The 140,503-nt window shown below is 38.6% G+C and overlaps 4 protein-coding genes and 1 pseudogene across 9 annotated transcripts; 3 read left to right on the forward strand and 2 right to left on the reverse strand.

Annotated features, from left to right (window-relative positions):
- Positions 1 to 13,024: 13,024 nt before the first annotated feature.
- LOC111072103 (neprilysin-4) lies at positions 13,025 to 58,863 on the forward strand. 4 transcript variants are annotated; one of them, XM_041593632.1, is made up of 11 exons: positions 13,025 to 13,214; positions 13,288 to 13,645; positions 18,449 to 18,845; positions 18,898 to 19,190; positions 19,280 to 19,447; positions 33,559 to 33,642; positions 40,710 to 40,985; positions 41,046 to 41,302; positions 41,362 to 41,417; positions 41,477 to 41,861; positions 58,677 to 58,863. In XM_041593632.1, the coding sequence occupies exons 2-11, from the start codon at positions 13,406 to 13,408 to the stop codon at positions 58,774 to 58,776; spliced, it is 2,256 nt and encodes a 751-aa protein (XP_041449566.1). In that variant the 5' UTR covers positions 13,025 to 13,214; positions 13,288 to 13,405; the 3' UTR covers positions 58,777 to 58,863. The 4 variants fall into 4 exon arrangements, with proteins under 4 accessions (XP_041449566.1, XP_041449567.1, XP_041449568.1 ...); XM_041593633.1 differs by lacking the exon at positions 13,025 to 13,214 and having other exon boundaries at positions 13,575 to 13,645; positions 18,454 to 18,845; XM_041593634.1 differs by lacking the exons at positions 13,025 to 13,214; positions 13,288 to 13,645; positions 18,449 to 18,845; positions 18,898 to 19,190; positions 19,280 to 19,447 and adding an exon at positions 30,236 to 30,509.
- On the reverse strand, positions 52,556 to 72,923 carry LOC121404273 (MATH and LRR domain-containing protein PFE0570w-like). Of its 3 annotated transcripts, XM_041593637.1 has the most exons (4): positions 72,836 to 72,923; positions 72,575 to 72,775; positions 56,957 to 57,131; positions 52,556 to 55,100 (listed from the first exon to the last, which is right to left on the reverse strand). In XM_041593637.1, the coding sequence occupies exon 4, from the start codon at positions 54,767 to 54,769 to the stop codon at positions 53,498 to 53,500; it is 1,272 nt and encodes a 423-aa protein (XP_041449571.1). In that variant the 5' UTR covers positions 54,770 to 55,100; positions 56,957 to 57,131; positions 72,575 to 72,775; positions 72,836 to 72,923; the 3' UTR covers positions 52,556 to 53,497. The 3 variants fall into 3 exon arrangements, with proteins under 3 accessions (XP_041449571.1, XP_041449570.1, XP_041449572.1); XM_041593636.1 differs by having other exon boundaries at positions 72,575 to 72,921; XM_041593638.1 differs by lacking the exons at positions 72,575 to 72,775; positions 72,836 to 72,923 and having other exon boundaries at positions 56,957 to 57,605.
- On the forward strand, positions 72,398 to 94,752 carry LOC111081630. Its single transcript, XM_041593606.1, has 8 exons — positions 72,398 to 72,533; positions 75,705 to 75,751; positions 75,803 to 75,938; positions 77,975 to 78,163; positions 78,213 to 78,421; positions 79,676 to 79,767; positions 94,577 to 94,641; positions 94,733 to 94,752. The coding sequence occupies exons 2-8, from the start codon at positions 75,728 to 75,730 to the stop codon at positions 94,750 to 94,752; spliced, it is 735 nt and encodes a 244-aa protein (XP_041449540.1). The 5' UTR covers positions 72,398 to 72,533; positions 75,705 to 75,727.
- Positions 94,753 to 112,426: 17,674 nt separating this feature from the next.
- Positions 112,427 to 113,757, reverse strand: LOC121404274 (annotated as a pseudogene).
- Positions 113,758 to 126,089: 12,332 nt separating this feature from the next.
- On the forward strand, positions 126,090 to 129,257 carry LOC121404266. Its single transcript, XM_041593607.1, has 3 exons — positions 126,090 to 126,964; positions 127,022 to 127,212; positions 127,285 to 129,257. The coding sequence occupies exons 1-3, from the start codon at positions 126,090 to 126,092 to the stop codon at positions 129,255 to 129,257; spliced, it is 3,039 nt and encodes a 1,012-aa protein (XP_041449541.1).
- The last annotated feature ends 11,246 nt before the right edge of the window (positions 129,258 to 140,503 follow it).

Here is a 140,503-nt window from a genome sequence, read left to right on the forward strand (position 1 = left end):
AGCAACAGCTTCCGTCGATGCGTCGTTGCCAGATCGCGATTGGGTGGAACCGCCACACTTGCTTAAAGTTCCGTTACGGAATATTCATGCATATAAAATTCCTTTTAAACTTGTAAGTCTTAATCTATTACTTTCAAACAAAGATACAATATTTCATTACTATTATATTACATGTTTGGTAACTTTTTGTTACTTTGAGGAGAAGTTATTCAGATTTTCGGCAACTTAGAGCAATTTAATGCACAGTTTAAAATTCAGCAGGTGAAAATCCATTATAAACACCTACTTTTACCTCATATTATAAAAATAAAATTTTTGAATATTCAAGATTAAAGTGCATAAAAAACTATGTTAATAAAGCTTGTTTAGAAAACAAAGTTATTCAAATGCTTTCTGTTAAATTAAAAAAAACCCTATTTTCCGTTACGGACGTTACACACAGTGTACCCATTTTTATTTCAAATTTATACATAATAGATAACTTATAAATATGATTTGTATTTTAAATAAAAAAAAAAATTAAACAAATTTAATTTAATTTTTACACGAAATAAATGATAGCAAGCGGTACGTCTAGGCTAGCCTCTGCCAAGAACAAACAAACCACCGTGAAACCATATGGCTTATATCTTTTGAAACTTGAATATGTATCCTATTATTCCATTAACAAACATTTTGATGTTAGGAATCTTTAAATTTCTGCCTTTGGCCTAATAATTTTCGGATTAGCCCATATATATGTACTTGTGATATATAAGTGCAGGGCATCTCGTAGTCGATCTCGAGTGAAAGCGTTCTTCTTTCTGATGTTTTTCTTCAGCGAACAAATCCTTTCGAATGGTACCCGGTATCGCAAGCACCAAGTTTTTGATTCTTCTTTCGCATTTTCCGTCATTTCAAGTCTGCGTAAGCACGATGTTTCAGACGGTGTGTTTTGATACCGGTCAATGTATGAGTGTCTCGTTTTCTGTTTCAAATTGATTCAAATGGAAATGGGTTAGAACTCATACATGTCAGAATACGTTGCACAAACACACATTTACGTAACCTGCAACCTCAATACAAAACCGGTTTCGGGAGGCTAAAAATGTAATCCGGTTCTCACATTCACTTTGCGTTTTATTTTTTAGCAAAAAGTCATACTTTTCATTTCAAGTCGCTCTGGAATCCAATTTTGTGAATTTGTGTACTCTTTGTACTGTTAAGCGCCAAATTTACTCCTGTTATACCCACGCGTTAGTGCCAGCTCATACAAAAAGGCCTCTGTTATGTTTAACAGAGATTTATCGATAGATTAATCGGGCTGCCACAGCTATTACATCGAGAGAGAGAATGATTAGCGTTGCAGAGCTGGAAGAAGGTAATTTCTGAAAATTAATTTCTTCATTCTGGCTATAATAATGATCTGATCTTAACCATATTCGGCAATCGAATTAAATACTATGGATGGCATAGATTTATATATAAATGATAAATAAGCAAAAAAAAAATGTAATAAAAACCGGACAAATCGTTTGGGAAGACTCGTTAAAAATATATATTCCGCTATGCTTCGGCTTTCGTAAATTTGTTCGATTACGAGTTTGGAACAATTCGTACAAATTGAAATTGTATGCGCTCCGATTTTCGTATCTTTTTGCTATCGATAGTGTTTCATTCCCAAATTTTTTTTGCCATATTTGTGTTGAAAAGAATCTTTGGTTGGTGTTCGGAGCTCTTTGCGCTAGCGCTTGCTCTTACATCGAATGCACGCTCGCTCTTACCATCAAACGCTCGCTCACTGATCGTAGATCAAGCCCGAGTGCATAGCATTGAGCGGGCTGAGTGATTTGCATTGCTCTTGAGAGCGGGGATTTCGAAACCGTGAGAGCAAACGGAACGGACTAATATAGTCCAACGACCCTGGAAAAGTATATTCAGTAACCTTTCGCCATAAAACACACGGTTTTGTCGCTTGTCGAGAATAAAGCCAAGTTTTTTAAGTTTAAACGATTTCGCGTTCTGCCTTTTTTTTTTTTTTTTTGAAATTATTTAAGCGGTCGGAAAAGCCCGACAGCTCATAACATTTTGAGGTTCTACCGATATATGTATGTATGTATATCGTGTTTCGTGGGAAGTGCATAAAACATACTCGGGAAGTCAGCAGTTAAATATATTGCACAAACATTATTGAGTGCTAGCAGCAGCAATAACGGAATCGGAACCGCTTGAGTACATATATACAGCATAATCGTATGTGCGCTGCTTGATTCCGTTGCATTTTCGGTCTTCGCTTTCGCCCTCGGTGCTGTTGCATTTCAGTTACATACATACGTACGGGCGTTCGCCGTTGCTTTCGTGGTTGCAGCTTTTTACCTGCATTCGCTGCCTTTGACCGCACTGGCGCTCGCATCGTTAGATCTGCGCAGGCGGCTCGAAAAAATCTGTTTCGTGGATTGTTTATGTAAACTGGACAATCACATAAATAAACTAAAAATTAAACAAAAATGATGGCCAAAGCACCATACGCTGCTTCATTACATGCCATCGACCGTATCCACCCAGTCTATGGACCAATCTGCCGTTGTTAACCCAAGCATTGCCCAACCTAGCTCGATGGTCGCAGTTTCGCCAAGCGCTCCCCAGTCCTCTCGTATCTCGTCTGATGTGGTGCTTCTAGCAACAGCTGTTGTGCTCATCAAGGATCTGGCTGGCACGTTTTACCATGTCGAGCTCTCTTGGATTCTGGTTCCCAAGTTCATTTCGTCACTTCTTGGTTTGTGGAGCAGCTAAATCTTCGCAAAATGAAATAGTTGGCTACAGTTTCAGGCATTGGAGACGTCAGCTTTTCCACAGAAGGTTACTCAGTCGAACTCGTCATAAAATCTCGCATCTCGGAGTACTCAACAACTATGAGGGCCGTTGTAGCTCCGAGGATAACAGACCAGCAGCCTAACCATTTATTCAACATTCAATCTTGGAGCGTACCGTCGAATATACAGCTTGCTGATCCATCGTTTTCTGAGCAGTTTTTTTTTTTTTTGAATTGCTGTGCGTTGGCCAAATCCAGTTAGCCTCGGGATTGCCATTGCTGCAAAAAACACTCCTTGGATGGGCGTTCTCGGGAGGCTGCAATCGACTGCCCCAGTCGTCATCATTCGTTGCATCGCAAAGAACAACGACTGCGCCTACCCCCGTTGTCTAGTTAGATGAGTTGGTTCGATATTTCCAATCTCAAGGATGTCCGCAGAAGAGCTTCATTGTAAAGAGCACTTCAAGCAGCACTACAGTTGGTTGCCTACGGGGGAATACTCTGTTCATCTGCCGAAGAAGCGTGATGTAGGTCTAATAGGCGATTCGTATTTGCAAGCCAAAGCGCAAGTTTAGTCGAAATCCAAAGGCTAAGGAGCAATATGTAGCATTCATTAAGGAATATTTGGAATATTTCAAGCATATGTCGTCCGTCCCTAGCTCGCAAGTACATGAGTGTAAATACTTCTTGCCGCACCATTGCGTATTGAAAGAGGAGAGTTCGATGGCTTAGCAGTAACATCGTCTGGATTCTCGTTAAATGAGCTCCTAATGTCAGGTCCCACAATTCAGTCGAAGCTCTTCACCACTCTAGTGCGTTTTCGTACATTTCCTATTGGAATTACCGGAGACATTTGTAAGATGTACCGATGTGTGCGCGTGGCAGAGCCAGATTCTCTGTTACAGTGTATCTTGTGGCGTGATTCACCCAAAGATGAAATCCAAGTTTTTAAGCTGGACACGGTCACGTGTGGCACCAAGCCTGCTTGATTTTTGGCCATTCGTGCAATGCAACAACTCGCCATGGATGAGTCTTCGTCGTATCCATTGGGCACGAAAGTCGTTTTGAGGGACTTCTATGTTGATGACATGATATCAGGAGGCGATTCCGTTGAAGAAGTGGCTCTTATTCTTATTCACCTTTGCACCCAACATCAGTCTTGGCCGACACACAAAGCGGACTGTGCTATCAGTAATCGCACGGTGTTACAATCCCCTCGGTTTAATCGGACCAACGTTGACAAGGGCGAAGATAATTCTTCAGAAGATGTGGAGAAGCAAGTTGGACTGGGACGAGAGCTTGCCGCAGGCTTTGGGGAGTGAGTGGACCCAATTCTGCCAGGATGTTGCCGAAGTTGACCGTGCTGAGTTTCCTCGCTACGTTCTGCAAGTTGGAGCCAAGTTCGAAGTACACGCATTTTGTGATGCCAGTCTCGCTGCGTTTGGAACGTGCGACCGGTTACCTCACTTGGTGTTCAGACACATCTACTTTGTTCGAAATCTCGGCTGGCACTTGGTTAGCGAGGTCTTGAGGATAGAAGCGCTCAACTGCACATTCTATTGTTGGTCAGACTCCTCTGTGGTTCTTTCGTGGCTGAAGGAAGAGTCTTCGAAATTCAACGTGTTCGTTGCCAACAGGGTCGCTGCCATACAGCAGCTGACGCAGGGAATGGAATGGAATTATGTCCCGACCGGTTGAAACAGGCTGACATAATTTCCAAGGGAGCCTCACCTCAGGAATTCTTGCAGTCGTCTCTGTGGATGAAGGGACCGGAATTTCTACAAATGGAGAAGGATAATTGGCCTAAATCTTGTTTGCCAGAGAGAGACCTTCCTGAAGTTCGGCAGAAGGCTCTGCTAACTTCGGCTCGAGTGGACATTTCGCGTAATTTCAAGTACATCAACTGTTTGGAACGATGCAACGAATTTTGTTTTTAAATTCGTCAAAGGGATTAGGTCACTGTTTGGTTACGCAGCCAAATAATCAGTAGATCATAGTCAGTGGTGCAGCAGTAAAGTAAATATCTATTATTGTTCAGCATTTTTACTGCCCACTGCTTAACTTTGTCATCTACATACATATGTACATATTCATGCTCCCGCACGGCAGCAACCTATGCCGCCGTTCTCTCGCGTCTTCAACTCACACCTTTCTTTCTATCGCCTTTCGCTATCACTCTCTCGATCTGTCGCTCTCTCGCTCGCATTAGGGTACGGGCAATTCGGCCCGCCTGCCCTTTGATTTTGTCTTGATCTTGCAATCACTGCGCATCGTCTTGGAATCGAGCTATTCAATCCGACACCGTCTTGAACCGACCCCCGCGTCTTCAATCTGACCCCGTCTTGAATCCAGCTAACTATCCTTTCGACTCTGTATCGCTTATTTACTTCACCACAATAAACTGTGAATATATATATTGAACAATCATCGCCTTTTTTAATAATATCGCAATACAACGCTACTGAAGAAGCTCAGTAGCTCAACAGTCACCAAAGCTACTGTTGAGGCACGTGTGTTTCGTAGCAATAAAGGGTAGACAAATTTATATAGCATTCCAATTTATTATGTGACTTTAATAATAATAATAAGAGAGAGCTTTAAAAAACTTTGTGTTCTTGCTTCGCTGGCTTATCCTCAATTGTCTCTTTATTTTAGAGTTGCCGAATGGTGGTGCTTAGGCATGGTGGCGTTGCCGTATGCGCCTCCACGTAGGCGCTACTCTTTTAGGTTTAAATTTCTTCGGCAACACTTACACTCGAGGATATTCGTGGGGAAACCCACATGCTCTTTCGCATTGTTCAAAGGGCTTCGTTGTCTTCAGAGTATAAGGCTTTGACAAATGAAAGTAAAATCGATTCTTCAAGCAGCATTGCATTGCTGTCTCCTGTTATGGACTCGTTTGGATTAATTCGCATAGGTGGACGACTTCAACACTCATCGCTTGATTATAATGCTCGCCATCCAAATATTTTACCTAAGGATCATCCGTTGACGTTTGCCGTCGTTGAGCACTTTCACCGGAAGCATCACCATGCAGGCCCGCAGTCGCTGCTCGTCTTGATTCGGTTGCAGTATTGGCCGATAGGCGGAATAAAAACGGTTTCTCGCGCATTGTGGAAATGCATCATCTGCAGTTAATATCGGCCTCGTCTCGTGAAGCACATAATGGCAGATTTGCCAAAGAATCGAGTGGAGAAGTCACCGGCATTCACTGTGACTGGGATTGACTACTATGGACCCTTCTTCTACAAGACCGATGTACGTAACAAGGCCCCATAGAAGTGTTACATATCGGTGGTTATTTGCTTCGCCACCAAGGCAGTATGGCTGGAGCTGGTAAAGGATCTGACGACAGCTTCGTTCTTGGCCGCACTCAAACGTCGGACCTATCGTCCTTAAGCTACAGTCGGCTGGATCGTTGGCAACACCTCACCCGGATTCAGCAGATGTTCTGGAGAAGGTGGAGCGAGGAGTACCTAACTCAGCTTCAAAGGCGCTCGAAGTGGCGGTCCGTGGAGCCGTCCGTCAAGGTCAACGACATCGTTTGCATCAAGGACGATGGGCTGCCTCCATTGCCTCCGAGCTGTTTCCAAGCTCTGCGTCCATCCCGTGGATGCTGATGCGGAAATCCCTGAGAATGATCGGAGCAGCCGCTGGCAACAAGCTCTTTGCGCTAGCTGTCGCTCTTACATCGAATGCACGCTGGAGAAGCAAGTTGGACTGGGACGAGAGCTTGCCGCAGGCTTTGGGGAGTGAGTGGACCCAATTCTGCCAGGATGTTGCCGAAGTTGACCGTGCTGAGTTTCCTCGCTACGTTCTGCAAGTTGGAGCCAAGTTCGAAGTACACGCATTTTGTGATGCCAGTCTCGCTGCGTTTGGAACGTGCGACCGGTTACCTCACTTGGTGTTCAGACACATCTACTTTGTTCGAAATCTCGGCTGGCACTTGGTTAGCGAGGTCTTGAGGATAGAAGCGCTCAACTGCACATTCTATTGTTGGTCAGACTCCTCTGTGGTTCTTTCGTGGCTGAAGGAAGAGTCTTCGAAATTCAACGTGTTCGTTGCCAACAGGGTCGCTGCCATACAGCAGCTGACGCAGGGAATGGAATGGAATTATGTCCCGACCGGTTGAAACAGGCTGACATAATTTCCAAGGGAGCCTCACCTCAGGAATTCTTGCAGTCGTCTCTGTGGATGAAGGGACCGGAATTTATACAAATGGAGAAGGATAATTGGCCTAAATCTTGTTTGCCAGAGAGAGACCTTCCTGAAGTTCGGCAGAAGGCTCTGCTAACTTCGGCTCGAGTGGACATTTCGCGTAATTTCAAGTACATCAACTGTTTGGAACGATGCAACGAATTTTGTTTTTAAATTCGTCAAAGGGATTAGGTCACTGTTTGGTTACGCAGCCAAATAATCAGTAGATCATAGTCAGTGGTGCAGCAGTAAAGTAAATATCTATTATTGTTCAGCATTTTTACTGCCCACTGCTTAACTTTGTCATCTACATACATATGTACATATTCATGCTCCCGCACGGCAGCAACCTATGCCGCCGTTCTCTCGCGTCTTCAACTCACACCTTTCTTTCTATCGCCTTTCGCTATCACTCTCTCGATCTGTCGCTCTCTCGCTCGCATTAGGGTACGGGCAATTCGGCCCGCCTGCCCTTTGATTTTGTCTTGATCTTGCAATCACTGCGCATCGTCTTGGAATCGAGCTATTCAATCCGACACCGTCTTGAACCGACCCCCGCGTCTTCAATCTGACCCCGTCTTGAATCCAGCTAACTATCCTTTCGACTCTGTATCGCTTATTTACTTCACCACAATAAACTGTGAATATATATATTGAACAATCATCGCCTTTTTTAATAATATCGCAATACAACGCTACTGAAGAAGCTCAGTAGCTCAACAGTCACCAAAGCTACTGTTGAGGCACGTGTGTTTCGTAGCAATAAAGGGTAGACAAATTTATATAGCATTCCAATTTATTATGTGACTTTAATAATAATAATAAGAGAGAGCTTTAAAAAACTTTGTGTTCTTGCTTCGCTGGCTTATCCTCAATTGTCTCTTTATTTTAGAGTTGCCGAATGGTGGTGCTTAGGCATGGTGGCGTTGCCGTATGCGCCTCCACGTAGGCGCTACTCTTTTAGGTTTAAATTTCTTCGGCAACACTTACACTCGAGGATATTCGTGGGGAAACCCACATGCTCTTCGTTATCTTCAGAGTATAAGGCTTTGACAAATGAAAGTAAAATCGATTCTTCAAGCAGCATTGCATTGCTGTCTCCTGTTATGGACTCGTTTGGATTAATTCGCATAGGTGGACGACTTCAACACTCATCGCTTGATTATAATGCTCGCCATCCAAATATTTTACCTAAGGATCATCCGTTGACGTTTGCCGTCGTTGAGCACTTTCACCGGAAGCATCACCATGCAGACCCGCAGTCGCTGCTCGTCTTGATTCGGTTGCAGTATTGGCCGATAGGCGGAATAAAAACGGTTTCTCGCGCATTGTGGAAATGCATCATCTGCAGTTAATATCGGCCTCGTCTCGTGAAGCACATAATGGCAGATTTGCCAAAGAATCGAGTGGAGAAGTCACCGGCATTCACTGTGACTGGGATTGACTACTATGGACCCTTCTTCTACAAGACCGATGTACGTAACAAGGCCCCATAGAAGTGTTACATATCGGTGGTTATTTGCTTCGCCACCAAGGCAGTATGGCTGGAGCTGGTAAAGGATCTGACGACAGCTTCGTTCTTGGCCGCACTCAAACGTCGGACCTATCGTCCTTAAGCTACAGTCGGCTGGATCGTTGGCAACACCTCACCCGGATTCAGCAGATGTTCTGGAGAAGGTGGAGCGAGGAGTACCTAACTCAGCTTCAAAGGCGCTCGAAGTGGCGGTCCGTGGAGCCGTCCGTCAAGGTCAACGACATCGTTTGCATCAAGGACGATGGGCTGCCTCCATTGCCTCCGAGCTGTTTCCAAGCTCTGCGTCCATCCCGTGGATGCTGATGCGGAAATCCCTGAGAATGATCGGAGCAGCCGCTGGCAACAAGCTCTTTGCGCTAGCTGTCGCTCTTACATCGAATGCACGCTCGCTATTACCATCAAACGCTTGCTCACTGATCGTAGATTAAACCCGAGTGCATAGCGTTGAGCGGGCTGAGTGATTTGCATTGCTCTTGAGAGCGGGGGATTCGAAACAGTGAGAGCAAACGGAACGGACTAATATAGTCCAACGACCCTTGAAAAGTAGTTATATGTTCAGTTACCCTTCGCCATAAAACACACGGATTGAATTTGTCGCTTTTCAAGAATAAAGCCAAGTCTGTTAAGTTTAACCGATTTCGCGTTCTGACTTTCTTTTTTTATGCAAATTATTCAAGCGGTCGGAAAAGTCCGACAGCTCACAACAGTTGGTTTGGAAATATTTTAGTTACATATGCCATCATTTTGGAAATCGCATTATATTAAACCAAAACAAATCAAAAAATGGGTGGATTAGGAACATACGACATTTTCACCCTAAGCCGATATTGATATCGATATTTTATCGGTCAAATGGGAATTCGCATTTTGTTGTTGTTTAGGTTTATTTTGGTGAGGTAAAAGCCTAGTACTCAGACGCGCTAAATTTGCCGTCGACCGACAGTGCTATATTTTCCGCTCGGTGCCCAGTGTGACCGAAGTGGTCAAACTGCATGCTCTACGGTTATACTGTTTTGTGTTTGTTTAAGCCTTGTACTCAGTCCAAAAACTGTTTGCCAGCAAAAAAATTTTATACTCTTCGAGCGGCCAGTGTGTGACCAGAGGTGTGCACTGCATTCCGAACGGTTACACTGCTCAGACCACTGCTTGCTTTTGTTTAAAGTTAATAAAATGCACTTCTTCGGCTGGGGCTGCTCTTCCCCAGGCATATCCTGGGCTTCCAAACATTTTATTCAATTTTATATATATTTTATATATTTTTAATATATCAAATTGATATAATTTCCGAGGTGGGTCTAAACATAACAAAAAACAAGCAAATGCTTCGAATACTTTGATACGTTGATCTGAGTACTGCCTTCCGTACAGAGTTTTTACAGTTTACAGTTTTTACCGTAAAAAATTTCTTATCGGTTTCATACGAATATCAACCCTGATTCTGTTCGCGAGGTGTTTTTTTCGATCTGAGCAAAATTACGAAAAAAAATCCCGCTAAAAATGATGAAGTTTGAATTTGAAAGCTTAATATATTCCAGGCGTTAAGCTGCAGATACAAAGTGTCTGGGTACGATTTATAGTTGCATTTGTCAGCTTTTTAGAACTGCAAAGTTCTATGTAACCAGATATAAGATACTTAAGTTATGTGAAAAATAGAAGCACTACCTTCTAAAAAAAAAAATGAAAAAAATATCAGATTTTAAGAAATTCTTCAAAAAAAAAATGACACATTTGTTATCTACATCGAAAATGTATGTTTTACATATAACATGTAGATTATATATGTACCATTCATATTCTACATCTCCTCCTCTAGGGGTTGTTCGCGCACTGAACGCACCAGAGTTTGCGAGCGAGAAAGAGAATGAGAAGCGGGTCTCTTGCAGCAGGGGTGGAAGAACCAACAGAAAATTAATTTCTTTATTCTGGCTATAATTATAATCCGATCTGATTCAGATTCGGCAGTCTGATAGATATGGGTATTCTCTACGATACTGCGTTTTTAGTTTTATCGTATCTTTAAAATTGTGCCTTCCACAGATTTTCGTCCTTTGTTGGGCCGGAAGGGGGCGGTGCGAAATTTTGAAATACACTTGTAGCAGTGTGATATCACATGAGTCTGGAAACCAAATCCAGGCGCTCAACAAGACGGACAGACGGACGGACAGACAGACATGGCTATATCGACTCGGCTATTGATGTTGATCAAGAATATATATACTTTATGGGGTCGGAAACGTTTCCTTCTCTGCGTTACACACATTCACTTTTACCACAAATCTAATATTTAAGGGGTACTGGTACTGAGTACTGGTATAATAATAAAGTACTAAAAAAATGTTTAAATCCCGAAATCTATCAGAATAAGTCATTTTGGTTCACAGCCTAAATAAAAAGTTCCATTTTGTCGAGTAGTGTTAGGCTTTATGTGGCTTAGTGATTTCGTTCGTGGAGCATGGCTGAATACACTACCCGACACGATTTTTTCTCAAGGAACAAAACAAACTTTTTCTTAAAGATTTGGGGCTTAGAAATGGTTTGATGATATTTTTTTTTTTCAATTGGCAGTTGGGCCCGCAACCTTCCAAGTCTCTCCATAGATTTAAATGAGCGATACCTTAAACGACGCCAAATTAACGCACCTATACACAAAAAATAGAGGACACAAGATAAAATTTTTTTTCGACTTTTCCTGAGTTTTTAAAGTCAAAATTTCGTAAAAAATACCGCACAAAAATCATCGTTTTTGCATTTCAATGCTTTATATTTCCCAGACGGTAAGCTGAAATCACAAAGTATTTGGGCTTAACTTCTAGCTGTTTTAATTACCTTTTCAAAATAGCAAAGTTCTTTACAACCAGACGTAAGATACTAAAGTTATGTGAAAAAAACTATCGCTACCTCTGAAAAAAGCTTTAAAAAAAAATACCAGTTTTCAAAAATTTTTCAAAAAAAAGTTCTGCCATAGAAAAAAAAAAATATATCATCAAACCATTTCTAAGCACCAAATCTTGAATAAAAAGTTGGTTTTGTTCCTTGAGGAAAAATCGTGTTGACTAGTGTAATTTACAAAAAAATACCTTTCCCATTGGGAATTGGGATCGCGATCAGGTACCAAATGTACAACCCTTTTTCGTTTGCTTTGTTCCCAATTGGCAGTTGGTCCCGCCAACCATCGAAAAGGTATTTTTGTTCATTTTTTCCATATTTTAGGTTTGGTTAACGAATTTTAGCTCCAAGGTCTCTCCATAGATTTTAATGAGCGATAATGAACGATGCCAAATTAATGAACCTATACACAAAAAAATAGAGGACACAGGATATAATTTTTTTTCGACTTTTCCTGAGTTTTTAAAGTCAAAATTTCGTAAAAAATACCGCCCAAAAATCATCATTTTTGCATTTCAATGCTTTATATTTCCCAGACGGTAAGCTGTAATCACAAAGTGTTTCGGCTTAACTTCTAGGTGTTTTAATTATCTTTTCAAAATAGCAAAGTTCTTTACAACCAGACGTAAGATACTAGAGTTATGTGAAAAAAACAAGCGCTACCTCTGAAAAAAGCTTTAAAAAAAATACCAGACTTCAAAAATTCTTCAAAAAAAAAGTTCTGCCATAGAAAAAAACCATAATTCTTTAAAAAATTTTAAAGCCCCATATCTATCAGAAAAAGTCGGTTTAGATCCTTGAGGAAAAAAAAAGTTCGATTTTGTCGAGTAGTGTTATAAAATAATATTTTTGAATAGCTTGATCAATTCCTAATTAAAGAAAAACAAGCCACTGTGCGATGCCTAATTAATGCACCTATACCCAAAAAATATAAGGACACAGGATTTTTAAAATTAAGAATCATGCACTTTATTTCCCAGACGGTAAGCTGAAGTTTCAAAGTGTTCAGGTCTTCTTTAAGAGTCGTCTTTTATGAATCGCAAAGATCATTACAACCAGATGTAATATACCTAAGTTATGTGAAAAAAGAAGAAGAAGAAGAAAGTAGCCTCTGAAAAAAGCATTACAAAATATATTAATAATAATATATTATTTAAAAAAAAGTTCAGCCATAGAAAATAAAAAAATTATCATTTAGCATGTTTAAAAAAATTGGCTTGCTTTGAAGCGGAAAAATGGTGTCGGGTATAAAATGAAATGTATATTTAATAAAAATGGTATAAGTAACACCAACGTTGTCTTATATAGTAACATATGAAAACTAAAATTGGTTTGTTATAAAATAAATGTTCCTTTCCTGTATTCACTTGTGTATTAAGCAATGGTTTTAAATATATACCAAACAAATGTATACATACATATGTTCATATATATAGTATGGTGATATATATATTTTTTTGTTTTATCTTCTTTTTTTATTTTGATTAAAAACAATTGGTTTTTGTTGAAATGTAAATACTTCTAAAAATAAAAATACTTCTATGTGAAATGGTCATATTTAACTAAGCTTTTGACATCCCGTAAAGCTATTCGTTAAAGCTTTTAAGAATATACTCATTTGCTGTCAGTGTTACCTTGTTACCTTTTCTCGACATAGAACAAAACACGTTCCTTAATAAATTGTAAATAATTTCCAGTCGCCTAAATAGTCTTATTGCTTTAACTGTATACATATGTACCCGATCTATTTGAGGAAGTGTTGTCAACATGTTTATATATATGTAAAAATTTGGAACCCGATGCGTGGTGAGCAATTGACCAGTATTGATTATTTCACATGGAAAAAGAAATTATACATATTCCCTAAAATGCTTTGCAGCGTCAGCATTTACAACCCCGTACATTGCAAAAGCTATTAAAATATTTATACATGCATACATTTGCATAGGAGGAAATAAAATACGAAGAGATACATCTTTTAGCAGCAAATCTAAACCATGACAGCTGATTCTAGCGCACGTAATGTATTTAGAAAGAATGGAGTTTCCAGCTTGGGGAGTACTCACGGTCGAAATCTTATTACAACGGCAAATCCATCCGGTGGAAGTAGCGCATCGCTTCTGCAAAAACAGTTATCTTTTAAAACACCCGTTGGTTCGAAACAAATCGGCAAGTCCGATGAAATTGAAATAGTTGATAGCTCCAACATCGAAAACTTTAATGCAGGATATAACAAGGTACATATATCAAGTTAATTGAAAAAATGCGCGACTACTCGAATTTCAACTATCCTTAATTTTTATTTGTTTATTTGTTTTACTTTTTTTTTTTTTTTTTGTCTGGACGTTGATATGCAATGACTGCACCATCAAGTGTCCCATGCGACACCAAGCCGAGGCCTGTTACGCGCGGAACCCAGGCAGAAACGCAGCCCTCCTCCCGCCCAACCGACCGAGGGGCGCTGCCCCCTGCCCCCACGCGACGCGTGTTACCGAACCGATCGCGAGCATGGAGGAAAGATAGGTGTTAGTTTAAAATTCGAGGAAAATTAGAGCTAAACACAACTCAAAGAGCTAAACATGCAAAGATAGCTAAGAAATATAACTAATTACGGGAAAGGTATGTTAGTATTAGTGATTTAAGAAGAGGAAGGGAATTAGTAGTTGATATTATGTGGTAGAGGGAATTGAAGTCCGAGCAAAGTACCCTAAATGGTTCGTGCAAGGAATAATTCGATCTACAAAGCGGAAGGAACAAAGGAATGAAGTTTCTAGTAGATTAAAAGGAATCGTAAAGTTTATGCGGCTCAACAAGTCAGGGCTATCTACGTCACCCTTGATCAGGTTGTGCATAAAAATCACACCAAGCATTTTTCTACGACTAACTAAGGTTGGAAGGTTTATTAAAAGCAATCTACGAGGATAAGATGGCAGTCTCACACCTGCATCCCAGTTAAGGCCACGCAGAGCAAAAAGTTTTTCTGCACTGATTCTATACGGTCCTGGTGTACTTTGTACTGGGGGCACCATACACAAGAGCCGTATTCTAAAATCGGACGAACAAGCGAGATATAGAGAGTCTTCGTTATATAGGGGTCGTCAAATTCCTTTGACCACCTCTTTATAAACCCAAGCACACCCATGGCCTTATTTACCATGGTAGAAATGTGTTCAGAAAACTTTAACTTTGGGTCTAATTTAACACCAAAACCATCAACCAAGGTAATTCTCTCAAGAGAACCACCGCAGAGGCTATAAGGAGCCAATAGGGGGCTGGAGCGATGAAATGTCATTACTTTGCATTTCGAGGCATTTAGGTGTAACATATATGCACAACACCATGATTGAAAGTTATTGAGATCGGATTGAAAGCGAGAGTGAAATGAAATGTCCTTATACTGGACACAAAGTTTAACATCATCCGCATACATGTGTACTCGAGAGTTTGTTAATACTGAAGGCAGATCATTAATAAAGAGTGTGAATAGTAGGGGGCCTAGATGGCTGGCCTGTGGTACTCTAGAAGTAACCTTAACAGGTGAAGAGAAGGAGTTTTTGAAGAGGACTCTTTGAGATCTAGAACAAAGGTAGCTAGAAATCCATCTCAAAAGATTAGGCGGAAACCCTAAAAGGTCAAGTTTTTGTGCTAAAAGAGAATGGTTTACAGAATCAAATGCTTTACTAAAATCAGTGTAAATGACATCCGTCTGCAAGTTACCTTGAAAGCCCTTAATGATAAAAGAGGTAAACTCTAATAAATTTGTGGTTGTTGATCGTCGCCTTATAAATCCGTGCTGGGACGGAGATATAAGTGATTTGCAGAGATGTTGCAAGTGCGGAGTTAAAATTTTTTCAAACATTTTAGGAATAGATAACTTAGATATACCTCTATAATTATTTGCATCAGACTTGCTACCTTTCTTATGGAGCGGAATAATAAAAGATTCCTTCCAGATGGGGGGGAAGCATGAAGAGTTAATGGATAGGGTGAATAGTTTAAGCAAGGGTCCACACAGAGCGTCGGCACAGTACCTAAGTACACAGCCGGGAACTCCGTCGGGACCTGGTGAAAACACCGGTTTAACTAGTCGAAGATCATGAAGCAGTGAGCTTTCATTTAACAAGGGGCTGAAGATGCCATTCGACCTTGTTAAACTGTATGGATACGGCTGACCAGAGTAGCTTTCATGAGAATAGGTTGTTTGAAAAAATTTGGCAAAAAGATCGGCAATTGCCTGATCATTGTTTGCTGACATATTGAGAAAAGATAACGAGGATGGATGTGCGGACGTTCTACGCTTACTATTTACGAAGCTGTAAAACTGTTAAGGGTCCTGTGAAAATCGTATCCTGCATCGAGATAGGTAGTTTTTATAGCATTGAGCGTTAAGAACGGAGAAATTTGACCGAGCTATTACATAGTGAGAAAGAGAAGAGGGAGAGCCAACTTCTCGAAATTTTTTATAAAGTCTTGATTTTAAATTTTTTTAGACTGGATAACTCTGCTAAACCAAGGAGGCTTTCCAGATCTAACCGGACAAGAAAGTGGGACACAAGAATCAAAAAATGTGTCAAGTACATTGTAAAAATGTTTGTGCCTTTCATAACGTCAGTGCACAAGTACATAGCAGACCAATCAAAATCACTAATAAGGTTATTAAGCTTCGTAAACTCGGCTTTACGAAAGCAGCGGACACGTTCAGATAGCCTACCCATTCGTTCCAATACAGTAGGGCCAATATCGACAGACACTTCGAATGTAGGATGGTAGGAGTCTTCAGGTATAGTGAGCGGAAGGGCTCTGGTTATCAACGCTATGGTCGGATCCGTGACAAGGCACAGATCAAGCAATCGACCCAAGGAATTTTTCACATGGTTGACTTGAGACAGGGATAGGTCTAGCAAGCCGTCGATAAAGTTATATCGTGACATGGGAACAAGGTTATTAGACTCGCTTACCGAAGACCAAAACAGTACCTGGCGAATTGAAATCACCAAGAACTATCATATGGTCTTTATCTGATAGCGAGGAAGAATCAGTTTTTAAGCGGACAGGTGATGCTCATATATTAAGATATCCGAGGAAGGTTGAATATACGAGCAAGTAATGAAAATGAAAAAGCCTGGGAGAATCAGTTTCACGCACAGGAATTCCAGGTCTTGTTGGACCTGGACCATGAAATGTTCCGACGTAAAGTTTGAGTCCACTGCAATAAGGACCCCCCCCCCTAAAAATTGTGTACTGACCTGCCACAACTTCGGAACTAAGGATGTCCGGCTTTAACCAGGTCTCAGTGAACACAATAACGTGGGATGAGAATGCGAGACTCTCAAGGAAAAGGGTGCTGAGCTTACTATGCAAGCCTCTAGCATTCTGGTAGGTAACTACAAGAGAGGAAGTTAGTTTTTTGGATGGGTGGAAGTAGAGGTGGAAGATGAGGATGGAGATGGAGCACTGGTCTGAATGCTAGGAAGAGTAATGGGGGGCCTATTCTTTTTCTTAGCCTTAAAACCACCAAATGCTCTGGCCAAAACTTGGCGGAACAAATGGTTTCAAATTGACTTGGGGAGACGCTTATCTTGAAGGAATATATCTCCCTGGCGTAAGAAAAGTTAAATTTTTCCACCTTTAAGCCGACGGCTTTTATTTTGCTTTGTATAAAAGCGGTCACATCATTGGATGTGAGGTCAGGGGCTAGCCGCGAGACAAAAACTTGTCGCTTTGGTGGGACTCCTACCAGTGGTTGTGGCACCACAGGCCAAGTACCTGTGATGGCAGTATCCGGTGGTCCTGGACATCTATTAGCTGGTGGGAGCGAAACTGAGGGGATAGTGCAGACTCGATGGACACGGACTCTACAGACATTTCTAACTACATACTCTCCGAATCTGCATCACCAGCAGCGATCGTTGCCCTTGGAGTAGCAAACGTAATCAACTGCTGCACTAAGGGAGTGGTCGGAGTAAGTTTTTCAGATGCCGGCGGACATGAGGCAGTCGGCACTTGCAAGTCCCGCGGAGTAGACTTCTTGCGCCTCGGAGACTCAGCCAGCAGCTGTAAACTGCTGAACTGAGTGTTCATGGCCAAGAGCCGATCATATTGCTGTTTAAAGCCTACGATCAGCTCTTTGAAGCCACTCCGCGTCTGCCTCATGAACGAACGCATGTCGTTTTCCACAGCACGGCATTCCTCACAACTATAATGTAGGCCGTTGTTTTGGGAAATGGCGTCTCCTACACGGCCCGAGATCCCTACACATTTTGCGTGCACTACGCTTTCGCAAAGCCAGCAGGGGATATTGGGCTGCTCATGGGTTGATCTGCTTCTTGCAGGTTTTTTGTGGCACAGACGACAGAAAATTCCATATTTATGTCTATTATTTTTTTTTCTTTGGGAAAAAAAATTCAAAACAAAAAGCAATCAGACCTCTGTGCAGAGCAATGCTTAATGCGAAATCGGTAAAAGATGAGAGAGGAGAGTGGTTGCAGCAACAGCTTATAAGTGAGAGCGTTACTGCACAAAAAGTTACAAGAGCGAGAGCGAAAGAACAGTTATTGAGAGTTAGGTGATAGAGAGAGTGATAGATGGCATTAACTACGACAAAGAGCGGCTAAATGTAATGAGAGGGCGTACTTACGAAAAGCAACAACACAAACACACGACTAACCGACGCACAAAATTAATTAAATAAGTTGTGTTTTTACATAATTATCAGGCATGCACCCGCGGTAAAAGTATGATTTTAATGTAAGTTAGTTAGAGAGTTAAATTATAGTTAAAAAACACCTGCTGTTTAAGTTAAAAACAAAACAAAAACAAAACAAAACAAAAACACGTCTGGTCACTACGAAAGAGAACGGACGATGATGATGATGATGATCACCAAAATAAGCTACTTGAGGAGATGGAACCTAGACCCATTCCCAAAATTTTAAAATTATTTTAGTCAGTTTATTTACGCTTTGGAAATGAGAAATGCTAAACATTCTGCAAGGATTTTCAAATGTTTTTAAACTTTAATAAATTGAAATTTATTTTAGAACAGCATTATTGGATGGATATGTTGTGCTCCATGTATATGGTTTCGAACCTCTGCGGCTGTTCATAAAATGGCCATAACATCTGCAACCTTATTGGTGACTACTTTGCTTGTAGCGTCACCTATACTGTTTTTGATAAGTACGGCACCGTCTCCCTTGCCCCGAGACTGCTATATGGAAGGCGACCGTTGCTCATCACCCATCTCTGCACCACCCGAATGCATGGATGTAATTTGTGAATCAGTAGCTTCCAGTATTCAAGCTAGACTTAACTGGAACAAGGACCCATGCTCAGAATTCAAGAAGTTTAGTTGTTGGCGGAATACTCGAAACAAAAATATAACAAACCTTATTGAAATGGGGAACTCTCAAAAAAGTGTTGATACTCAAATGCTGTGTAAGAATGGGTTCCAATACAAAATAAATGGTTTTTAATCTTTTTGCTACAGTCTTTTTCCAGAACAAAGCTATGGACGGAAAATTTAAGATATTACATAATTTATTTGAAAGCTGTTTGCAACAGACCACTAATTCAACTGTAATGCATCGCGTTTTTGATACTTTGGGCGGATATCTACCAGTTGGCTCAACTGGACCTTCTAGTATTGCACCTTTGATAGCTAAAATTTATGAACTCGGCCCAAGCCCATTAGTTGATTTATATTATGATTTAAGCTATGGAAGAAGACCTCACATTCTTCTTATAATAAGTGGTCCAAGCACATCGTCAACTATTCTAGAGGTGTGTATGTTTATTTGAAGTTTAATTATAATTTAAAAGTAATTTGCTTAATATTAACTATATTTAACTATAATTAACTTTATTTATAGCACAAAATACGTTGGATCAGCCCAAAGGCACCCCCAAGCCGTATCCGACAAGGACTTCCAAAACTTTTATCCGATTTGATTGACAATTTTCTCCCATACTTTGTTTCTTATGATCAAAGAATATCAGAAAAAGATACAATTTTTGAATTTGTGAAGGACCTTAACAAGGTAAGTTTTACTAAAAGGGATTTACAAAGGTTTTTTACTATCTAACGAATGGTATACAGCCAATTAATTTCTGCTGTTGGATTCCTTATTAAAAATAAGGAAGCGAATAAGTTGTATGCACCTGCAGTGAGACCATTGTTACCAACATAAACACATTTCCTGCAAATAGTACCTTATTTTAAATCATAATAAAATTATGTGAAAACTCTCACATATATACAACTGTAAAATTTAAATTGTATCTTCATTATCAAACACATATTTCTCCAAACGATGATATAGTAAACCGGTTCTTATCAAGCTTTTGAAATAGCGGTCAAATTTTTGGTAAAATCGATGAATGAAAGTGTTGTCAACAATTTCGTTTAGGGTATCCGCTATTGCTTAAATGGTTGAGAGCATGTTAAATCAGCACTTGCAACACCTGGTTTAATTAATTATATCTCCATGTCAGCATGTACATGTCATGTAATGTTTGGGGCTCATTTTAGAAAGTGGACGCCAAAAGTCTGTTTAACGTAGTGAGATATCGGTCTGAAATTTGAAATGTATATACATAAATTTAGACAATAAAATATAATAGAATAGGCGGCATGAAAAAGGGCGTAACTTAACGGTCATACGAAAAAATTGAACAAATTTGTATGTTTTCAAACACTAATCAAGAAAATTGTAAAAGATATTCTGTAGAAGATAACAATGACAAAGCTTTTGTAAAGGTCTCTGTTGAGACAACGATTGAGTTGACGCAAACGAGTCAATCTTTTGCTAAAATAATATATTGGGGATAAAAAAGCTCGGTACTCCACTTTTATCAAGCCGTAACTAACAGAGTAGGCGCAGCTGCTGCCGGGTTAGCGACGCCGCTAAACGGGCAAAGTCTTTAAAAAAAACATAAGGTTTAAAAATATTGAGTTTAACACTAATCGACAAAACTGAACTTTCGATTTCCAAACCAACTTTTTCTGATAGATTGGGAGCTTTATATTTTATTTAAGAATTTTGTTTTTATTTCTATGGCAGAACTTTTTTTAAAAGAATTTTTTATGTCTGGTCTTTTTTTTCAAGCCATTTTACAGGTATCAATTATTTTTTTCAAAAACCTTAAGAACCTTACATTTGGTTGCCAATCTGAAAAGCTAAGAAATGCAGCTATAAATAAGACACGTAAAATTTGTGATTTCAGCTTACCGGTCGTTAAATATGAAGCTTCCAGATGCTAAAACTATGATATTTGTGTGGTATATTTTACGAAATTTTTACTTTAAAAACTGAGGAAAAGACGAAAAGAAATACATCCTGTGTCCTAATATTTTTTGTGTATACGTGCATTAATTTGGCGTCGCCTAAAGTATGTAGTAGGCTCACGGCAGAGATAGCTTAAGATTCCCATCTCTAGTCCTTACGCAAGCTCTCTGAGAGAGCGCCTGTTTAACTCGCGCAGCTTAAGCGCTGCCTGGGAGCAGCACAATTAGTCCGAAAAAAACGATTGCAATAAAAAGTACCTAGCAACTCATGTTCTTGGCTTCCACAAGTATTCATTAAAATCTATGGAAAAACGGCTGAGCTAAAATTGGTTGACCAAACCTTCGAAAATCACATTTTACCGTTTTACCGTTGCTGTCCCACCAGGCAATGCTTGTTTTGACATTTTTGAATTTTACATGTAGCAAAATAAACAAGCACTGGTTTGTCATATATAAGGTGAGGTACCGTCGGAATCAAGCCTTAAAGGTGAACAGTCTGGTGAGGTTTGGTTTTTTTTAAGGCTAATTTTTTTTTTAAGAATTTTTAAAATCTTATTTTTTTTCATGTGTTTCTATGCTGCTATTTTTCACATAACTTATGTATCTTAAATCTGTTTGTATAGGTAGCCGTTCTGAAAAGCTGACAAATGCAGTCGTAAAAAACATATTTGTTGCAATGAATTTTTGGTTTTAGATAGACGGATAAATTAGGCAGGAAATTGCAGGATTTGCAGGATTGCAGGAAACAAAAAGGACCTGTAATTTAGGTTTTACCGAATCCTATGTATGGATATATCTCGGTTGTGTTACCGGATCATTGTGATGCCGCATGGGCGTTTCTTCCCCTTATCCCCTAAAACCGTGGTGAGCAATCCCATTGCAAAATTAAGGGCAGTCCCAAGGAGTCCCAAGGAGCCCCAAGAAGTCGTAATCTACGGCTTCCCAAGGTTGGGCAGTGACAGCTTCCTCGTCCCTACAGCTTCTACAGAAGTCGTTATAAGGGATTGACAGTCTGGCAGCGTGTGCGCCGATCTGCCAGTGTCCCGTGATGGCCCGGATGACGGTGGAGCACTGTACTCTGCTGAGTCTGTAGAGCTCTTCCGAGCGTTTCTTCGATCGTTGATTTCGACGATATTGAGCCAAGTGCTCTAAGAGCTGCTTGGCTGGCCAAGAAGACGGATACTTAGTGCCTGCCTAACGAAAGTTTGAAGACAATGGGGATAGCCTCGTTTATTGCTTCAACCTACGCTTGGTATACACTACAGGGATCCGGGAGTCTGAAACAATGACTTCTGTTGAGCTCGTTACAGTTGACGCCTCCACCCACACGGCTGTCTAACTTTGGGCCATCAGTGTATATGTGGATAGCATTTGCGGGTCCAGGTTCGCCCCTCTCCCAGTCTTCCCTGAGTGGGATTGATACCTGGAAGGGCGTCGAGCTTCATATCGAGGATCAGGCCAAGATACTTGGCATTATTGCTAAAAACCAGCGCTTTCCCGCAGAGTTGTGGGAAGTCCGTGTCGGAATCTTGTACTTCCTGGTGAAGAGTACTAGTTCCGTTTTAGACGGATTAGCACCTAGCCCGCATTTGTCTTGAGAGTGCTTGGCATACACTCTCCTATATCTCCCGCAGCAGTTAATTAACTGCTACGTTCCATAGGACTCCGCCCTGTAGTGTGCCTCTGCTGACAAACCCAGTAGACGTTGATGTCACCAGTGAGGCCTCAACGGTCCTGCATTGAAGCATCTGATCGATAGGACCCACCGTCCGGGAATCAGTTTCCAGGTCCGTCAGTGCACCAGTGATGGCGGTCGAGGTGATGTTGTTAAAAGCGCATTCTATGTCAAGGAAGGCTACCAACGCTTACAGTTAAGGGACGTTTATGTGATCGATGTGATCGCGTGTAGGGCCGTTTCGGTGGATCTTCCTTTCCGATAGAAGTGATAATCTCTGACTAGAATGAATTGGATTTCATCGTCTTCAAAAGAGAGGACGAAAGACCTATGGGTCTGAAATCTTTAGGGGCAGTGTACGAGGGCTTTCCTGCCTTGGGTATAAAAACGACTTTGGTCTGAAGACCTTTGTCCGGGATTTGTCCGTGAAAGAAAACTCACTCGTAAATGAGGTTCCGGAATTGGACTGGACTCGTTATGGAGAAAGAGAAGACAGTTTCCACGTACCTGTGGTCCGAACCGGAGTGTTCTTCAAGGTTGGTCGTGATTTGGAGCACATCCTCAGTGAGCTCTCCTTGGCTTCGAGGCTCATCGCTGAAATTTGGGAGCAAAAATAAGTGTAACTCTCCATTTGCAAGAATGCAGGTACAGTTTTTACCTGTGGTGTCAGCTACGTATAGCTTATAGTCTTGAGTCCTCAGGCCGGAAACTAAGACGCAAAACAGAGGAGATGTCGTCTTCGTCGCATGGAACAACGGATTCCAGTAATGGCCAATCAGGAGAATATAAATATTGCAAGCCTCTTTCACAGGAACAATTGGACGATTTGGTGAGGATCCTGGAATCTTCCTAAAAGTAGAGCCGAACTTCTTGGATCTTTTTTAAAGGATGCTCTGTTATTGAAGGAAGATGTCAAAATAACTCATTTCCGGACGCGTCATTTGGTTCACGCACAATTATATATGACGAAGATGACATGTGCATTTGCCACGATATTTTCGGACTCTTCAATCAACTGGGGGAAGCTTACGACCCAAAATATTGGAGGTTATTTGTTGACAGCAGTAAGGAAATTTTACATTTTAATTTTGTTACACAATGGATACCAAATGCCGTTTGTTTCCATTGCCCATGCTATTAATATGAAGGAAACATATCAAACCATGGCTAAATTGTTTGAAAATATAAAATATAAAGAACACCAGTAGCCATGTTAACGGGATTGCAAGGTGGTTACACAAAACACTGCTGCTTCCTGTGCCTATGCGAAAGTAGACCTAGAACTAAGCATTAGTCAAGAAAACTCTGGGCAAAACGGGAGGAAAATACATTGGAAAATTACAACATACAACAGGCAGCTCTCGTGAAGTATGAAGACGTTATTTTACCACCATTACACACATTACGCACTAATGAAAATTTTGTTAAATCATTGGATAAGTAAGGTGAATCGACGAGTTACCTAAAAACTGTTTTTCCATGTCTGTCACTGGAAAATGTTAAAGAAGGCGTATTTGATGGCCCCCATATTCGAAAACTACTAAAAGATGACGCATTTGAAAATATTTTATCTGGCCTGGAACTCATTTCGACTGGTTAGAACAAATTTTCTCGGTAACAGCAAGAGGAATGATGACGTTAATATCGTTCAAGACCTAATTGAGAATTATAAAAAAATTGGAGCCTACATGTCAAAGTCAAAATTTCGGGAAGAATACCGCAAACAAATTATTAAATTTAATTTGAAAGCTTAATATATTCCAGACGTTAAGCTGCAGCCACAAAGTGTCTGGGCCGGATTTATAGCTGCATTTGTCAGAAAAATAGAAGCACTACCTCTGAAAAAAAACATGAAAAAACGAGAAGGAACGTGTGAGTCGCTTCTGGGGACGCGACTCTACTTTTATACCCGTACTGTCAGTATATAACTTATTGAGCTTATGATTTATGTAGAATTTAAAAAATTGTACATATTACATTTATTTGCTACATCTGTTATCTACATATATAATGTATATTCTACATCTAACATGTAGATTCTACATGTACCATTTAGATTCTACACCTTCTCCGCCAGCGGGCGCCCGCGTACATAACGAGGCAGAGTGTGCGAGTGAGAAAGAGAAAAATTAAGAGCGGGTCTCTTGTTGGAGGAGGTGCGGGAAGCAGCTGAAAATTAATTTCTTAATCCTGGCTTTAATTGTGATCCGATCTGATTCAGATTCGGCAATCTGGTAGATATCATTCTCTGGTCATTCTCTACGATACTGCGTCTTTAGTTTTATCGTATCTTTAACATTTTTTTAATTTAAATATTTTTAAATCCCGAAATCTATCTATTTTGGTCCACAGCGGGAAGAAAAAATTTAATTTTGTCGAGTAGTGTAATTCTGGTGTTGCATATGGGCATATCCGCCGAATGGTCAACCAGGACCGAAAAATATAATGTTCATAATCATCGTATTTTTTTGTGTATTCTTATAAAGAAATGTCCAAATTTGCATAATGCCATGGTTTTATGGCATATCTCAGTGGTTTTCATGAGAAAATTTGCCTGAAAACTTGAAAAATGTGATTTCTTCACTTTTAGCTTTTTTTAAAGGCATTTTTATATTTAATTATTTTGCATGCAAAACATATGATATGTTTGCACTCTTTCTACCAAATCTCTCTATTGCAATCTGTTAAGAAGAGAAAAATGCAAAGAGACCAAAAAAATCTTCAGTTAACGGTGATTTTTATTTTGCTTCTTATCTATGTTCTAATCGTACGTTCGCGACCGAAAACATCATTTTATTGTAATTGCTTTGCATTGAATGCAAGCAGGTGGCTTAAACTGCATGTGTAAAGTAAGTTTTGTGTAACTATTTTAAATATAAAAAAACTTTGGGGTTATTATTAACCAAACTTTTTATTTTGATTTTCGAAGTAGCGTACGTTCGCGACCATAAGTATTTTTTTTATTTGTTACTTTTACTTTTAATTGTTTAACACGCATATAAATATTCGTAGATGGCTAAAACAAGTGAAAAACAGACCCGATATCTCAATAAAATTAAAAGTGATCCACAAAAGTAAAATGAATTGCTCGAAAAAGCAGCTCATTTTTTTCATTTTAAATAAAATTTTCTCTTCTTACTATAAATGTTATTACGTACATAAAATGGAGTAATTAGTTGGTTTTAAGGGAAATATGAACTGATTCAAGGGAAAACGTAAGGTGAAAAAATTTAAAATACATATGGAAAATCGTACGTTCGCGACCCGTACGTTCGCGACCGGTACTTAATTTAATTTTTTTAAAACCAATGAAGATAATTTTATGTTAATATACTTTATAGAAAGCTACATTAATCCTCTTTTAAAGTCAATTTATCGTTAAAGAATATTCCGTTCCAATTCGCAGATAATATCTCAATAAAATTAAAAGCGATTCCCAAAAGTAAAATGAATTGCTCGAAAAAGCAGCTCATTTTTTTCATTTTAAATAAAATTTTCTCTTCTTACTATAAATGTTATTACGTACATAAAATGGAGTAATTAGTTGGTTTTAAGGGAAATATGAACTGATTCAAGGGAAAACGTAAGGTGAAAAAATTTAAAATACATATGGAAAAATCGTACGTTCGCGACCCGTACGTTCGCGACCGCTACTTAATTTAATTTTTTTAAAACCAATGAAGATAATTTTATGTGAATATACTTTATAGAAAGCTACATTAATCCTCTTTTAAAGTCAATTTATCGTTAAAGAATATTCCGTTCCAATTCGCAGATAATTGCATTTTTCTATATTAAGTCAAAGTCGACTTCTATTTTTCGTACGTTCGCGACCGCATGTTTTTTTAAATTATTTTAAAAACTAAAACTCGATGAACCCCATCATTTGCACTAAGCATAGAGCTAACAAAATGCTATTGAAACGCAGAAAAAAAGTCTTGGAAAGTTTTTGTTTTCTATCTTTTTTGTGCATTAAAAGCGTGCGAACGTACGTTCGCGACCCGCGGATATGCCCATATAGAATAAATCTATTTTTGGCAAATAGTTTTTTTTTTAAGTTATAACAACTAACAAATATAACATTAGTTACAACCCAAAACATAAGATGGGCTCCCTGGCCAAGAAGAAAGTCCTGGCCTCGGATTAAAAATATTAAAAAGCAAGAATAAATTCTAAAAAAGGAAAATCTGAGGATCACAGTGAGTTCAGCAGCGAATATGAATAAATGGAAGTGATTGAAGCCGATATGACTGGATCAAAAACGGAATCTGGAAAAATAAGTAAGTTGAACAAGTAAGAAACAATTTTAAGGTTATGTGTGAAGAAAAAAGATGACAGAAGTGTCAGAAATTTCTGGAACAAAACGAGTATGGAAAAGAAAACGAACGTAGCTCAAGAAAAAAATGTGAATATATTACATACAATGACAAACATAAGGAACCCTACATAGTGTATGCAGACAAAATAACTGGCAAAGAAAATGAAACAAAAATGTTTCCCATTAACCCCATTGAACTTAGTTGTATATTAATGAAACTGAAAGTTGACGGTGTTATGACTGTGTCAAAGATATGCTTTGGCAGATGAAAAATTGAATTAAAAATCTCAATGAGTGCCAATCAATTTATGATGATTAATTTAAAGAATCACGGTTATGAAACTAAAATTTTTAATCATTTCGTTTATAAAACGGGTCTTATTTTTTTTTAATATAACAACATCCATTTCTGACGAATTATTAGGTTCTATCAAACCTAGCAATACAATTTTACACAAAAGAGTAATCGAGAATTTGTCTAAGACAAAAATAAGCACATTAGAAAACCTAAAAAATTCAACCAAAAACATAATCCCAAAAAATACCATTCAATTTTCTGTAAATAACAACCATATTCCTAAAAAATACTGGGACGAGGCAAGTAAAGACCTTTTTAGATAAAGAAAATGCTAAGAGACAAAAATATTACAAAACTTTACTCTTTACGGACGCATTTGAATATATTAAAGCTAACAAAAGTCTAAACAATTACATACATGTATAAGATTAGAAAAGAAAATATGAACACACTTTCCGATGCAATTTCAAATACATCATCTCCAAAGGAAATGTGGCAAAAATTAAAATTATTAACTTATATAAACAAATCAAGCCAACAAAAAGTGCTTGGAATGATGTTGAGCATCAAAATTTTCTTAAGCAAATTGCAGTGATACCAAACATTAACTCTTGTGAGTATACTACTATTCCAAAGCGAAGTGACCATTCACTAACTATAACTAATTTTAAATTAGATGAACTTTTCAAAAATCCAGAAATCCAGACTCAGCTAAAGGTATAGATAATAAATCTTATAAAATGCTACTCTTTCTCGTCTTGGACCGACAAGAAAATCTTCTCTCATTACACTACTCAACAAAATTGAACTTTTTCTTTGGGCTGTGGACCATAATTACTTTTTCTGATAGATTTCGGGATTTTAAAATTTTTGTAGTACTTTATTTGTTTTTCTGCTGTAATTTTTTTTTTTTTAACTTTTAAAAGCTATAAATCCCACCCAGATACTTTGTATCTGCAGCTTAACGCCTGGAGGATATGAAGCTTTCAAATTCAAATTTCATAATTTTTTGCGGTATTTTTTTTCGGATTTAGACTTTAAAAACTTTTAAACCCCGAAATCTATAAGAAAAAGTCAATTTGGGCCACAGCCTAATTTTCGTGTTGACTAGTGTTATTAAACGAAATTTCCTTCAGTGGAATTATTCCAGATAGTTGGCGAATAATAAAGGTGATTACTGTAACAAAAAAAAAAAATATAGACGCCTCCTCCATGGTCTCAAACAACAGACCTATCTGCCTCCTAAGCGTTTAAAAGTTTGGAGGGTATGATAAAGATTCGTATGGAATCTTTTATAAATAGGCACAATCTACTGCCCAATAGATCGCATCTAGAAAAAAACACTCCACTGCACATTGCATAATTGATGTAATAAATAATGTAGCCAATCTCAAAGCCAAGGGCTTTCAGGTTGTTGCAGCGGTTTTGGGTATAAGCAAGGAATTTGACGCAGTCAACATACCTCTGCTGTGTAGGAAGCTAATTGATTTGGAGTTTGACATAGACTATATTAGTTTATAGTTAGTTTTTTGGATAAAAGAGTTTTAAAATGTGACAAACAGGAAAAAAATGTTCACAAGGGTGTGTGGGCCTTAGCCCAATACTTTTTAATATCTATACATCAGATTTTCACTCTATAAATGATGAAAAGTGTATTCTATTTCAGTATGACTTTTTATACCCGTACTCAAAATGAGTATTTGTGGTAAAAGTATAAGTGTGCAACTCAGAGAAGGAAACGTTTCCGACCCCATAAAGTATATACATATATTCTTGATCAGCATCAATAGCCGAGTCGATATAGCCATGTCCGTCTGTCAGTCTTGATGAGCGCCTAGAGCTCAGAGACTATAAGAGCTAGAGCAACCAAATTTTAATTCCAGACTCATGTGATATCACACTGATACAAGTGTATTTCAAAATTTCGCCCCGCCCCCTTCCGTTCCTACAAAGGACGAAAATCTGTGGCATCCACAATTCTAAAAATGCATTATCGGAGTGAATGATCAAATCTACCAGATTGCCGAATCTGAATCAGATCAGATCATAATTTTAGCCAGATTTTAATTTTCAGTTGCTTCCCCCACCTCCTACATCAAGAGAAGCGGGTCTACCTTACTCATTCTCTTTCTCGCTCGCACACTCTGCCTCCTTATGTACGCGAGCGCCCGATGGCGTAGAAGATGTAGAATCTAAATGGTACATGTATAATCTACATGTTAGATGTAGAATATACATTGTAGATGTAGATAACAAATGTAGCAAAAAAATATAAAAATGTAATAACTTAAGATTCAATTCCACAAAATCTGCCGTAATGAATTTTAATAATAGAAGACGTCCATTAAATATAATACATAACAATGAAACACTAAAAGAGGTAGGTAAAGTAAATTACCTTGGTAAAATAATTGCTGCCAATAATTCCTCAGTGCATCACATTAATGAAATAATTCAAAATCAAATAAGAATAACATGTTTTTACAAATGCTCAGTGGATGCCACTTTGGAGTGCATCCAATCCACTCTTAAAATTTTCACAAAGCCTTTGTACGCTCCAAATAAGAATACTCATGTACTTCATTTGTAAACATTTCTAATCAAAAAAAATCAAAGACCATATCAATTGTCATCTTAGATGAGCACTAGACCTAATAAAGTCCACCCCGGTAAATATCTAGCTAGCTATATCTACAATCTAGCATCTGAACTTCCACCTGAATACAGGCTTAAGTTTATTACAGCAAAGGAGCTGGCTAACGATTTTGCCTATGGTCTTCCGGCGTCATCGCTTTTGGTCAGTTCTTTTGCGGCAAGGAAAACCAGCTACGCCAAAGTCTACGACGAGCTTAAAGACATTTTGGATGCAATTGTACCGATCACAGACGTATTTAGTTTTAACAGCAATATTTCAACCAACACAGATTTTTTCAAGAACTCAAGAACTCACTTATAAAATAAAAGAAAAATTAACTCATTTGAAATCTAAAGACTTCAATTTAATTTTTACGGATGGTGAGTCCGTTCATAGGTCGCAAAGTAATTTTGATCTTCGTATTTCAACCACCCATTAACTTTTAATCGCGATTTTATTTTTTTTTATCAAGTAAGTATTGATAAGAAACTTTGAGAAACTTATACGAAACTTTCTTGTCGCACTAGGAAATAAGTAAATAAATAAATTGCTTTGATTTAAATACCAGTGTGTTTTGTGACATTACATATGTTTAATGATTTTTGAACAAGTAGTGCCTTGATTTCGTTGTCAGTGTTGATTTGTGATACAATCTAGATCTAATAAATTTATATGTGTTTGTTACGTTTGATTGTGAATTTGGTTATTTTGTAATTGTGCTAAAGCGAAAAATGCCAGCAAAACTGAAGGGGCCCAGTTGCAACGTCGAACAAATAATGCAACATTCATGCGACATATTAGAGCAGAAAGAACAGTCGAACAAGTCGAAGAAGATTACGAAAATATTCGTGAGGGCATATCGCACTTGCGTGAATCTCAATCACAAGAGGTACGAAATGAACAAATACAATTGGAACGCGTCGCTACATAATTGACAATATCAAAAAAAATTACCTATAATATCCGTGTAGATGCACGTTGCGGTTACCATAGCCTCAGTTCGCCAATAGCCAGGCGTATAGTTGGAAAATTGAACGAATGACTTAATCAGCGAATTATTGAAATTATTCATCAAACAAAAATTGAAGTCTTTAATGAGATTCATTAATTTCCGCGGAAATTTTTGGTCCGTCTACTGATCAACTACTCTTAGATATAATTACCACAAACATGATTCATGGCCCCTGCGGTGATATGAATAGCTTATGGCCATGCATAAAAGATGGAAAATTTACAAAGCGTTCTCCAAAAAATTTCACCAATGAGACAAACGTCGATAAATATCCAATATATTGAAGAAACATTGATGATTGTGTACAATCATTCATGATCAAATTCAACAACGTAGACAGTGACAGTCGATGGCTAGTACCATATTCTCCTCTACTGAGCCAAACATTCACATTAATGTTGAGTTCTGCAGCTCAGTGAAATCTATTAAATATATTTGCAAGTGTGAATAATATGTGATATGATGTGATGTGATGTAATATGTGTCATGTTTCGGATTTATTTGTTTTGATTGATGCTCTTTTAAGCTGGATTATAGCCCTTCAAGTGCCAGAAGCACGACATATGAAAAAAAACATTAAAAAAATACTCGATTTTTTAAAATTCTTAAAAAAAACTGAACCATAAAAAAAACATAATTCGTTAAAAATTTGCAAACCCCGAAATCTATAAGAAAACGTCATTTTGGGCCATAGCGTAAATGTCGTGTTGACTAGTTTAGCCAGAGAATGTGGCATTTTTTCTATAAAACATTTTTTACTTTTCTATAGATAGGTTCCTCAAAAATGAACAATTAATCAACAAAAAATTGTTTTCTGAAAAAATCGCACGCACCAAGTAGGTCTTTATTCTTCTTTCTCACTCATTCGCATGTTCCGGCTTTTCAAGCCTGCGCAAGCATCTCGTTCTCGCAAATATTAACATGACGATTTAATTGTTATGCTCTCCCAGACAGAATGTTTTGATACCGGTCAATGTAAGTGTATGAGTGTCTCGTTTGTTGTTTCAAATGGAGTCATGCAAGACTATAATATTTATTTTATCACCACGAATCAAAATCCTGTGAAAGGTGGTACAATTTTCTTATCAACGTTATGATTTTTGTTGATATTTTGATTTTGAGTAAAAATTATGAAAGGGCCCAAAACGTTGAGGCAGCAACGTTTTAAGCAATAAAATGTGATTTTCGGAGGGTTGGTCAACCAATTTAGATCCGGCGTCTCTCCATAGATTTTAGTGAGCAATACCTTAAACGACGACGAATTAATGCACCTACATATGTATACACAAAAAATATATATAAAATATATATTCAAATTTCGTATACAAAATTCCGTACATAAATCATAATTTTTGCATTTGAAAGTTTAATTACAATCAAATGCAAGATACTAAATATATGTGAAAAAAATAAGTGCTACCTCTGAAAAAAGCTTAAAAAAATACCTGAAAAAAAATTATCACTAAGTATTTTTAAAGCCCCAAATCTATCAAAAAAGTTGGTCTGGTTCGAAGCGGGGAAATCGTGTCGGTTATCATTAATTTAAGCAAAATTTAAAAATGGTGGCGGTAGTGTGTTCCAGCTTTATACATGGTCTCGGAGATCAAGGTCAAACAGGATTAAATACCTTTTTTCAGATTTTTAAAATATTTTGTTCTATTTTTGCGTATGACCGTTAAGTTTCGCTCTTTCTCATGCAGTTTTAAGTATTCATATTTAATTTTCAGACCGATATCTCACTACGTCAAACAGAAAAAAAGTGAATTCCTTTTAAAAACAAACCTCAAAATTGTATCTGAAAAAATTGGTAAAAAAAAGTGAATTCATCTTAATAGCTGTGGCAGACTGATTTGGCTATCGATAAATTTCTGTTAAATATAACATAGGCCTTTTTGTATGAGCTGGCACTAACGCGTGGGTATAACAGTAAATTTGGCGCTTAACAGTACAAAGAGTAAACAAATTCACAGAAGTGGATTCCAGAGCGACTTGAAATGAAAAGTATGACTTTTTGCTGAAAAGTAAAACGCAAAGTGAATGTGAAATCCGGAGCCTGGCTGATAGTTTCCTGGTGAAAGATTCTTAGTATTCTACGTAGATTCCGATTCTGGTAGACGCTTCTTGCGAAAAAAATTGACCCGAAAAATTACACTAAGATTGAGCTCAAATTTGTATGAAAGGTTTTTAAGGAAATCAATAGGCAGATGTCATTTACAACGATATCAGTACAGAATTCTACTGTGTAAATAACCTGTTTCGTATTTATTTGTTTTGATTTATGCTCTTTTAAGCTGGATTATAGCCCTTCAAGTGCCAGGTCTTTTCTGGAGTACCACTCCACATCCAGGTCCTTCCATTTCTTGATCAGCATCAATAGCGCCTAGTTCTCAGAGACAATAAAAGCTAGAAAAACCAATTTTTTCTAAAACCAAATATCTTGGCCAAGAATTATTTTTCTTTCTACTTTTCCCGAGTTTTTAAAGTCATAATTTCGGGAAAAAATACCGCAAAAAAATTTAAATTTGAAAGCATAATATCTTCCAGGCGTTAAGCTGCAGATACAAAGGGTCTGGGTCGGATTTATAGCTGCATCTGTCAGCTTTTCAGAACTGCAAAGTTCTATGCAAGCAGATATAAGATACTTAAGTAATGTGAAAAATAGAAGCACTACCTTTGAAAAAAAACATTAAAATAATACCAGATTTTAAAAAATTCTTAAAAAAAAAACTACACCATAAAAAAAAAACAATAATTCGTAAAAAAATTGTAAGCCACGAAATCTATAAGAAAAAGTTATTTCGGGCCACAGCCTAATTCTAGTGTTGACTAGTGTTATTAGAAGTAGTTATTACTTCAGACAGTGTAATAATTAATTGATTTTATTTGTGAAGTGATTACCCCTTTTACGCTTTTAATTTTATTCTAGCTTCAAGTCGAATATTCACGTCGAGGATTTTGGGATAGTTCTGTACTTTATAATATATCCATTCTACAGGACATGTACCCAGTTGTAAGTATTATCAAATATACGAGTTTTTTCTAAGTTGTATTTTTAATGGGCGGGTTTGAAATTTAAAAATGTTAGATATAAAAATTTCGCGAAAAAAAATGGCTTAGGGTTCTACCATATGTTCAGTGTACAAAAGTGTTCAATATAATTTTTCCGTCGTTTCCAATTTTCGCCTAGTACTCAGACGCGCTAAATTTTCCGTCCCACAGGGATGATGTTCGTGTGAAACCGATAACAAATCATCCCTGTATTTCGGTCGACCGAAAATTTCGCAGCAGGCGTTTCGCAGACTTGTACTTAGTTCCGAAAAAAGGCCATTCGATACATACTAGAAAAGCAGCCGATGGCAGCGGAGCGTAGAAATATTCTATCTTTATTTATTTATTTATTTATTTATTTATTCGCCAACGGATAAACCTTATCTGGCTAGACTAACTTAATTCTACATTAAAAAGTAAATACAAAATGAGGAACTAACAATTAAACAAGAAAAACTCAGAAAGCAACCGTCTGACGGCTCCTTTCCCAAGGCAAAAATCGAATCGCATCCCAGCAGGTAGAGAATTATACCGGCGAAGAGCCCTACATATTGGCTCAACTACAAAGAGTGCATGGCCCCTAAGGCTCCTGGCAGGCGTGTTAAAGCTAATCCCAGCAAGTAGGTCAGGGCAATCGATGTTACCCACTAATATATTGTATATAAATAGCTGAGCCGCAATAGTCCTTCGATCCTCGAGAGAGGAGAGATGCACGAGGCGACATCTGCACTCATAGGACGGCAACGGAACGGAAAATTGCAAAGGCTGGAGTGCAAACTTCAAAAACTTCCTTTGCAATCTCTCGATACGAGCAATTTGAACGACCCCAGTGGGGTTCCAAACCACCGAAGCATACTCAAGGCGCGAGCGCACAAGGAATGAATAAAGACTTAGCCTCGTATATGGGTCCCTAAACTGGGATGAATTACGCGTAACAAAGCCGAACATAGCATAGGCTCTTGGCAAAATGAAGTTCAAATGCTCGATAAAAAGAAATTTTGAATCGAACAAGACCCCTAGGTCAAGTGCCTCTGCATGCTTCAAGAGCGGAAGGCCAACAAGCGAATATGAGGCCTGAACATTGAATACACACTTGCTAAAAGACACAAAGTAACATTTGTTAATGTTGAGAGGCAGAGAATTATGTGTGCACCAACGAGCGACTGCATCCAGGTCTCGCTGAAGACGGATACTGTCGCCTAAAGTTTTGATAGGACGGAAGATTTTCAGATCATCAGCATAAAGCAAATGCTCAGAAGATTGAATGCTGAAACATATGTCATTAATGAAAATAGCAAACAGCAACGGCCCAAGAGCACTTCCCTGTGGAAGGCCGGAAGTAGCCAAATATGGGTCCGACTGCTTTCCGTTTACCAACACAACATACTCTCGCTGCTCCAGATACGACATGAACCAACAAAGCATGCTCGAATGAATCCCCAACCGATGCAGCTTGGCTACTAAGGCACAGTGGGAGACTTTGTCAAAAGCCTTAGCAAAGTCAGTGTACACTACATCGACCTGAGAATGCCTTTCAAAGGCATGTGTGCAAAAATTACTGAAGGCTACCAAATTAGTGGTCGTTGATCTACCCGGCACAAAAGCATGCTGATTTGGGCTTATGTACGACTTCATGAGGAAAAAGATCTTTTTGGCAATGATTCGCTCAAGAAGTTTTGAGACATTGCTGAGTTTGGCAATTGGTCTATAATTAGAGATACAATTCTTAGCACCTTTCTTAAAAACGGGAGTAATAGTGGCAGCTTTCCACTTTTTAATAAACTGACCCGTTACCAAAGAATTTTTGAACAGAATTTTAAGAGGCTCACAAAAAGCAACATCACAGTTGCGAAGCAGAAAGGCAGAAATGCCATCACTGTCGGGCTTACTTGAGTTGTTGAAATCAGCAATTGCCTCCAAAATGTCCACCTCCGATACATCAAGCGAGCCAATATTGACCACTGAAGGGATAGAGTCTAAGACATCAGAATCATGCCAAACTGTGTATGGCTCGAAATTTGAGCTAAAAAAAGAAGCAAAAAGGTTTGCTATGCCACTATCAGTATTTGAGCTCAAGTTACCAAGGTTCATGGCTGAAGGAAGGGCACTCGTCGACCTTTTTGAATTTATGAAATGCCAGAACGACTTAGGATTAACCTTAAGTCCCCTTTCAACGTCAGCAATATACTGATTATATAAAAATTTGTTTAAAAAATCAAACTCCCGCTTATGCTGCACGTATCTGGTCCAGTCAACAGAGTCACGTGTTTTCTTAAATCGTTTAAAGAACTTGTTACGCAGATTCTTATACCTAACAAGACCCTTCGTATACCATGGTAGCCTATACGAGCCACGCACTCTTCTGGAAGCATTATTATCAACAATATTATGAACGGTACTAATGAAAACATTGTAAGAAGAGTCAGCACTAGGATGCGAAAGAACAGAAGCCCAGTTTACGTTTAACATGTCATCACGTATAGTAGTCAAACTTACATCAGTAAAAATATATTCAAACCTGGGTTCAGACCAGGGCGAGTAACTATAGAATTTAGCTGAGAAGACCAACGGCACGTGATGCATGTCACATTCTGCAATAGGCAGCTCGCAACGTGCAACAGGGCAACCAATATCAGCACTAACAAAAACTAAATCTAGAATCTTATTTAACCTATTAAAAACATTATTTATTTGGGTTAAGCCCATACTATAACAGTCATCCAGAAAAAGAACTTCGTGCTGTAAATGCACATTACTCGGCATCATTGCCGCAGACTGCGGATCAGCGGACCATACCAAGGAGCCCAAGTTAAAATCGCCAACTACGCAAAGATGCTGACGGCCTCGTAGATTACCATATATGTTGGCAATATTCAGCGTGTGCGCCTTGTAGACTTCATAGCTGCTATTCGGCGGAATATACGACGCGCTGATACATAGCGTCTCCGACTGACCGGCCACTGACACACCAATCTGATCCAAGATAGAGTCACCATCAAGGAGACAAATCGGATCACAGCGTAGGGTGCGTCTGACGGCCACAATGACACCACCTCCTCTCCGACGCTTCGTTTTGGCACAATCTCTGTCCTTACGAAACACTTGGAAAATGTTGGGATCGAAGTACTCGTTGTCGAAGAAGTTTTTATTGAGCCAGGTTTCAACCAAGATGATTACGTCGAAATCGCACGTAGAGGTTGCCAAGTAGACAGCCTGAGCCTTAGTGCGCATACCTGCTATATTTTGAAAGAAAATGCGAATGGATTTGGCCCCGTCCATCAGCATGGTCCCAGAGCGTGGCAATGACGTCCGGCCAGTGGCCACGGGAGGAGGCTCCAGAGCAGCACCAGGCAGTTTCCACTGAGCAACAGGGGCCAGACTCACATGGGAAGCCTGCCGAATCGTCGCAGTGCGGATCAGCAGCCCATCCCCATCGAGTAGACTGGGCGGGAACGGTAGTGGGAGACCCACTCTTCCTGAATGTGCTGACAGTGGTGCTGAAGAGAGTGATCCACTTAAGAGCAAGCGCCGGACCGCTGACTCTCCCCAAGTGTCGAGTGCAGCGCCGACACAAGCATAGCACACGAAGCAATGTAACAGTTGTGGGGGTGACGCTAAACACTCACGCAGTCGAAAGAGAGCGCCAGCAAGAGCATCGACATCCGATCCAGCAGCAGCCGAGCGAATGCCGCACAAAGCGCAGCGCGAAAAATGCATATGTTGTAGTTGTTGCGTCGACGGGGAATGCCAAATATGATCGCATAGGCGGTTGCTCACAGCAAAGAGGCGAACGGGTGCAGGTAGAAAATTCTGTTGAAAAGCGGCGATCATGAACCCAGAGGCGCCGCTCATTGGGGGTTTTTTGAAGTGGACGGAACTGGACCTTCCTGAGTGGGCGTGGACGTCCGCAACGGTACGATAGCGCGGAGATCTACTGCCGTCAGGTCTGCGTCCGGCCTCTGTCTATGTACAAAGCGGGAAACCCTTACTGAGACAGGCCAAAACTTGTCCTCAAAGACAGCAGCAAATAGATCCTCAGGGACCCCAAGTTTGAAGTTGACAAACTTTAACGAAGATATATCAGCATCTCGCTTGACTAGCTTCGTACAAGAAATTTTCGCTACCGGCACCTTAAGTTGTTCGGCAACAAATTTTGCCACCGCCTCTGGCTCCGTCGCGGTAGAAAATTTACCGACATGCATGTATTTGTTACTCTGCATAACGTTTAGCTGCTCACAGCTCGGAGCAATACCAACAAAACGCTTGGTGTTTTTGTTTCTATTCTTCCTCTCCTTCTTTCTCACTGTGACAAAGCCATCCAAATCCAATGGAAGAGCAGCAGCTGATTCCGGTTCAATGACCGCCGTCGAGGTGGCGGCCCCTAGTCGCGGAGACAACAAGTCAGCCGCTGGCATGGGCTTGTTGGCCACTTTCCTAGTAGGCTTCACCCGCTTAGGATTGACGGAAAGGCCCTGTAAGTCCGACTTGAGATCCCGATAAAGGCTTTCAAGCTTCAGAACCTTATCATTAATTTCGTCAATTTTCGAATGCGAGTCATTTGAAACCACACAGTTATCACACTGCCATAACAGGTTAGGCAGATTTATTAACAGTTTTACGGCATCTGAGTGTAGATCAATGCACGTCAAATGAAACGCACGTCGACATATAGAAGAACACCGAACAGCATCAAAGCAACGAAGCTGAGCGGCAGTGACGTCCGAATTGCATTCCGAGCAGTGATAAAGCGACATAGCGAGAACACGTCCGAGCGTAATGAGAGCTGATTGATCACTGATCTTTCGTCGTCCAAAAGGCTCATACACACACACCCACATTAAAAATGCAAGGAAACAAGTGCAATAATGAAGAAAAATTTAATTTAATTAAGGCAGTCGAATGAAAACAGATTATATGGATATCATTATTCATTAATTTTATACCCGGTACTCATTTTAATTATTTAAAAGGAGATAAAAACCATGTTGATTGCATATCTATTGATGTGTACATTACCGTCCTCCAGCTCCACATTTCTGCTTGCTTTAGTAATAATAATAATAATAATAATAATAATACAACATTTGATCCAAACAGATTTCTGTTTGTAAACAAACACAAAACAGTGTAACCGTAGAGCATGCAGTTTGACCACTTCGGTCACACTGGGCACCGAGCGGAAAATATAGCACTGTCGGTCGACGGAAAATTTAGCGCGTCTGAGTACAAGGCTTTTATCTCACCAAAATAAACCTAAACAACAACAAAATGCGAATTCCAATTTGACCGATAAAATATCGATATCAATATCGGCTTGGGGTGAAAATGTCGTATGTTCTTGATTCACCCATTTTTCGTTTTTTTTGGTATAATATAATGCGATTTCCAAAATGATAACTAAAACTAATTGTTTAACTAAAATATTTCCAAACCAAGCAAAGATTTTTTCAACACAAATATGGCAAAAACAATTTTGGAATGTAACACTATCGATAGAAAAAAGATACGAAAACCGGAGCGCATACAATTTAAATTTGTACGAATTGTTACAAACTCGTAATCGAAAAAATGTACGAGAACCGGAGCATAGCGGAATATTTTCTTTTTACAACTCTCCCCAAACGAGTCGTCCGGTTTTTATTAAATTTTAATATATCATTTATATACCCGGTACTTGAAGAGGTTAGCGATATATTCGATTTGTGGGCAAAGTGAATGTATGTAACGCAGAGAAGAAAAATTGTCGACCCCCATTCTTGATCATCATCAATAGCTGAGTCGATGTAGCCATGTCTGTCTTTCCCTCTGTCTCTCCCAACTTTGAAGATACGATAGCCGACTGTGGTTCAGATGAGATCAGTATTATAAAGCGAGAATTAAGAAATTTGCAGAGAGAGAGAGAAAGAAATCAACAGCGAAAACTAGGAAATCGTTGATATACTTGGTAATATTGAATATTGAAGTGCAACTAACTGAAACTGAGACACAACCGAAACCATTAAACGGTCTGTTTATCGGGTCAAATCTGGATTCAAATCTGTTCATGAACAGTTTCAAGTGATGCTTCCAAATGACATCGTTCAGAGCAAAAAAATTAGTTTACAATACTGAGGCAATGTGGGCTCATTCCTGCCAATGCCAAACAAACCATATTTTTACAAACAGACTTCGTACGAACACGTACTCTCCAACCGCGTACATGCACGTTGCGGCTACCAAAACCTCAATTCGCCAATAGCCAGGCGAAAGTGGTCGACCTGTAAGACCTATTAAATGAGTGCAATGAATTTTAATACACTGAAATTCTTCAAATCACACATGCACAAATGGGAAAGTGACATTCACGCTATTGTCATCAATAGATTCGTAGATTCAAAGCCCCTGTGGCTGACGACGTTGCTGTCATCTTAATTGGAATCATACAGCGTCTCGAGAAATTGTGATTCATCGCCGACACACAACTTTCATACGACACTCTTCAATACCCGATAATTTGCTAAAACATTTTCAAAAAAATTATGAAATACCTGCGATGGAGAAGTTTCTATCAACGAATATACTTGCTGAATAAAATTGCCAATAGATTTCTGCAAAATTGTTGATTCGAAAATTTCTCACATTAATCGGCTATTCCCAAATGTAAAAACACCATACTGGATTTCAACGATTTAAACAGTTGATGCGAATTAATATCGCACAAATCGATATACAGTTTCCGATTAGAACGAAGCTGTAAATTATGAAATATTGAACTCACTAGATTTGCCAGGCATGCAGCCACACGTTGTACGACTGAAAGTTGTTTTGTTGTTAATTTTACTTAGAAAACAAATTTAACTGCGGAAAATGGTTTGCTGGACTAGTGGGCTGGGGGTTCGTAAACAATCGAAGAGATTGCGCCGGACTTGCCCCCTAGGTTACATATATAAGTAAATTTCTCGAACTAACTACCAATATTAAAAAATATAAAATAAATGATATTAATATACATTTTGAAGGTATTAGAAAAATTTGTATATGTCTTTTTAGCTTAACTGGACACTATTAATCCCACAAAACTGGAGTGGTCCCATAGTTGTCAGAAATGGTGATTATCTCAAAGCTTTGCAACATTTTCTTACAAAATATCCGACCAGAGTAGCACATAATTCATTGCTTTTACTAAGTGCGCTAGAAATATTGCCAAGGGATTATCCAAATCCTGAAGTGTGTACTCGGTCCACAATGTGGGCGTTGCCTGAATTAGCATCAGCTTTATATATTGCGCAACATTCATTCGATGATTTAAAGGACATTACAAAACGGGTAATAATGATGGTGTACACAGACAAACACGGAATTTAATTTTTTTTTAAATATTTTCAGGCTGAAATTATATTTAAATCATTGAAAGCTCATTTAAAAAGAGCCCCTTCATTAAAAGGAGCTGCTCTTGTAAAGCTATCAGCGTTAAAAATACAATCACAGACGTGGGAAGGATTTTCGAATGTAACCGAATTAGTAAAGTCCCTAGAAAGCTTGAATATAAATGCCGAATGTTGGTTTCAAAATATTTTAGAGATTTATAAAAAAAACAAATTAGTTCCCAATGAAATGAATATGCGCGCAGGCTCACATGATGCGTAGGTTTAACGTACTGTAAAATTTAAATGCAAAACATTTTAACTCAGATTTCTTACAGATGGGCATATCCTATTGTATCAACTATATTTTACGATACACTGAGCCATTCAATCGGTATGTATTTTTTAATGCATACATTTAAATACATATAATATTTTCGTACATTTTTGCAGTGGTTCCACTTTCTGTCATACTCATACCGTATTTTAATGCAGCGTTGCCGCCCTATCTACATTATGCTTCTGTTGGCGTTTCCATAGCCAAAGAAATTTTGCGCTCTATAACAAAATCATTTGATGAAAAGGCAATGCGTTGCGTTCCACATTCTGTAAATATATTTTCGAATTATAGTCGAATGGACATTTTAATACATTCAGGAGGAATGCAGATATCATACCACTCAATGCTTTCATTGACTGGTCCTATTAAAGGAATGGCACGACTACCTGGTCTAAGCTTAACACCAACACAAATCTTCTTTTTAGTTTCCGGTCAGGAACTATGTGCTGAATCGAATTACTTGGGAATCGATATAAACGCTCCAGAGTTCGATAATATGTAAGTTAAATATATATATATATATGTACATATGTATGGGGGGCCTATATCCACATCGGATTTATAAATAGGTGCAATATATTACCTACTTGCATATTTCTCTATTATATACAAAATGTTGGGTCCTCGCACAGTGGGACCTTCGGCCATTTCAGCTTGATAAATTAATAGCTTCTGAACGAATCAAGATATCATTATGAAATAAACTTCTTTGAAAGGAAAATCTTCCAAAATTTAGTCTCCAAGATTAAATGGTGCTACAATGTCTAGAAGCTTTAGGCCTGTCTCCAGCACCGCGGAAAATTGCGGCAAGGAATTTGCTAGTTATTCCGTGAAGGTGTGGGTTGATGAATTAGCTGTGTTTTTTAAACAGTGCCAACTGATTGTGTTGGTGGCGGCATATATTGTTGCAAAACAAAAAAGAATAATTTACATCTCTCTTTTGGGTTTTGCGGACAGTTTTTACCTACATCTTGCACCATTCACTTCAGGAAGAATTGTAAAGTATATATTCCTGAGCTGGGTATGAGCTGTTCTCTCAGTCCACACACTGTAGGCAACTATCGATATAAATCTGTGGATTCCGCTCGTGTTGCTGGATACACACTCCAGGAGTACGTAAACGAAACATTCCTGTCACAGTTTTTTTTATATGGAGTTTGACAGGAAATTTTCGACTCCGCAGTGCTGGATACTATGCTTTTACTATAAATATTCAAAGTTGAATTTTAAATCAGGTGCATGTTTGTGGTTCATTAAATGCTTAACTTTGGTTTTTTTCCATCAATAAAGAAAGTTATTTTTACTTTATTTACTTTATTAACACTACTCGACAAAATCGAACTTTTTTTTTCCTCAAGGATCCAAACCGACTTTTTCTGATAGATATGGAGATTTAACAACCTTCCAAAAGTTATTTTTTGTTCATTTTTTCCATATTTTAGGTTTGGTTAACGAATTTTAGCTCCAAAGTCTCTCCAAAGATTTTAATGAGCGATACCTTGAACGACGCCAAATTAATGCACCTATACACAAAAAAATAGAGGACACAGGATATAATTTTTTTTCGACTTTTCCTGAGTTTTTAAAGTCAAAATTTCGTAAAAAATACCGCACAAAAATCATCATTTTTGCATTTCAATGCTTTATATTTTCCAGACGGTAAGCTGTAATCACAAAGTGTTTAAGCTTAACTTCTAGCGGTTTTAATTATGTTTTCAAAATAGCAAACCAGACAAACTTTACAACCAGACGTAAGATACTAGAGTTATGTGAAAAAAACAAGCGCTACCTCTGAAAAAAGCTTTAAAAAAAAATACCAGACTTCAAAAATTCTTCAAAAAAAAAGTTCTGCCATAGAAAAAAAACCATAATTCTTTAAAAAATTTTAAAGCCCCATATCTATCAGAAAAAGTCGGTTTGGATCCTTGAGGAAAAAAAAAGTTCGATTTTGTCGAGTAGTGTTATTAGTGGAAGTATTTTAACAAATTTAGGGTTAATATCGTCAAGGCTAACAGCGTTTGATTTCATTTTAAGGATATCGCATCACATAACACACATAAAACTAAAGCTACTATCACAGTCTCGAAGAAAGACCATAGACATAGTTAAAAATAGATGAGCCTATAGGCATTTCCCCCCGGCGAAGTAATATCTCGCGACAGTTCCGGCGGGACCGGGGTTGCAAAGTTGTTTTTTTTCGTTTCATTTTGTTCGCATAAATTCTTAAGTTAAACCCATTGAGTTAAAATTTTGATTGTGTACCTATTTTACGGTTCCAAGACCTTTAACCAAGTTTCATATGATTTTGAGAACAATTTCATATGGCTGCCATATAACCGATGTGGGCGACTTTTTTGGTTATAAAGATATTGAGGTGAAAATTGGCTTGTGTGCAAATTTTATGGTCACAATACCACCCACTAAGTTTTATATGATTTGAAGTACTTTTTCATATAGCTGCCATATAACCGATCTGGCCGACTTGTAACGAGGTGATAGATTACACTTCGGCAAGAGTGTACTAATATAATTGACGAGGGCTTTCACTTTCATTTTAAATGATTTGTCACTTAAATGTTTTTGAGTGATAGTTTTCAATATGTGCTGTACTTCGTCTTAAGAGCGATTGTTGTTGCTCCAAATGTCTACACATATTTTACTAGAAAAATTTGAATTCTGCGAAAACGTGTGGATTCGGAGTAAAAGCGTTAGTTTCTCATTAATCTTCACACTTTGGTTAATAACTAGTCACTTAAAACTCGTTTCTAATCGTTGCTATGCAAGAGTGCACGAAACACAACTACATTTCTTAAGGTCTTTCTAAAAATATCAGGTCATGTTGGTCATAAGGAAGAATTTTTTGTGCGTTGTTTGCAAAGAACAAGTTCTGTAAAGTATTGCATGTATTGCTGAAGAGGGTGGGCTGGGATGAATTGCCAGGTCCTAGACCAATTGCCTCAAGATTGTTTGTGAGGTGAGTCTCCTTCAATATATTACTGTTGAAGTCACCCGCCAAAATTATATTAGCATATGTCAGAGACAGTTCGGTGCTAACATTTAGCATATCACTGTATTTAATATTGCGGTGCGGGCGATATAAGCAGCCGATTAGTGTGTCAGACGTATTTTTTATGGTTTTTACGGTAATAGTCAAGAAGTCAACTGCACCGGTTGCCTAATTGAAACCCTAGATTTTAATCTTATACTGACATAAATCGCCACTCTTACACCATGTCCCTAACGGTTCGATCGAAAAACATTATAATCACAACACATACACTAGACATAAACCAAGTTTCGGACACACATATAATATCTACTGACGAATTAACAAATAAAAATCGAAGTTCATCTATATTTTTTGTCAAGCCTTGTGCATTGATGTAACAGATACTCAGACCTTTCTTTTGTCTGTTTAAGACTCTGATAACACTACTCGACAAAATTGACATTTTTTTTCCTCAAGGATCCAAACCGACTTTTTCTGATAAAGAATTTTTAAAGAATTATGGTTTTTTTTCTATGGCAGAACTTTTTTTTAAAGAATTTTTTAAGTCTGTTATTTTTTTTAAAGCTTTTTTCAGAGGTAGCACTTGTTTTTTTCACATAAAATTCGTTAACCAAACCTAAAATATGGAAAAAATTAACAAAAAATACCTTTTGGAAGGTTGCGGGCCCAACTGCCAATTGGGAACAAAGCAAACGAAAAAGGTTTGTACATTTGGTACCTGATCGCGTTCCTTTGTTCCCAATGGGCAGTTGGTCTCGCAACCTTCCAAAAGGTATTTTTTGTTCATTTTCTCCATATTTTAGGTTTGGTTAACGAATTTAAGCTCCAAAGTCTCTCCATGGATTTTAATGAGCGATACCTTAAACGACGCCAAATGCACCTATACATAAAAAAATAGAGGACACAGGATATAATTTTTTTTCGACTTTTCCTGAGTTTTTAAAGTCAAAATTTCGTAAAAAATACCGCACAAAAATCATCATTTTTGCATTTCAATGCTTTATATTTTCCAGACGGTAAGCTGTAATCACAAAGTGTTTAAGCTTAACTTCTAGCGGTTTTAATTATCTTTTCAAAATAGCAAAGTTCTTTACAACCAGACGTAAGATACTAAAGTTATGTGAAAAAAACAAGCGCTTCCTCTGAAAAAAGCTGTAAAAAAAATACCAGACTTCAAAAATTTTTCAAAAAAAAGTTCTGCCATAGAAAAAAAAAAAAAATATCATCATTTCATATCATTTCTAAGCCCCAAATCTTTAAGAATAAGTTCGTTTTGTTCCTTGAGGAAAAATCGTGTTGACTAGTGTAATTATAAAGGTTTTTCCCTACACATAATAGTTTAAAATTTAATTTGTAATCAAATATAATTCTAAAAATTTACAAATAAATACATTTTTTTACTATAAAACTTATTTCAGAATTTTTTGCTAAAAACCTTTTAAGAAGAAAATATTTTTTTTTCTGATTTAGTTTGAGATATCACATGTCTTAATAATGAAATATATGAAATCATTAGCATATTGATCTCATTTTTTGCCTTTTTTTCAACTTTATATTAAAAAAATATACCTCTAAATTCCTTTACCTAAGTTGTAAAGCCTTGTTGGCGATTCGGACCCGTTTGTCTTCCAGATCGATAACAGTGACGATACCTCTTCCGAAAAACGAAAAAAATGTTGTTTTTATATGGGAACTAGAGGTGCGACAGCCCCTCTTCCGTATTTGCATTCGGAAATAATTTTCAACCTATCTTCATGCATGCTCGCGATCGGTTCGGTAACACGAATCGCGCGTCATGAGGCACGCCCCTCGGTCGGTTGGGCGGAAGGAGGGGCTGCGTTTCTCACGGGGTTTTGCGCAGTGGAGTCATTGCATATCAATGCCCAGACAAAAAAAAAATATATATCTCCTAAGCCATATCCGATTTTCTTGAAACTTAGGTTTTTGAAAGTTCTGGAAAAGTCTCTATCGGATTCGTGTATTTATTTTATCCAAAGCGTTCAACAAATTCATTGACTTTTGCCACCTCTTTGCGGCCCCACTGTGCGTCGGTCCATATTTGACTCATATACAAGGGGTAATGTTGTTAGGAATAGTTAGGACACATAGCCATCAGGACGGTCGTCGTCCGAATTAGAGATGGGCGCGGTCCAGGACGGACTTCGTGTCCTGCGGGGCTCTTCATGAAAACTGCGGGCTTCGTGCCCCATAAACGAGTTCGGCACGAAGTCGTGTGGGCTTCGTGCGTAAGCTAATAGCCTGAAAGCCCGAAAGCCCGGTAGGTCCGAAGAGGGTTGCAAAAACCGTACTATTATCGATACATGCCATAAATGTATTTTGTTTAATATTATGTGTGTTGTGCAAAACGAGCTGTGATCAATGTATGAATTCGATAGAAAACTGTCCATTTATGGGTTCATTCTGCTGGTCACTATCACTTACCATACAGTATATAGATGTGCCAGTTCATATAACGAAAGGGGCGCATGTCGAAAAAATGCCAAACAAATAACATTAAATTTTAAAGTTTAAAACCAAAATCGACCTATTCAGGGGCAGATCAACCTACAACCGGGCCCTGGGCAACCATCAATTTGGGGCCCTCCATATTTTATCGCCAGCTCCCTTCTTTTTTCATTTGAAATAAAAACTTATAAATTTTATGTTTGTTTGATTAATTTGATTATTATATTTTGTATCCATTATTTGGAGTTTTGTTTTTTCAACAAATTTTTCTGTTAGCCCTAGGGGGGCCCTCCGCAACTGCTAATCCGGCCTTGGACCTATTCCCGTCGTCAGACTTCATATTTTGTTGGCGTATTCTGTCGCTCGACTCGACGCGAGGCATTGACGAAGCCGAAAGCAGAGGCAAAGGCTAGCCTAAAAGAGAATGGAAGAAATACCACGCGCGCCCGTCGCTAAAACAGCACATCAAAACAAAACTAAAAACCGAAATTCAGTTCAAGCGGCCAAAAATTGTAGAGCCCACACAATACATAGCACACACACATTTACGTAGCCTGGAAACGAAACTCAAAACAAACTCAGAACGGTTTCGGAAAATAAGAATTGATAAATATTTTGTCGTGCCTGTGTACACACATACATTTGCAATCCTCGGCTTGCTTTCGCATCTCGTCATGAATCGAACATGTCGAAAAAATGCCGAACGTCTCAGGTCCAATAGCCGAAGACCTGGGGAGCTGGGACAGAAACCTCAGCTGCGCCCCTTTAGTTATATGAACTGGCACATCTATATACTGTATGGTTAGTGTCACTGTATAGGGTGGTCCTCAACATTTCTTCACGGTAGAAAGTCGCAGCAAAAAATTGCGAAAATAAATATACAGGGGTGCCACAGAAATCACTAATGAAATGGGAAACCGCGCGAAGGATTTCCGCTTCAAAATTCAAATTCGAAATAAGGCTAGGGTTGACACCTTTGAAGATTCAATTCGAGTAGGGTTCATTTTGCAGTTTTATTGATTTTATCATATCAAAACAATTGGTTTTTAATTTTTTTCCTTTTATGATATAAAATAATGGATTTTTCAAAGCTGTACTTTTATAATTTCAAAGCAAAAAAAACATCCCATATCGTGCGAGTCAAACAAAACAATGTACTCAGCAACTCTAGCAGTTGTCTGGCAACTCTCCATGCATGGCAGCAATCAGCTGTTAAAAAAAATACACATCTGAATTTTACGGTAAACTTAATTAAAATGCCTTTAACGAGACTGTTGGCCATCGAAGAACTACGGAGGCAACATATTAGAATACAGACAGGCTTCTCAGATGCGCATCGGACTCGTTTTCACGTTCAGACGATACGTATGTGGTTTTTGTGATTGTCTTCTCAAACTACTGCTAATTTAGTTCATTACAATTACCAATTTTTGGTGTAATGATCGCTATGCTTCTATTTGTGCTGCCATGGATCTGCGCTTAGCCGAACAGGGGTTTTTGACATAAATGCAATGGCAATAATGTGTAGAAATGGTTTGTTAGTTTTGTTTTGACATTTTGAAGCGATGCCACCTGGTGGAACTACAAATGACTACAAATGTTTTCACAATTTGCACACGTTTGACGTAAAGGAAGTTGTACTACAATGAGCTATTTTTTCTAATGCTTAATTAAAGAAAAACAGAATACTTTCAATATAATTAATATTAGATATATTGCTCCGAATTCGACTTAAAAAAGGTGGCATTACTGTATTAACTTCGAAAGTCTGAATCGCCCTAGGTGGCCACCTCGCTCTGCAGCGGATTGAGAGCGGAATCGTTAAGTGAAAATTCAGACAGCGGATTGAATAGTGATTTGCTAAAATGCTTATTTTATTAACTCAACATGTGTAATGAAAAATTATTTGAATGAGGGTTAACCCATGAATCGTTTTAGGTGTGTTTTATGGGTGTATTTAATCAAATCGCTGGATAAATTGTGAGCGATTTTGATTCCGCTGAAAAATCGGTGTGTGGCACGGTGGAATGGAATTGAGGTGATTTTCCAGCGGAAGTGATTTCTGTGGCACCCCTGATAATTTTTATACCCGTACTCAAAAAAGAGTGAAGGGGTATATTAGATTTGTGGTAAAAGTGGATGTGTGTAACGCAGAGAAGGAAACGTTTCCGATCCCATAAAGTATATATATTCTTGATCGCCATCAATAGCCGAGTCGATATGGCCATGTCTGTCTGTCAGTCTGTCCGTCTTGATGAGCGCCTAGTTCTCAGAGACTATAAGACCAAACCATAGACCTATAGACCAACCAAATTTTTGTTTCCTGACTCATGTGATATCACGCTGCTACAAGTGTATTTCAAAATTTCGCCCCGCCCTTTTCCGCCCCCACAAAGAACGAAAATCTGTGGCAGGCACAATTTCAAAGATACGATAAAACTAAAAACACAGTATCGTAGAGAATGCTTATATCTACTAGATTGTCGAATCTGAATCAGGTCGGATCATAATTATAGCCAGAATGAAGAAATTTATTTTCAGTTTCTTCCCCCGCCCACTCCTGCAAGAGAAAGGTTACTCATTCTCTATCTCGCTCGCACACTCTGCCGCGTACAGTGCGCGAACAACCCCTAGCGGATGAGATGTAGAATATGAATGGTACATCTATAATCTACATGTTAGATGTATAATATACATTGTAGATGTAGATATCAGATGTAGAAAAAAAATGTAAAATTCAAAATTTGTATTTTTTAAATTTTGAAATTCTAAAAAATCATATGCTAAAAAATATATATACTGACTGAGTACGGGTATAAATAGAGTCGCGTCCCCAGAAGCGACTCACACGTTCCTTCTCGTTTTTTTTTTAGTTATGTTAAAAAATTAACGATTGGTGAAAATCAAGATACTCAGCTGGTTTTTTACTGCCAATAACTGATTAATGACGATATGAATGGTATCAATATATATGCAATAGATTTCACCAATTATCCAACTCATTCAGCAAAAAAATTTTGTTTGAAATTTCTTAATTATAATTATTTTTTTGAAAACTAGGTAGCAACTTCTAAAATTTAAAAAAAAATAAAAATAAAAACATGTAAATTACTATTAAATCCAAGGTTACAAAACGAGGGGGTGTCCCGTTTGAATTTCGAAAAAAAAAAATTGTTACCCAGCCTAATGTAGAATCTACATTTTAGATGTGGAATCAACATTGTAATTATGGAATCGACATTGTTAATTTAGATGTAGATAACAGATGTAGCAAAAAAATGTCAAATGTAAAATTTTTTAAAATTCCACATAAATCACAAGCTCACAGTACGGGTATAAGAGTAGAGTTGCGTCCACAGAAGCGACTCACACGTTCCTTCTCGTATTTTAATACATTTCCTCGGACCAACATGTAATTGTTGGCATACAAAAATTAAAATGAAAATAATTATAAATGCCAAAAATTATTATGCAAAGCTACATTTTATTTATTTCTTTTCCTAATTTATCATTTTTGGAGCCTATCTAAAAAATCGGTATCATGGTTGGTAGGAAAAGTGTAGAATAATTGTGGGGGTTTTGGTTTAATAGTAAGTTTAATAAAAGTTGAAATATAGTATTTGGTACAAGAAATAGAATTTAAGCGTCGCTCGTCGTCTGGTCTCTTTCCACAACCCTCTCACGTCGGCAGCTGGATCGAAACTCTCTCGGCCTCTCTCTTCTCGATCTGCTTTGTGCAGATGTCTTAATTCGCCATCGGTCGTGCTTGCTGTTGTGCAAGCACGCTCACGCTCGTTTTGTCTAGGGATTTGCAAAACACAACCCACATCCGGCCGTCCTGACTATGCACTCGCCTCGAATGCATCGTCGCTTTTTTCGTCGTTGCTCGTGGACCATGGCTTCAGATACTCCGCACACGAAGAAGAGTGCTTAGGCCCATCGGAATTGCCAACTTTTTTGACGTCGTAAGCATTGTTATGTTTCACCTTAATGATCTGGTACGGACCCAAAAACTTCGGTTTTAGTTTGGGTCCGCTACCAAACTGAGTCCTCTTTATGGCAACTAGGTCGCCAACGTCATACTGCCTGGCTGCTTTACGTCGCAGGTTATATGTCTTCTTGTTCTCGTCTTGCAGATTCAGAATTTGAGTCTTTGCTTTTGCCCGTAGCTCATTGCGGTCGTCTTCAAATGCAATGATGGACTCTTTCTGGATCAAACTCTGAAGCTGCTGGTCATCTTTGGTACGCATCTTGACACCCATCAAAAGTTCGAAAGGTGTGGTATCGATGCTTCTGGTGTATGTTGAGTTTATTGCTCGCTGGACTCGATTTACGTGCTTAAACCATTTCGAAGGGTCGTCTATACTGAGCTTGGCAAGCACGGAGATGATCACTGCGTTGAGCCTTTCCACCTGTCCGTTTACCCGTGGAAGTCCTGTAGTCGTCTTCACCAGTTTGATGTTTTCGTCTTCGCAGTACTGCAGGAAGTCTTGGGCGGTAAATGCTGAGCCTCTATCTGAAATGATACAAGCAGGGTTGCCAAACGTCACGCTTTGGCTGCGTAGCTTTAATATAACCTCGTTAGATGTAGTTGACTTTGTAGGGTATAACCAGCAAAACTTCGTGAAAGCGTCGATAACAGCTAGTATATGTTTATAGCTCTTGCTGGTTGACTCTGGTGGACCCAAAAAGTCAATGTGGTACGTCTGCAACGGCACGTCATCTTTTTGCAGGGGGTGCAAAAGACCTTCTTGTTTACCTCGCTTGCGGTTGATTAATATGCAAGGTACACAGAAGTCGATGTACTTCTTGATTTTGTCGTCTAAATTTGGTATGTAGTACTCCTTGCAGATTAACTCCTTCGTCTTCTTGATAGCAAAGTGACCTCTATCGTGAGCCTTGCCGATGATAGTTTTCTGCATATCCCTTCGAACCACCATCAATTCAGCATCTTTGACTAATTTGTAAGGAATTCCGGACTTTATAAAGTAGTCGTCGTATTGTTGATTGTCATCGCTGATGAGCTTCATGATCGTCTTCAAATGTTCGTCTTGTTTTTGCGCCTGTTCTATGCCAGCTAAAATGCTTCCGTCACTTATGTGCATAACGGGATATCGTGAGAGTGCGTCCACGTGACGCATTCGGGATCCTGCACGATTCTCAACTTTATAGTTGTACTCCTGCAAAAGCATTATCCACCTGGCCACCCTTGTACATAGATTCTGTTTCTCTAGTGTTTTGGTGAACGCGTTGCAGTCCGTTATAATCTTGAATGGTATGCCCAAAAGATACACCCGAAATTTCGTCAATGCCTCAATGACCGCAAGTATTTCCAACTCATAGCTAGTGTATTTGCGCTGCGCATCCATCGTTTTCTTGCTCATGTAGTATACTGGATGCAATTGGTCGCCGTCTGGTGATTTTTGCATCAACACGGCTCCAAAACCGTCTATGGATGCATCCGTATGGAGTTCTGTCTCGTACTTCTGATTGTACATGGCTAGTACTGGGTTTGATGTCAAACATTTCTTCAACACGCCAATAGCGTTCTCTTCGTCTAGGCCAATTACAAACTTTGCATTGTTTTTTGTAAGGTCAGTCAACGGTCTCGCTATAACCGCGTAATTGTAGATAAACTTTCTAAAATAGCCTGTAAGACCCAAAAAACTCCGAAGCTGTTTCAGTGTCTCCGGCGTCTTGAACTTAGACACGGCTTCAATCTTCAACGGGGTCGGAAACAGCTTTTTATTTTCGATGATATGGCCAAGAAACTGGATTCGTGTTTGCAAGAAATGACACTTTTTAAAATTCAGCTCAAGCCCATACTCTTCACACGTTTTGAGAACTTCTTTCAGATTTGTCAATGCTTCTTGCTCGTCTTTGGCTTGAATGATTATGTCGTCAACATATGGAAGTGCTATTCCTTTTCTAGTCAGCTGTCGAAAAATTGCACCAATGTGCCTTTGGAATACTCCGGGAGAATTCGACATACCAAACGGCACCTTGCGGAACTGGTACTGGCCGCTTTGCGTCACAAATGAGGTGTACTTCCTACTCTCTTCGGCTACAGGAACATGGAAGAACCCATTCTTCAAGTCAATTGTACTGAATATTGCAGCGTCTTGCAAACGATCTAGCTGGTCATCTATTAACGGCAACGGGAAATGATCTTTTATGATGACTTTATTGATACGTCTAAAGTCAATGCATAGACGTGGCGTGCCGTCGCTCTTTATCACCAATACAACCGAACTCGTGAACTTTTTCTGCAGCCACTCGTCGATCTGGTCTTCTATGATGCATGTTTCATTTATTGCAAATCGCCGTGGCCGCGAAAATATTGGCGTTTCGTCTTTTAAAATTATTTTCATTTCAACATTCGTAGTTTTTGATTTTTCCGGTTTATACGTCGATATAATTTCGCGTACTTTGCTTTGTGTAAACTCGTTTACCGCGTTGCTTATGTTCAGCTGAGAATTGTCTACCGCTACGTCGATTCTCATTATGCACGATTCGTCATAAGGATCTTCTTTATTTTCATTTGGCATTTTACTCAATTTCACTCCATTGCGATTAAACGATATTTCTGCGTGCAAAAAAAGCTCTTCCCCTATTATCAGTTTTATGTCCATGAATCTTGCAGCAACAACATAAAAGTTTAACCATATTCTTCATTGTCAATATGTATGCTATGGTTCACCTGACCAATCGGCTTGATATTGTCAGCTTTGCTCTCACTTCCGAAACCGACCAAACACACTCTGCAGTCTTTTAATTTTGGCATACGCAGTTCGTCGTATAAATCTTCACGTATAATGTTAAATTTACTGCCAATGTCAAATAATGCCATACACTTTGCATTTTTAATCGAAACTTCTTTAGACGTTAATTCAGTTTTATTTGAAACTACGCGCATGTTTTGTTTTTCATCGTTTTGTTTTTCACTATTTTCCTTGCAATTTTTAAATATGTGCCCAAACTGATTACATTTGAAGCACTTTCTTCCTTTTCCTTTGTTGGCGCAACTGTTAGACAAATGTCCCTTCTCTCCACAGTTGAAACAAACTATGTCTTTTTTGCCAACCTGTGTATTATTTTGTCCAAACTGCAACTTTTTATCTCTTCCAATTTTATCACTCTTTTTCAATTTCTCGGTAATTTTCTCATATTCATTTAATTTGTTTTTAAAGTCACTCATCATTTTTGCGCCATATAAAATTGTTTTATTTAATGCCGTCTCGTCAACACCGTCAATCACGTATTGCATAAGTGCGTCGTTTTCCACATTGCCTCCCGAAGCAATATCTCTCATGCGATAAAAATATTCCAAAACACTCTCTTTGGGTCGTCGTTTACTCTCGTTGAGCTGCATGTGTATTTGTTTGCTACTGATTTTCGACTTGAATTCGTTCAATAGCGCGTTCTTCAACGTTGTCCATGAGTTCAAATGTTTTTCACTCAAAACAAATAGTCGTGCAATGCCCTTTAGCGACTTCTTTGCGAAAATAGGTTTTTGCAAATCTGTCCAACGCATGAACTCTGCCTGTTCCTCGAAATCTTGTATCCATTCTTCGACAGCCATATCATCAGAGTCATCGAACACTCGGATAGACTCTTCTATATCGCGAAAACTTATGGCAAAACGGGGTGCGGCCTGCTCATCGTAGTTCTGCCTTTGCTCGTTGCTTCGTTCTCTATTCCTTTGTCGACTTGTTGTTGGGATCTTTCTTGTGTGCATGTTGTTATAGCTTTCTCGCTCACTCCCGCGTCTCTCAAGCACAGCTTCTGCATCGTTCTCTTGATCTTCGTTTTCGTCTATTCCCTCTTCGTTGTCCTCTTTATCAGTGTCGTCTTCATCGTTGTCCTCATCGTCGTTGTTGTTTTGCAGCAGCTCTCCTTCCATCAGATTCCTAAAGATATGGATTGCCATATTTTCTGCATTGTGATTTATGTTCAATGTAACAATGTAGCTTTGCTTGTATATGTGCTTATCCGCCGAATGGTCAACCAGGACCGAAAAATAAAATGTTCATAATCATCGTATTTTTTTGTGTATTCTTATAAAGAAATGTCCAAATTTTCATAATGCCATGGTTTTATGGCATATCTCAGTGGTTTTCATGAGAAAATTTGCCTGAAAACTTGAAAAATGTGATTTCTTCACTTTTGGCTTTTTTTAAAGGCATTTTTATATTTAATTATTTTGCATGCAAAACATCTGATATGTTTGCACTCTTTCTACCCAATTTCTCTATTGCAATCTGTTAAGAAGAGAAAAATGCAAAGAGACCGAAAAAATCTTCAGTTAATGGTTAATTTTTATTTTGCTTCTTATCTATGTTCTAATCGTACGTTCGCGACCGAAAACATCATTTTATTGTAATTGCTTCGCATTGAATGCAAGCAGGTGGGTGAAACTGCATGTGTAAAGTAAGTTTTGTGTAACTATTTTAAATATAAAAAAACTTTGGGGTTACTATTAACCAAACTTTTTGTTTTGATTTTCGAAGTAGCGTACGTTCGCGACCTTAATTTTTTTTTTTTATTTGTTACTTTTACTTTTAATTGTTTAACACGCATATAAATATTCGTAGATGGCTAAAACAAGTGAAAAACAGACCCGATATCTCAATAAAATTAAAAGCGATCCACAAAAGTTTAATGAATTGCGCGAAAAAGCAGCTCATTTTTTTCATTTTAAATACAATTTTCTCTTCTTACTATAAATGTTATTACGTACATAAAATGGAGTAATAAGTTGGTTTTAAATGAAATATGAACTGATTCAAGGGGAAACGTAAGGAGAAAAAATTTAAAATACATATGGAAAAATCGTACGTTCGCGACCCGTACGTTCGCGACCGGTACTTAATTTAATTTTTTTTAAACCAATGGAGATAATTTTATGTGAATATACTTTATAGAAAGATACATTAATCCTCTTTTAAAGTCAATTTATCGTTTTAGAATATTCCGTTCCAATTCGCAGATAATTGCATTTTTCTAGATTTAGTCAAAGTCGACTTCTATTTTTCGTACGTTCGCGACCGCATGTTTTTTTAAATTATTTTAAAATCTAAAACTCGATGAATCCCATCATTTGCACTAAGCATAGAGCTAACAAAATGCTATTGAAACGCAGAAAAAAAGTCTTGGAAAGTTTTCGTTTTCTATCTTTTTTGTGCATTAAAAGCGTGCGAACGTACGTTCGCGACCCGCGGATATGCCCATATATACGCGCTTTGCTGCAAATCTGGCGTCGTCTTCGTCGTATTCGAAACCACTAAAATCGCGCAACCGACTTCGGTTTTTCCGGTCTCCTTCTTGTTCATACACGAATTTGTGCAATGCACCAATGCTTGACTTCGTTGCCCGTCGAAGGCTTTTTGGAATTAAATCGTTTAAACATGTCATTTTGAAGAAATAAAAAAAAATTGTCTATTTTATTTTCTCCGCTTTATTAAATTTCCACGTCGTTTTTTTGTTTGTTCTCAAGCTCCGTAACTTGTACCGCCGTCGTCGTACCGTAACTTATAAATTTTTGCTTAATTCCACCACGCGTTCCTTAAAAATTTTCCGCTCAAATCCGGGACGAGCCTCCAAAATGTGGGGGTTTTGGTTTAATAGTAAGTTTAATAAATGTTGAAATATAGTATTTGGTACAAGAAATAGAATTTAAGCGTCGTTCGTCGTCTGGTCTCTTTCCCCAACCCTCTCACGTCGGCAGCTGGATCGAAACTCTCTCGGCCTCTCTCTTCTCGATCTGCTTTGTGCAGATGTCTTAATTCGCCATCGGTCGTGCTTGCTGTTGTGCTTTGGGAATTCGCTTGGGAGCGAATTCGCTCACGCTCGTTTTGTCTAGGGATTTGCAAAACACAACCCACATAATTGTATATAGGCAGGTTCCGGTTTTTACTTTCGCAAATAATTTCAGATATACTTTCCAAAACGGAAAGTTAAGCGCTCCCGAATTCGGAAAACGCAAACATTTTTTCGGTTCTAAAACTGCCGATATGAAAAGTAAACGGCTTTTTATACAACAAAACGAATATTAATTGCAAAAAGAAAAAAATAGATGACTTATTGATGCATTGACATGAATTTTATTTAAACCAACCTCAAAATCGTATCTGAATAAATTGGTCTGTGCAACAACAAATAGTGAATTCGTCCGGATAGATGTGGCAGCCAGATTTGCTTATCAATAATTCAAATCTCTGTTAAACACAACGGAGGCCTTTTTGTATGAGCTGGCCTAACGCATGGGTATAGCAGCAGTAAATGTATTTTGGCTGAAAAAGTAAAACGCAAAAGTAAGTGAAAGCCGAAGCCGGCCTGAATAATTAATTTTCAAGACTTAATTTAAATGTTCCATACAAAAAAACCACAAGTTTTGAAAAATATAACAGAAAACTTAATAATTTGGTGGAAGTCTATACCACGAGATGCAACGAGAAGAGATGTGTGAAGATGATAAGGAAAATTTTGTTTAAGTCTAATTTATCTACCAGAAGAGCGAGTGTGTCTTACCCTGTCTTAGCAAAAACAGGTGTAGAAGGGTGAATCAACGCCTCAACAAATTGTTACCTCAATTGTTACAAAACGAATCTTAATTAGAAAATGAAAAAATAGATGTGATCACAAAAAGGAGTTTTTTCTGTCAAGCAGCTTTCGCATTTTATTTTGGTGTTTAGTGTTGACGTTTTTTCCATAAAAACTTAGAGTTCCTGGTTTTGATGAAAAATATAGTTATAGTTGTTGTGAGTTTGTATTTAATGTCTAGAACTACCGGAACAGTATTGAGCCGTTTCATCGGAAAAGATAAACGAACAATAACTATCAAATGTTGGGATAACGCAGCTTATTCTGAAAACTCATTAAAATCAATAAAAAAAATCAAACAAAATTGTAATCTAGATTGGTTGATAGTTGTTGAAACCAAGGAGTGTTAAATTCGATCAATTTGTATACGATATTTTTTAGGGCGCTTACTCTGGCTTGTAGTTTATTTGAATTTTGTGACGCCATTCAATTTTAATATAATGTAAAACACTTTTCTTCATTTCATTAAATTTAAATTGATTTTAACACTACAAAAAGTCAATAAGAATAACAATTTTAGGAATATAAACAAGCCATAACAGTAAAGAAAACAAATTACCTGAACCAATTCAAGTTCCTTAGACAAAAAAGATTATGGATTATTTGAGCACAACAAATGAAACTGAAAATCTGATACAGGATGTGCCCTTTTTATAAATATTTTTTTTTTTAAACCAAACTCAAAATTGGTTCTGAAAAAATTGGTCTGGGCAGCAACGAATAGTGAATTCCTCCCAACCGCCGTGGCAGCCCGATTTTTTTATTGGTAAATCTCTGTTTAATAGAGGACTTTTTGTGTGAGCTGGGACTAACGCGTGGGGGTAACAACAGAAATTTTTGTAAATAAATCGACTTCTGTGAATTCCGCCTTGAAATAAAAAGTATGACTTTTTGCTGAAAATGAAAACGCAAAGTGAATGTGAGAACTCGAGCCTGCTTGATAGGCTGAGAATGAAATGGTGCAAAAAAGAGATTGAGCTCACTAAATATGGGAAAATATATTAAAAACAATCATATATCATCATCTATCTATTTGGCTTCATCAGCGGTTTTCCCGCTTTTTGAAGACCATGTGAAAAAATACAGCATTCTCAAAATTTGTAAATCATATTCTTGAATGTGAGCTTTAAGCGTGCCGCTGGTACCGTGTTACAAAATAAATGATATACCAAAATTTGTATGATTATCTCTTTTTTTTTATTGTATTCATTGTATTATAAACATTTTTTTTTCAGATTGGGTTGGCTTGTAGCTCAAGGTGGAAGTGCGACTGAAGTTTTCAAGTGTCCATCTGGATCTATGATTAATATACAAAAAACATGCAATGTTCTTTAATTTATATATAATTTGGGTACCATATAGACTATCGGATTAGAGTTAAAAAACATTAATTTTAGAGAATCAACTATGATAGTGATAAAGGTATGATTATTTATTTGGTGAGATACTTCATAAATCTGTTGTCATGTTTCAGAAATAAAATCGTGTTATCCCATGATTATACCCGATATTAAAAGAGTATAGGGCTACATTAGTTGTATTTGGATATATGTATGTATGTAATAGACAGAAGGAAATATTTCTTGACCAGTTCATATCAATAGCGGAAAACACATACCTAATATGTTTGTCCGATTTTTCAAACGACTCAAATCTGCGGCAACAACAATTTTAAGGATATGAAAAAACCGAAAACATAGTATCATAAAAAGGATTATATCTGCATGCAGAAACATGGTCCGATAGGATCATTATTGTACCCAGAGTAAACAAAACATTAATCCTTGTCTGACCCAGCCACTAATCCCTAATCTGTCTATCCCCCAGACGGAGCGAGTGAGAAACTTTACTTTTATCTAGAAAGATAAAACGGAAGTTTAGAAGTACATAGGTGTAAACTAGAAAACTACCGCTCAGTCTGGCTCTCTCTCTTAATGTTTTAGCCATCTCTATTCTGCCCATTTTCTAAAAATTATCCACATAATTGCGATTACATATATATATATTAGGCTGGGCCAAACAAAAACGTAATTCAAACGGGACACCCCCTTACCTTGGATTTAATATTAATTTATATGATTTTATTTTTATTTGATTGGATGTTGCTACCGAATTTTACAAAAAATTATAATCAAGAAAATTAAAAAAAATTTTTTTGCTGAATGAGTTGGATAACACTACTCGACAAAACCGAACTTTTTTTTCCTCAAGTATCCAAACCGACTTTTTCTGATAGATATGAGGATTTAAAGTTTTTTAAAGAATTATGGTTTTTTTTCTATTGCAGAACTTTTTTTTGAAGAATTTTTGAAGTCTGGTATTTTTTTTTAAGCTTTTTTTCAGAGTTAGCGCTTGTTTTTTTTACATAACTCTAGTATCTTACGTCTGGTTGTAAAGAACTTTGCTATTTTGAAAAGATAATTAAAACAGCTAGAAGTTAAGCCTAAACACTTTGTGATTACAGCTTACCGTCTGGGAAATATAAAGCATTGAAATGCAAAAATGATGATTTTTGTGCGGTATTTTTTACGAAATTTTGTCTTTAAAAACTCAGGAAAAGTCGAAAAAAAATTATATCCTGTGTTTTCTATTTTTTTGTGTATAGATGCATTAATTTGGCGTCGTTTAAGGTATCGCTCATTAAAATCTATGGAGAGACTTTGAAGCTAAAATTCGTTAACCAAACCTAAAATATGGAAAAAATGAGAAAAGAATACCTTTTGGAAGGTTGCGGGCTCAACTGCCAATTGGGAAGGCTTAACTTCTAGCTGTTTTAATTATCTTTTCAAAATAGCAAAGTTCTTTACAACCAGACATAAGGTACTAAAGTTAGGTGAAAAAAACTATCGCTACCTCTGAAAAAAGCTTAAAAAAAAATACCAGTTTTCAAAAATTTTTCAACAAAAAGTTCTGCCATAGAAAAAAAAAAATATCATCAAACCATTTCTAAGCCCCAAATCTTTTATAAAAAGTTGGTTTTGTTCCTTGAGGAAAAATCGTGTTGACCAGTGTAATTGTTGAAATCTATTGCAAATATATTGATAACACTCATATCGTCAATAATCAGTTATTGGCAGTAAAAAACCTGCACAAGTTTTTGCGAACTAGTTAACTAAATATATCAACCTCAGCTGAACTTCTCGTTTTCACCAATCGTTAATTTTTTAACAGTAAAAAAAAAATTAAAATACCTTATTATCAATATGAACTAGTTTCCAAGTTTCAATATTATTTGAAAAAACCGACGAATTAAATTTTTTTTAATGTATATTTACCCAACAATTTGTATTTTCTTTTCGTGGTAGCTACTCCCAAACATTAAACTAAAAATTAAAATAAATTGTATAGTTTTATTGAATAACAAAGAACAGAATTGTGGGGGGTGTCCACTTGAAAAAACAGAAAACAAATTTGTTGGTCAAACAAAAAAACGCCACGCCACGCAGATTTAGGCCTGTTTTGACGCACCGCCGCCAAATCACGTAAGTAACGGAGCCCCGGTGTTTGGTGTCATAGCTTTTTATACAATGATGACTGATATATTTCTTTAAAATACATTTTTTATTTAACTTTTGAAGCGGGCCTAATCACTAAGATATATTTTAAAAGTCAAACAATAAAAAGAATTTTTAATTTTTAAGGATAATCTTCGGAGATAATAATTATTTTTATGAACTTTTATTAATAATTATCAATAATAATTATGTTGGATCAAAAAAAATAGAACTGAAAACATAGTTATTGTTAGGCAAGAGCCAAGCTAATATATTACTAATTAATAAAATTATTATTTTATTTATTATTTATTATTATTAATAATTTGATTACTTATTTGGGAACCAGCAACAAAAACGAAAGACACGGTGTGGAGTGCGTTCAGTATATTATAAAACTGATTTCAAGTATTTGCAATGCGCTTTATGGGACTCTAGGCATACGAGCTATTCACCATGCAAGAGTTAGTGAGTACAATAATAGAGAGCATTAGAGAGATAGAGTGATCTTAACTATCATCCTTTACAGTGTAAATATTTTAGCTTCATTATACTTCAAATTAATTCGTTAGGATTAACATTAAAGTCTAGCGAAGTGACTGTACAATTATTATGGATAATTATTAATAATAGTTAATATAAATAATTATTATCACCGAAGATTGTCCTTAAAACTTACAATTTAAATATTTTGGTGACATGGAACACTACTCGAAAAAAATCGAACTCTTTTTTTCCTCAAGTAACCAAACCGACCTTTTCTGATTGATACGGGGCCTTACAATTTAAAGAATTATGTTTTTTATCTACGGCAGAACAACAGTCGAAAATTATATGCTGTGCCCCCTCTATATTTTATGTATTAATTAGTAAAGTATTGTTCTGCCGTAGAAAAAAATTGTTATCAAACAATTTCAAAACCCAAAATCTGTAAAAAAAAATGGGTTTGGTTCCTTGAGGAAAAATCGTGTCGGGTAGTGTTATTCTTAGTCTAAAGGTATTTTTAATTCTTCTGTGCGGTTATAATAAATGGATGTTTTTTTCGGCAGAAAAAAAAATAGTTATTTGCGGTCCCTGATTAAAGTGTTATTTTTTCTTAATTTGAAAAGAACAATTTTATTTACTAACTATGAAGTATGCAGTTGCCTCCACGACACCGTCAAAGCTAACACAATTGGCGTAAACCGCTAGTATATACTAGAGTACCAGGTATGGTACTGGTAGGTAATGTCGCGACACGTGTACCGCGATTAACTCTAGGGCTGGTTTTTCTTTGCTGAATGTATTTTTTTACGTGAAAGTACCTGTAAAGATAAAAATAAAACAGCGGAAAACCGATAAACAAATCATTTATTGTTTTTATTGTTCACTTATATTAGGAAATCAACTTGATTCCTATAGACGTCAGGATATGGTCCGTCCCTCAGTACTTCGGTAAGTTTCAGCTTTCGCTGGTTTTTCATCTTTTTGATCAAAATGGTTTCTTCAATTGTTAAATTTAGTTCAATGTACATAGATATGAATTCAGTGTTCGTATTCTTTGAATACCCAGAAAATTCATGTGGCTCATGCCACTTGTCTATTGTTCGGTTTGGTCTTTGGCTATTATTGTTTTAATCCGGACATCCAGTGGTTATAATCAAAATAATGTAGGTACATAATCTCAACATCAGGGTGCTTTTAGAAGATGCGGTAGTACTACCATTTTTATGTAAACTATGTGATAATAGTCCAACCAACTATGGGTACGGTGAGACCAGATATAATAAAATGGAAAAAGCAAGCAGTGTGAGCGAGTGAATAAAACTGGTAGCTGCAGAGCGTTAAAGAATCGGCAGGTGTATAGTTTAAAAGTACAATTTGGCTAGACTTGACGATGGTGAGCATGGTTCTTGCACATATAGTGCCAAAGATCTTCGACTTATAGCACTGGAGACGGCTACCAAACACTAGTTTACAGGTTTGTTTCATGCTAGCTCTATTTAGTAGTCTCTTCTTGAAGTCTGGTGAAATACGATCCATGGAAGCTATTGTGAGGAACTGAGTATCTCACAGATGAAGCTTTATTGAATATTTGAATCCCGATTCGGCGGATTCGCGGATTTACAAGCGCCGCGTGATCTCTGGATAAATCGGCTCCCAGAGAGCGACGAAGAAGTGGTCCATGGCTGTAAGATCACACCATCACACCATGACATGTCCAATCTGGTCATTTAATTCAAAATTTCTTAGCTGTTAAAAATGTTGTGCCTTATCAATTTCTAATATCTCACTGACTATGTAAGTAGCTACAATCTTTGAAGCGATACGGATTTTACATAAATCTTACCTTAACAAACTTTAAAAAAAAACCATTATATTTATATTTATTTATTTATAATATATGCTACCTGGAGAGTTGCACTGCCTTATATTGTACATGCCTTGCGTACTATTACTCATGCTTATAATGTGTTGGCAAAAGACAATTATAAAAAAATTTCAATCATGTTATTTTTTTTAATCCCTTCACCAAAATCAAGATAAATTCATTTCTACTTTTGTTGAGCTTTCATACGTCTATACCTTGGAGGAGAGTTTTGTGAAATGGGCCAAGCGTTTGTATTTGTTCGTTATAGAATGACAATCAGGTCTAGCGATGTTTATATATACATACATATGTATGTATGTTAGTCTGTATCGCCGCCATACTAGTCAAATATATCATACAAATCAGATTACATTGGAATTACGTTGGAAAATCGATAATGCCAAATAATTTTACATAAACAAATTTGTTTCTAAAGACTACCTAACTAAAATTCACATTGTACTCATGAAATTAGCTTAAAATACTGTTTAAAAGTATATAGTTTTATTGGGCGTCTAAATTTTAAGTGTATATACAATTCGGAGCGTAGAAATTAATTTTGAAAGTTGTTTTTTTTTTGCATTAACAATGATATCATGGGAAATAGTTTTTTTAAGCTTTTTATAAAGTGTTCAAAAATGTATAAATATTCAGCACGCATGAAAGAAAGTCAGTTGTTGCGTGTAATAAAATAAAAACATACATATATTACACTATTTAAAAAATGTTAGTGATAATTACTGCTTATACAATCATTTTTGGAACGCTACAAGGAGATGCGTTAAAAAATAATAAGTTTCGTCCTGCTGACGGTGTTGTAGGAAAATATCCCGAGTCCTCTTCGCTTTTTCCAGCACAATCAATGGGTAGAATTGTAAACCGCAAAAACCATATATGTGCCGATCATAATAATGAGACAATGACCAACAATATTATAAATGCATTCGTGCAAGCCGATACCGATGAAACACTTAAAGAGATCAATATGAACAATCGCCGATATCAGTATGATCACGGAATGTCGGATTTACCACCAAAGAGATCTGATAAATTTAGCAACCACAATATTATAAGCCATTCCAAAAATCCAAATGGTTTTGGCTCCATCGACCAATCGAACTCTTTCAATAATGTCATTTTAATGCTACTAAGAAATATACAACCGCAATTTTATCTCCAACACCACTACACATTTTTTCCCAAAGATCACTCAAATACGACCATAACTCCTTTATCACAATGGGCACCGTTTTTATATAATGGAATTCAATTAATTAACAATGATTTTACTTATGATAATCAAAACAAAACTTCAACTCCTTCCATATTGTCACAAACTCATAGTCAACAAGATCACATGCAATACTTGTTTAAGGGAGCATTAAACGGAGCACCTTTTGTTCCATCAATACAAAAGAAGACGAGTATTAACCCTTACAACAATTACGTTGAGAAGAGTGGTGCTGAACATCCATTCGAAAATACGCCGAAGGACCAAAAGGAGGGACCTTTGGTCCAAAAAATGAGTAGCCTTTTAGATGTACAGAGATTTATTGATAAAAGTAGTTCTATGGATACTTCAAAATCAGATAATGCGTCATTTAATAAACATTCTTCTTACGATGTACCGCTTAATTAAAATACAAAGATGTTTTCTTAATAACTCTACAAATGTTTCTGTTCAGTCGCAAAACTATGCATCAAATAATATTGTTTGATCGAGGAGCGTTTTCCTCAATATAATTGTTCAAGGATGGGGGTGTGCCAATCTCCAAGAAACTAATTAGATTCGATGCGAATGAATTTTCTGTAGTCCAAGTGTTGAGCTAGCGAGCTTTTTCACTAGCTGTTAAAATAAGTAGGCGAGCGGATTCGATATAGTTTATGTGTTTATATGGGGCGAGAGGTGCGAGAGGTGCAGGTTGATCAAATCAAAGCGATGAAATGTCCGAGAGAAGTGGGTGATAGATCAAGACGGTAGAACGTGAATGCGATAATGATGACGATCAATTAAAGACTGAAAGAGGGCAGGCGGACCGAATTGCCCGTGCCCTTATGCAAGCGAGAGAGAGAACGAAAGAAGCGATATAAGCTCGGGCTGCTGCTGAGCCGAGCACGAGCGAGAGATAGAGAGAGAGAGAATGCGAGAGAGCAGCATAGATGCTGCAGCTGCAGTAGCAAAATGAAGAGGGAGATATAAAGAGGCGAAAGAACTGCCGCTGCCAGGAGTAATTTGAAGCGGCTAAAATATTTATATGCAGTGAGCAAATAGCAAACAAAAGTGAAATTACGTTATTTTGATCCACTGGCTATTTTTGAGGAATTTGTTGGGGAATTTCAGGCTGGGACACCAGACATACTTCCCCCGTTGAAACCCTGACTTCAACTGATGGTGAAGGGTTTCACAGACGTTGCTTGTGGCTGATTCGTTATAGCAATCCTGACGCCGTTCTTAGCACAGCATCTCGGGACACGCCAACGAATCCGGGAATGCATTTGACCAATGTCGATATTGGCCAGTTGGTGTGCGTCTGGCAGCGCCTTTGAACGCAGCTGCAGCGACGAGATGTAGTCTTCCTTCCATCGCGGCCAGAAGATATGGAGCACGTAGGCAACGCATTGCCTGACATCCAATTGAAGCAAGATCAGGCATGCAATGCTATGCTCAGGAAACGCAGAGGAAGGGCCATGAACTCTGTAATTGAAGCTAATGGCCAAGATGTGGTCTAAAAGGTTCCTCAGATCATCCAATTGATGTTTCCTGCCAAAGGTGATCGATGTTGAGGTCCACATGACAAACGATTGGGTTCCCTCAAATCATTCAAAAGAATCCCACGCGAAGAAATCTCAGTCAGAACTTTATGCCAAGACAACTTATCTTTGCCCAGCCGTTGGAGAAAGATTCTGGACCGGATTCTGGAGCTGCAGTTCCAGCCAGTCCGAAAACGTCAAAGAACTGCGCTTCTGTTGGCACAACTGAACTTCTGTAGGGACGCGACAATGATGAATAGTCCGAAATCGAGAGAGACGGCTGATCAGTAGCCGTTTCCAAAGCTAGATCTAGTGGTGTGGGAACATCGGTGTCAATGTCCAACTTACAACGGGAATTCACATAATCTGCCGGACCTGCATCAAAAGCAGGCACGCTAGTACGACTCAATTGGAATTGACCTCTTGATGGAAGTGCAATTGGGTTCTCCGAAATCATATTGGAATCCAGCTGCGAGGAGTGAGATACCAACTCAGCTATGTACACGTCTTGGAGATTGATTTCAGCATCAGCAAAAAACGCTGCCTGTTCATCTATCGCCAAATTCTGCATTGGCCCCTCAGAGAAGCATAAGGCAGACTTCTTCGTATCCGAAGATGAAAATTGCATAGGGCGTAGACACGGGGGCGGATTACTCCGTGGTGTAAGCGGCATGCCAACAATATTAGCAGTAATTGTTCCTGCAGAAACCGTAGAAGGAAGAGACAGGTGGGGGAATCGATTAGCGATTTCGCGCCGAATCGAAGTATCCAGCGTCATGAACAGATAATTAAAGTTGTCCAACGATCCAATGCGAGTCTTGTTGTAGTCCAACTTCTGAAGCTCGTTGTACAGGGTTTTAAAAGTGCCCTGCAGCTCCTCGATCTCCTGAAGCCACACAACAAGCATAAAGTAGTCGCAAACTGGCAACTCACTGTCCCAAGAAGCAGTCAACTTTTTTAATGTTTCAAAGATTGCCGGTACTTTCATTCTCAGGAAAGTCACCCTGCTTTTGAAGCAGTAACTGCAATGCCGTTTGCACCATCCCTCTCCATAATAGCGACGGCGTAGGAAAACGTTTCTAGCGGGAAGATGAAGCCAAACAGTACGCGTGTAAGAAACGGGAACAAGAACCGCGGCCTGTATATGTTTGTGTGCACCTATGTTGTCGATGACACGGGTTGAGACAGCAGGCAAGTGAAACCAAACGCACGAACGGCACGAAGGGTAAATTGTATATTAAATTGTAGAGTGTAATTTGCACTACCGAATTGTTTATTCCAAAAATCACGTCAGGGTCACCAAATGTTGAGCTAGCGAGCTTTTTCACTAGCTGTTGAATTCAGATTAAAACAAGTAGGCGAGCGGATTCGATATTGTTTATGTTTGTACAGTTTATTTGTTATAAGTAGGCAAAATATGGCATGTAGAGGTGTAGCGAAAGAAAAAGCGAGAGGTGCAGGTTGATCAAATCAAAGCGATGAAATGAAGACGCAAGGGTCTATTAAATATGCGAGACAATAGATCAAGACTGTAGAACGTGAGTGTTTTTTAGTCTTTCTAGTCTTTCAGTCTTTAATTGATCGTCATCATTAATCAAATAAAAACTGAAAGAGGGCAGGTGGACCGAATTGGCCGTGCCCTAATGCAAGCGAGAGAGAGAACGAAAGAAGCGATATAAGCTCGGACTGCTGCTGAGCCGAGCACGAGCGATAGATAGAGAGAAAGAATGCGAGAGAACAGCATAGATGCTGCAGCTGCAGTAGTGAAATGAAGGAGATATAAAGATGCGAAAGAACTGCCGCTGCCGTGAATAATTATAAGCGGTTACAATATTTATATGCAATGAAAATAGCAAACAAAGGTGGAAATTCGTTATTTTGCGCCACTGGGAAACCAGACACCAAGAGTTATCCAAAAGTCGAAGGGGTTCGGTTGAGTACTAGCCAATGACTATTTATTCGGTTTCTAAGTGCCTGAGCACTGAGCATAAGCGGGCCTCTAATGTGGTGTGTTCAATGCAAGAGCGTAACAAGGAGAGTAACAATGAGCGTAAGGTACTACAAAGCAAGGGTCAATTAAGTGATTATTCATTTAAGTTCAAACATACAATGCAACATTTTATGATACTAAGAGTTTGACCGAACAAATATTATATAAAACTATACCTATCGAATAAATCAAGTCTGTCCATGTAACGGGAGACATCATAACACACGACAAGGCATTGTAGCTGAGTCAACAATAACCGCTTCTGCAGCGATTTCTGCCGACAATGCGATCGCTCCTTAGAGGGCAAAAACTGCAGTTATACCCACGCGTTAGTGCCAGCTCATACAAAAGGCCTTGTTATGTTAAACAGAGATTTATCGAAAGCTAATTCGTGCTGCCACAGCTGTTAAAATGAATTCACTTTTTTTGCGTTTTCCGAATGCGGTAATGCCTAACTTTTCAGCCACGGTTCTCCACAAATAGCGGTGTGTCAGCAACTCCGGAAAATAAAATAAGCTTAAGCAACGCACAACGCACAATCAGCGAAGACAGCACTAAATTCTCGGTCACCCACTTCTTTGCGATATTTCGGCCTCAAATTATCGACCCAAATTCAGCTACCACCTTCCGCGATGCGGAAGCACCAACCTTCGACCTAGTTACCACACCACACAATTATTGTTACCCAATAATCATAAGTTAGCAATAATTAAGTATTTCCGGGTCGAAGACACACCGTGGAAACACGGTCTCGCCAGTAGATGTGGAAAAACATCGATGTTTGGAGACATCGCTGTTTTCGATGTTTTAGTGAAAAACATCGATGAAACATCGATGTTTTGCAAGATAAAAAAATATCAAAAATACATAGTAAACTGCAAAGATATGATTAAAATTATACAAAATAACAGTTTTATATCATTTGAGATCAAGAGTTCCTAAATCCATTCACAAAAATATATATATAAGCGAGAAGGAACGTGTGAGTCGCTTCTGGGGACGCGACTATACTTATACCCGTACTCAGTCAGTATATACATTTTTGAGCATAAGATTTTTTAGAATTTTAGAATTTAAAAAAAAATTTAACATTTTTTTTTTTGCTACATCTGCTATCTACATATACAATGTATATTTTACATATAACATGTAGATTATAGATGTACCATTTATAAAATACATCTCCTCCGCTAAGGGTTGCTCGCGCACTGAACGCGGCAGAGTGTGCGAGCGAGAAAGAGAATGAGTAGCGTTTCTTTGCAGGTAGATATGGGCATTCTCTACGATACTGCGTTTTTAGTTTTATCGTAACAGCATGACATTTATTTAGATTTAGAGGCATTTTAGAAATGAAGAGAATGTCGTTGCATTGACCAACAACAGGTTTGTTTAAAAGTAATTACTTCTTACATTGACCAACGACAGGTTTGTTTAAAAGTAATTACTTAATTTTTGCATTCTACAACTAAGTTGGATAAATTCATATTTTTTTGGGAGATGAAACGAATAAGGTCAGCGCAATGAATTGCATATGCGTATCGATGGATTATTCGGCAAGTGGTTGACAATCATCTGTTGAGATATCGCGGGTTGTTTCAACAGTACTGCTTCACCATGTACCATGCACCATGTAAAGGTCGAAACGGAGCGGCTCAATTTCATTCGTTTTAATCAGTCGAAGTTACGATCTCAGTGTACATCCACTTGCGTGACGCCATCGCTACTGAAGGAAACGCCGCAAACATAGGTTGTTTGACAATTCTCCCAGCTACTTATGTTGGAAGCCCGCGTACGTGCAGAATTACGGACGTCCTGTTTTATTCATCACGTTCACTTGCAATCGGAAATGGCCTGACATTACGAATCTGTTGCTGACAGGACAAACCTATAGCGATCGACATGACATCCCTGCACGAGTATTCAAAGAAAAGATCAGAGTACCCATGAATTACATTGTTAAGAAAAATTGTTTGGCGAAATTCTTTGTTGGATGTACTCGATTGAATGGCAGAAGCGTGGTTTACCATATGTACACATTTTGCTTTGAATGTTCGACAAGATTCGAACAGATCATATTGATTCTTTCATTTCTGCCAAAGTACCAGATCCCGAAACTGATCCGGAATTGCATTCCATTGTGACAACAAACAAGATCCATGGCCCTTGCGGAGTCCGCAACCCAGACTCAAAATGTATGGATAACGAGAATTGCACAAAGCGTTTTCCCCGTCCGTTGGTGAAGACGCTGTTGCTGGCTTCTTTGATTTCTATTCGACTGATGCCCTTGGACGAATATACACAGTTCATCCACGCCTAGACAAATGCTTCTTTCTTCGTTTGCTTTTGGTTCTGTGTTCTGTGCGCCACTTTTCGGGATAGTTGCCAACGTTTGAATTTGCTCGAAAACGATATACATTGGGACTCAACGTTCGCCGATGCAACTGTTTCTGTGCCAGCGAATCCAATTCGAACATTGTTTGCGATCATCATGGCTACATGTCAGCTTTTAAGTGGGCGAGAAAACGTTCGCCAAGTCCAAATTTTGACTAGGGCCAAAAGTTAATTTTTTTGACCTCGATAAGTGTTTAAGCGAAGAGGCGTCTCGAAGTCCCACCGTTGAATTCCCAAAATAAGACGTTAGGCAGGTCCAAGTTTTTCAATGTATATCTGTAGTTTTGTTTACTTATATATAATTATAGGAACGCGTGCAAAGCCGGCCGTTTTGCTTGTGGGTGAAGAAGTGAATTATACTAGTCGAAGTCAGCTGCCGGCGGCTGTCGGCAGCGGGAGCCGATGCGTGAGCGTGGGCGGGAGCGTAAGCGTGGTGAGTCTCAGCGCACGAGAGCGCGTCACCGAGGGGAAAAACGCTCATAAGCGTGAGAGCGAGAGCGAGGGCAACAGCTTACGTAGCTTGATTGCTAACAGTGGTGTGGCTGGAATGCCCACAGAGCTGTTGCCCCGCCAGCGCCGTCCTCACTCTGAACAATGAGCAAGGATCAAACGTTAACCGATTTCAAATAGGTTTTTTGCCCTCGTTTTAAAATCCCTTAACACAAGAAGAAATAAGAAATTATACCAGGCCGACTAAAGATTAAAAAATTTTGGATCCCAGCCCACTCTACTATACACTTGATTGTGTCTGAGATGGTATCTTATGTTCTTTGAAAGTATTTGCACAAAAGAATAATACAGGTGTGCCACAGAAATCACTAGTGAAATGGGAATCCGAAACTGAAATTTCCGCCGTGCCACAGAATTCCGAGCGATTTCATTTTTCTTAGTATTGTCACAAACCAAATTCGAAAAAAGGCTAGGGTTGACACCTTTCAAGATTAAATTCGAATAGGGTTCATTTTGCAGTTTTATTGATTTTATCATATCAAAACAATTGGTTTTTCTTTTTTTCTTTTATGATATAAAATAACTGATTTTTCAAAGCTGTGCTTTTATAATTTCAAAGCAAAAAAAACATCCCATATCGTGCGAGTCAAACAAACCAATGTACTCGGCAGCTCTAGCAGTTGTCTGGCAACTCTCCGTGAAGGGCAGCAATCAGCTGTTAAAAACAAACACACATCTGACTTTACAGTAAACTAAATTTAAATGCTTTTACCGAGACTGTTGGACATCGAAGAACTACGGAGGCATCATATTAGATTACAAACCTTGCAGCTCAGGCTTCTCAGATGCGCATCGGGCTCGTTTTCGCGTTCAGACGATACGTGATTGTCTTCTCAGTTTTTGGTATAATGATCGCTATGCTTCTATTTGTGCTGCCATTGGTCTGCACTCAGCCGAACAGGGGTTTTTGACATAAATTCAATGGCAATAATGTGTAGAAATGGTTTGATAGTTTTGTTTTGGCATTTTGAAGCGATGCCACCTGTTAGAACTACAAAAACTGGTACCAAAAACTGGTAATTGTAATGAACTAAATTAGCAGTAGTTTGAGAAGACAATCACGTATCGTCTGAATGCGAAAACGAGCCCGATGCGCATCTGAGAAGCCTGAGCTGCAAGGTTTGTAATCTAATATGTTGCCTCCGTAGTTCTTCGATGTCCAACAGTCTCGGTAAAAGCATTTAAATTTAGTTTACTGTAAAGTCAGATGTGGGTTTGTTTTTAACAGCTGATTGCTGCCCTTCACGGAGAGTTGCCAGACAACTGCTAGAGCTGCCGAGTACATTGGTTTGTTTGACTCGCACGATATGGGATGTTTTTTTTGCTTTGAAATTATAAAATTAAAGCTTTGAAAAATCAATTATTTTATATCATAAAAGAAAAACCAATTTTTTTGATATGATAAAATCAATAAAACTGCAAAATGAACCCTATTCGAATTGAATCTTGAAAGGTGTCAACCGTAGCCTTAGTTCGAACTTGGTTTGTGACAATGCTAAGAAAAAAGAAATCGCACGGAATTCTGTGACACGGCGGAAATTTTGAAGCGGAAATCCTCTTCGCGGTTTATCATTTCACTAGTGGCTTCTGTGGCACCCCTGTATATGTATGTATTCAAAGTACAAATATATAATAGCATGCACATACATATGTACATTTAAATACGTATAAATTATGTAAGTGTGGGTCCCACGCCGAAGTCGGTTTCGTGAATGGGCAACTTCCTCCGCTGAGGGGAAGGGGCAGCTGTAGATTGGAGATTTTACTGAAGTGAGCGGCCTCCTTCACTGGGGGGAAGGTGCAGCTGTAAATTGATGATTTTACTCCACTCTCGAGAGGGGTGCTGGGCTGGCCGATTAACGACACTATTACTTTACGTATGAAGTTTATGATGGGAGAATATTATACTTCTGTTTGTGGCTCAAAAAAGTAAAAATACAAAGGTTACGGATTTGACCGGAGTTAAGTTTATTAGGGGCCAGTGCGCTCATTAATATTCATACACAAACTGAACTTAATTGTAAAAAACATAGCCGGCGAGCCGGCCGATCATAATCAAAAAGTGCTGACCCTGCCACATGTGCAGAAGTCGTATGATAGCTGACGGCCAATTATATAAGGGCCGACCCACTATAGCGACATATGCTGCATCAGCACTTTTGGTATTATTAGGTATTATTTTTAGGTATCATTAATATGCATTACTTATTGTTTGTTACTCCCCCTTCATGATCTAGGCCGCCCTCGATCGATCCTAATACCGCAATCAGCGCTCTCAACTGGACCGCAGATCTCTTTGCTCTGGTGAGCCGCTGACAAGTGATGGCGATACAAACCAACGCGCAACAAATCATTCCTGCAATTAGCGCTATGCGATATGTTCGGTTGGTTTCGATTTCTTCCCCAAACTCCTGAATGAACTAAAAGTTACGTTCATTTAAGCGGTGAAGGTAAGGGAGGCTGTTTGCTACCCCTAGAGTCCTTTTCTGGGCATTGTTGTGGTTGATGAACAAAGTCTCGTTTATTTTCGCGCGCTCGTTGAAAGTGATGAGGTGTGTGCCATGCACCCACACTTTTGTGCCGTTGTCCATTTGGGCCCTGGCTGACCGGTCGTTGACGATGATGACTCCCTCGTCCACGCTAGTGATTGGGTGCAGGTCGCTTGGTTGGGTTTCACAGTTCGCTATTCCGCCTGCGTGAAGCTCCCTGACACATGAGCTTTCTGCTGATAGAAATGATCTAAAATGTTTGGGCTAACAATATTAACTTTGGCAAGTGTTATGGCAAGCATTAAATTTTGCAACTCCATCATCAGCATCATATTCCGAGCAAGCATTGTCTCATATAAACGGCCAGAGTCGACTTGCGAGATTTTGTATGTCTTCAGAATTTGATTGACGGTAGTGGTTAGTTGATTAATTTGATTTTGAACCTTGGTATTTATTTATATTTGCCTATTATTTGATTCAGTCAACCGCATCTCTGTGAATCTTACCTTCTCTAAATCACCGGCATCCGGTGTCCCTGCCACAACTTTTAATATCGATCCCAGTAACGATTCCAGGAGGTCTCGTATGTGAGCGGTATCGCCTTCAAGCAATTTCCTCATGTGCGACTGTGGGAACATGTCGCTCATGCCGCTTGTTTCTTCCACTATGCGCATGTACTCCAAAAGGTTTGCTGAGTGTCTGACATAGGCAGCCTCTTCCCATACCAGGATTCGGCCATCAATGATGGGAATGAATGTAGTGATGTGCGCTGACACCAGGGACAGGTAGAGGACGAGGATGTGTTTGAACCTGTGGAGTGGAACATTAGCTATTTTTGTTCGTGAAGAGATATCCCACCACCAAAAGAAGCCAGCTTAACATAAAAAGCAACAAACGCACCAGCGGCAATGGAACTAATAACTAGAAAAATGTATGCCAAGTGGCCAAAGAGTTATCAATAGAACTTTTCACTAATAAAAAAGATTTTGCCAAGTGGCTAAAAATAAGAAAAAAAAAAGAAAAAAAGGACCTGGCTTGATGGAGTCACTTTAGGTTGTCTTTGTGGACCACCCTCCCCTTAATGAGGACCGCGGTCCGCAGGTCCGCTTCTACAGCCTTTTCCTCACACAAAGGCGTGAGTTTGTTGCCGAGCCTTCGGTTGGATTTTATCAAGACTTTTTCGCCAACTTCAAAGACTGTTCCACCAAGATGCATTTTCTCGGAGTGTGTCTTGCACGTTTTTGATTCTTTCTTGTACCTCCACCTGCGGGTCGTCCGAGTGCGCTTGCATGGCGTCAACTGGTCTCTTATTGATGACCGAGTGAATGGACATGTTGTACTTAGTAGTGGCCTACAAGATTAATTCCACAGTGTCATTTATGCCTTTGTCGATTTTTAGGCATCTAGAAAGGTCTAGCCGGGTGCTATGAAAGCGCTCTACTTGCCCGGCCAAGAGGCGGCAAAATGGTTAGTTAGCATGGCCGAGATCGTATTTGAATTCAATGATGGTTCTTTGTCACAATAAACAACCTTGGCCTTTGGGAAGAAGTTCATGATGGGGGAATATTATACTCCGGTTTGTAAACCTTGTGGCCCAACAAAGTAAAAATACAAATGTTACGGATTTTACCGGAGTTAAGTTTATTAGGGGCACAATTAAACATAATTGTAAAAAACATAGCCAGCGAGCCGGCCGATCACATGCCCTGCCACATGTGCAGAAGTCGTATGATAGCTGACGGCCAATTATATAAGGGCCGACCCACTATAGCGACATATGCTGCATCAGCACTTTTTGGGGCAGAATGTTGGCTTAATATTAGAATGGTGCCTAACCTATTACGGTGGCATTATTATTAGGTATCATTATTATGGATTACTTATTGTTTTTCTTATACACGCTCAATATCTGATTACATATAACATTAGCTTAAAACTGATTTGAAATTGTAATCAAATCAAATTGTAAAATATTTTAAACATAAATGAGATTAGAATTAATTCATCTAAAATGAAACGGCCAATCTTTATGTTTTTTATATACGCTTTATGTACAATTGTGTTAAAACATGCTTTTGCTAAATGTTTTACCGATTCAAATCCGTCGGACTATTTAAATGCCATTTTATACAGAAAAGGCGGATCATGCGAGTCGGAGCTTATTGTTAACATTCACATTAGTCCAAGTTTTGATAAGGAAAATTCGAAAAAGTTTTGGGTACTTGATGAGACATATGAGACCACAAAACGGACCAATGTAAAAATTTTATCTCCGTATTTGATTGCAGTAAGTCATGGCGTGCCGATTAGCATGTATCCACTTCAATTTGTAAAAGTAAGTACCCGATGTTTTTTAGTTTGAAATAAAAAAATGTTGTGATTTTAGTCAATTAAGGACAAGGAAATCGTCAAGGACTTTAACGCGGATATCAATTATACCATGAATCATGATGACTCTTCACCTTGCAAATCACAGCTACCAATAGTCTTGAACGGAATTGAAAGCGAAAAAATTTTACGATGTGAGTAAGTTTATGCAAATTTGCAATATTTATCAATTGCAGAGACCAAATTTTCTTTCCTCGCGATTATATACATTATATGTATATACATACGTACAATATAAAAATGTTATATATGTATTCTGTGGCACATTGTTGTTGCATGGATGAGAAATGAGGAGAATCATACGTTTCTCTGAAGGCGAACTCAGAAGGTTTTACAGTAACGAATTGGCCGATTAAGTAGGGCGAATATAGTCTGTCTTGGCTTAGAGTTGTTCAGAACAGCACATTAATTAATTCTAAATTCCTAAAACATTGAAAAAACCTCCTTATTTTCCATTTCTCCATACGAACTGTAAAAACGTAAAAATATATTTTCTCTTTCTTAGCACTAAAAGAGATGAAACGCTTTTTTTCTTGATGATTTGCATGATCATTCGAATTGCCTTTTTGGCGGGATAATCTGAAAATTTACTCTACGTCACCACTGAAATTTTATTTGTTGATTTATATGTGTTTTCTGTTCAGCTTACTTACTACTTATACAATTATAAGACCATGATTCACGCTGTCCCTTAGGTTAGGTTGACTCTACGTCACCACTGAAATTTTATTTATTGATTTATATGTGTTTTCTGTTCAGCTTACTTACTACTTATACAATTATAAGACCATGATTCACGCTGTCCCTTAAAAATGACAATAAAACGAGCGGGAAATTTGTGAGCCGCGCCATTTGCCGGTTCTCAGCTAGTATGAGCTTGTTATTTATGTAACGTATATAATATAAAATGTTATACGTAATTACACGTAAGAGCCGTAATGGGTATCGGAGCCGGTTAACTTCGTTTAGACCCTTTTCGTATAATATATATTTTATTAGAATTTTAAAATATCTAATCAGTTTCCATTATTCCGCAACTGTTTTTTATTCCGCTTCATCAGTGTCTCTTTCTCGGTTCTCACACCGACACCAGCCATTGTATCTCGCCCTCCTCCGTTCATTCTGGCTATAATAATGATCCGACCGGATACAGACTCGGCAATCTGGTAGATATGTAGATATGTCTTTACCTACGATTCTGCGTTTTCCATTATATTGGATCTTTAAAATTGTGGATGCCACAGATTTTAGCGTAAATATATTGTTACGTTTTTATACCCGTACTCAAAAAAGAGTTAAGGGGTATATTAGATTTGTGGTAAAAGTGGATGTGTGCAACGCAGAGACATTTGCGACCCCATAAAGTATATACATATATTCTAGATCAGCATCAATAGATGAGTCTATACTTATTATCGTACTCAAAAAGAGTTAAGGGGTATATTCGATTTGTGGTAAAAGTGGATGTGTGTAACGCAGAGAAGGAAACGTTTCCGACCCCATAAAGTATATATATTCTTGATCAGCATCAATAGCCGAGTCGATAGAGCCATGTCTGTCTGTCCGTCTGACCGTCTGTCCATCTTATTTGTCGGCTGGATCTCAGAGACTATAAGAGCTAGGGCAACCAAATTTGGTTTCCATACTCATGTGATATCACACTGCGTATTTCAAAATTTCGCCTAGCCACCTTTCACCACCACACAGAGCGAAAATCTGTGGCAGTATAACCCCATATCTACTCTACTGCCGAATCTGAATTATAATTATAGCCAGAATGAAGAAATTAATTTTCAGTTGCTTCCCACGCCTCCTCATGCATGAGCCCAGCTACTCATTCTCTTTCTCGCTCGCACACTCTCCCTCGTTATGTACGCGAGCGCCCTCCAGCGGAGGAGATGTAGAATCTAAATGGTACATTTATTATCTACATGTTAGATGTAGAATATACATAGTAGATGTAGATAACAGATGTAGAAAAAAAATTTAAAATTGTTTTTTAATTCGAAAATTTTAGAAATCATATGCTCAAAAATGTATATACTGACTGAGTGAGGGTATAAGTAGTGTCGCGTCCCCAAAAGCGACTCACACGTTCCTTCTCGTTACAGTTCGTATTGAGGAATGGAAAATAGATTCTCAGATTTAATTACGATTATATGTATTTTAGTGAAAAGAAAAAGCCGGCAAGCGAACTTGAAAAAAAAATCAGGTATATCAAAAAAGTTGTTAGTTCGAAAAAGAAAGGAAAATGACAAAGAAACTTTACGAAGCAGCCGAATAAATACCTACGGATGTAATCACAACTTTAATGCGAATCTGGGACTAGTTCGAATTATTAAAACATCCGATAAAATTGGTAATACATATATAGGTTCTGTTATTTGAAAGCTTGAAAATATTAATAGATAATTTCATAGATCAACCAGAAGCATCTACGGACATACCAGACATTAACATTAATCATATATTTCAAAATATTCAAGATAATTCAGGACAAACCCAAGAAATGGAATTTAAAAAAAATTGTTTTAAAAAAGATTACATAGAAATGTATAAAAATGCGAACAGACATACAAGTGCGCTATCAGAAGGAAATACAAATCCTTATGACAAGGTTATTTTAACAATCTTTCAAAGAGGGATTTCACAGAACACGTCCCCATATACTCTATATATCCCAATAGCGAGCTGAGTTGATATTACATACGTCTGTCTAAACACCGGTTGTCTGCTCATCATCCTGAGGGTTGTGGTGTGCCGTTGTGACTCCAAAACCAATATCGAACATGTCTAGAGCGTTGTCTTTACTCTTCGGGTTAGAATTAAGAGAAGAGAGTAATTATGGCAGAGTAGCTAGCTAAAGCTTTAATTGAAAAGTTTAGGTTTGGACATAGCGACGCAGTATGGATCGGTGGAATTTATGTATGTAAAAGCTTTGTTCAGAATCGTATGATTACTCCGCTAGTCGTAGTAGCTCTGCGTAAGCTTTGACTAGATTATTCCGATTACGATTATTCCGTTAATTATGAAGCTAGGGGTAAGCTTTGCCTATCATCGTACGATTACCCCGATGTTTGTGAAAGGTAAAGTTCAGACAGTCACAGTAAGAGCTAATGTTAGTAGCGAAAATTTTGTATGAACCATATCGAAAGCGAAGCTGCAGTGGATCATTAGTGTCTTTCAATATAGTAATATGTATCTGATTGAATCTGTGAAAGCATATACATAATAAGACACGTGCAAAAGCGAGCATAGTTCTGGTGACCGGAATCGATCCGTTGTGTTTGAAAGAAGATAAAAGGTAGTTAAATGTTCCATAAGTGAAACCGTTCTAACCGTCTCGTATCCTAGGGCTGGAAGTCCAATTAGTTTTCTCCATAGTGATTGTTACCCGTCTCACCGAAAACGGGAACGGCAAAGTCCATCGACCGTTCTGGTAGCGTGGGAGAGACTCGGATCTCCCCAGGAACACCAGGAACCTTACATATCATTGTCTACAAAATAAACCAACGAAAACGAACCGAGAAAAATGACTAAAGTGAAGAGACAGGCTAGCTGAATAAATACTTTTAAGTATATCTACAGTCATATGTATATAAAGTAGGAGGGTTGATTGAGTGAAACTAATAGAACAGTGTACATGTGAATTCGAAGAAATCAATAAGCCACACTCGTTACCCTACTCTCTTATGCATTAAGCGTGCAGCCAAAGCTTTCGGCTGTAAGTTCTTCATGAGAATCACAGTACTTCTCAAACTGTAAAAATTGACAATTATGTATGTGCCATACAGCTAAAAAATTAAACTTTATTTTCTTTTCTTTCTTTTTATTTATTTGCATAAATTAAAATATTATTTTAATATTACAGGACTCGGCGAAAGAAAACAAAAAGAAATATATTGAAGACTACCAATTAAACGACGACTGTGAAGAAAAAAATGTTGGATCCGCTATTTCACAGTAAGATTTATATTTTTTTGGGCATTTGTTGTAATCTCTTGGAGAGGGTATTTTTTATTTTTCAGTACAGGGCCTGTGCTTAGGCACGCCAAGTATATTCCGGAGAGATAGCCGAGTCGATATAGCCATGTCTGTCTGTCTGTCCGTCGTGTTGAGCGCCTAGATCTCAGAGACTATAAGAGCTAGGGCAACCAAATTTGGTTTCCAGACTCATGTGCTATAAGTGTATTCCCCCTTCGCCGCCCGGACGAAAATCTGTGGCAGGCACAATTTTAAAGATACGATAAAACTGAAAACGCAGTATCGTAGAGAATAACCATATCTACCAGATTGAAGAATGAAGAAATTCATTTTTAGTTGCTTCCCCCGCCTCCTATGAAGGCTCTGCCTCGTTATGTACGCGAGCGGTCTCTAGCGGAGGAGATGAAGAATATAAATGGTACATGTATAATCTACATGTTAGATGTAGAATATACATAGTAGATGTAGATACCAGAGGTAGCAAAAAAAATGTAAAATGTAAATTTTTTTTAATTCTAAAATTCTAAAAAATTATAAGCTCATAAATGTATATACTGACTGAGTACGAGTATAAGTAGAGTCGCGTTCCCAGAAGCGCCTCGCACGTTCCTTCTCGTTTTTATTTTGGTCTTTATCATAGTGCTACAAGATTTAATTATATTTAGGGCTCTAGTCACAAAATTATTTTAGACTTATAATATACATTCATTTATCTTATTTCTAGAAATTTGATAGTCGTGCTTTATTTTCGTTTGTTTTTAATTTTTTTTAAAGTATTATTTAAAGTTTTTAAGTTTAATGGTTTGTTATTTATTCATTTAGGTTTGTTTATTGATATTTTTAATTTATTTTATTATTAGTATTTTGTTTCATTATTCAATTTTCTTTTTGTTTTGTATTTTGATAAGTATTAGTTAAATTTCTTGTTGTGTTTCGAGGTGTGTGTAAAGTTTAAGTTTAACTTGCGTCATTTGGGAGCTGATTCTACAGTCGGACTGCGTGAACAAAGAATTGCTTTTCAGAGCTAGCGAGATTACATATTAAGCTGACAAAATCGTTCCTTCTTTTAGACACTGTAGAGCATAGTTCATTGAGCTGGTTCTTTGGTAATGATAATTTTTTGCATGAAAATTAAAGGCCTAGCGCTTATCCATTTATTTAGAGATAGTTCCGAAACGGGATCTGACCTTTTTAGTCTATAGACATAGCGAGCTATTTCGTTAAATATCACATTACGCCTTTTTTTACTGTTAACATCTGTATAGCAAAAAATTTCTATCCCATATAATAGTGAGGTGCTCAGACATGTTTTGGCTATCAGTAGTTTTAAGTTAAGTGGTATGAAATCTTTTGTATAATATAATTTCTTGAGTAGACCATAAGTTTTCCCTATCGCCTTGCGAATATGATCATTCCAACTCAAAGGGCTGTTGAAAACTATACCTAGGTTCGTTGCCCTGTCAACGTATTCAATAAATGCGTTGCCGATCTACAACTGTTGAAATGCTGATGTGTCCAGTGCTCTTTTATAGATTACTAGGCATTTTAACTGTCCTGGGCTTGGACTCAGCACGTTTTTTAGTGCCCATCCATTTATGGGCTTTAGATCATTATTACTTACATATATACATTTTTGGCATCTATTAGTTATTTCACAAGACGTAGTGCGGACGACGAAAAACAAAACATCTTTCCTAGCTTAGTGCATAGTATTTCGTGGTTAACCATGTCAAATGCTGCACTGTAATCAGTAGTGTTAAAAATGTCACAGTGATTCTTTTTGATTACACTACTCGACAAAATCGAACTTTTTTTTTCCTCAAGGATCCAAACCGACTTTTTCTGATAGATATGGGGCTTTAAAATTTTTTAAAGAATTATGGTTTTTTTTCTATGGCAGAACTTTTTTTTGAAGAATTTTTGAAGTCTGATATTTTTTTTTAAGCTTTTTTTAGAGGAAGCGCTTGTTGTTTTCACATAGCTCTAGTAACTTACGTCTCGTTGTAAAGAACTTTACTATTTTGAAAAGATAATAAAAACAACTAGAAGTTAAGCCCAAATACTTTGTGATTTCAGCTTACCGTCTGGGAAATATAAAGCATTGAAATGCAAAAATGATGATTTTTGTGCGGTATTTTTTACGAAATTTTGACTTTAAAAACTCAGGAAAAGTCGAAAAAAAATTATATCTTGTGTCCTCTATTTTTTTGTGTATAGGTGCGTTAATTTGGCGTCGTTTAAGGTATCGCTCATTAAAATCTATGGAGAGACTTTGGAGCTAAAATTCGTTAACCAAACCTAAAATATGGAAAAAATGAACAAAAAATACCTTTTTGAAGGCGGCGGGCCCAACTGCCAATTGGGAACAAAGCAAACGAACAAGGGTTGTACATTTGGTACCTGATCGCGTTCCTTTTTTTTCGACTTTTCCTGAGTTTTTAAAGTCAAAATTTCGTAAAAAAACAAGCGCTACCTCTGAAAAAAGCTTTAAAAAAAATACCAGACTTCAAAAAAATTATCAGGTCATGTTGGTCATAAGGAAGAATTTTTTGTGCGTTGTTTGCAAAGAACAAGTTCTGTAAAGTATTGCATGTATTGCTGAAGAGGGTGGGCTGGGATGAATTGCCAGGTCCTAGACCAATTGCCTCAAGATTGTTTGTGAGGTGAGTCTCCTTCAATATATTACTGTTGAAGTCACCCGCCAAAATTATATTAGCATATGTCAGAGACAGTTCGGTGCTAACATTTAGCATATCACTGTATTTAATATTGCGGTGCGGGCGATATAAGCAGCCGATTAGTGTGTCAGACGTATTTTTTATGGTTTTTACGGTAATAGTCAAGAAGTCAACTGCACCGGTTGCCTAATTGAAACCCTAGATTTTAATCTTATACTGACATAAATCGCCACTCTTACACCATGTCCCTAACGGTTCGATCGAAAAACATTATAATCACAACACATACACTAGACATAAACCAAGTTTCGGACACACATATAATATCTACTGACGAATTAGCAAATAAAAATCGAAGTTCATCTATATTTTTTGTCAAGCCTTGTGCATTGATGTAACAGATACTCAGACCTTTCTTTTGTCTGTTTAAGACTCTGATAACACTACTCGACAAAATTGACATTTTTTTTCCTCAAGGATCCAAACCGACTTTTTCTGATAAAGAATTTTTAAAGAATTATGGTTTTTTTTCTATGGCAGAACTTTTTTTTAAAGAATTTTTTAAGTCTGTTATTTTTTTTAAAGCTTTTTTCAGAGGTAGCACTTGTTTTTTTCACATAAAATTCGTTAGCCAAACCTAAAATATGGAAAAAATTAACAAAAAATACCTTTGGAAGGTTGCGGGCCCAACTGCCAATTGGGAACAAAGCAAACGAAAAAGGTTTGTACATTTGGTACCTGATCGCGTTCCTTTGTTCCCAATGGGCAGTTGGTCTCGCAACCTTCCAAAAGGTATTTTTTGTTCATTTTCTCCATATTTTAGGTTTGGTTAACGAATTTAAGCTCCAAAGTCTCTCCATGGATTTTAATGAGCGATACCTTAAACGACGCCAAATGCACCTATACATAAAAAAATAGAGGACACAGGATATAATTTTTTTTCGACTTTTCCTGAGTTTTTAAAGTCAAAATTTCGTAAAAAATACCGCACAAAAATCATCATTTTTGCATTTCAATGCTTTATATTTCCCAGACGGTAAGCTGAAATCACAAAGTGTTTAGGCTTAACTTCTAGCTGTTTCAATTATCTTTTCAAAATAGCAAACCAGCAAACTTTACAACCAGACGTAAGATACTAGAGTTATGTGAAAACAACAAGCGCTACCTCTGAAAAAAGCTTTAAAAAAAAATACCAGACTTCAAAAATTCTTCAAAAAAAAAGTTCTGCCATAGAAAAAAAACCATAATTCTTTAAAAAATTTTAAAGCCCCATATCTATCAGAAAAAGTCGGTTTGGATCCTTGAGGAAAAAAAAAGTTCGATTTTGTCGAGTAGTGTTATTAGTGGAAGTATTTTAACAAATTTAGGGTTAATATCGTCAAGGCTAACAGCGTTTGATTTCATTTTAAGGATATCGCATCACATAACACACATAAAACTAAAGCTACTATCACAGTCTCGAAGAAAGACCATAGACATAGTTAAAAATAGATGAGCCTATAGGCATTTCCCCCCGGCGAAGTAATATCTCGCGACAGTTCCGGCGGGACCGGGGTTGCAAAGTTGTTTTTTATACCCGTACTCAAAAAAGAGTTAAGGGGTATACTAGATTTGTGGTAAAAGTGGATGTGTGTAACGCAGAGAAGGAAACGTTTCCGACCCCATAAAGTATATATATTCTTGATCAGCATCAATAGCCGAGTCGATATAGCCATGTCTGCCTGTCCGTCCGTCCGTCCGTCCGTCCGTCCGTCCGTCTGTCCGTCTTGTTGAGCGCCTGGATCTCAGAGACTATAAGAGTTAGGGTAACCAAATTTGGTTTCCAGACTCATGTGATATCACACTACTACAAGTGTATTTCAAAATTTCGCCCCGCCCCCTTCCGCCCCCACAAAGGACGAAAATCTGTGGCAGGCACAATTTTAAAGATACGATAAAACTAAAAATGCAGTATCGTAGAGAATGACCATATCTACCAAAATTCCCGAATCTGAATCAGATCGGATAAAAATTATAGCCAAAATGAAGAAATTAATTTTCTGTTGCTTCCTCTGCATCCCCCTGCCAACGACCCGGTACCAATCTCTTTCTCTCTCGCACACTCTGCCGCGTTCAGTGCGCGAGCAACCCCTAGCGGAGGAGATGTAGAATCTAAATGGAACATGTACAATCTACATGTTAGATGTATAATATAAATAGTATATGTAGATGTAGATAACCGATGTAGCAAAAAAATGTAAAATGTAAAATTTTTTTTTTTTTTAATTCTAAATAATTATTTGCTTAAAAATGTATATGCTGACTGAGTACGGGTATAAGTAGAGTCGCGTCCCCAGAAGCGACTCAAACGTTCCTTCTCGTTTTCGTTTCATTTTGTTCGCATAAATTCTTAAGTTAAACCCATTGAGTTAAAATTTTGATTGTGTACCTATTTTACGGTTCCAAGACCTTTAACCAAGTTTCATATGATTTGGAGAACAATTTCATATGGCTGCCATATAACCGATGTGGGCGACTTTTTTGGTTATAAAGATATTGAGGTGAAAATTGGCTTGTGTGCAAATTTTATGGTCACAATACCACCCACTAAGTTTTATATGATTTGAAGTACTTTTTCATATAGCTGCCATATAACCGATCTGGCCGACTTGTAACGAGGTGATAGATTACACTTCGGCAAGAGTGTACTAATATAATTGACGAGGGCTTTCACTTTCATTTTAAATGATTTGTCACTTAAATGTTTTTGAGTGATAGTTTTCAATATGTGCTGTACTTCGTCTTAAGAGCGATTGTTGTTGCTCCAAATGTCTACACATATTTTACTAGAAAAATTCGAATTCTGCGAAAACGTGTGGATTCGGAGTAAAAGCGTTAGTTTCTCATTAATCTTCACACTTTGGTTAATAACTAGTCACTTAAAACTCGTTTCTAATCGTTGCTATGCAAGAGTGCACGAAACACAACTACATTTCTTAAGGTCTTTCTAAAAATATCAGGTCATGTTGGTCATAAGGAAGAATTTTTTGTGCGTTGTTTGCAAAGAACAAGTTCTGTAAAGTATTGCATGTATTGCTGAAGAGGGTGGGCTGGGATGAATTGCCAGGTCCTAGACCAATTGCCTCAAGATTGTTTGTGAGGTGAGTCTCCTTCAATATATTACTGTTGAAGTCACCCGCCAAAATTATATTAGCATATGTCAGAGACAGTTCGGTGCTAACATTTAGCATATCACTGTATTTAATATTGCGGTGCGGGCGATATAAGCAGCCGATTAGTGTGTCAGACGTATTTTTTATGGTTTTTACGGTAATAGTCAAGAAGTCAACTGCACCGGTTGCCTAATTGAAACCCTAGATTTTAATCTTATACTGACATAAATCGCCACTCTTACACCATGTCCCTAACGGTTCGATCGAAAAACATTATAATCACAACACATACACTAGACATAAACCAAGTTTCGGACACACATATAATATCTACTGACGAATTAACAAATAAAAATCGAAGTTCATCTATATTTTTTGTCAAGCCTTGTGCATTGATGTAACAGATACTCAGACCTTTCTTTTGTCTGTTTAAGACTCTGATAACACTACTCGACAAAATTGACATTTTTTTTCCTCAAGGATCCAAACCGACTTTTTCTGATAAAGAATTTTTAAAGAATTATGGTTTTTTTTCTATGGCAGAACTTTTTTTTAAAGAATTTTTTAAGTCTGTTATTTTTTTTAAAGCTTTTTTCAGAGGTAGCACTTGTTTTTTTCACATAAAATTGGTTAACCAAACCTAAAATATGGAAAAAATTAACAAAAAATACCTTTTGGAAGGTTGCGGGCCCAACTGCCAATTGGGAACAAAGCAAACGAAAAAGGTTTGTACATTTGGTACCTGATCGCGTTCCTTTGTTCCCAATGGGCAGTTGGTCTCGCAACCTTCCAAAAGGTATTTTTTGTTCATTTTCTCCATATTTTAGGTTTGGTTAACGAATTTAAGCTCCAAAGTCTCTCCATGGATTTTAATGAGCGATACCTTAAACGACGCCAAATGCACCTATACATAAAAAAATAGAGGACACAGGATATAATTTTTTTTCGACTTTTCCTGAGTTTTTAAAATCAAAAATTTCGTAAAAAATACCGCACAAAAATCATCATTTTTGCATTTCAATGCTTTATATTTCCCAGACGGTAAGCTGAAATCACAAAGTGTTTAGGCTTAACTTCTAGCTGTTTCAATTATCTTTTCAAAATAGCAAACCAGACAAACTTTACAACCAGACGTAAGATACTAGAGTTATGTGAAAAAAACAAGCGCTACCTCTGAAAAAAGCTTTAAAAAAAAATACCAGACTTCAAAAATTCTTCAAAAAAAAAGTTCTGCCATAGAAAAAAAACCATAATTCTTTAAAAAATTTTAAAGCCCCATATCTATCAGAAAAAGTCGGTTTGGATCCTTGAGGAAAAAAAAAGTTCGATTTTGTCGAGTAGTGTTATTAGTGGAAGTATTTTAACAAATTTAGGGTTAATATCGTCAAGGCTAACAGCGTTTGATTTCATTTTAAGGATATCGCATCACATAACACACATAAAACTAAAGCTACTATCACAGTCTCGAAGAAAGACCATAGACATAGTTAAAAATAGATGAGCCTATAGGCATTTCCCCCCGGCGAAGTAATATCTCGCGACAGTTCCGGCGGGACCGGGGTTGCAAAGTTGTTTTTTTTCGTTTCATTTTGTTCGCATAAATTCTTAAGTTAAACCCATTGAGTTAAAATTTTGATTGTGTACCTATTTTACGGTTCCAAGACCTTTAACCAAGTTTCATATGATTTTGAGAACAATTTCATATGGCTGCCATATAACCGATGTGGGCGACTTTTTTGGTTATAAAGATATTGAGGTGAAAATTGGCTTGTGTGCAAATTTTATGGTCACAATACCACCCACTAAGTTTTATATGATTTGAAGTACTTTTTCATATAGCTGCCATATAACCGATCTGGCCGACTTGTAACGAGGTGATAGATTACACTTCGGCAAGAGTGTACTAATATAATTGACGAGGGCTTTCACTTTCATTTTAAATGATTTTTCAATATGTGCTGTACTTCGTCTTAAGAGCGATTGTTGTTGCTCCAAATGTCTACACATATTTTACTAGAAAAATTTGAATTCTGCGAAAACGTGTGGATTCGGAGTAAAAGCGTTAGTTTCTCATTAATCTTCACACTTTGGTTAATAACTAGTCACTTAAAACTCGTTTCTAATCGTTGCTATGCAAGAGTGCACGAAACACAACTACATTTCTTAAGGTCTTTCTAAAAATATCAGGTCATGTTGGTCATAAGGAAGAATTTTTTGTGCGTTGTTTGCAAAGAACAAGTTCTGTAAAGTATTGCATGTATTGCTGAAGAGGGTGGGCTGGGATGAATTGCCAGGTCCTAGACCAATTGCCTCAAGATTGTTTGTGAGGTGAGTCTCCTTCAATATATTACTGTTGAAGTCACCCGCCAAAATTATATTAGCATATGTCAGAGACAGTTCGGTGCTAACATTTAGCATATCACTGTATTTAATATTGCGGTGCGGGCGATATAAGCAGCCGATTAGTGTGTCAGACGTATTTTTTATGGTTTTTACGGTAATAGTCAAGAAGTCAACTGCACCGGTTGCCTAATTGAAACCCTAGATTTTAATCTTATACTGACATAAATCGCCACTCTTACACCATGTCCCTAACGGTTCGATCGAAAAACATTATAATCACAACACATACACTAGACATAAACCAAGTTTCGGACACACATATAATATCTACTGACGAATTAACAAATAAAAATCGAAGTTCATCTATATTTTTTGTCAAGCCTTGTGCATTGATGTAACAGATACTCAGACCTTTCTTTTGTCTGTTTAAGACTCTGATAACACTACTCGACAAAATTGACATTTTTTTTCCTCAAGGATCCAAACCGACTTTTTCTGATAAAGAATTTTTAAAGAATTATGGTTTTTTTTCTATGGCAGAACTTTTTTTTAAAGAATTTTTTAAGTCTGTTATTTTTTTTAAAGCTTTTTTCAGAGGTAGCACTTGTTTTTTTCACATAAAATTCGTTAACCAAACCTAAAATATGGAAAAAATTAACAAAAAATACCTTTTGGAAGGTTGCGGGCCCAACTGCCAATTGGGAACAAAGCAAACGAAAAAGGTTTGTACATTTGGTACCTGATCGCGTTCCTTTGTTCCCAATGGGCAGTTGGTCTCGCAACCTTCCAAAAGGTATTTTTTGTTCATTTTCTCCATATTTTAGGTTTGGTTAACGAATTTAAGCTCCAAAGTCTCTCCATGGATTTTAATGAGCGATACCTTAAACGACGCCAAATGCACCTATACTTAAAAAAATAGAGGACACAGGATATAATTTTTTTTCGACTTTTCCTGAGTTTTTAAAGTCAAAATTTCGTAAAAAATACCGCACAAAAATCATCATTTTTGCATTTCAATGCTTTATATTTCCCAGACGGTAAGCTGAAATCACAAAGTGTTTAGGCTTAACTTCTAGCTGTTTCAATTATCTTTTCAAAATAGCAAACCAGACAAACTTTACAACCAGACGTAAGATACTAGAGTTATGTGAAAAAAACAAGCGCTACCTCTGAAAAAAGCTTTAAAAAAAAATACCAGACTTCAAAAATTCTTCAAAAAAAAAGTTCTGCCATAGAAAAAAAACCATAATTCTTTAAAAAATTTTAAAGCCCCATATCTATCAGAAAAAGTCGGTTTGGATCCTTGAGGAAAAAAAAAGTTCGATTTTGTCGAGTAGTGTTATTAGTGGAAGTATTTTAACAAATTTAGGGTTAATATCGTCAAGGCTAACAGCGTTTGATTTCATTTTAAGGATATCGCATCACATAACACACATAAAACTAAAGCTACTATCACAGTCTCGAAGAAAGACCATAGACATAGTTAAAAATAGATGAGCCTATAGGCATTTCCCCCGGCGAAGTAATATCTCGCGACAGTTCCGGCGGGACCGGGGTTGCAAAGTTGTTTTTTTTCGTTTCATTTTGTTCGCATAAATTCTTAAGTTAAACCCATTGAGTTAAAATTTTGATTGTGTACCTATTTTACGGTTCCAAGACCTTTAACCAAGTTTCATATGATTTTGAGAACAATTTCATATGGCTGCCATATAACCGATGTGGGCGACTTTTTTGGCTATAAAGATATTGAGGTGAAAATTGGTTTGTGTGCAAATTTTATGGTCACAATACCACCCACTAAGTTTTATATGATTTGAAGTACTTTTTCATATAGCTGCCATATAACCGATCTGGCCGACTTGTAACGAGGTGATAGATTACACTTCGGCAAGAGTGTACTAATATAATTGACGAGGGCTTTCACTTTCATTTTAAATGATTTGTCACTTAAATGTTTTTGAGTGATAGTTTTCAATATGTGCTGTACTTCGTCTTAAGAGCGATTGTTGTTGCTCCAAATGTCTACACATATTTTACTAGAAAAATTTGAATTCTGCGAAAACGTGTGGATTCGGAGTAAAAGCGTTAGTTTCTCATTAATCTTCACACTTTGGTTAATAACTAGTCACTTAAAACTCGTTTCTAATCGTTGCTATGCAAGAGTGCACGAAACACAACTACATTTCTTAAGGTCTTTCTAAAAATATCAGGTCATGTTGGTCATAAGGAAGAATTTTTTGTGCGTTGTTTTCAAAGAACAAGTTCTGTAAAGTATTGCATGTATTGCTGAAGAGGGTGGGCTGGGATGAATTGCCAGGTCCTAGACCAATTGCCTCAAGATTGTTTGTGAGGTGAGTCTCCTTCAATATATTACTGTTGAAGTCACCCGCCAAAATTATATTAGCATATGTCAGAGACAGTTCGGTGCTAACATTTAGCATATCACTGTATTTAATATTGCGGTGCGGGCGATATAAGCAGCCGATTAGTGTGTCAGACGTATTTTTTATGGTTTTTACGGTAATAGTCAAGAAGTCAACTGCACCGGTTGCCTAATTGAAACCCTAGATTTTAATCTTATACTGACATAAATCGCCACTCTTACACCATGTCCCTAACGGTTCGATCGAAAAACATTATAATCACAACACATACACTAGACATAAACCAAGTTTCGGACACACATATAATATCTACTGACGAATTAACAAATAAAAATCGAAGTTCATCTATATTTTTTGTCAAGCCTTGTGCATTGATGTAACAGATACTCAGACCTTTCTTTTGTCTGTTTAAGACTCTGATAACACTACTCGACAAAATTGACATTTTTTTTCCTCAAGGATCCAAACCGACTTTTTCTGATAAAGAATTTTTAAAGAATTATGGTTTTTTTTCTATGGCAGAACTTTTTTTTAAAGAATTTTTTAAGTCTGTTATTTTTTTTAAAGCTTTTTTCAGAGGTAGCACTTGTTTTTTTCACATAAAATTCGTTAACCAAACCTAAAATATGGAAAAAATTAACAAAAAATACCTTTTGGAAGGTTGCGGGCCCAACTGCCAATTGGGAACAAAGCAAACGAAAAAGGTTTGTACATTTGGTACCTGATCGCGTTCCTTTGTTCCCAATGGGCAGTTGGTCTCGCAACCTTCCAAAAGGTATTTTTTGTTCATTTTCTCCATATTTTAGGTTTGGTTAACGAATTTAAGCTCCAAAGTCTCTCCATGGATTTTAATGAGCGATACCTTAAACGACGCCAAATGCACCTATACATAAAAAAATAGAGGACACAGGATATAATTTTTTTTCGACTTTTCCTGAGTTTTTAAAGTCAAAATTTCGTAAAAAATACCGCACGAAAATCATAATTTTTGCATTTCAATGCTTTATATTTCCCAGACGGTAAGTTAAAATCACAAAGTGTTTGGGCTCAACTTCTAGCTGTTTTATATATCTTTTTAAAATAGCAAGGTTCTTTACAACCAGACGTAAGATACTAGAGTTATGTGAAAAAAACAAGCGCTACCTCTGAAAAAAGCTTTAAAAAAATACCAGTTTTCAAAAATTCTTTGAAAAAAGTTCTGCCATAGAAAAAAAAAATATCATCAAACCATTTCTAAGCCTTTGACGCTTTAAGAAATAGTTGGTTTTGTTCCTTGAGGAAAAATCGTGTCGAGTAGTGTAATCGCATGATGGTTAAGCTTAGCTGTTGTAATCGGTTCCTGCATGACCTAGAACTATAAATTGAAAGGCCAGATTCGAATTTTGCCTATTTCTAAATAGATAGTACACACCATATAAACATAAAAAGATTTAACAAACAGAATTAAGTTTATGAAAAGGATATTATTAACTAGGGTTTGATTTTTCTAGAGCTATTGTCTGCGAAAAGAATTATCCATCCCCTTATCACCAATCATGGCTTACAGCGATAAGAACTCCTCTTGATTTGCAATACGCAGAGGTTTGGCAGTTTTATTCGTTTTCACGTACACGAAAGCTCGACGAGTGAAGACAGGTGTTATAAGCCTGCGTTTTTTCATTTGCATTACTTTATTAAAAATCTCGTAGTTTACTTTCGTCAGCTAATCATTAACGCAGAATGGAGCAGCAGAGTCGAAGCCCAGCTCGATTAGACTTAACTGTCTTTTTTGCTCTCGCCTAAACTGCACAGTTCGCCGCAAAAAATCAATCTATTCCCCAACATTTTCGAGTCGAACAATTATCAGGGGGTCCACCACCCCCTGAACAGCTACTTTATGCCTTGTTATTGTTTTTAATTTTGGAGCAGATGTTAAATTAAAAGCAAACCATAGAGTGTTGAAAATTGCCTTCCGATTTTCGCTCTCGGTAAACGGAACACAGTGCATACGAAGTCCATGATGGACTTATATAAGGTGATCTCGTCGGCTGCCGAATCGTTCGTTTTTTAGTCCCTTAACGTTCAGTGCGTGCTCGCTTGTTGAAGAGAAAGCTTTTCTGTAAGCATTGTTAAGGGACTGCTTTTGCCGACGAGACCACCTTATATAATTGCATCATGTTTAGGTCTGCAGCAGTGTTCGCCGCTGCCGTTTCGTTGCTGGTTGGTTGTTGTTTTTGTTTACGGATAGCGTGGGTGAGATAGCGGCCAGACGAAGCGAGAGTCCAAGTCTAATAACGGGACCGCGGCGACGATGCCAGCAAACGAAAACTTTCGAAATGCACAAAGCACAGCTGAGCACAAGTAGATTCCGTTAAAGAGCGTGAGAGCGAAGCGACGTAGTGATAGGCGAGAGTCAAGTCACGGAGAGCAGCAGCGTATAGACGATGAAAGGAGACAGAAAGCTTAGGAGGGCACGTAAGATCCGTTAGAGAGAGAAGGCAAGCAAAGCGACACAGCAAAGATCACAGCTGACACTGCACGGTGGAGAGTGGGCACCAACAGGGAAGGAGGAGCGTTAATCCAGGAGAGCAGCGTACTCGGAGAGTCAAATGTGAACAACAACAAGTTCTGTTTACCACGAAACGTTGTTTCTTGTCTTCGATTTTGTTTATTAATGTTTGGGTGGTTAAAAGTCACAGAATTATTTTGGATTTATACTGAATTTACACTGAACAGTTTAAAATAATTATTGCTTTAAATTGTGGGTGTATATTCTCGTCTCAACTAGCAAAACGTTTTGCAGAAAATAATAACACAACCGTTCACGACTGAAGATGAAGCCATGTCTGTCTGTCCGTCCGTCTTGTTTGTTGCCTAGATCTCAGAGACTACAAGAGCTAGAGCAACCAAATTTTATTTCCAGACTCATGTGATATCACACTGTTACAAATGTATTCAAATTTTCGCCCCGCCCTCTTCCGCCCTCACAAAGTACGAAAATATGTGACATGCACAAGTTTAAAATACGAGAAAAACAAAAAACACTCCTGAATCAGATCGGATCAATTTTATAGCCAGAATAAAGAAATTAATTTTCAGTTGCTTCCCCGACCTCCGCCAGCACGAGACCACGCCACTCATTCTCCTTCTCGCTCGCACACACTCTGCCCTGTGCAATGCGCAACCTTTGCGGAGAAGATGTATAATCTAAATTGTGTATGTATAATTTTAGATGTGGAATTGACATTGTAGATGTACATAAAAGATGTAGCAAAAAAATTAAAATGTAAAATATTTTAAAATTCTACATAAATCATAAGCTCTCAAATTTATATACTGACTGAGTACGGGTATAAAAGTAAAGTCGCGTCCCCATAAGCGTTCCATTTCGTTTTTTGTATAATTAGAAAGAAATGTAAAAAAAATTTTCATAGCATGTTGTCAGTAGTTTTATGAGAGATTGGCCTGAAAACTATAAATATGTCTATTTCTTCACTTCTAAAGACATTTTTATATTTAATTATTTCACATGCAAAAAATATGTTATGTTTGCAATCTTTCTACCAAATCTAGTTATTGCAATATATTAGGAAGAAAAAAAATGCAAAGAGACCCAAAAATGGTTCAATTAACTGTTAATTTTAATTTTTATCTATGATTTAATCGTACGTCCGCGACCGAAAACATAATTTTATTGTGATTGCTTCGCGTTCCACGAAAGCAGGTGGCTGACACAACACACGTTAAGTATGTTTGGTTTAACTAATTCAAATATAACAAACCTTGGGGTTAATCTCAACAAAACTTTTTATTTTGATTTTTAGATTTGCGTATGTGTGCAACCGTCGATGTAGATTTTTTTCATAAAGCCAGGCAGTACAAAAATCGAATACGAGGCTTTACTCACCTTATTACACCATTATTTTCTTAGAGAACCAAACCGACTTTTTTTTTTTGGTCTTTCAAATAATTTAATAATTTTTTTTTGTTTTTTGTTTTTAATTTTAATTTTTATTTTTGTTATTCTTTTTTCAAAGGTAGCGCTTCTTCTTTTTACTTAACTTATGAAGGTCTCTTATATTTGAATGTTTCCATTCTAATGAAGAATTTGTATACATATGTATGTATGTTTGTACTATGTACTCTAATGATTTAATCTGTGCGTTATACGTAATACCCTCCCAAGAGCAGAACAACAAGTTGTTTTTGCATGTGTAGGTTCGATATATATATAATAAAATTTTCCATTTAGAAATAAAATAAAAAAGACTATACCACTGTCGTCCAAGGAGAACCACCTCGTTGGAGTTTCAGCAGGTAAGTGATTTATTGATTGTGTCAAGAAAATCAGTTGAATTTCTTGTATTGTAAATACTGTAAGTAACCATTGTACACCGCATATGCTTAGGCACTGCAGCGGCTGTGTAAGGCTGTGCAATGCAATTGTAAGGCGCAAATTCTTACAACAAATTCTTCGATGGCCTTAAGATGTTGCGAGGCATGGCGGATTTTTATACCCGTTCAGGGTTTTATTAGATTTGTGGTCAAAGTGGATGTGTGTAACGCAAAGTAGGAAATATATTCCGCTTTGAACCAAATCGACTTTCTGATAGATTGGGAACTTATGAATTCAAATAAGTAAAAGTTCACTTTTCGGTATTTATACCCGTACTCAAAAAAGAGTTAAGGGGTATATTAGATTTGTGGTAAAAGTGGATGTGTGCAACGCAGAGAAGGAAACGTTTCCGACCCCATAAAGTATATATATTCTTGATCAGCATCAATAGCCGAGTCGATATAGCCATGTCCGTCTGTCCGTCCGTCCGTCCGTCTGTCCGTCTGTCCGTCTGTCCGTCTTGATGAGCGCCTAGATCTGAGAGACTATAAGAGCTAGAGAAACCAAATTTGGTTTCCAGACTCATGTGATATCACACTGCTACAAGTGTATTTCAAAATTTCGCCCCGCCCCCTTCCGCCCCCACAAAGGACGAAAATCTGTGGCAGGCACATTTTTAAAGATACGATAAAACTAAAAACGCAGTATGCCCATATCTACCAGATTGCCGAATGAACTAGATCGGATCATAATTATAGCCAGAATGAAGAAATTAATTTTCTGTTGGTTCCCTCTCCTTCTCCAGCGCTGCTGACGCTACTGATTCTCTTTCTCGCTCGCACACTCTGCCGCGTTCAGTGCGCGAGCAACCCCTAGCGGAGGAGATGTAGAATATAAATGGTACATGTACAATCTACTTGTTAGATGTGGAATATACATTGTAGATGTAGATAACAGATGTAGCAAAAAAATGTAAAATGTAAAATTTTTTTTTTAATTTTTAAATTCTAAAAAATCATAAGCTCAAAAATGTATATACTGACTGAGTACGGGTATAAGTAGAGTCGCGTCCCCAGAAGCGACTCACACGTTCCTTCTCGTTTTTTTTTGTTTCAGTAATGATTTCTATTACTATTATCTTTTATAAAAAAGATGACTCTTTAGAAAAGTTAGTCCACAAAATATTTCTAACTATTCAACTTTCTAAAAAAAAAAATAGGAGAAAAATGGTTCAATCTCGGCTAACGGTTTATTTCTATCTGTTATTAACCTAGGAATTTTTGTCCCGTGCGAATATGGTCTTAAATTAATTACAAAAAAAAACCACGAATCATATTTTCTTAAAATAATAACCATTTTAAAGAGAGATCAATGCACAAAATGAAAAGAAATTTGCATTTTTTTTTGACAAAATCTCGAAAACGAATATTTGCCCAAAATCGGATAGAGGTATATAAAGTAAAACAATTTTGAAAATCCGACTTATTTCGACTTCAGAGAAATGCCCATATGTAGATGTAGCTGACAGATGTGGGAAAAAAATGTAAGCTGATCAAATATTTAAAGATTCCACTGAAATCATAACTTCACATACGTATATACGGACTGTGTACGGGTATAAAAGTAGATTCGCGGCAACAGAAATGACTCAGAATGTTCCTTCTCTTTTTTTGTTGTTGTTTTTGTTTGGAGCATAGTCCCGAAAATCGAACATTTATCCTAAATTGTAACCTATACCAAGAGAGACCAAAAATCTGTTCTATGGCGGGGTTTTTCGTTATGCCCCTGAGAAAGATAGATCTCGCGGGGCTTCAATTCTCTTTTAGCCAATGCTTCGACTCTGACCACGATCCCACGGCCCCATGGATTCATATTTTCGTAAATGCCTTGAGCAGCGCCGAGTCGAGACAAATTTGCAAAAACAACTATATACATTACAGAAAATGTTTTAATTTGTACGGGCGCTGGTCCGAGTAGCAGTTCACAGGCGAAGGATAGCCCAAAAGAGAATTTAAGTAAAGGGAATTGGTTCCTGATGCCATATCTTGGTAATTGTATAGAGTTAGGGCCGGTTTCTCGACTTCGGGTTAACATTATTCGCAACGTTAAAGTATCAGATAAAAAAAAATCTCTTTGTAAATGGCTCATGCAAGGGATAACTTCCAACCTAACTTTGTCGGCTTTACAAAAAGCCACCCTGATTTAAGCAACCCTAAGAAGAAGTGCGTTTTTTTTTCCAAAATTTAATTAAAAATAAGTAACAATGGAGTTCTGTATAACATGGAAAGAGAACTTGAGTTTGAAGGTGAAGTCAACTTTAATAGTGAAAGGGTTTTTAAGAAAAGAACGGATTATTTTGAGATATCTTCTTCGTAAGCAAATTTACGTTGAGTTTTTTTTTAAGTTGTCGTACTTGTCCCTGAGTGCATTCCATGCTATTCCAGTTTTTCGGAATGCAGATTCCACGCTTCCGTTTTCTGTTTTCATGTAAATTCATCAGTCTTCTTATTCTCTACTAATTTTTTTACTCTCTATGAGACCGACTAGGATATGCTCCTCCACCTGGAAAAAGATTTTTCCACGATTTTATCATTCGTCATTTGTGGTGATAATGGTTTTATCCCCGATCGGCCGAATAATTATTTCGAATAAACAAGAACACGGCGCAGAAGTAAAATTCAAATGTACATATGTATGTTCTTTAATGCCATCCAAATTGCAAGTGGTCTTGCTTCCCTTTTTCATTGCCGATTCGATCGCTGAGCGCAGCTTCGCTCTGCAGTGATAAGCAGCGTATAGTTGTAGATAACGAAGAGCAAGCTTCGAGAGAGCGATTAGCAGGGCTTAATATATTCCAGGCGTTAAGCTTCAGACACAAAGTTTCTGGGTACGATTTATAGTTGCATTGGGCAGCTTTTCAGAACTGCAAATTTCTATGCAACCAGATGTAAGATACTTAAGTTATGTGAAAAAAAAGCATTAGTTTCAGCTAAAATTATTTTTGAGTTATTTTGGTCAAACGGCTGCAAATTGACCGTTTATCCATAGATTCTGATGAGCAATCAATTAATTATCAATTAATACGTCTATCTAAAACTAAAAATGTTGGCCAAGAATTGTTTTTTTTTTTTACTTTTCCCGAGTTTTTAAAGTCAGAAATGCAGCTATAAATCGGATCTGAATTAAAAAATACCAGATTTTAAAAAAATTCTTAAAAAACAACTAGACCATAAAAAAAACATAATTCGTTTAAAAAAATGTAAACTCCGAAATCTATAATAAAAAGTCATGTTGGGCCACAGCCTAAATGACGTGTTGACTAGTGTAAATTAAGGTGGTGCGGATAGCTCCTTTGATACATAGAGCGGCATTTTGCTGTACTTTTCCCAGTGGGTTTTTTTTAGGTCCGACCACCACACTGTAACTCCGTAGAGTAGTTTTGATCTTGCTATCGCTAGATATATCCATTGGACTATGAATCGGTTCATACCGCATTTTAAGCCATTTTTTTCCAATTTAATATTTTGTCAATTACCAACACCAAGTAGTTGGCACTGTCGGCCAATGAGAGCCCCCATTGATTTCGTATTTGGGGGTTGATTGTTGTACTTTTTTGAGAACAGCACGAGTTTCGTTTTTGTGGGACTAAGGCTCGCTCGACATCGATAGATGCTATTAAGTTGTATTGCCCTGGAACCATCCATATCTTTGCAGACTGTTGCTGGTCCTGGGTCCTTCTCGAGTAGTTCGAAGCAGCGCTCGGAAGTTTCCGCTTCCACCCACTTCTACTGATTTTTTTGTATTCTACTCTCGCACTACCTACACGTCCAGGACACCTATAATTGTCCTTTTCTGCGCGAAGGATAGATTTTGCTGGGCTCTTGATCTCTTCGCAGCGGGTCCTGGATGCGTCTCCTGGGAGCGCTGTCTCTTTGGCTGAGGAGCTTCCCTTTGTGGCTTCATACTGAAGCCAGACAATCGGCTGATGGGCTGTCTTGGGCTGTCTTGGGCTTCCTGGAGGCGGTATCTGAAATAGAAAAGCTGGTTCAAAATCAAGGCGTAAAGTAGAGTACTCGAAGAGTTTAGAGATATATTAGATTTATGATCAAAGTGGATGTGTAAAAATCATAAGGAAACTTTACCCATCTCATAAAGAATATACATATATTCTTGATCAGCATCAATAGCCGAGTCGCTGTCTGTCTGTCCGTCCGTCACAATTCTACAAGTGTATTTCAAAATCCGTACTCGAAGAGTTAAGGGGTATATTAGATTTGTGGTAAAAGTGGATGTGTGTAACGCAGAGAAGGAAACGTTTCCGACCACATGAAGAATATATATTCTTGATCAGCACCAATAGCCGAGTCGATATATCCATGTCTGTCTGTCCGTCCGTCTTGTTTGTCGCCTAGTTCTCGGAGACTATAAGCGCAAGAGAAACCAAATTTTTGTTTGTAGTAAAAGGGAAAGCTCTCCCGGAGCTGTCAGATGTAATAACACTAGGCAACAACATTTTTTTCTGCTGTGAACCAAAAAACAAAATTTCTAATAGAATTGGGACCTTACAAATTGTTTAGGAATTATGGTTTTTTTTCATGATTTATTTTTTTGTTTTTTTTGTTTTTTTAATGAACCTTTGGCTTCGGCCCAATGTCAAAAAGGGGATCAAAGCAAACGAAACGGACTTGTGATTTTGGTTTTACCGAATAGTTTTAGTGATATATAAATTTAGATCCGCTCGTCGGAAGACGACTTAATTGAGTTGGAAAAATACTTTTACCTTCTAAAGAGTGTTACAAAGAAGCTTTAAAAGCAACTAAACAATCTAAAATTACTGGTTTTTTTGATAAACCAGAATAGCCAACACAAAAAAACAATTTGATTAATTAAAAACAAATTTGAATAATAAAACATTTTTTGCCACCATTTTTTCAATTCTAGAAACGTAACCCCTCTTTTGTACCATGTATCCGCTTAAGACGCTTTCGCTTAACACGAGGTTTTCCAGGAACGTAACACCCGTGTTAAGCGAGGGCCGGGCTTATAGCCAGAATGTAGAAAATAATTTTCAGTTGATAACCTAGTCGTTCCAGCATTCCAGCACCACTCATTCTCTCTCTGTTGTAAGCGAGGATCGAAATTAGCACACAATTGTTGTTTAGTTATATTTTATCTGATTGTTTAATTTTTGGAGTTCAGTATTTTAGGCACAGCACATAACACACTGTTGGCCCCCTTGCTTGGCACTACTGCGTGGCCAGGATCAGCTGGTAGTATGACCGGCCGTTCCGGTATGATCCATGGTCACACTGCTGTCGCGCAGATTTAAATGTTGGTCGATCAGTTTTATTTTAGTGTGCCCTTGTGGTGGTGAGCTAGGATCACACTGGTTTTTGGCGAGCTTATTGAATTTTTCGTTTGTTTATGTTGTTTTTTTATTGTAACCAAATGTTCATTGTCTTGTTCCTTTTAATACGTAATGTATATTTAATATGTGCTTATAATAAGTAATGTAATAATAATGTCAATGTAGTAAGGTCGTGCTGGTCGTCACACTGATGTGAGATGAGTGTGGGGATTGGGATGTAGGTAGGTAGTGTGAGGGGATGAGAAACGCTGCTTCGCACACGCTGGCATTTTTATAAGACATTATACATTTCGGACTAAAAACAAGAGACACAAATTTTTTTAGACGTTTCTAGTCAATTAAGATCTGGCATCGACGAGGTCTAAAATTTCTAAAATGTCCTTTCTGAAAGGTGAACGCAAATATCGAGGCTTTTCTTTGCTGAAAGCTGACAGGAGCAAAACAGGTGTTCCGTCTTTTTTTCCTCCTCTTCCTCATCTCTGCAGCTATGTACGTCAAAAATCATTGTAGGGTACATCCAGCCTGTTTGAATGCGTGCTTACTAGACAGTGTCCTGTGAGGCAGTTGCCTGACTGCGCTGAACTTTTTTCTGACGAGCTTTTTTGCTATTTCTGCTTGCTCCTTTCCCACCAGGTCAGGCTCGGAAGGCATAGAATGCCATTTAGCACATAACACTACTCAACAAAATTGAACTTTTTCTTTCAGCTGTGGACCAAAATTATATTTTCTGATGAATTTCGGGATTTAAAAATTTTTGTAGAACTCTATTTTTTTTTATGGTTTAATTTTTTTTAAAGAATTTTTCTTAATATTTTCTTTCATGTTTTTTTTCAGAGGTAGTGCTTCTATTTTTCACATAACTTAAGTATCTTATGTATATCTGCATAGAACTTTGCAGTTTTGAAAAGCTGACAAATGCAGCTATAAATCGGATCTGAATTAAAAAATACCAGATTTTAAAAAAATTCTTAAAAAACAACTAGACCATAAAAAAAACATAATTCGTTTAAAAAAATGTAAACTCCGAAATCTATAATAAAAAGTCATGTTGGGCCACAGCCTAAATGACGTGTTGACTAGTGTAAATTAAGGTGGTGCGGATAGCTCCTTTGATACATAGAGCGGCATTTTGCTGTACTTTTCCCAGTGGGTTTTTTTTAGGTCCGACCACCACACTGTAACTCCGTAGAGTAGTTTTGATCTTGCTATCGCTAGATATATCCATTGGACTATGAATCGGTTCATACCGCATTTTAAGCCATTTTTTTCCAATTTAATATTTTGTCAATTACCAACACCAAGTAGTTGGCACTGTCGGCCAATGAGAGCCCCCATTGATTTCGTATTTGGGGGTTGATTGTTGTACTTTTTTGAGAACAGCACGAGTTTCGTTTTTGTGGGACTAAGGCTCGCTCGACATCGATAGATGCTATTAAGTTGTATTGCCCTGGAACCATCCATATCTTTGCAGACTGTTGCTGGTCCTGGGTCCTTCTCGAGTAGTTCGAAGCAGCGCTCGGAAGTTTCCGCTTCCACCCACTTCTACTGATTTTTTTGTATTCTACTCTCGCACTACCTACACGTCCAGGACACCTATAATTGTCCTTTTCTGCGCGAAGGATAGATTTTTCTGGGCTCTTGATCTCTTCGCAGCGGGTCCTGGATGCGTCTCCTGGGAGCGCTGTCTCTTTGGCTGAGGAGCTTCCCTTTGTGGCTTCATACTGAAGCCAGACAATCGGCTGATGGGCTGTCTTGGGCTTCCTGGAGGCGGTATCTGAAATAGAAAAGCTGGTTCAAAATCAAGGCGTAAAGTAGAGTACTCGAAGAGTTTAGAGATATATTAGATTTATGATCAAAGTGGATGTGTAAAAATCATAAGGAAACTTTACCCATCTCATAAAGAATATACATATATTCTTGATCAGCATCAATAGCCGAGTCGCTGTCTGTCTGTCCGTCCGTCACAATTCTACAAGTGTATTTCAAAATTTCAAAATCCGTACTCGAAGAGTTAAGGGGTATATTAGATTTGTGGTAAAAGTGGATGTGTGTAACGCAGAGAAGGAAACGTTTCCGACCACATGAAGAATATATATTCTTGATCAGCACCAATAGCCGAGTCGATATATCCATGTCTGTCTGTCCGTCCGTCTTGTTTGTCGCCTAGTTCTCGGAGACTATAAGCGCAAGAGAAACCAAATTTTTGTTTGTAGTAAAAGGGAAAGCTCTCCCGGAGCTGTTAGATGTAATAACACTAGGCAACAACATTTTTTTCTGCTGTGAACCAAAAAACAAAATTTCTAATAGAATTGGGACCTTACAAATTGTTTAGGAATTATTTTTTTTTTTCATGATTTATTTTTTTGTTTTTTTAATGAACCTTTGGCTTCGGCCCAATGTCAAAAAGGGGATCAAAGCAAACGAAACGGACTTGTGATTTTGGTTTTACCGAATAGTTTTAGTGATATATAAATTTAGATCCGCTCGTCGGAAGACGACTTAATTGAGTTGGAAAAATACTTTTACCTTCTAAAGAGTGTTACAAAGAAGCTTTAAAGGCAACTAAACAATCTAAAATTACTGGTTTTTTTGATAAACCAGAATAGCCAACACAAAAAAACAATTTGATTAATTAAAAACAAATTTGAATAATAAAACATTTTTTGCCACCATTTTTTCAATTCTAGAAACGTAACCCCTCTTTTGTACCATGTATCCGCTTAAGACGCTTTCGCTTAACACGAGGTTTTCCAGGAACGTAACACCCGTGTTAAGCGAGGGCCGGGCTTATAGCCAGAATGTAGAAAATAATTTTCAGTTGATAACCTAGTCGTTCCAGCACTCCAGCACCACTCATTCTCTCTCTGTTGTAAGCGAGGATCGAAATTAGCACACAATTGTTGTTTGGTTATATTTTATCTGATTGTTTAATTTTTGGAGTTCAGTATTTTAGGCACAGCACATAACACACTGTTGGCCCCCTTGCTTGGCACTACTGCGTGGCCATGATCAGCTGGTAGTATGACCGGCCGTTCCGGTATGATCCATGGTCACACTGCTGTCGCGCAGATTTAAATGTTGGTCGATCAGCTGTTTTATTTTAGTGTGCCCTTGTGGTGGTGAGCTAGGATCACACTGGTTTTTGGCGAGCTTATTGAATTTTTCGTTTGTTTATGTTGTTTTTTTATTGTAACCAAGTGTTCATTGTCTTGTTCCTTTTAATACGTAATTTATATTTAATATGTGCTTATAATAAGTAATGTAATAATAATGTCAATGTAGTAAGGTCGTGCTGGTCGTCACACTGATGTGAGATGAGTGTGGGGATTGGGATGTAGGTAGGTAGCTTTCGGCTTCGGCTGATATTTCGTCTTCGTAATCGAGTGATGATGGCTTCGGCTGAGAGAGTCGAAGCTTCGGTTGCGAGAGGCGTTGTTTTGGTGAGAGCGGCTGATAAGCGATGCGTTGGCCTATGTGAGGGAGGCTTGGGAGATGCGTCGGCTTGGATGAAACAGGCAGCCGCAGCTGGTGATTGGTGTCAGCTTTCATCTTGAGAACTCACTTGTTTACAAGAGTTCTCCCTTCTATTGGAGTGTGGGACTGATTCTGAATTAGTCATATGATGGAGTGTGGGAACGAGCTATTAACGTATTGGTCAGCGACGTTCTGTTGCATTCCAGAGTTTCGGGTTGCATGGAACTTCCTGTTGATTTCGGTATGGACGATCGTGCGTTGTTTATGCAGGTGTTGGGGTATCTTCTTATATGTTTATCTTATTTCATATAGATGCGAATACATGGGTGTAAGGGTGAGTGCTGGGCATATGCATAACGTGTATAGGTGTGGGTGCGGTTATGAATATGTCAAGTGCTTAACGTATACTTAATGTGTAGGGCATTATGGATATGTTACTCCCCCGGCATTTCTTATAAGCCTGTCCTCAGGTTTTCACTTTAGGGTATAGGGAAGGAATTTCCTTTATAACTATTGGGGTACTATTTTCTTCTTCTTCTTTTTCTTCTTATTTCTTAGGTTTTACATATTTAATAGTTATATTTTTAGGTATTTTCTTAAATATGACAATTAGATACCCAGTTATGCTTATTATTGATAAAATGAACATAATTATTATAACTATCTGCAATATATTACTATATTTTGTTTGTTGTATAATTATTTATTTTGTCTGTACATAAGACAATGGTTCTAATCTAGTTATGTTATTACTCACATAGACCTTTTGTGTGAAATCTAACATTGAATTAGTTGTGGCGAATTCGTTTAATTGGGTTGAACAGTTGTAAATCTTAATTATGTTATTTCCTTCGATTGTTATTTCTTTGTCTAAACAGTTTTGGTTTAATTTGGATTTTGGAAGGTTCCATGTTAACAAAATATTTGGTTCAACGTAATTAATTAGGCAATTCTTAAATGTTCTTGTGTATGGACATTTAGTGGGTTTTTGTTTTAAAATCCCTTTAAAATCTTCGTAACTATAATATTTATCGAAAATTAATTCTGCTAAAATATTATTTTGGTTATCTGGATATGGCACAATTTTGTATACTGGGACATTAGCAATTTCGCTCGGAGTACTGGAGATTATATAGATTTCGTTTGTATCAACTTTTAGCCATGTAGAAGTTTTAATATTTAATAATTTCTCAGAATTTATATGTTTCAGGTAATCTTGTTTTAGTAGATTTGGGTTAAAAATACCAAGTCTAGTTAGTTGCATTCCCATTTCTATATCCTCTATGTATTCTGTGAAATGTTGTAGGTTGAAGATTAAAATTTCTAATTGTTGATTTTTGTTGTTTTCTTCGTTTAGTTGGTTTATTATATCAATTCCATGGTTTAGCAATTTTTAAGCCATTTATTTCACTATTTAATTTATCTACTAGGTATTTTACTTGGATTACGTTTTGAAATTTGTTAGCCATTACTAGAAGGTTTTGATAGGTTTCTTCGGTTTTTGTTACATTAACTGTTAATTAATGGTATTCATAGTTAATCGGGAGGTCGATTGATCCCGTTTTAAATATGAGGTATCCGTTTCTGGATTCAATCGGATTTATTTCAATATTTTGTCCTTCTGTTGTAAGGACCATTAATGTCATGAGGACGATGATTTTAATTATGTTGCCGTTGATCGTTACCTTCCGAATCGATGGGCGACCTGGAATTATCGTATTTGCTAATATTAATTTTCTTTTTCTTTTTATATTTAGTTTTGTAATGTGTTATCTTTCTTCCCCTATTCTTTTCTTCGTAGTGTTTTTTTATCTATTTTGGTTATTTCACCCGTATTTTTGAAAGGGCTAGTTATTTTGGACTTCACTAGAGGTGATTTTCTAAACCTAGTGTCTACTTCAAAGTCATTACGACTTTGGTGTAACTGGGTGATCTGATTCACCTTGTTCAGTTGAGTCTGGACTTCCTGCGTATATGAATATATCTGCAGGTGTTCTGTTGGTAGTATTATGTAGGGTCTTGTGATTATATGTGTATATTATCAGTTCAAATTTAGTGTATTTGTTTTCGAGGTCATTCTCACTGGATATGATCCTCAATTTTTCGTTCACCGTTTTATGGAATCTTTCAATGTCTCATATTCCATTTTTACTGGATGTGATTAAGATCTTGACATCTTCCGAGATAAGCCATGCTTGCAATGCTGCGCACATAAAGGCTGAATCTTTGTCGGCTTTAATTTCTTGGGGTTTTCCCATTTCATTAAAGACTTTTCTAACCAGTTCACTTCTATTAGTGTAGCGAATTTTGATACATGATAGGAACTGTTGGTTACCTATCAGATAGAAGTCCATTACGTAACGTTCTCGGATGTTTAAGACTTCCGGTGTTACTACTAATGACAACTTGGTGTTTCTATGCTCAGTCTTGGCAATATTACACGATGTGCATTCGTTTATTATATTTTGTATCAATTTTTGGTGGTCAGGGTAGTAGATTTTCCCTTAAACCAATTGATGGTTTTCTCTATTCCAGGGTGAAGTAATTCTTTATGGTTTTTCATTATCAATTCTTTGAATTCCGCGTAACTGGGTATATCTATGAGTTTTGAACTTGATTTCATAACTTTTGTGAAATTGTTTGGACTGATAATTTCCAAATACGCTTGTTGGAAAGTTGGGAAATCAGTCTCGTTATGGAAATATAATGCACTCTTTTTGGTACATAGATATTCCTTAATGAGTTCTTTGGCCAAGGTGTTGGTCATTTCCTTGTATGTGATATTGATAATCAATTTATGGAAATAGTGTTGTGTAGTTACTTAATCTTCATCTCCCTTTATCAACTGAAATAGTTGATTGATTGGTCGTTCTGTAATGGGAATATGATTGAGATTGTCTTCTTGCGCACTGTGTATTGTGGCGCCTGCACTGTCAGAGATTTCTCCGAGTAGGTTTTCGTTAACTTTAACTCGGGAAAGGGCGTCCGCTACATGGTTTTCTTTGCCAGGTAGATATTTGATTTTGAAGTCGAATTCGTTTAATTTGATCTTCCACCTTTGTAGTTTCATGTTTGGTTCTTTGAGGTTGTTTAACCATACTAACGGCTTATGGTCGCTAAGTATTTCGAATGTTCTTCCGAACAAGTATGATCGGAAATACTTAGTAGCCCAAACAATTACTAACAGTTCTTTCTCGATAGCGGAATAATTGATCTCATGTTCGTTCAGCGTTCGGCTGGCGTAGCAGATCGGTTTATGGTCTTGCGATAGGACTGCACCGATAGCCATGTTACTAGCGTCGGTACTGACAGAAAACATTTTGTTAAAGTCTGGATACACGAGAATTGGGTCCGAGGTGATGAGTACTTTTAGTTTCTCGAATGCCTCGACATATTTCTCTTCTTTAGGATCTATTATTGCTCGTTTCTTTAGTTTGAGCGTCATAGGCTTGGCTATGTTAGCGAAATTAGGAATGAACTTCCCATAAAATCCGCATAGTCCTAAGAATGACTTGATTTGTTTCGTGGTTTCGGGGATGGGAAACCCTGTGATGGCTGTGATCTTGTTAGGATTTGGTACTATTCCTTCGGGTGTAACTATATGACCTAGGAACTCAGTTTCTTCCTTCAGAAACTCGCACTTATCCATTTGTAGCTTGAGGTTTGCGTCTCTCAGCTTGCCAAAGACTTTTCTTAGTGACAGAAGGTGTTCGTCCAATGAAGTGGAGAAAATTATTATGTCATCTAAGTACACCAAACAGTCTGTGAAAATTAAGTCTTCCAAAAGATCGTTTATGCATCTTTGGAATGTGGCAGGGGCGTTGGTTAGCCCGAATGGCATTCGAGTATACTCGTAATGACCATGTTTGGTAGAAAAGGCCGTTTTCGCGATCGAATTGGGTTCCATTGGGATTTGATGGAAACCTTTTGCCAAATCGATCGTGGTGAAATATTGGCACTTTCCTTATTTGTCTAGGATTTCATCCATTCTTTGAGTTGGAAACTTATCCTTTATGGTTATCTCGTTGAGACCTCTATAGTCTACGACTAACCTGTACTTCTGTTTTCCAGAAGCCTCTATCTTCTTTGGAATAATTGAAATGTTTCCCCCAGTAAGGCGATTTCGATTTACGAATTATTCCTTGTTCAATCATTTCTTTGATTTGTTTATTGACTTCTTCGTCATGTATTTGGGCATACTTGTATGGCTTTCGGTATACCGGATCTTCATGTTGTGTTTGAATTGGATGTTCGACAGTACTTGTGAAGGTCAAATTGTCACCATCTCTGTACTGCATTTGATAATTCACAGGATTCTGTGCTTGACCTTTATTCAAGGAGTTACGAAATTCCTGTTGCAGTCCAGGATTATTATTATTGTGCCTAGATGTACCTGAACCAAATGGATTCTGAGCTTGTTGTGTATTGATACTAAAGTTTGGGTAATAATTCCCACTATTCTTCTGAGCGGACTGCTGCGGTTTATGCTGATCTTTATTAGTATTCCTGTCTTCTATCTTAGCTTCGTACAAGCCTTCTTCTTGAGCGGCTTTTTTAAGTTTAGACAGGGTTGTTATGTCTTTTCGGACTAAAAGTCCTATCTGGGAGTTTACGTGATATTAAATCTTTAATTGTATTATTATTTGATAGATCATGGTGTTGGCTGCACTGTTTTCTAGTGCTAGCTTATTAGTAACTACAAGGGCTTTAGTTTCTAGATCTTCCATTGAATTTTGTGAAGTAGATTTGTCGCAGAAGTTCTTCGTATGGTGTGTGGTTTTTGAATTCGTCTAGAGCATTCTTCAGCTCCAGCCAGGTGTTGGGTTGCACCATTTGTGAAAGTCGTTGTGCACCTCAACGGCTTCAAACAGTATTCGTGACTGTCTGGCGTCTTGCGTCGGGTACAGTTCTTGTATGTACTCAACGCGTTTGATGAAGGAGCTCTGCTTTCCAGCTGATCCGTCATAGGCTGGCACTTGTCGAATTGACAGTAGTGCTTGGTTTAGGTGAATTTCACTAAGGGTTGCAGGTGGTAATGCCATTTTGATTTGTAATTGATTTTAGTTCACTTCACGTGTGTTTCACTCAATGGATTATTTGGTTGTTGGTTTGTTTAAATCGTTGCTGTTGGTGATTTATATAATCGTTGCGATTTTGGTTACACAATTATTGTTTTGTTTGACGTTTGTGTTTGGCGTAGTGCTACGTTGCACCTAGGTTCTTTGGCGGATTCACTTGGTCTAACTAGTTTCGCTAATCTCCAGAAATCTAATCGTTTCGATTGCTTCTAATAGATTAGTACCGGAACAATAACTTTAGTGTTTGTGAATCTTACCGGCTGGGCTAATAAGACTTCCCGAGTTCAAAAGTAGGTTTTTAAAAAGATATTTTATTTAACCGAACTTATATTTTAGAACATAGGATATGATAATAAATTCCCCAACTCAATGTTAGAAAGTCTCAAACGGAACTGTCTTCTTGTTCTCGAGGTATTGATCTCGAGACCTCTGTTGGGAAGCTTAAAGCTTATCTCCTTAAGCTTTCGTAATTGAGTGATGATGGCGTCGGCTGAGAGAGTCGAAGCTTCGGTTGCGAGAGGCGTTGTTTTGGTGAGAGCGGCTGATAAGCGATGCGTTGGACTATGTGTGGGAGGCTTGGGAGATGCGTCGGCTTGGATGAAACAGGCAGCCGCAGCTGGTGATTGGTGTCAGCTTTCATCTTGAGAACTCACTTGTTTACAAGAGTTCTCCCTTCTATTGGAGTGTGGGACTGATTCTGAATTAGTCATATGATGGAGTGTGGGAACGAGCTATTAACGTATTGGTCAGCGACGTTCTGTTGCATTCCAGAGTTTCGGGTTGCATGGAACTTCCTGTTGATTTCGGTATGGACGATCGTGCGTTGTTTATGCAGGTGTTGGGGTATCTTCTTATATGTTTATCTTATTTCATATAGCTGCGAATACATGGGTGTATGGGTGAGTGTTGGGCATATGCATAACGTGTATAGGTGTGGGTGTGGTTATGAATATGTCAAGTGCTTAACGTATACTTAATGCGTATGTGGGTGTAGGGCATTATGGATATATTACTATATTTATTTTGTTTATTAATTCATATAATTCTTAATTGGTTTCTTGAAACAAGGAGTAAAAGGAAGTCTCCAAACTTACGTCCTTTTTGAGAAATTTAAATTTTTTCTTTTAAAACGTTTTTTTGTCTCTTCAAAATCAAAAAGAGTGATCCAACTTTGAACAGCCTTATACATACCACTAACGTATGCAAATCTGCATCTTAATTGTCGAAATTATTGGTTCTCAACCATTGACAATGATTCGTAATTGACCCAAATTTAAAGCTATTAACACCTTTAATACATCCTCAGTTCCTAATTCTTAAGCCTCTCCATTCTCTTGTTGAAATTTACACTCGGCAACTGCTGCATCTCCAGCTCTAGAATTAACTGAGAGTCGGATTAAGTTTTAGGAAAGCGTTGCTGGGGTTTTGTTTAACTGGTCAATGCTTATCTTCGTTCGCTTAAATTGATAGAAATTAAGGTACCAATGGTTGGATGTATATGCACCGACGCCAGAAATGAGCACCTCTGGCGCTTGTGGTTTGTGGCAACAAACATAGCCTACAGCTTATCGGCAGAACAAGCCCAACTATTGTTGCAGCTCAACTAACGTCCAAATCAAATTTGTCATCTGCAATCAACTTCATCGTCCTCCCACAGTATGCTGACGGAAGCTACTGCATTTCATATATCTTCCTTCTTTTTCTTCTTTGGCCCAAAAAATTTGTTGAGCTAGCGAGCTTTTTCACTAGCTGTTGAAATTATTGTGAATAGGTTAGGTTAGGTTAGGTTGAGGCGGCTGTCGGGATCGTCAGAGACCCGACACATCTAGGCTGGTTTCGGCCCATTGTGATACCGCATAGATCGTTCCCTCTTCCCTCGTGAGACACTATGTTATCCATTGTGCCATCCGGATGCCCTTATGAAGCCTGCGATCCGTCTGGGACTGATTGTAGACATGTCCGAAATGTCAATTAGGAAAGGTGCGCCCAAGTATTGAAGTCTCCTTCTACTGAGAGCCGGACAGGAGCAGAACAGATTTTCCACAGTCTCCTCCTCGTCCTCATCTCTACAGCTCCGACAGAAGTCGTTATAGGGGTCACCCAGCCTGTTTGCATGGGTGCCTATTAGCCAATGTCCCGTAAGGGAGCGTATGACTGAGCTGCACCTGCTCCTACTGAGTTTTCAAAGCTCATCGGTGCGCTTTCTAGTAATGTTAGGCCATGTTTGCCGAGTTATGCGACATAGTGGCACTGTTTGCCATTTGTCATTTATTAGTCGCTTAAAATGTTCTTTTATTTTGAGCTTGCATGTGGCCATTGGCATACGAATATCCTTCTTATCATGGAGAAGGGGGATTGTTGTACCAGCTCTGGCCAGCTCGTCTGCTATACAGTTGCCTTCAATGTCTTGCTGGCCCGGGACCCATATTAGGCTGATGACAAACTGATAAGCCATCTCATGGAGGGATTTGCGACAGTTTGCCACGGTAGCCGAGCTTGTTGTTATCGCATTCAGCGATTTGATCGCAGCTTGGCTATCACTATAGATATTGCCGTAGTTGCCGTGAGTTGCCGTAGGTGCACGTTCCTGAAGGCAGCTCAAAGCTTCCCTGATCGCTATGACTTCCGCTTGGAAGACACTGCAGTGATCTGGGAGCCTGAAAGAGTGTCTTATATTCAGCTGTTCGGACTAGATTCCTCCTCAGACCTTGTTGTCCAGCTTTGAGCCATCAGTAAAGATTTGAATGGCTCCATTTGGGCCAGGTGGTCCCTCGAGCCAGTTAGTTCTGTGAGGGATGATTGTTTCGAAAGGGGTATCTGTATACTCCATCGGAACGCAGTAGTCCGTTTTTGTGGGGACGATTTTGTTTCCATTTAGGATGGACGCATGACCGGTGTGATGTGACACCCATTGGTCAGAGTCTCTAAGACGGATTGCTGCCATTTCTGCCTGCTCCTTACCTGCAAGGTCAAGGCTCTGCAGGCATAGGATAGCATTTAGCGCATCCGTTGGTATGGTGCTCAAAGCTCCACTGATGCATAGGGCTGCAGTGCGCTGCACCTTGCCCAGTTGTTTAGTGATGGTCCTCTTCGATAGGGCAGGCCACCACACTGCGACTCCGTAGAGTAGTATTGGTCTTACTATTGCTAGGTATATCCATTGGACTATTTTTGGGTTCATGCCCCATTTTAGCCCAATGGCCTTCTTGCAAGTGTAGAGGGCTATCGTAGCCTTCTTCACTCTGTCTTTGATGCTCAGGTTCCAGCTAAGCTTTTTGTCAATTACCAACCCTAAGTAACTGGCACTGTCGCTGAAGGAGAGCCTGCATCCGTTTAGTATTGGGGGGTTAAGAGACGGGATTTTGTATTTGATTGTAAACAACACAAGTTCCGTTTTAGAGGGATTAACTCCCAGTCCACGCGACTCTGTCCATTCTGACAGTCGCGCGAGCTTTGCGGTCATTAGATCGCAAAGTGTTTGGGGAATTTTCCCGAGAAGATAATGGCAACGTCGTCCGCGTATGTTACCACCTTGCAGCCCTCCCTTTCCAGGTCACACAGAATTTTGTTGACTTCATGTTACATAGAAGGGGAGACAGGACACCACCTTGCGGGGTGCCTCTAGTGACATACCTTGACTGAGTGGACGATCCCATCGATGATGTCACCGTCCTGCATATGAGCAATTGATCAATGAGCATCACCAAGTGATGATCCACTTCCAGGTCAGTCAGGGCCTCCGTGATGGCTCCCGGTATGACGTTGTTAAAAGCTCCCTCGATATTTAGGAAAGCTATTAAGGAGTATTCTTTGATGTGTAGGGATTTCTCTACCGTCGAGATTACTTCATGGATTGCCGTTTCCGTGGATTTTCCTTTTCGGTAGGCATGTTGTGCGCCTGACAGCCACTGAGGATTTATGGTTGTTCTCAGCTGCAGCCCGACTAGTCTCTCAAAGGTTTTGAGAGAAAGGACGATAGACTTATTGGTCTGAAGTCTTTTGGGGTTGTGTGTGAGGGTTTTCCTGCTTTGGGGATAAAGACTATTTTAGCCTTGAGCCAAGCGCGGGGGATTTTTCCCACTGTCAGTATCTTCCTGAAGATACTTTGCAGCCAGTTGATGGCCATGTCCCCGGCTTTTTGTAACTGAGCCGGAATGACTTGGTCCGGGCCAGGCGATTTGAAGGATTTAAAGCTGTTTACTGCCCAGCTAATATTCCGTTTTGTGAGGATGTGCACCATCGAGGTTTCCGGGCCTTCACTTCGGGTATCTGCCGGCTCGATGGTCGTGCACCCAGGAAAATGAGTATCGAGTAGAATATGTAGGGAGTCCTCACTAGAGTTTGTCCACGTACCATCCATTCTCTTGAGATATCGCACCGAGGGGGATGTTTTTGACAGGATCTGGCGTAGCCTTGCGGCTTCTGACGTGACTTCAATTTCGGAGCAAAATTTTTGCCAAGAGGCCCTTTTTGCTCTCCTAGTTTCATTTTTGTAGAGGGTTAGTTTACTTTTGTAATTTTCCCAGTGCGCTTCCTCGCTGCTGCTCTTGGCTCTGTTAAAGAGAGTCCTGCAGTCTTTCCGGAGGGTATCTATTTGTTTAGACCACCAGGGGGGGTTTCTTTTTCCCTCTTGGTTTGGTTGAGGGGCAAGCTGCCACGAAGGCCTTATTGCAAGCTTCCGTGAAGCTGAAAAGTGACTCACCCCTTACATTTGTATCCGAGCTCCCCCATTGGGTGTGGTGAGCGTTGGCATCGCAGCCTATTATTAGGCTTGAATCCGACCTTTCGCTGTCGCTGGCTATCTTGCGAACGAGGTCACTGGGAGGATCGCTTTCCTCGTGAGCCATGTAGGACGACACCAGGTTCAGGCGTGTCCTCTGTAGCTCTAGGCTAGCCGCCGTGTTGTCGTCATTGGTAAAATTGTGGAGCAGAAAGATATTTAGGTGCTTTCTTGCTAGTATGCAGGTTCTAATTTTACCTTCAATTTGGGCTACAATCAGCTTGTAGTCCTTCGTCGCTAATCCACAGACCTTGCCTTCTACCACCAAAGGCTCTTGGATTAGGACTATGTCCCCTCCGCTCGCGACTAAGCGGAGTATTAGGGCAGCGGATGCTGCTTTACAGTGGTGGAGATTTATCTGCAGAAGCCTCAGAGACTTCATTAGAGTTGTTCTCCACCACTGTTATGTCGGCGTCAGAGTCGTCGAGAATTTCTTCATGACACAACGCCTCAAAATCGAGCATCAGCTCCGTCTCCGAGGAGTAGCTCTTCAGGGCCGGTTCCGGGTCTACGTCGGGTGCCTCGATCTCCGAGGCAACGTCCTGCTCAACTGGGTTGTTGACAGGACGCGCCTCGGCCGCTGCATCCGACTTGTAGACCTTCATGGTCACCGAGCTGAACCCGAAGTTGAGCTCTCCCTTGGCTGCCTCGATCGGGGCTAGTGACTCCTTATTTAGGATTATCACTGCCTGGTTTGTGAGGCCTTTTGATGCCTTAACTTTGACCACCTTCCAGTCTGAGGTTGGCAGTGTTGGGTTGCATCTCTGCAACATCTTGAGGATCCGCTCGGGCTCCTTAAAAGTGGCCGGCACCCATATACGAGTCCTTGGTCTACTGGGCACCTTGCTCCAGTCAACAGCGACGAGCTTCGCCCCAGCGTAGACTTCTCCGATTTGCGCCACCGCAGCTTTGTATAGCTTCACGGAGCGCTCATCTTCGCAGGCTACCACTTTGATGCTTCCCTGGAACCATCCCATGTCTTTGCAGACTGGAGGTGGCCCGGGATCCTTCTCGAGAAGCTCGAAGCAGCGGTCGGCCAGTGCCGCTTCCACCCACTTCCATTGGCTTCTAGGTATTTTCCCCTCCGCGCTGCCGTTGTCGAGAACACCTATCAGCGTCCTCTCTTTGGCAATCTGCACGAAGGATACGTTCGGTAGCACTCTGGAGCGCTTCGCGGCAGGTCCGGGCGTCTCTTGCGAGCGCTGCCTTTTCGGTTGTGCAGCCACCTTCTGTGGCTCCACACTGAAGTTGGGCAGCACCGCCGAGGCCCATTCCACCTTTTTCAGCCAGTCTGCTGTTGGACTGACTTCTTAGCTGGCGTTCTGCCGACGGAGTATGTGCCCATCACTCCTCTTTTCGGCATAGCTGAATTTTTTGGCTTGGACACTGGTTGATGGCAAGCCATCACCCGCAGCTTCACCGGAAGGTTGGGCAGCCGCAATATTGCTTAGCTGCCCTTCCATGGTATCAGATTTGGGTGTTGGCTTTCCACCCATCCCAGATTTGGGATGGGACCCACCCGGGTTCATACCCGCGTCTTCCACCGTGCAGGTCTTTCCTGCATCTGAGCGGATCGGGCCAGGCCAGGCCAGGCCCGCTTGGGATTTCCCCCAGCCGGCATTTGGGGAGTGCCTTTCTCGTTTTTGTTTTCGTTTTTGTATTTTGTAAATAAGAAGTCAGTGTTATTTCCCTAAATAGATAGTTGCGCGGTATAGGGGATGACAGCGATCGAGATTGTTTGTGCGGATTGAAAGCAATTCGGATGTCCGTATGTGAATATACCATATGTGTATCGACATATGTATGTACAATGTGATGATATAACGTGTAAAGGTATATGAAGGTATGTTCTTGCAGGTACTCTAATTTAAGCGAGAGAGAAATAACAGCATATATGCTGCAGCTGCAGTTGCGATTTTTACTGAGGGCTCCACACACAAGAACAACACAATACAGTGTTTTAGTGACACACGTGTCGGCAAACTCGTTTGACCAGCGCTTAATAAAGGCTTAAACACCGTTAGCTCTGTTTACCTTTAAGGCCCTTATCGAAAATGACTCCAAGGTCATTTCATCTTGAAATTCGATCTAGACCATAATGTCCTAAAAAATAGGTGACCAAATGTGGAGCTCGGCGGTGGAAGGTTATAAGTTTACACTTAGAATGGTTAAAAAAAGAAGGCTCGCAAGTTCAACTCATCAAGGTCAAGTTGAAAGCGAGTATGCGAGTACCAATCGGAAAAATAAAAACAGATTTTAACGTCATCAGCATACACAAATGTAATTGATGTAATTGACAACATGAGGTAGGTCATTCATAAAGAGATTGAATAGCAGCGGTCTTAAACTCCTGAGGAACACCTAAGGTTACATTCACGACATTTGGCAAAACATTACTGAACAAACACGTTGTGTGCGGTTCGACAGATACGACGACATCCGATTTTTGGGAAAACCTTATAAATATAGCTTTTGGATCAGCAAAGTATGATTAACAGAATATTTATATTTGTTAAGCTAGCGAGCTTTTTCACTAGCTGTTGATTTAGAGTAAAATAGGAAGTCGAGAGGATCCAGTATAGTTTATGTGTGTACAATTTATTTGTTATAAGTAACCGAAATATGGTGTATGTAGGTGTAGCGAAAGAGATAGCGAGATGTGTCGGTTGACTTAATCAAAGCAACGTCGATTGAAGACGCAAGGTTTGTTGACGATCAATTAAAGACTAAAAGAGGGCAGGCGGATGGCAATGGCCCGTGCCATAATGCAAGCGCGAAAGAGAACTTCATTCGTTCTATAGAAGCTCGGGTTGCTGCTAAGCGGAAAACGAGCGATATATAGAGATAGATAGTGCGAGAGAACAACATAGATACTGCAATAAAACTGCTGCAGTAGCGAAATGAAGAAAGCTACCGTGCGTTGTGGATTTAGTAGTGGATCTGTAGTGGATTTATCAGGTTTAAAACCACTCTGATAAGGTTCAAGGCTCATAAGAGACGTTCACAAAGTATGCGCGACAGAACCTTTACAGTTATGAGTAAACGACGGTAGTCGTAAAAACTGTGGAGTTGCCTCTTTTAAAAATTGGCAGACCACAATTAGATTTCAATGGCATGGCATGTTTTCGTCAGACCATATTTGATAGAGAAGTTGGTACAGGGACCTAACCAATTCCTCGCGGCTAGTCTTGAATAGCTCAGTCAGCTCATCAGCGCCTTCTGCTTTGTTGTTCTTAAGTCTTTTAATTTCTGACATGACCTCATTCTGGCCCGGTGGGTCTAAGTATCTCTGCGTCGTCGATTGGTCGTTGATAAGTTTGAAAACTGGCGTTTCCATTTTTCCAGGGCCACTTGCGGATCTGTGACCAGGTTTCCATTATGCTCCTTACGGAGTCTGACTCTGGGCTACAAACCTGCGGTTAATTTCTTAACCTGTTGGTAAAATTTTCGAATCTCGCTTATGCCGAATAGCATCTCGACTTTCTCTCGCATGCGCCTTTGCAAAGTCCTATATTCTATATTGCCCCCTCGAATTGCATGTATATCTAGCACACTCGTCACCAGGGGCTTTGCGGGTGCATCGCTCTGTTACCAGGGGTCTCTACGGGGAGGTGTGAGTCGGTTCACCAAGTTGTACCGGTCCGCAGCCTTACCTGGCTAAATTCAGACCCAATAGCCTAACACCTTTCACTGCAAAGAACTTGACGCCTGACGTTGTGCTTCTGTCGACTGCATTCTTAAAGTTGCTACTTAATACGACAAACATGCATTTTAAAACTTAAGCACAACGTTATCTGCACTGCTATAAAATAAATTATATTAACCCTCTAGAAACATTACGTTGGCCAAACCAAGGTACTCGTTGAAAAGTTTCCGTTAATTGAAAAATATGGAGCTTTCACGATCAAGGGGAATTGTGCGTTGGTGAATTTCTTAATATATTATTACTTATACATATTATCGAATTCTTGGTAACGTATTCTTGGTATTAAGACGCGTCGGCCATTTGGAAAACCAAACGTGGTCTATTGTTCGGAGATGACTTAAACATCATTGATTAACTATTTATTTGTGGCTACCTCTTGACAGTACATTATTACATTATTGTGCATTATTAATTAAATATATTAAAAATAATTTTTTACAGCTAACTTTAATATTTTTAATAAAGAAGACCATAGTATTCAAAAGGAATTTCTTTCAAAATATTATATACCCGATCATAATAAAATTCATACAAAGGTTGCTCATGCGCTTATGACGAAGCCTTTGTTAAGAAGCTCAATGGACCATTACTATAGATCAATTCATTTTCCTCAGTCTAAATATATGAAAATAAACAAGCGAAATGCGCATTACATATCAAATATACAAAACCACAAATATATACCAAAAATTACAAAATGTAATAGCGATGAAAGATTTTTAAAAAATGTGAATGACAATGATGAAATTCCCTGCGATACTTGTGGCGGAAAAAATAAAAACTCAAGAGGTAAATCCCAAAATAAATATGAGAGCAATTTAACGGTATCAAAAAACCAGTACGACTTTAATCCCTGCCATATTAAGTCGGAATATAAAAATCGATCTACCGGAAAGCTTATTCGTCAATCATGTGGCTGCTTTCGTAATCCAAATAATTGCGATTGTGAAAAGTCAAAACCAATCCGAGATCTAAAAACAACATGGTAAGTTTTATTTTTGTGCCGAAATGTGTAGCAAGTGTCCTACTCTGATTGGTACCTGGACACACGCCTTCAACTAGACGTAAACGAGTTGCAAATTTGGTGTTACAAAAATCTCCTTTTTCTGAACTTTTCTAAGTGCAAACTTATGACTTTTTACCGTGGAAATCCACATTTTGTCTCGTACGCTCTAGGAAATAATACACTCGAACGAATTTCAAGTTTAAATGACCTTGGAGTTCTAAAATCTTGCCACCTTATTATTAACTTTTAGATTTTCCTTCATGGCGCCATCGCAGAATTTGTAATGGCGTTATGTTTGTACACAAGCTCCTATTTGGGGCTGTGGACTCAGAATCACTTCTTGGCCAGCTTGACTTTTCTGTTCCGCTTAGACCTACCAGTACCTTCCGTCCGTTTCGTTTACCCTTCTGTAGGTCGAATTACGCTCAGCACGACCCTTTAGGAATTTATCCAGTAAGATATACTTGTAACTACAATCCTCTAGTTTTTAATTATTCTTATATCCCTTTTTTATCCTTTAATTTTAATCATAGTTTATATTAGCAGATAGTTGCTAATCTTCAGTAAATAAATAGTAAAGAACAAGCCATAACTTTGATTTTAATTGCTTATTTTTCTTGGAGCTGTTCGCTGCTCTCCAAGCTACGTATGCCGAGATCGCTGACTGCGACCAGATCAACAATGAATTTAATGGGACGTGCTGTCAACCTCAGAGAAAGAAGTATACATATATGTATGTTACTAAAGGCAGCCTCCTACGCACTCGCTTCTTTTGTTGCCAACCCCCTGAAAATCTTTTATATATCATACTAGCTGACCCGGCGAACGTTGTCTCGCCCCATTTTAATGATGACATGTGGCTATGATGACCGCAAACAGTGTACGAAATTGATTCGCTAGCGCAGAAACAGTTGCATCGGCGAGCGTTGAGTTCCAATGTGTATCGTGTTCGAGCTAATTCAAACGTTGGCAAGCATCCCGAAAAGTGCCGAACAGCACACCATCCACAGTCCACAAGTGAGCGAAGGATGTAGGTCCTCTAATGTTCACCAAACGCAAGCGAAGATAGAAGCATTCGTCTTGGCGTGGATGAACTGTGTTATTCGTCTGAGCGCATCAGTCGAATAGACATCAGCAAAGCCAGCAACAGCGTCACCTCTTCCGGCGTTGAAACTTCTTTGATTCAGCGTTCTAAGTTTAATAGCATGGCATTTCCGAATATAGTGAAGCCCTTGCAAACGGATCGCTTTCGTATGTAGAAAATAAATTTGTCAATGTCAATGTCAATTATCGCTGGTGGTGTTTCTGCTCTTTGCGCTGTCGTAAGTGTCCGTGTCCGTAAAGTAAACACGTTGGCGGTTCTCCAAGTGAACTGACAAATGTACGACAGTCGAGTGACGTTCATGGATCGGAAATGAAAACAACCACCAGATTGCCTCGTTACAACTCAAGTAACGTCCAAGTTGAAATTTCGTCACCTCGTCGTTTGCATTTGGACCGGCAATGCCAAAAACCGCCAAGTCGCTCAGTTTGTTGACATATTTGCTAACGTATTTGATGGATTTGATGGAGTTGCAGTACTCAACATTGGAGTCGATTGAGAACGTTTGCGACAAAAGCGGACAGTATGGAACGATCCAGCGGTTATCGATAACGACATAATTTGCTTTCACTTTCATTACGATTGATCTCCCATTTTCATTTGGAGAACGACGCCAATACGAAGGATATCCGTCCAGTCTACTGATTTTATCGTTCACCAACGGACGGGGAAAACGCTTTGTGCAATTCTCGTTATCCATACGCGGTGAGTCTGGGTTGTGGACTCCGCAATGGCCATGGATCATGTTCGTTGCCACAACTCCGGATCAGTTTCGGGAACGGGTATTTTGGCAGAAATGATCGAATCAATATGATCAGGTCGAACATCCAAAGCAATATTTGTGCATTTGGTAAAACACGCTTCTGCCAACGACGAATTTCACACAAGATATTTTCTTTAACAATATAATTCATGAGTACTCTGATCTTTTCTTTGAATACTCGTGCAGGGATTTCATGTCGATCGCTATATGTTTGTCCTGTCAGAAACAGATTCGTAATTTTGGGCCATTTCGGATTGCAAGTAAACGTGATGAATAAATCCGGACTCCGTTATTCCGCACGTACGTCATCGCATCTTGAGCGTACTCATGTATGTGGCGCGACTCTGACTGAAGAAGGTGGGGGAAGCAAATGAAAATTAATTTCTTCATTCTGACTATAATTATGATCCGATCTGATTCAGATTCGGCAATCTGGTAGATATGGTCATTCTCTACGATACTACGATACTACGCTTTTACTTTTTAGCTATTCTTAGAATTGTGGCTGCCACAGATTTTCGTCCTTTGTGGTGGCGGAAGGGGGCGGGGAGAAATTTTGAAATACACTTGTAGCAGTGTGATATCACATGAGTCTGGAAACCCAATTTGGTTATAGTCTTATAGTCTCTGAGATCCAGGCGACAAACAAGACGGACGGACGGATAGACGGACAGACAGACATGGCTCTATCGACTCGGCTATTGATGCTGATCAAGAATATATATACCTTATGGGGTCGCAAACGTCTCTGCGTTGCACACATCCACTTTTACCACAAATCTTATATACCCATTAACTCTTCGAGTGCGGGCATAAAAATACGATGATTATGAACATTTTATTTTTCGGTCCAGGTTCACCAGGTTTGCTAATGATCATGATCTAATTAAAATGCATGCTTAGTGGTGCTTCAATTTTAACCACTTAGATGGCCTTGATAACTGCAAAATACATTTTGAGTGGTCTTATTACACACAATAATTTTATATTTAATTTTTAACTTAAGTAGTTTGATTTTAGAAAAATTTAAAGTTTGTCTAGTTACACTACTCGTCAAAACTGAACTTTTTTTCCGCTTTAAACCAAACCGACTTATTCTGATAGATTGGGAAAGAAAGAGAAACTACCTCTAAAAATACCAGACTTTCAAAATTCTTAAAAAATATCAGACAAAAAAAAACCATAATTCTCTAAAAAAAAATTTAAATTCTGAAAATACCAGAATTTGGGAAGTCTGGTATTTTCAGAGGTAGTTTCTCTTTTTTTCACATAATGAACTTTGCAATTCTGAAAATGTGATTTACGGAGGGTTGGTCAACAAATTTTAGCACCACTGTTTTTCCAAAGATTTTAATGAAAAATACCTTAGACGATGCCGAATTAATTCACGTATATAAAAAAAAAAAGGACATAGGATATATTGTTTTTGACGTTTCCTGAGTTTTTAAATTCAAAATTTCGTAAAAATACCCACAAAAATCATAATTTTTGCGTTTGAAAGCTAAATATTTTTCCAAACGGCAAGCTTAAGTCACAAAGTGTTTGGGTCTAATTTATAGCTGCCATTCTTAACTTTTCAGTACATTAGAACATAATGTAAGTTTATGTTATGTGAAAAGAAGAAAAAATGTCTGCCATAAGCCTAGTACTCAGACGGGCTAAATTTTCCGTCGACCAAAAATGCTATATATTCCGCTCGGTGCCCAGTGTAACCAAAATGATCAATCTGCATGCTATACGGCTACACTGTTTTGTGTTTGTTTACAAACAGAAATATTTTTGAATTTCAAATGTTGCATTAAAGCAAGCAGAAATGTCTTATTTGTGGGCGCTGTGGAGCTGGAGGAGGATAATGTACACTGCAATATTGGACAAATCCGATCCTGCGGACAGATATGCAATAAATATGGTTTTTTCTTCTTTTAAATAATTAAAATGAGTACCGGGTATAAAATTAATAAATAATAATGTCTATTTAATCTGTTTTCATTCGATTGCCTTAATGTATGTGTATGTGCCTTTTTGACGACGAGAGATAGAATATTTCTATATTCCGCTCGATATGGGAAAATACCATCGGTTATTACTAATTGACAGATGACATTAGACTTAGACAATTTTTCTGCGTAGAGAGGGATAGCACTAGAGACAAAATGCAACATTATTGTTCGTAGCCGTCTTTAGACACTTCTAATGGCTTTTGGTAGAAGAACTGAGGCACTACTTGACACACAATGATGTTTTCCAGACAGTACACAGACACCAAGCCAGCAAAATTGTATCCGCAAAGTAAAATTTTCCCCAAATCTAACAAAAACGAGAAGGAATGTGTGAGTCGCTTCTGAGGACGCGACTCTACTTATACCCGTACTCAGTCAGCATATAAGTTAAAACTTTTGTTTTTTTATTTAACAGTTATTTTATTATCTCTTTGAGGGAAAGCTTAAGATTAAACTTAAGTGCGAATGGACAAAGTTTTCAGGTCGTACAAAATGAACAGTGTGTTCAGGTCGTACGAAATTAACAGCGTGAACAGCGTGAATGACCAACCTCGGCACACGACGTCAGCCTATTATTATTATTATTATCATTAGCTTATTATTATTATTATTATTCTTAACTCCTCCCCCTTTAATTTGTGCTTGTCCTCGAGCGGGTTTTCATTTTTTGGTATTGAGCTTTAGACAATATGGGTCTTTTACGGCTTACAATATAAATATAAGTCAAAATGGTAACGCTATTATGTCTCTGACAATTCATGACATAAGTCTTTCGCAATCAGCCTTGACAAATATGTTACTTTTTACAGTTAACTTTAAAAAATTGTTTGTGTATTTCTTCGATCAAACAAAAACTTATTGCGTATTTTATTTCGACATTTTCCTCTTTGATTAAACATTTTGAATATTACTTGTATGTACTGTTGAAGCAGCAGCAGCAAAATATCATAACTTAGCATAGAAGAGCAGTATAGTATAAGAGTTAATGAATTGTTACGCTCAGTCGCTGTTACGCCATCTCCCAGCATGTTCGATCGGCTCCCTTCTGGAGTGGGCGAACGTTAGCATCGCTGGCTGCGACCAGTGCATTAAATGAATTTAAATTGAACGGCTGCGTTTTGGTTGCATCTTCGCTGACATCGTATACCACCGTTGTAGGAAAAACCCATCTAGAGCTGCTGAACCGGCGTCATCACACATCATCGTTCCGGGAAAAATACTCCGGATTTTCATTGGCGCCCGAGCAGGGACATCGGTTATAAGCATTTCGTGGAAATTCGCAAGACAAAACCAGTTAACAGTGCACTTTCGTCGTCTCGGCACAAGTTACTGGTTTTTAGTCTTTGTGCGAATAAAGCTCTAGCTGGCTGGTCTGCGACATCTGGTGAAGCATCGCATTAAGGAAAGTTCTTCGGAAAATTCAATGCCGAATCTACAGGTATTCTAGTGTCAAAAAATTGAGTGCAATCAATCCACAAATTTGTGAGTCGTGTGTGCCTATTAAGCATCATAGCCCGTTGCCCTTATTTTCTGGCACTGCATGAATTGGAATACCAATTTAATAAAACATAACCCAAACAAAATCAACCGAAGTGAACTAGCCAGAAATATCAAATAATTATTTATGTGTGGAAACTCAATAAAAAAGTGTACATCATATTGAGGTCCGACTGTACTCGCTAATCAAAAGCAACGGAACGGTCATTGCCTCTATTGTCAATACTCTTTTATCAAGTACCGCTTCTTGGTGGTCTGTTGGCTTCGGTAACGCTATAGTTGCGCCAAATTGTGCATAGTTTGGCGGCGTTTGGTTTTGTGCGCTGAGAGCATAATTTTTCTCGTCGCTCTTGCTGTCGCCGCATTAACCCATTAAAGCCGATACATAGTCTTTAGACATTTCTGTTGTCGGTGTTTTTGTAATTTATTGTGGATAATAAACTCTGGCGGTTTCGGTTGTGTGCGTTGGCATCATAATTCTGCAACGCGGTAACGTTGCTAGCGCTGTTCTAACCCGCCAATAGAGGGTTTTGGGGAACTTCTTTTCGTTTGTTTTGGTGTTTGGTTAAAAAAAAAAGTTCGTTGAATACAGCGTACCCACCCTCATATCAGCTTGTTTGAACCGTGCGAAAACCTGCGCATTAACCTTTGACTGTATTAATTTGAGTAATCGTGTCAAAAATGAGTGAAAAAGAGAAGGAATTCGCGGCCAAGGAAGTAGGGTCCAAGCTCAGCCAAAAGTTACTGACCGCAATGCAGAAACACGACAAGGTGATGAACGACATTAGGCGACAGAAAACGGCTTTCGAGGAAAAAACAATTTCGTTTGACCCGCTTCAAATTAAGTGCAGGTTAGAACTGATCGAAAATTATTGCGTCAAGTTAATGCACATTCAGGCAGATGTGGATTTGTTGAATCCCAGCAACGATTTAAGGTCAATGGTCGAGGATGTGTGTATTACTACGAGGGCTATGTATATGTCCGCAGTAAACGTACCTGAGAGTCAGCGAGCACATAGGAACGATCGCGGCGATCAGCGTCATTCGTCACACCTGCCAAAAATGAATTTGCCTAAGTTTAGTGGAAAACATTCCGAATTTAAAAACTTCATAAGCCTGTTTGAGAGTTTGGTGCATAGCGACCCATCATTAACGAACGTAGAAAAGTTTAACCACTTGCTGGCTTGTCTCACTGATGATGCATTGGGCACAGTGAAGGCGTTCCAAATCTCTGAGAGCAATTATGAAAAGGCTCTGGAGAGCTTAAAGAATGTTTACGATAACAAGTGATTAATCTTTTTCGACACCATTTCGCAGTTGTTCGACATTCCCCAAATAACAAGACCCTCTGCTTCATGCCTGAGATCCCTCATTGACACGGTATCTGCCCTCTACTCCTCTCTGCAGTCGTTAGGAAGTGAGAAGGACATAAATAGTGCAATGCTAATTCACATAGCAATGTCCAAAGTAGATCATACTACAAAATCGCGCTTCGAAGAGCAATTGGATTACGACAAATTGCCGTCGTGGTCCGATTGCGCATCCCAGTTGAATCGGCGTTATCAGCATCTGTCAGCTGAAGAGTCTACAAGGAGTAAGGGAAAAGGCAAATCAGAGATAGGCAAAGGACACACGAAGTCTTCCTTTTCCTGTGCAAAGTCAGATCGGCGCGCCGAGTCGAAGTGTAGCTATTGTTCAGCGAGCAATCATATCATAAGCAGTTGTCAAGCGTTCAGTGCTCTTCCTGTTCTTCAACGTTTTGATATCACCAAGCAACTTCGCTTGTGTATAAATTGTTTGAAGCCAGGTCATACAGTTACGAAGTGCAAGACAGCAAAATGTCGAGTGTGCTCCAAGTCCCATAATACGCTGCTTCACCGATACGGGGTAGAGTCACAGCAAAGTACGTCTGGTTCGGCTCCTGTAAAACAGCCCTCCGTTTCTGAAAGCCCAACAGCCTACTCGAGTCATGTGGCGAGTACTGACCAAGTAATTCTCGCGACGGCAGTAGTAAAGGTGAAAGATCGGTTCGGACAGTTCCAATATGCTAGGGCGCTGCTGGATTCCGGCTCCCAGATAAATTTTATTTCCGAGGATCTCGCACAGCGCCTAAGACTGCACCGTGACGAGTCATGCATTAGTATCACAACTGTTGGAAAAAGTTCGTCCGTCGTAAAGAACAAGGTTCACACGTCCGTCCAATCTCGTGTCAACGCTCATCATTTTTCAACCGATTTTTGGGTCTTACGGTCAATCTCCACATACCAACCCGACCATGTCGTAAATTTCGCCCAGTGGAATATTCCAGCAAACCTTGAGCTGGCAGACCCACATTTTTTCAAGCCTGCTAAGGTCGACTTACTGCTAGGGGCAGAAACCTTCTTCGAATTGATATGTGTGGGCCAAATAAAGCCAAGTTCCGAACATCCATCAATCCAGAAAACGTTGTTGGGCTGGATTGTTTCGGGAAAATATACTGCATCAAAACAGGATGTTGTATGCAATAACGCTGTTGGTAGCGATACGTGTTCTCTCGACTCTCTGGTGGAGCGCTTTTGGGAATTGGAACATGTCCCAGAGAAGTCGAAGGCTGTACATACAGCTGAACAGTTGGCTTGCGAACGCAACTTCAAGCAGACATCACGCAGGTTTAAAATGAATCCCAAGGTTTTGGGTTCCTCCTTCGAGACGGCAAAACGCCGCTTTCTATCCCTGGAACGCAGAATCGCGAGTGATCAGTACCTGCATGACATGTATATGGAGTTTATGAAAGAGTATCTCAACCTTGGTCACATGTCATTGCTTCCAGGCACTCCTCCAGGACACCATTACTATATTCCGCATCAATGTGTCCTGAGACCTGATAGTAGCACCACCAAGCTCCGCGTAGTGTTTGATGCATCGTGTAAAACTTCAACTTCAATCTCTTTAAACGAGACTTTAATGGTGGGAGCCACTATTCAGAGGGAGCTTTTTGCAACTCTTGCACGGTTTCGATTAAACCGTTTTGCTCTTACAGCGGATATCTCCAAGATGTATAGGCAAGTGCAGGTTGCTGAAGAAGATCGAAATTTCCAATTGATTCTTTGGAGGGAGAAAGCAAATATTGACGTGCAAACTTATCGCCTGAATACGGTCACGTATGGGACAGCTTCAGCTCCATTTCTGGCCATCCGCTGTCTCGTTGAGCTAGCAAAAGTCTATGCTAAGTCCCATCCTGTGGCCTCGCAAGTCATAGCAAATGACTTTTACGTTGATGATATGCTGACAGGAGCAAATAGTCTGGAAGAACTGGGAAGAATTCGGCAGGAAGTGAGTGAGGTCCTGGAAGCGGTGGGTTTCATGTTGGCCAACTGGGCGTCAAATCATCCCCATCTGCTGTCCGATAGTGGCCAGGAAAAGTCTCTTCAGTTTGACCCTTCCGCTTCCATTAAAACACTCGGAATTCGTTGGAATCCGCAAACTGATTTGTTTCACTATCAGCTGGACGACTCCTTTGATTCATTACCCCCTACGAAGCGCAACATATTGTCAGTTGCTTCGCGATTGTTCGACCCATTAGGGTTACTATGTCCCTTAATTACCAGGGCAAAGATCTTGCTGCAGCATCTGTGGAGACAAAAGTTGGATTGGGACGAGTCAGTTCCCATGAGTCTGCATACGAGTTGGAACAGGTTCAAGCAGAATTTATTCGACTTGGACAAAATCTCTATACCTCGCTTTATCGGTCTTGCCAATAATTCCACTATCCAAATACACGGATTCGCTGACGCATCAGGTGATGCGTACGGATGTTGTATATACGTGCGTACCAAGGACGATAAAAATGTTTTATCCCGACTTCTTACAGCAAAGTCCCGAGTATCGCCTCTTAAAACGAAATCAATTCCACGACTCGAATTGTGTGCAGCGCTTCTTCTATCCACGCTATGGTCTCAAGTTCGACTGCTGCTAGATACGTTTGTAATTGAAAGCGTGAACTTTTGGTCGGACTCCCAGGTCACCTTGTATTGGCTGGAAAGGGACCCAGCCACACTAACAACGTTTGTGGCCAATAGGGTTGCTGAAATCCAGGAGTTGTCCAGTGGTGTGATTTGGCGTCACGTTCCCACCGATCAAAACCCAGCAGACTTAGTGTCCCGTGGAACAGATGTAGATGGTGTAATGTGCTCATTGTGGACTAATGGGCCGCATTTTCTTCTTAGTGGTCCTGAGAATTGGCCGCTTCATCATCAGGTTGAGTTGTCTCCAGAAATGGAAAAGTCAGAAGACAAGAAAAGTGTGGCAGCACATTCTGTGGCAAAGGGTCAGACTAATGAGGTCATCGAGCTGATTGGAAGATGCTCGTCGTTTCAGAAGTTGCTTCGGATAATGGCGTATGTGAATCGGTTCATTCAAGGTGGCAATCGCAGTCGAGATGTGGTTGTGTCAGCTAAGGAGCTGAAGGTCTCATTTCTTAGGCTGGTACAGGTAGTCCAAAGATGTGAGCTTGGATCGGAATTCCTCAAACTGGATAGGTCGGAAATTTTGTCTCCACATCTTCAACGACTCAGCCCGTTCATACACACGAGCGAACTCGGCGGAGTCACCTTCCGACTGATTCGTGTTGGGGGAAGATTGCTGCACGCAGAAATTCCATACGATGCGAAGTTTCCTCTACTGCTGTCGCAAAAGTCGCAGTTCGCGATACTGTTTCTACGCCATTTGCATCGTGCTCATTATCATGCAGGTGCAAAAGTAATGGTTTCCCTTCTAAGGCAGCAGATTTGGCTATTGAACGCCCGAGAAGCATGCACAAGAATCGTGAGGAATTGTGTGCACTGTTTCCGATACAAGCCCATCCTTATGGGACAGATCATGGGAAACCTGCCAGCTGACCGAGTGCGAAGAGCTCGCCCCTTTCTGATTTGTGGGGTAGATTTCTGCGGTCCGTTTCAGGTGTCCCTCAAAATTCGAGGCAGGCCCCCCATTAAGACCTATGTAGCCGTGTTCGTGTGCTTCGCTTCAAAGGCTGTTCACCTCGAATTAGTAGTCGACCTATCAACTGACAGTTTTTTGTGTGTGTTTCAAAAGGTTCGTCGGGAGGAGAGGCCTTCCGGAGAAGGTCTACAGCGACAACGCCACCAACTTCGTGGGCGCGAGCCGAGTAATGGAAGAGCTTCACGCAGCATTTCAGAGGGATCAGGATCGGCTCAGGACGTACGCAGCACAGCACGGCGTCGAGTGGTGTTTCATACCACCGAGAGCACCGCACTTCGGAGGGCTTTGGGAAGCGGCAGTCAAGGCAGCCAAACAGCGGCTGATACGCGGAGTTGGCAACGCCAAGCTCACCGCGGACGAGCTCAGCACCCACCTGGTCGAGGTAGAGGCCATCCTCAACTCCCGGCCAATCGCTTCGCCAGCAACGACCCCAGCGATGGAGAAGCCCTAACGCCAGGGCACCTGCTCATCGGGCAGCCGCTTCTTTCGCTGCCGTCCGAATCCGAGCAAGACGCCAATTGCATCAAGGGCGGCTTCGAGTATTTGAAGCGGTGGCGCATGCTGTCCGCGCTCAAACAGCAGTTTTGGCAGGGCTGGTCCAAGGACTACCTGGCCAGCCTGCAGCAGCGGCAGCAATGGTCTACAGAAGGACCGAACCTCGAGGCAGGATGCCTAGTGCTCGTTCACGAGGACAACACACCGCCTCAGAAGTGGACCACAGGGCGAGTGGTGGCAACGACGGCAGGAGAAGATGGGAGAGTGCGCGTGGCAGAGGTGCGAACTTCCGCAGGCGTTATTAAACGAGCAGTCCAAAAACTGGCAAAATTGCCAATGGATGGTTGAAGCGCCGGAGGCCTTCAACGGGGCCGGAATGTTGAAGCAGCAGCAGCAAAATATCATAACTTAGCATAGAAGCGCAGTATAGTATAAGAGTTAATGAATTGTTACGCTCAGTCGCTGTTACGCCATCTCCCAGCATGTTCGATCGGCTCCCTTCTGGAGTGGGTGAACGTTAGCATCGCTGGCTGCGACCAGTGCATTAAATGAATTTAAATTGAACGGCTGCGTTTTGGTTGCATCTTCGCTGACATCGTATACCACCGTTGTAGGAAAAACCCATCTAGAGCTGCTGAACCGGCGTCATCACACATCATCGTTCCGGGAAAAATACTCTGGATTTTCATGTACTTTTCTACCAGTTTCTGTTGTTATTGTTGGGTTATAATCTTCTTTTACAAAATATACTTTTTGAATCTTGCTGATAATTTTTTACCCAATCTACTATTGATTTTTACAAATATTTCTTGGCCAGGTTGGTATGTTCGTAAAGTAACTCTTTTTCTTGTTTTTGTTTAAGTCTGTCAATATTGTCTTGTCTAGTTTTTTCATATAAAGTCGGGGTTTGTAGTCACAGTTCTATCAAAAAACACTTCTAGTGGTCGTTGATTCGTTACAGAATGAAAGGTGTAATTATATTCATAGATAGCTCTGTCTAGCAGTTCTTCAAAGGTTCTATGAGTCTTATCCTGTTTTATTAAACGCATTATTTCTGATAAAGTGGAGTGGAATCTTTCAATTTGCCCGTTTACTGTACTTTTATAGGGTGGTGCTGTGAAATTTTCAATTTTAAGTTGATCTGGTTGTGCAAATCCGACTGATCCACAACTATTCTTTTGACGATAGGCACGAGTATGCATATGTTCGTATGGTAGACACGGGAACCGGACAGACCGACAGGGAAACTTGTGCGCTGGTGAGACTTCAGAATTAAAGTGATTTGTATTTTGGCAGCATCGCCCTCTTCATGAGCAGCCGCTGCTAGCATAAGTTTCGTTTGTATAAGAGAATAGATCTAACATTTCAAGAGCCTTAACATAAATTCAAAGTACATCTCATTTACTAGGGTCTTAACGTAAGGGCCTTAATATATTTAAACAAAGGCAAGTGATTCGCCCCAACAAAGGCGTTCTTATATCCTCTATGGATTTTGATTTTATGATTCTATGCTAAAAAAAAATATTTCCGACAACTGAACTTTGTTCTCTATTCCATTGCGATGGGCTCTATTATGTGTTTTAAGAATTTCCTCTTCCAGTTGCACTTCTGTTGCTAAATCTTCTACCGACCATCTTACGATGAAGGCGAACTAACAACGATTCTAAAAAATTATCTTAACCCCTCGGTAATTAACGGAATTTATTCGACAGAGGATCTAATGGGAAAAATTCAACTTATCTATCCTAGAAACTTAAGCAACATCAAAATCCGATTTTCATAAAACTAGTCTTTGTGAAAATCGGATTTTGATGTTGTTAGTTCGCCTTCATCGTAAGATGGTCGGTAGATGCTGTTTCTCTTAAACGATGGAAAGGGTAGTCCGTAGAATCTGGAACTTCTATGCTGGGGATAAGGTTATGGCTGGAACATTAATTCGTTTTTATTTGCTATTAGAGATAGGGTATCTGCTACTATGTTATCTTTCCCTGGCTTGTATTGTTATTGTATTGTATTCGTAGTCATCTTCTTCTAGGTGCGTTTTCCACCTCTTTATTCTTGGATTACCATTCCAGCTACTAAGCGAATGAGCAAGGGGTTGATGGTCACTAAAGATTTTTACTTTAGTCCTGCCACATAAACAGTTTTTTAGTGCTTTTAAAGACCATTTTATAGCTTACATTTCCTTTTCATTAGTCGCGTAATTCTCTTCTGCCTTCGAAAGTGTTCTAGATATGAAGGATATCGGCTGGTTATTTTGTGCCAATACAGTCTATTGCAAAGTTAGATGAGTCCGTGGTCAGATGAAACTCCTTACTAAAATCGGATTATGTTAGAATTACTTCATGGGAGTGAGTTTAGTGAGTTTTTAATCTTCCTAAATGCCTCGGTTGCCTCTTGATCGAAGTGAATTGCCTTTGTTCGAGAAGCTTTCTTGCTGACATGTCCGTCTATTCCTCTTAACATGGAAGTTAAATGCTTGGCAAGCTTTGCGTAGTCCCTAATAAATCTTCTGTAGTATCCTGATACACCTAGGAAAGCTCTCTCGGACTGTTATTTTACACGGATAGTTGGCTATGGCCGAAACTTTTGCTGGGTTGGTCTCTATACCCCTGTCAGAAATGACAAAGCCGAAAAACTCTACCTTCTTCTTTAAAAAATCACACTTGTCCAACTGGCTTTTTATATTAGCATCCTGAAGTGTGTTGAAGATAATGTCCAAGTTTGTGAAATGGGACTCTCCATCTCTGCTGAAGACGATAATATCATCTATGTAAATGTAGCAGATTTTCCCTATATGATCGCGTTGTATGTCATCCAAGGCGCGTTGGAAAATCGAAGGTCCATTCTTCAAACCAAAGGGAAGTCTCTTAAACTCGTATTTTGCATTATTGATGGAGAATGCTCTTTTTTCAACATCGGAATCCTTTAGTTTAATCTGATGGAATCAGCTGTTGAGATCGAGTACGGTGAAAAAATTATTGCTACCTAATTGGAAAAGTACTTCGTTTATTTCGGGAATTGGATATTTGTCGGCGACCGTTACTTTGTTAAGTCGATTACTACCCTGTATTTTTTCCGCTTCTGACGTCTGACTTCTTTGGTACAACCCACAAAGGTGAGTTATACGCAGACTTGGAAGGTTGAATAATGCCGTCTTCTAACATCTTTAAGGGACATGGGATATTGATAAAATTTGGAATAAGCTGGAGTTTCTGAGTTGGTACGTATCTCTGCAGTGACATTAGTGGTATAAGTGAGTTTTGCTTCCGGTTTTGCGAATAAACGTGAATATCTGCTAAGAAGATTCTGTAACATTAATTTATGGTCTTCTGTCAAATGATCCATCGGTGGACTTATATTGTTTATTGCTTTTATACCTTTCTCTTTTATTGGTATGGTGATTTGGTTGTTAATCGTCATACAATTCTTATCGGTAAAAATTAATGCTCTTAGTTCTCTTAGACTATCATTACCTAAAATGGCATCAAAAGACTTAAGTGTTGGGAGTAAACAAAATTTTATCGGAATATCAGGTATTTTAAATAGATTTTCTATCTTATAATGTTTGATCTCTATATTACCACCAACTGAAGCAGCTTCGAAAGGTATGGCGTTTGGTATTGGATTGGAAGCTAAACATGGTTTTATATAACTACGATTTGACCCGTATCGATAAGGATTTTTAGAGCTTTTTCGCCCCTTACTTTAGCTGCGATATACGGTAAAGAGGAGCGCTTTACTCTAAAAAAAAACATCCGTATATTCTATCTGATTTATACCGTCATAGTGTTTTAGATATTCGCCCAAGGTTTCATCGAGGTCATTATTAGTTTCGTAGCTATCTAAGGTTTTTTCGTATTCCGCGATTGTGATGTCATGAGTTTTGATTTCTGTTTCATTGCTCTCTATATTGAAGTTGCTTTGTTTTTTTTTATACCCGTACTCAAAAAAGAGTTAAGGGGTATATTAGATTTGTGGTAAAAGTGGATGTGTGTAACGCAGAGAAGGAAAATTTTCCGACCCCATAAAGTATATATATTCTTGACCAGCATCAATAGCCGAGTCGATAAAGCCATGTCTGTCTGTCCGTCCGTCCGTCCGTCCGTCCGTCCGTCCGTCCGTCCGTCCGTCCGTCTGTCCGTCCGTCTGTCCGTCTGTCCGTCTCGATGAGCGCCTGGATCTCAGAGACTATAAGAGCTAGGGCAACCAAATTTGGTTTCCACACTCATGTGATATCACACTGCTACAAGTGTATTTCAGAATTTCGCCCCGCCCCCTTCCGCCCCCACAAAGGACGAAAATCTGTGGCAGCCACAATTTTAAAGATACGATAAGACTAAAAACGCAGTATAGTAGAGAATGCCCATATCTACCAGATTGCCGAATCTGAATCAGATCGGATCATAATTATAGCCAGAATGAAGAAATTAATTTTCAGTTGCTTCCCCTCCCCCTCCTCCCACAAACGACAACGCAACTCATTTTCCTTCTCGCTCGCACACTCTGCCGCGCTCAGTGCGCGAGCAACCCCTAGCGGAGGAGATGTAGAATCTAAATGGTACATGTAGAATATACATGTTAGATGTATAATATAAATAGTATATGTAGATGTAAGTTCTAAGTTTTTAAGTTCTAAATAATTATATGCTTAAAAATGTATATGCTGACTGAGTACGGGTATAAGTAGAGTCGCGTCCCCAGAAGCGACTCACACGTTCCTTCTCGTTTTCAGCTGGTGCTGAGTGACTTTGGCGTTTGACGAAATCAAAATTTGGTCGGTTTATGTAATTTATTTGTTTTGTCCTGACGCTAGAATCTACGTCCATTGGTTCTGGTCGTGGAAGAGGTTTTGGTGCCACAGGGCGAGGTGGTGCAACTGGTTGTTGTTGGTTCTTGTTGTTGGTTGTAGTAATTTCTTGGATTGACTTGTAACATTCTATATGACCCTTGATGGTAGACTGGCTGCTGGCGAGGTCCTGAATTGATAAGGAATGATTGTGTTCTGGATAATGGAATGGGTTTCTGCCCTGTTGTACGAAAAGCAAAAGGCTGTGCCGTAGAAACCGCATGATTAGCTCGGAAATCTTTGTTTTCAATCTTAAGACACAAATGTAAGGCGTGCGGTAGATCCACTGGTTCCTTCATTCCCAGAAGACGTGAGAGGTCACCTTTGAGTCTTCGAACAAACGTGTCCAAGGCTTTGTCTCTGTATATTTTTGATAGTAAAATTTCTGATTTCCTTGTCAAGTCCATGCTCCCAATATTGTTTAAAATCAGTGATAGATGCTTAAAAACTGCTGATGGAATTCCTCAACGGATTGGTTGCTTGTCTGTACGATTGTGGTAATTTGATACTCTAAGGTACTTAAATCCCGTTTGTCTGCATAATGTAAAGCTAATACTTTAGCCATTGCACCCCAATCTAAACGAACGTTGTAAGATTCTAAAGCTGCGTTCCCAGTTATTTTATTCCTAATAGTATGTAGAATGCCAAAGTATTTTGGGGTCCCTGTCAAGGATGTATAATTTTCAAGAATTCTATCAACTCATTTCTTCCAAGAGCTAAACTGGGAATGGTCACCTGAAAACTCTATAATGCATTTAACTTAATCTGGAACTCTGTCTAGGTCGGTCAAGTTGTTTCTATGCTCTGGGTGGATTACTTGATATGGTACATTTAAGAAGTTCTGGTTCTGGTTATTCGATTGTCCGATTAGGGCAGGAGTTACATGCTACACTCTTCCCGAGATGTCTCCAGCCAATACCTTCTAAGCTAATGTCCAACGAGGACACTATAAGAAGACCCCACTGTAAAGTTGTTGGCTAGAGTTGCCTAAACAATTGGCTAGAGTTGCCTAAACAATAGACATACATAAAGCCAAAACGGAGACACCGATGACATAAGAAGGAATTTAGGAAAAGAGAGAGAGAGAAGAAGAGAAAGGAAGAAGCCCAGGTGTTCAACTTTTGACATTCATTCGATTGTCGACAGCAGAACGGACCAGAGACTAATAAAAGAGTCTCCACAAAAAGTCAAAAATTTAAAATAAACGAGAAGGAACGTGTGAGTCGCTTCTAAAGACGCGACTCTACTTATACCCGTACTCAGTCAGTATCTACATTTTTGAGCATATGATTTTCAGAATTTAGAATTAAAAAAAAAAATTTTACATATTACATTTTTTTGCTACATCTGTTATCTACATCTACATCTACAATGTATATTTTACATCTAACATGTAGATTATAGATGTACTATTCATATTCTACATCTTTTCCGCTAGTGGTTGATCGCGCACTGAACGCGGTAGAGTGTGCGAGCGAGAAGGAAAATGAGTTTCGTTGTCGTTTGAGGGAGGGGGGGCAGGGGAAGCAACTGAAAATTAATTTCGTCATTCTGGCTATAATTATGATCCGATCTAATTCAGATTAAGCAGTCTGGTAGATATGGGCATTCTCTACGATACTGCGTTTTTAGTTTTATCGTATCTTTAAAATTGTGCCTGCCACAGATTTTCGTCCTTTGTGGGGGCGGAAGGGGGCGGGGCGAAATTCTGAAATACACTTGTAGCAGTGGGATATCACATGAGTCTGGAAACCAAATTTGGTTGCCCTAGCTCTTATAGTTTCTGAGATCTAGGCGCTCATCGAGACAGACAGACAGACAGACAGACAGACAGACAGACAGACAGACGGACAGACAGACATGGCTATATCGACTCGGCTATTGATGCTGATCAAGAATATATATACTTTATGGGGTCGGAAACGTTTCCTTCTCTGCGTTACACACATCCACTTTTACCACAAATCTAATATACCCCTTAACTCTTTTTTGAGTACGGGTATAAAAAGAAAACCAATTTACAAATTGCTGCTGTTTCTTTGGGAAAAACCATCCAATTACATAACTGGCGCAGCCGAAAAGGCTCGAATCTTGCTCCTAACTCGGTACCACATATATTCTAGAATTTAGATACATATATATGTACATATGTGAAACAAAGAACCAAAAGGAATCAAAAGTTGCGTAAGTGGAACAAAAAGTATATAATTTTATGAGTGGATGTGAAATATAATATGCCATAAATTAAACTAAAAACTAAAAGTTATAAAAAGTAACTAAATTGAGAAGAATGCTTAGAAAATTGTGTGCCAGCTTATATGTGTGAGTATTTCCGTCTCTTTCGGTCTCACACGCTAACCATATTGCTGGTTCGAACAGTGCGGTACGGTCTCGAATTTGGGACTTCGTAGACTGCGTGTCGTCACTATCTGTCTCCCTCACACATGCACGCCTTAGATTTGGTACGCCGTGAACTAGGTGACGTCACTTTTTTGTCTCACTCACAAAGAAGGGAAAATGTAAAAATTAAAGAAGAAAGGAAAAGAGAAAACGAAGAATTCAAAAGAAAAAGTACAATTGATTCGTTCAGTTCAGTGCGAACAGCGTATTAAGTACAAATTTCAACATAAAATTACACAAAATGAAACAATTTATAAAAAAAAAAAAAGTTATGGATATAGTACGAATTGCATAAAAATATACACAAAAAAAAAACAAATGCTGTGAGTGTAGTCCAATCCAACATGTTCAGGGCGAACATTGGAGACGGCAACACTCTGGCGAGAACAACCGACGGTTCAGACAGACAGACTGGACGCGAGCAAACAAGTTTGCTCGAACCGGTCACTGAGGTGTGTCTGTCCAGCCACAATAAAATCGGTTAATAATTAACGTATATTTATATAAAGGGAACCAAATCAACTAATTGTACGACCACAAGCCAACTATTCCACCATGGATTTCCCAAACTCTGTGCCAAATAATCCAGCAGATGTATGTTCATCCTTACGTATTCTGGACGCAATTAGATTCCTACCCGAATATGACGGTGACGCAAAAAAACTTAATGAATTTTTGGAAAATGTCGAAGAAATCGTGTCGCTCATCAAGGGTACTGAAAATAAGCCGTACGGGAAATTTTTGTTAAGATCAATTAGAAATAAGATAGTGAGAAAAGCTAATGACGCCCTTACGGCATCAGAAGCTGGACTCAATTGGAATGATATCAAGGAAGCCTTGATCATACACTGCTCTGACAAAAGAGATGAACAAACTCTTTTGATTGAACTACACGTACACCTACTAATCTTCAAGAAGACTATGAATGGGCTATTCAAGAAAGAAATATATTTCTGCAGGGCAATAACATTAGACAGGAGATTAGCATGACGCGACGCGTAAGCAATTTTCGTCCAAACGAAAGATATTCAAGATATTCCAATGGAGAATACGAACAGGATAGATATTATTCGCAGAAATTCGCAAAGAAATTATGTAGACTACAACAACAAGAACTACGACAACCGTTAATCACCTCACAACTACAATAGATATAGTACAAACGTACAAGAAAATAGAAATTGACCAACAATTATTCCCAATCAAAGAGTTGCACCACAGGAAAGTAACCTTAACAATAGATTTAGGTATAATATAAATAATGTTCAAACTTTAGGACAGGCACAGCAAGCAACACCTGAACACCTTCACAATATAGATGATGGCGCAAATTTTCGCGAAAAAGCCTCACATCCCAGACAAGATACATAAACAACGAGAAGGAACGTGTGAGTCGCTTCTGGGGACGCGACTCTACTTATACCCGTACTCAGTCAGTATATACATTTTTGAGCTTATAATTTTTTAGAATTTTAGAAAAAAAAAAATTTTACATTTTAAATTTTTTTGCTACATCTGATATCTACATCTACATCTACAATGTATATTCTACATCTAACATGTAGATTGTACAATGTACATGTTCCATTCAGATTCTACATCTCCTCCGCTAGGGGTTGCTCGCGCACTGAACGCTGCAGAGTGTGCGAGCGAGAAGGAAAATGAGTTGCGTTGTCGTTTGCTGGTGGGGGCAGGGGAAGCAACTGAAAATTAATTTCTTCATTCTGGCTATAATTATGATCCGATCTGATTCAGATCCGGAAATCTGGTAGATATGGTCATTCTCTATGATACTGCGTTTTTAGTTTTATCGTATCGTTAAAATTGTGGATGCCACAGATTTTCGTCCTTTGTGGGGGCGGGGCGAAATTTTGAAATACACTTGTAGCAGTGTGATATCACATGAGTCTGGAAACAAAATTTGGTTCCTCTAGCTTTTATAGTCTCTGAGATCCAGGCGTCAAACAAGACGGACAGACGGACAGACAGACATGGCTCTATCGACTCGGCTATTGATGCTGATCAAGAATATATATACTTTATGGGGTCGGAAACGTTTCCTTCTCTGCGTTACACACATCCACTTTTACCACAAATCTAATATACCCCTTAACTCTTTTTGAGTACGGGTATAAAAATGATCATGGCCATAATCTACCATATATTTTAATAAAACTTTGCCAATCCAAAGAACCACTTCGATTTTTAATAGATACTGGCGCATCTATTTCATTTATTGACCCATCATTAATACCGAACCATGATCATATAGAACTCAATATTCCAGTAACCATAAAAACAATTCTCATCACACATTATATGCGTAAGAAAACTTACATTCCACTTTTTAACGAATTTAATGACAGACAACAATTCCAATTAATGCTATTCCACTTTCATGAATATTTTCATGGATTAATTGGAATGGATATTTTAAAACAAGTGGGAGCCATCGTTAATATTCCAAAACAAACTTTACGAACAAAAAATTTCGAAATCACTTCACATCAACAATTTAATTCAGCTACTGAACTACATATAATCGATGAAGAATCAAAGGCTCTTGTTCGATTGTCAGTTAGTATTCCCAATGGTGTGTTTATCTGCGACAGCATAAAAATTAACGAAAATTTAATCATCTGCGGAGGGTTGTATAGAGCACAGAATGGACATAGTCTAATGGAAGTAGTAAACTATTCAGAACAGAAGCAGAAATTATTTCTAGATTCACAATTAAAAGTAGACGAATTCTTTGAATCTGATTACTTTGAATCAAATCCCCTACCAAATATAATAGCACCAAGCAATGGTGACACAAATGATAACTTTAAACTATTAAGGACAGAACACCTTAATGACGAAGAAAGATCAACCTTAAAAAATCTTTGCAAACAATTCCCAAAGTTGTTTTATGAAGAAAACGCTCATCTCTCATTCACAAATCTAGTCAAACATAAGATTAAAACCACAGACGAAATTCCAATATATACAAAACCTTTTAGATATAGTCGAATTGAATCCCAATAAATACAAAATCATATAAATAAACTGTTAGACCAAAATATTATCAAGCATAATCACAGTCATTGGAGCGCTCCCGTGTTTCTAGTATCAAAAAGATGGATGCATCAAACAAAAAGAAGTGGAGATTAGTCGTAGATTATAGAAAATTAAACGAAAAAACTGTTAAAGACAAATACCCAATGCTTAACATTAACGAAGTTTAAGATAAGATCGGTAGAGAAAAATATTTAACGGCACTAGATCTAGCTAGCGGGTACCATCAAGTGGAAATGGAACCTACAGATACGATAAAAACCGCTTTCTCAGCAGAAGGCGGACATTTCGAATTCATTTGTATGCCATTCGGCTTGACTAACGCCCCAGCCACGTTCCAAAGAGTAATGGATAATGTCCTAGCAGATCTAAACGGAAAATGCTGTCTGGTTTATCTAGACGATATAATAGTTTTTTCACCTTCGTTACAGGAACATAATACACACTTAGTGCAGATATTCGAAAAATTATCCAAAGCCGGGTTTAAACTCCAACCAAATGAGTCCGAGTTCTTTACAAAATATATAGAATATCTGGGACACATTGTTTCGAAAGAAGGTGTTAAACCCAATCCAAAAAAAATTGAAACCATAAAAGCATTTCCAATGCCAAAAACAAGAAAGGAAATAAAGTCATTTCTTGGCCTACTGGGTTATTACAGAAAATTTATTCAGGACTTTGCAAAGATAACAAAACCACTGACCCAAAAATTAAAAGGAAAAGCAGCAGTAAAAATCGATGAGGAATATGAAAGAGCTTTCAAAAAATGTAAGACCTTGCTATGCAATGAACCTATCCTGCGTTACCCAGATTTCACTAAACCATTTATTTTGACTACGGATGCTATTAACGTAGCCATTGGTGCCGTATTGTCACAGGGTGGCATAGGATCAGATAGACCGGTGTCATTTGCTAGCAGGACCTTGTCAGATACTGAACTAAATTATTCCACGGTAGAAAAGGAAATGCTAGCTATAATATGGGCTAATAAATACTTCAGACCATATCTTTTTGGGCAAAAGTTTACTATAAGGACGGATCATAGACCATTAACATGGTTAATGAATTTTAAAGAACCAAACTCGAAATTAGTTCGTTGGAAACTAAAACTTCTAGAATATGATTATAAATAGAATATACGAAAGGGTCACAAAACACAGTCGCCGACGCATTAAGTCGTGTATCAATAAACATTAATATGCATAGATCAGATACAGTGTGCGAGCGAGAAGGAAAATGAGTTGCGTTGTCGTTTGCTGGTGGGGGCAGGGGAAGCAACTGAAAATTA

The sequence above is a fragment of the Drosophila obscura genome, unplaced genomic scaffold (genome assembly GCF_018151105.1).
Source record: "Drosophila obscura isolate BZ-5 IFL unplaced genomic scaffold, ASM1815110v1 contig_192, whole genome shotgun sequence".
Classification (NCBI taxonomy): Eukaryota; Metazoa; Arthropoda; class Insecta; order Diptera; family Drosophilidae; genus Drosophila; species Drosophila obscura.

What these genes read in the sequence shown, in the direction of transcription:
- LOC121404266 (XM_041593607.1), top strand. Translation starts at nt 126,090, where the DNA reads ATGAATCCCAAGGTTTTGGGTTCCTCCTTCGAGACGGCAAAACGCCGC. An exon ending in CCTACGAAGCGCAACATATT is followed by an intron (nt 126,965 to 127,021) that starts GTCAGTTGCTTC and finishes CTTAATTACCAG; the next exon opens with GGCAAAGATCTTGCTGCAGC. An exon ending in CGGATTCGCTGACGCATCAG is followed by an intron (nt 127,213 to 127,284) that starts GTGATGCGTACG and finishes GACTTCTTACAG; the next exon opens with CAAAGTCCCGAGTATCGCCT.
- LOC111072103 (XM_041593632.1), top strand. Translation starts at nt 13,406, where the DNA reads ATGACAGCTGATTCTAGCGCACGTAATGTATTTAGAAAGAATGGAGTT. An exon ending in TTAATGCAGGATATAACAAG is followed by an intron (nt 13,646 to 18,448) that starts GTACATATATCA and finishes AATTTATTTTAG; the next exon opens with AACAGCATTATTGGATGGAT. An exon ending in TGTTGATACTCAAATGCTGT is followed by an intron (nt 18,846 to 18,897) that starts GTAAGAATGGGT and finishes TTTTTGCTACAG; the next exon opens with TCTTTTTCCAGAACAAAGCT.
- LOC111081630 (XM_041593606.1), top strand. Translation starts at nt 75,728, where the DNA reads ATGTATCCACTTCAATTTGTAAAA. An exon ending in AAGCGAAAAAATTTTACGAT is followed by an intron (nt 75,939 to 77,974) that starts GTGAGTAAGTTT and finishes TATGTATTTTAG; the next exon opens with TGAAAAGAAAAAGCCGGCAA. An exon ending in CCTCGTTGGAGTTTCAGCAG is followed by an intron (nt 94,642 to 94,732) that starts GTAAGTGATTTA and finishes GCATATGCTTAG; the next exon opens with GCACTGCAGCGGCTGTGTAA.
- LOC121404273 (XM_041593637.1), bottom strand. Translation starts at nt 54,769, where the DNA reads ATGGCAATCCATATCTTTAGGAATCTGATGGAAGGAGAGCTGCTGCAA.